This window comes from Molossus molossus, unplaced genomic scaffold (assembly GCF_014108415.1).
Source record: "Molossus molossus isolate mMolMol1 unplaced genomic scaffold, mMolMol1.p scaffold_m16_p_1, whole genome shotgun sequence".
NCBI lineage: Eukaryota > Metazoa > Chordata > Mammalia > Chiroptera > Molossidae > Molossus > Molossus molossus.
In genome coordinates this window covers 120924112-121068290 of record NW_023425344.1, presented here as the reverse complement: position 1 = coordinate 121068290, position 144179 = coordinate 120924112, and the positions used below count along the sequence as shown (strand labels likewise).

General features: G+C 44.5%; 3 protein-coding genes and 1 pseudogene across 8 annotated transcripts; 2 read left to right on the top strand and 2 right to left on the bottom strand.

The window, feature by feature from the left end:
* Positions 1-36768: 36768 nt before the first annotated feature.
* Positions 36769-72505, bottom strand: PPCDC (phosphopantothenoylcysteine decarboxylase). Of its 4 annotated transcripts, none has more exons than XM_036279633.1 (6): positions 72445-72505; positions 68117-68325; positions 42567-42662; positions 41544-41672; positions 37785-37953; positions 36769-37360 (listed from the first exon to the last, which is right to left on the bottom strand). In XM_036279633.1, the coding sequence occupies exons 2-6, from the start codon at positions 68249-68251 to the stop codon at positions 37275-37277; spliced, it is 615 nt and encodes a 204-aa protein (XP_036135526.1). In that variant the 5' UTR covers positions 68252-68325; positions 72445-72505; the 3' UTR covers positions 36769-37274. The 4 variants fall into 4 exon arrangements, with proteins under 4 accessions (XP_036135526.1, XP_036135509.1, XP_036135535.1 ...); XM_036279616.1 differs by having other exon boundaries at positions 36769-37238; XM_036279642.1 differs by lacking the exon at positions 42567-42662.
* Positions 72506-72841: 336 nt separating this feature from the next.
* On the bottom strand, positions 72842-122911 carry SCAMP5 (secretory carrier membrane protein 5). Of its 3 annotated transcripts, XM_036278593.1 has the most exons (10): positions 122873-122911; positions 119034-119312; positions 117427-117531; positions 94871-94956; positions 82463-82504; positions 81536-81664; positions 78382-78538; positions 77151-77252; positions 76590-76707; positions 76004-76326 (listed from the first exon to the last, which is right to left on the bottom strand). In XM_036278593.1, exons 5-10 carry the CDS (start codon positions 82467-82469, stop codon positions 76132-76134), a joined length of 708 nt encoding a protein of 235 aa, XP_036134486.1. In that variant the 5' UTR covers positions 82470-82504; positions 94871-94956; positions 117427-117531; positions 119034-119312; positions 122873-122911; the 3' UTR covers positions 76004-76131. The 3 variants fall into 3 exon arrangements, with proteins under 3 accessions (XP_036134471.1, XP_036134477.1, XP_036134486.1); XM_036278578.1 differs by lacking the exons at positions 117427-117531; positions 119034-119312; positions 122873-122911 and adding exons at positions 72842-75220; positions 100333-100456 and having other exon boundaries at positions 76136-76326; XM_036278584.1 differs by lacking the exons at positions 94871-94956; positions 117427-117531; positions 119034-119312; positions 122873-122911 and adding exons at positions 72842-75220; positions 100333-100456 and having other exon boundaries at positions 76136-76326.
* On the top strand, positions 112239-116342 carry LOC118637512 (annotated as a pseudogene).
* A 7138-nt stretch (positions 122912-130049) lies between the features above and the next one.
* On the top strand, positions 130050-131477 carry RPP25 (ribonuclease P and MRP subunit p25). Its single transcript, XM_036277125.1, is given in 2 exon segments — positions 130050-130516; positions 130519-131477. Coding segments are annotated over 2 exon segments (663 nt in total). The 5' UTR covers positions 130050-130167; the 3' UTR covers positions 130833-131477.
* Positions 131478-144179: the final 12702 nt, after the last annotated feature.

Sequence of the window (144179 nt, the reverse complement as noted above, 5' to 3'; positions counted from 1 at the left end):
ATGCTGAGTGGTGGCGAAGGCGAGGGGTCCAGCGACAGCAGCGAGAGTGGGAGAGAAGACCTATGTCTGTACTTCTTAATTGCCAATTTGTATTTCTTAATCACTTCACCTCTTTCACCCAGTCCTACACCCTTCCCTTCTGGCGACTACCAATCTACTCTGTGTTATGAGTCTGTTTCCATTTTGTTTGTTTGTTTGTTTTGTTCTTTGGATTAGAAGAACAAATTTCATTCACATATAAATGAAATCATACAGTACTTGTTTTCCTCTTCCTGACTTATTTTACTGAGCATAATACCTTCTAGGTCCAAACCATGCTGTCACAAATGGTAAAAATTTCTTTTTTCATAGCTGAGTAATGCTCCATTGTATATTTGTACCACCACTTTTTATTTTGTCTATTCATGGGCACTTAGATTGCTTCCATATCTTGGTTATTGTAAATAATGCTGCAATGAACATAGGGGAGCACATATTCCTTTGAATTAGTGTTTTTGGTTTCTTCAAATAAATCCTCAGAGTGGAATTGCTGAGTCATAATGTAGTTGTATTTTTAATTTTTTGAGAACCCTTCATACTGTTTTCCACTGTGGCTGCACCAATCTGCATTCCAACCAACAGTGCATGATGATTCCCTTTTCTCCACATCCTCACCAATACATGTCATTTGTGGATTTATTGATGATAGCCATTCAAATAGGTGTAAGGTGATATTTCACTGTGGTTTTCATTTGCATTTCTCTGATGATTAGTGACATTGAGCATCTTTTCATATGTGTATTGGTCATCTGTATGTCTTCTTTGGAGAAGTGTCTATTCAAGACATCTACCCATTTTGAAATTAAATTGTTTGCTTTTTTTTTTTTTTGGTGTTGAGTAGTATGACTTCTTTATAAATTTTGGATATTAACCCCTTATCAGATGTATCATTTTGTTGATAGTATCCTTTGCTGTGCAAAATTATTTTACTTTGATGTAGTCCCCTTTGTTTATTTTTTCTTTTGTTTCCCTTGCCTGAGGAGATATATCAGAAAAATTTTTTCTAAGACAAATGTCAGATATTTTACTGCCTGTTTTCTTCTAGGATCTTTATGGTTTTGAGTCTCACATTTAAATCTTTAATACATTTTGAGTTTATTTTTGTATATGGTATAAGAAGATGGTCTAGTTTCTTTCTTTCTTTCTTTCTTTCTTTCTTTCTTTCTTTCTTTCTTTCTTTCGCATGTATCTGTCCTGTTTTCCCAGCATCATTTACTAAATAGACTATCTTTACCTCATTGTACATTCTTGTCTCCTTTGTCAAATATTAGTTGACCACATAGACATGGATTTATTTCTAGGCTTTCTTTTCTGTTCCATTGATATGCATGTCTGTTTTTATGCCAGCATCATACTGTTTTGATTACTATGGCTTTGTAGTATAGTTTGATATCAGTTAGCTTGATTCCTTCAACTTTGTTCTTCTTTCTCAACATTGCTGAGACTAGTCAGAGTTTTTGTGGTTCCATATAAATTTTTGGATTATTTGTTCTAGTTCTGCAAAATATTCCATTGGTATTTTGACAGGGATCGTGTTGAATTTATAGATTGCTTTGGGTAGTATGGACATTTTAATTGTTAATTCTTTCCATCTATGAACACAGTATATGCTTCCATTTATTTGTATCCTTTGGTTTCTTTCTTCAGTGCCTTATAGTTTTCCAAGTACAAGTCTTTTACCTCATTGGTTAAATTTATTCTTAGGTGTTTTGTTTTTTTTTATGCATTTGTAAATGGAATTGTTTTCTTAGTTTCCTTTTTTTATAGTTATTATTGGTATATAAAAATGCAACTGATGTCTGAATATTAATATTGTATCCTGCTAACTTACTGAATTTATCAGTTCTAATTGTTTCTTGGTGGAGTCTTTGGAGTTCTCTAAATACAGTATCATGTCATCTACAAATAATGACAGTTTTACTTCTTTCCAATTTGAATGCCTTTTATTTCTTCTTGTCTGATTGCTGTAACTAGGATTTCAAATATTATGTTAAATAAAAGTGGGTATCCCTGTCTTATTCCTAATCTTAAGGCAAACACTTTTAATTTTTCCCCATTCTGTAGAATGTTAGCTGTGAGTTTCTCATATAAGGCCTTTATGATGTTGAGGTATGTTACCTCTATTCCCACTTTGCTGAGAATTTTTATCATAAATGGGTGCTGGATTTTGTCAAATGTTTTCTCTGCATCTATTGATATAGTCATGTGGTTTTTATCTTTCATTCTGTTTATGTGGTGTATCACATTAATTGATTTGTGGGTGTTGTACCAATCTTGCATCTTGGGAATAAATCATACTTGATCATGGTATATGATCTTTTTAATGTATTGCTGGATTCAGTTTGCTAATATTTTGTTGAAGATTTTTGCATCTGTTCATCAGTGATATTGGCCTATAATTTTCTTTCTTTGTCATGTCTTTGTCTGGTTTTAGAATTAGAGTAATGCTGGCCTCATAAAATGAGTTTGAGAGTTTTCCATCCTCTTGAATTTTTTGGAATAATTTGAGAAGAATGAGTGCTAGTTTTTCTTTGAAAGTTTGGTAAAATTTACCTGTGAAGCCATTCAGTCCAGGACTTGTTTTCGAGAGGTTTTTTTTTTTGCTTTTGTTTTTATTGCTTCAATTTCATTAGTTGTAATTGATCTATTTAAATTTTCTGATTCTTCTTGATTCAATTTTGGAGGAATGTATGTTTCTAGAAATGTATTCATTTTTTCCAGATTGTCCAATGTTGACATATAGTTATTGGTAATAGTTTCTTATAATCCTTTGTATTTCTTTGGTGTCAGTTGTTACTTCTCTTTTTTGTTGTTGTTATTAATGCTCACCTGAGGATATTTTTTCATTGATTTTTAGACAGAGTGGAAGAGAGGGGGCAGAGAGAGAGAGAGAAAGAAACATCAATGTGAGAGAGATACATTGATTGGTTGCCTCCCACACAACCCCAAATGGGGCTGGGGATCAAACCTGCAACCCAGGTACATCCCCTTGATCAGGAATTGAACCTGTGACCCTTCGGTCCATGGGCCAATGCTCTAATCGCTAAGCCAAGCCAGCCAGGGCTTTTCTTTTCTTTTATTTATTTTGGTTCTCTCTCTCTCTCTCTCTCTCTCTCTCTCTCTCTCTCTTTAAATCCTCACTGAATGATATTTTCATTGATTTTCAGATAGAGTGGGAGGAAGAAAGGGAGGGAGGGAGAGAGAGAGAGAGAGAGAGAGAGAGAGAGAGAGAGAGAGAGAGACTGATGAGAGAGAGACTGATGAGAGAGAGACTGATGAGAGAGAGAAACATCAACTGGTTGCCTACTGCATGACCCTAACCAGGTTTGGGCTGATGCTGTAACCACTGACCAAATTGACCAGAGTAGGTCCTCTCTTTTTTCTTCTTGTTGAGTCTGGTTAAATGTTTGTCAATCTTATTTCAATGAAAAAAAAAATGGTTTCAACAAACCAGCTTTTAATCTCATTGATCTTTTTTATATTTTAGTCTCCATCTCATTTATTTCCATTCTAAATATTTATTTATTTATTTATTTATTTATTTATTTATTTATTTATTTATTTATTTTAGAGAGAGAGGAAGGGGAGGGAAACATCATTGTGATAAATAACATTAATTGGCTACCTCCTGCACACCCCCACTGGGTATTGAGCCTGAAACCCAGGCCTGTGCCCTCACTAGGAATCAAACCAGCAACCTCTTGGTGCATGGGACAGTGCTCAACAAACTGAGCCACACTGGCCAGGCTCCATTCTAATCTTTTTTATTTCCTTTTTTCTATTAAATTTGTGCTTTTTTTGTTGATCTTTTTCTAGTTCTTTTAAGTGTAAGGTTAATTGCTTATTTGAGATTTTTCTTGCTTTTTAAGGTAAGCCTGTATTGCTATGAATTTCCCTCTTAGGACTGCTTTTGTTTTATAGATTGTGGATTGTTTTGTGTTCATTTTCATTTGTCTCAAAGTAACTTTTTATTTCCTCCTTGATTTCATTCTTAACTCATTCATTGTTTAGTAACATTTTATTTAGCCTCCATGTGATTGTATGTTTTTCAGGGTTTTGTGTTTTTTTTTTTTTTTCTGGTAATTGATTTCCAGTTTCTAGTTACCATTGTAGTTGAAGAATAAAATTGAAGTAATTCCTCTTAAATTTATTGAAACTTGTTTTGTGTCCTAACATGTAGTCTGTCCTAGAAAATGTTTCATGTGCACTTGAGAAAGATGTATAGTTTGCTGTTTAGGGTGAAATTCTCTGAAGTATCAATTAAACCCATCTTGTGTAGTGTGTCACTTAAGGCTGCTTTTTCCTTGTTGATGGTTTTTCTGAAAGATCTCTCCATTGATGTCAATGTGGTGTTAAATTCCCCTACTACCGCCCTGGCCGGTTTGGCTCAGCGGTTAGAGCATCGATCTGCGGTACAGAGAGACCCGGGTTCGGTTCCCGCTAAGGGCATGTACCTTGGTTGCCGTTTGTCCCCGGCCCTGGTTGGTCGTGAGGGTGGCAGCCACTCGATGTGTCCCTTCACATCGATGTTTCTCTCTCTCTCTCTTCCTCTCTCTCCCTCCCGCTCTATCTGAACAAAAAATGGAAAAATGTCCTCGGGTGAGGATAAAAAAAAAAATCCCCTACTATGGACTTCTGGGCAAGATGGAGGCATAGGTAAACGCGGTATTGTGTCCTCCCACAACCACATCAAAGTTACAACTAACTACAGAACAACCATCATTCAGAACCACCTGAAATCGAGCTGAATGGAAGTACTACCACTATGGAATTAAAGAAGCAGCCACATCAAGACTGATAGGAGGGGCAGAGGCGGACAGGCTGTCCCACACCCACATGTGACAGATAAAAATCAGGAGGATAGCCCTGGCCAGTTTGGCTCAGTGGTTGGAGTGTGGGTCTCCGGTCCAGAGAGACCTGGGTTCAGTTCACGCTGGGGGCGCGTACCTTGGTTACGGTTTGTCCCCAGCCCTGTTTGGTCATGCGAGTGGCAGCCATTCGGTGTGTCCCTTTTGCGTCGATGTTTCTCTCTATCTCTCTCTTCCTCTTTCTCCCTTCCACTCTATCTGAACAAAAAAATAGAAAAGAATGTCCTCGGGTGAGGATAAAAAAAAAAATCAGGAGGATACCTTGGCTGGGAAGGTCCTCCCTGAGGACTGATGGGTCCCCATCCCACACCAGGTGCCCCGCTCAGGGTTCCAGTGCCAGGAAGAGAAGTCCCCATAACTTGGCTGGAAAAACCAGCAGGAACTGAGGCTCAGGGAGGCTGAGGTGACTGGAGCCCCTGGCAGCTCCTCTTAAAGGGCCCGCACATGGACTTATCAGACTCACTCCCTCTAAGCTTGGAGGGGAGGCAGCTCAAGGGGCTTGAGGGGCACCAGAGACATACAGGGAAGAACTGCACTGTTTGGCATTGGAGTGAGGGCTGGAGAGGGGCTTTCTCCAGGACAAATGTGCTGTCAGAGGCCTTTTGGTGAGCCCTTCCCTGGGGTGGCAGACACCCACCATATCTTGGACTCCAGCAACCTGGCTCACACTGTTTGCCCCACCCTGGTGATTCCCTGAGGCCCCACCCCACCCACTTTCAGGCCCACCCAAGCTGTTGCCAGTTGCTTTACCATAGAATTGGCCTGTCTTGGATCCTGCTTCAGGTTTTCCTAAATTCTTTCAAACAAGCAGCATCTGGTCTCAGCTAGCCCCATACCTCTTGTTAAGTAATACATAAAAACAAACAGAGGGAGGCAGCCAAAATGAGGAAACAAACAAACAGGTCCCAAATGAAAGAACAGAACTGAACCCCAGGAAAAGAACTAAGCAAAATGGAAATAAGCAACTTAACAGATGCTGAGTTCAAGATACTGCTTATAAGGATGCTCAATGAACTTAGTGAGAACCTCAGCGAACTTAGTGAGGGCCTCAAGAGCATAAAAAAGGACCAGTCAGAAATGAAGGATGCACAGTCAGAAATTAAGGAGGCACTAACTGAAATAACAAATAATTTACACAGATTCAAAGTAGAGTAGGTAAAGCCAAGAAGCAAACCATCGATTTGGAATATAAGGAAGTAAAAAACACCCAATCAGAACAGCAAAAAGAAAAAAGAATCCAAAAAAATGAGGCTAGTGTAAGGAGCCTCTGGGACAACTTCAAGGCTGCCAATATTCACATTTTGGGGGTGCCAGAAGTAGAAGAGAGAGAACAAGAAATCAAAAACCTATTTGAAACAGTAATGGCAGAAAACGTCCCTAACTTGGTGAAGGAAACAGACATACAGTCCAGGAAGCACAGAGAGTCCCAAACAAGATGAACCCCAAGAGGCCCACACCAAGACACATCATCATCAAAATGCAAAAGGTTCAAGACAAAGAGAGAATCTTAAAAGCAGCAAGAGAAAAGCAGTTAGTTACCTACAAGGGAGTTCTAAGACTGTCAGCTGATTTCTCAAAATAAACTTTACAGGCCAGAAGGGAGTGGCAAAAATATTCAGAGTGATGAATAGCAAGAACCTACAACCAAGATTACTCTATCCTGCAAAGCTGTTATTTAGAATCAATGGCCATATAACGACTTTCCCAGACAAGAAAAAGTAAAAGGAATTCATCACCACCAAACCGTTATTATATGAAATGTTGAAGGGTCTTTTTGAAGAAAAAGATAAAAAATATGAACAAACAAAATGGCAATAAATACATATCTATCAACAATGGAATCTATAAACAAAATGAACAGGCGAAACAGAAACATTTTCATAGATACAGAGAACATTTTTTGGTTGCCAGATGGGAGGGGGGTTGGGGAATGGGTGAAAAAGGTGAAGGGATTAAGAAGTACAAATTGGTTGCTAGACTGACAAATCTCAAAGAGAAGGGGGTTGGGGGTGGGAAGAAATAAACCAAAGAACTTATATGCATAACCAATGGACACAGACAACAGTGTGTTAAAAGGTGGTAGGGGTTGGGAGTGTGGAGGAGGCGGTCAATGGGGAATAAATGAGGAACTCTGTAATACATTCAACAATAAAGATAAAAAAGAAGCCCTGCCCTGGCCAGTTTGGCTCAGCAGTTAGAGCGTGGGCCTACAGTCCAGAGAGACCCAGGTTTGGTTCCCACTAAGGGCACATACCTCGGTTGCCATTTGTCCCCGGCCCTGGTTAGGTCATGTGGGTGGCAGCCACTCAATGTGTCCCTTTCACATCAATGTTTCTCTCTCTCTTCCTCTCTCTCCCTCCCACTCTACCTGAACAAAAGATGGAAAAATGTCCTCGGGTGAGGATCAAAAAAAAAAAACAGAAGCCCTGGCCAGTTTGGCTCAGCAGTTGGAGCGTTGGCCTGTGGACCAGAGAGTCCTCAGTTCGGTTCCCACTAGGGGCACATACAAAAAAAAAAAAAAAATAGAAAATTAAATAAATAAATAAATAAATAAAAGACAAAAGAGTCAGAGGCTAAAAAAAAATGTTTATTGAGCTCCTGTGTGCTAACCACTTTGGAGCATGTAAATAAAACACAAAAGGAGTTTATAATTAAATTAGGGAAGACAAAACAAGTATATCACAGTCTAGTTGTTAATAGATAAAATACTGTATATGGTGCCATAAATTATAAGATAAATTTTATGTACCACTAAGAAAGATTAAAGTATGAGCCCTGGCCGGTTTGGCTCAGCGGTTAGAGCGTTGGCCTGCTGTCCAGAGAGACTCGGGTTCCCACTAAGGGCACATACCTTCGTTGCAGTTTGTCCCTAGCCCTGATTGGGTCATGCGGGTGACAACCACTCGATGTGTCCCTTTCACGTCGATGGTTCTTTCTCTCCCTCCCACTCTATCTGAACAAAAAATGGGAAAATGTCCTTGGGTGAGGATTAAAAAAAAAAAAAGAAATAAAGTATGACATAACACTTAAAAAAATCCCCTACTATGATTGAATTACTATTAATCTCTTCTTTATATGCATCAAGATTTTCTTTATATATTTAGGTGCTCCTATATTAGGTACATAAATGTTTACAAGGGTTATATTTCCTGGTTGGATAAATCCTTTTATCATTATGTAATATCCTTCTTTATCTCTTATTATAGACTTTGTCTTAAAGTTCTTTTTGTCTGATATAAATATTGCTACCCCAGATTTCATTTGAATGAAATATATTTTCCATCCCTTTACTTTCAGTTTGTGTGTATCTTTTGTTCTGAGGTGGGTCTCTTGTAGACAGCATATATATAGGTCTTGTTTTCTTATCCATTCAGCTACCCTATGTATTTTTATTGGAGCATTTAATCCATTTACATTTTAAATGATTGATAGTTATATATTTATTACCATTTTATTCTTTATGTCTTTTCTTTTATTCTTCCTTCTTCTTAAAAAAGATTCTTTAGTATACTGGTTTGGTGGTAATGAACTCCTTAAGCCTTTTCTTGTCTTGGAAGCTCTTTATTTTTCCTTCAATTTTAAATGATAACCTTGCTGAGTAGAGTAGTCTTGGTTGTAGTGTGGCAGAATAGTAAGAAGCTACAAAAATGTCTGGGCAAGTGGAATGGGAAAACTGAAACAAGAAAATTAAACAAGGCTAAACGATTTGAACAATTTACAGCCAACTTGTGAATTGCAAGACCTAATCTTCCTCAACCAAGGACACGTGAGAGAAAATGGTTTATACCTCCCCTCCCTAACCAGAGAATACATAGCTTAAATCACCCTGGTCTGGGAAAATAGAGAACAAAGACCCAATTAATGCCATTTGTGCCAGCCAAACCCAAGAACAGATGAAGTCAGGGGAACAAATAACAAAAATCTCATTAAAGCCAGACAGACACAAGATAAAAGTAAAAGAGTAAATCAGACCTAAGAATAATCCCAAAACTCCCCTGTATGCTCATTATAAAACATCAGCATATTAAAAATGCACTTGGAAAGCTGATGAATATTCTACTGAAACCCTCTCCTAAGAGTCTTGCTTGCAGAAAAAATAATAATTAAAAAACCAGCAGGACAAAGACTCAGGGTGGGCTCACTCTAAAGCACGCCCATGCCCCTTCTTGGGCATAAACTTTTTACTTCCTCCTAAGCTCTAAGGTCCCCACAAAACTTGCAATCAGGGTAGCAGCAGGCAGCAGCAGACTATCTGAGACTTACCCCCAGATCCTGTCTCCAAGACCCTGTGAGCTAAAAGAAGCCTGCCTTAGCTCACTTCTTTCCTATAACATTTCTAAAGCAGATCACTACCTAGGCTCTCTCCTGTTGTCTCTTCTACCCTATGTCCTTCCTTGGTTACACTGTCCCCAGCTTTTATAAACATTCTCAAAATCACTTGGGCTTGTGTTATAAAATCTTTCCTACACAAAGTCAAAACCCTCATACTATAAGCTGGCCTGAGGCAGACTGCTCCGGGCTGGTTGCTGTTTGATAACAATATGTCCCTGCTTTTCATCGCTTTGAATATTTCATGCCAATCCTTCTGGCCTGTAAAGCTTCTGTTGAGAAATCATCTGACAGTCTTATGTGAACTCCCTTGTAGGTAAGTAACTGCCTTTTTCTTGCGGCTTAAAAACATTTTTTTCCTTTATTGATTTTAGAGGAAGAAGAGAGAGAGAGAGAGAAAGAAACATCAATGAGAGAGAACACTGATTGGCTGCCTCCTACATGCCCCACACTGGGGATTTGGCCCACAACCTGGGCATGTGCCCTGACTGGGACTCAAACCAGCGACCTCTTGGTGCATGGGTCAGTGCTCAATCACTGAGCCACACTGGCTGAGCCCTTGCTGCTTTTAAGATTCTCTCTTTGGCCCAGCCAGTGTGGCTCAGTGGTTGAGCATCAACCCATGCACCAAGATGTCACCGGATTAATTCCCAGTCAGGGCATATGCCCAAGTTGTGGACCCAATCCTGAGTGGGGGGCATGCAGGAGGCAGCCAATCAATGTTTTCTCTCATCGATGTTTCTCTCCTTCCTTCCTCTCTCTCTAAAATCAATAAAGAACAAAATGTTTTTTAAAAGATTCTCTTTGTCTTTAACCCTTGGCATTTTAATTATGATGTGTCTTGGTGTGGGCCTCTTTGGGTTCATCTTGTTTGGGACTCTGTGCTTCTTGGGCCTGTGCATCTTTCTTTTACCAGATTAGGAAGGTTTTCTGCCATTATTTCTTCAAATGGATTCTTGATTTCTTGTTCGCTCTCTTCTCCTTCTTGTACCTCCATGAGGTGGATGTTGTTACATTTCATATTGTCCCTAATGTCCCTTAGACTATTCTCATTATTTAAAAACTTTTTTTCTTTTTGCTGCTCTGATTGTTGTTGTTTGTTTTCTACTTTGTCTTCCAAATCACTGATTTTATCTTCTGCTTCATCTAGCCTGCTTTTTATTCCTTCTAGTGTATTCTTCATTTCAGATATTACATTCTTCATTTCTGACTGGTTCTTTTTATGGTTTCTATGTCCTATTTTATGCTTGCTCTTTGTTGAGGTTTTCATTAAGTTCCTTGCACATCCTTATAACCATTGTTTTGAACTCTTATCTGGTTGCTTGCTTGCTTGCCTTCATTTCATTTCGTTCTTTTTCTGGGGATTTCTCCTATTTCATTTGGGGCATTTCATTGTCCCCCTATTTTGGCTGCCTCTCTGTATTTGTTTCTGTGTATTAGATAAATCTGCTATGCCATGGTATAGTAGCTTTATATAGTAGGTATCTTGTGGGGGTCAGTGGTGCAGTCTCCCTGATCAGCTGTTCCAAGAATGTCCCTTCAGTGGGTTATTTGAGCCCTCCTGTTGTAGTTGAGTCTTGACTGCTGGTGGCCCATCAGTGGGAGGGGTTGCACCTCCACTGGCTATGAGGATGAACCCATGCAATGTATGAGCTGCTGTACAGGGGCTGACTCCACAAAGGGGTCTGGTGTCTACTGAGGTTTTGTGTGTGTGTGTGTGCCACTTGTGGAACTAATTAGTTTATGCTCTGATTTGTCTAAACCACTGGGTATGTTGGTTCTGGGACCACTTGGGAAGAAATCAAGTCCTGATTGATGTCTGGTGCTGGCTGTGACCAGCCCTAGGCTACCTGTTTGAAGCTACAAAGCAATCCAGTTTGTAGCTGCCTCTGCTGGGCCTGGGTGTGCGTGCAAGCAGCCTAGCTCTGCACCAAGGTTGGTTTCCACCAGCACGAAGGACAAGGACAGGTCAGCATAAGCCCAAGATTTCCTGAGATCCACCCTTACCTGATAGCTGCCTCTTAGACTTAGTCACTGAGCCTCTGGCAGTACATGAGTTGTGTTGAGGGAGGCTTTCAGTGAGTTACCAGTAGGGGCAAGTGGTGTTCACCAGATTGATAAAGATTCAAACACAGCCCTAGTGCTGGCTTTGAGACCACTCAGCAATAGTCTTGGGGTATACCAAGGTCAGCTATTATTCCCAGTGCCCACAGACCTTTGTGTTGGGGCAGGGTCTCAGGGATTCATGAGGGTGAGGCCAGAAGTATTCATTAGGCCCAAACAGACCAAGATTTGGGTTGTGTGAATGGAGGGCTCTGCATGGGAACAGTTGTGCCAGTCTGGCATGTGAGGGGGAAATGACCCACCCAAGAGCTACACAACTCAGTTTTACCCAGAGCCTGTCCAGACCTTCTGGAGAGTCTTCTGCCCTGGGGAGCCAAGCTGGCCACAGTCCACTAATAATATTGCAAATACAAGTTCAGCATGACAGGACCACTGGCAGTTGGAAGAGTGGAGCTAGTGGTTCTCCCCTGATAGGGCTAATGGATTTCCTGGGGTGGGGGTGGGGGCGTGCCACCACTCTGGCCCACAAGGAAAGAAGTGAAGCTTCTCTGTTGCTCCAGGCACATGAATGCTCACAGATGCTCTGGCCTATGGGGAACAGGGCACAGCTTCTCTGGCACTCCAGACATGCAGCACAGCTACTCTAGTCTAGGGGCAAGGTGTTTCAAGTGGTATTGCTGTTCTGGCATGCTGTAGGGGAAATGGCCTTCACCCCAGAGCCACACAACTCTGTCCCTGATTCTCTCTGAGATCACTCTCAAGATCCCTTCTAGAAAGTCTATACCAGAGGCTCGAGCAGCAGACTCCTCCACAGGGTGTGAGCTAGGCCAATTGGGCAACAGGGGGCCAGGAGTGTAGGGCTTATACAGTCTTTTAGGCTGATGAAGTTTGGAGAGGAGTGCTCAACACAGGAAAGATGGCGTCTCTATATAATTGAGTTTAAATCAGTTTTTAAAAGCCCTGGCTGGGTAGCTCAGTTGGTTAAAGCATCATCTCGATATGCCAAGGTAGCAGGTTTGATCCCCAGTGGGCACATACAAGAATAACCCAATGCATGCATAAATAAGTGGAACAACAAATCGATGTCTCTCTGCCTCTCTGCCTCTCTGTCTCTGTTTCTCTGTCTGTCTCTCTGTCTCTCTCTTTCCCTTTCCCTTTCTCTCTCTCTCTCTCTCTCTCTCTCTCTCTCAAATCATTCAATTAATAAAAATAAATAAATCAGTTAAGAGAAGAAGAAATACACACTTACATTGTCTTTTGTAATTACCTTTACCTCTCTGTTTTTTCATATGATTTTGAATTACTGTCTGAGGTCATTTAGTATATCTTGTAAGGTAGGCTAGCTAGCAATATATTCTCTGAATTCTTTTAAATTTAGGAATGTATTTCACTTTCACTTTCGAAAGCTAGTTCTATTGAACATACCATTCTTGGATGAGAGTTTTTTCCTTTCAGCATTTTGAATATATCATTTCTCTGCCTTCTGGCCTACATTGTTTCTGATAAGAAGACAACTGTTATTTTTATTTGGATTTCCTTGGACAAAACAAGTCATTTTTCCTTATTGTTTTCAAGATTGTTCTCTTTGTCTTTGACTTTCAAGAAGTTACTACAATGTGCCCTGACCAATTTGGCTCAGCAGTTAGAGTGTCAGACTATGGACCAAAGGATCTCAGGTTTGATCCCCAGCCCAGGTCAGGGTTGTGCAGGAGGCAACCACTCAATGTGTCTTTCTCACATTGGTGTTTTTCTCCCTCTCTTTTCTCTCCCTTCCTCCCTCCCTTCCATTCTATCTAAAAATCAATGGAAAAATATCCTTGGGTGAGGGTTAACAACAAAAAGTTTACTACAATGTGTCTGCATGTGATTTTCTTCACATTTCTCTTACTTGGAGTGCCTTAAGCTTTTAAGATGTGTAAATTAATGTTTATTGTCAAATTTAGGGTGTTTTCAGCTATGAGTTCTTCAAATATTTTAATGCTTTCCCCCTTTTTCCTCTCTTTCAGTTACTTCTATTATGCATGTTAGTGTACTTAACAGTATCCCACATTTCTCTAAAGCTCCATTTATTTTTCATCATTCTTTTTTCTCTTTGTTCTTCAGATTGCATTTTTTTCTATCAACCTATCTACAAGTTTGTTGATTCTTTCTTCTGCTAGTTCTAATATACTGTTGTGCCCTTCTAGTAGATTTCTTTATTTCAGTTCTTGTGCTTTTCAACTTCAGAATTTCCAATTGGTTCTTTCTTATAATCTCTATCTCTTTATTGATGTTATCTATTTAATGAGGTATTATCATCATACTTTCTTTAATTCTTTATGCATGGTTTCCTTTAGTTATCTGAACATATTTATAATGACTGCTGTGAAATCTTTGCCTGCTAAGTCTGACATCTAGACCCTTTTAAAGGCAGCTCTGTTGCCTGCATTTTTTGTGTGTATTAGTCATACTTTCCTGTTTCTTAGCATGTCTCATAATACAGTTGGAAACTGTATATATATGTTACAAAGCATGGGTCTTTATTATTTTCTTTTCATTTTTAACTTTATTGTCAAGAGTATTACAGATGTCCCCTTTTTTTCTCTCCAATTGCCCCTCTCCAACCAGTTCCCACCCCATCCCAGGCCTTCACCACCCTATTGTCTGTGTCCATGGGCAATGCATACATGTGTATAAGTTCTTTGGTTTATCGCTTCCTTCCTCCCCACTCCCCTCCTCTGAGGTTTGTCAGTCTGAACCCTACTTCTTTCTATGTCTCTGGGTCTATTTTGTTCATCAGTTTATTTTGTTCATTATATTCCACAAATAAGTGAGATCATATGGTATTTGCCTTTCTCTGATTGGCTTATTTCACTTAGTATAAAACTCTCTAGGTCCCTCCATGGCATCTCAAAGGATAAGAGATCTTTCTTTCTTATGGCTGCATAGTATTTCATTGTGGAATACTACAATGGAAAAAAGGCTGTATACCACAGCCTTTTTATCCATTCATCTACTGATGGGCACTTCGGCTGTTTCCAGCTCTTAGTTATTGTAAATAACACTGCTATGAACATAGGGGTGCATATATTTTTTCTAGATAGTGCTTTTGGGATTCTTAGGATATATTCCTAGAAATGGGATCACTGAATCAAATGGCAGTTCCATTTTAATCTTTTGGGGAAACCATACTGTTTTCCATAGTGGCTGCACCAGTCTGCATTCCCACCAGCAACAGTAGAGAAATCAGTCAGCAATTAGTGGAGGCTAACTGCTGGGTGTGATACCATTAAAGACAGCATAACAGAAAGAGACAAAGAGAGCCCTGTTAAAACCACTGTTATCCCAGAGTGAAAGTGCACATGTCCAAGGATTTCCCTTCCTAAGAGTGACAGCAAAGACTATACTGCAGGGGAAATAAACTTCACTAAAAAAGTCTGGGAATCGAACCTGCAACCCTTCGATGTGCAGGCTAACGCTCTAACCACTGAGCAACACCAGCCAGGGCAATGTTTCTTTATTTTCTATGTACCCTTAGAAAATTTTTCAGAGAACTTAAAGGTTTTTTTTTTATTATTATTATTAACTTTTATCAGTTATGGTTGTTTTACTGGGGAGAGGATCTGGAGAGCTTCTGTCACCATTCCAGTAATAATCTCCCTTAGAGCTTCTTTAATCCTGGTGTTCTAAGATTTCACAATGATGAATCTCGGTGAGAGGTTTTGCTTTGTTTTGTATTCATTCACTGTGCTGGGTACTCAGTGGACTCTTAATTAGACATCTTTGTCTTTTCTAAAAATATTCATTGTGGGTTATATATGTTCACCTAAAAATATAAGGCCAAAGTGAGAGGCAACAAGTATTTATTAGAGATTGAAAAAAAAAAAATAGCTATTCTGGAAGCACTAATTTAGACAGAAACCCAAACACTGTTTTGATAAGGAGGTAATGAGTATTTATGAGAAAGAGAAGGGGAACAATTGCATCAATAGAAAGAAGGAATTTCTATAGGTGCAGATAAGCTAACACAGTGACACTAATTTTAAAGCATCTTTGTTTCTGGGGTCTTTGTTTCTGAGTTCCTTTTTTTGTTGTTTTGATCTCTCTTACATGTTGATGGCTTCCCTCAAATGTCTGGGGATTGGCTCTTTGTTTTGAGGCTGGACATCCTGTCCTGTAGGCATTCCCATGGCACCTGGAGAACACTTTTCATGGAGGAAAAAGTGAGCCAGTCTTGGAGTTGAACACACCTGGCTCAGAACCCAGCTCCACACCTTACTTCTTTTGACTCTAATAGGGTAAGTCTTGTGAGCATGTTTTCTCTTATTAAAATAAGGATAACAATACACCCTTGCAGATCAGCCATCGGCAAGTGGTTGGCACAGAATAGACACTTGGGAAATATTGACATCCCAGCCTTCCTTATGCAGAAGTTGATCTAAGGTACTCAGTCAATCCTTATCATCTGCATTGGGCACTGATGGGTACTTCTCTTCCTCCTCTTTCCTTTCTTATTTGACCTCATGTGCTCATGGTTAAACCTCTACCAATCATGGAGAGAGAGCCATCCTGACAATAAGACTTTGCTGCCACGCTATCTTAAGCAGAGTAGTTAACAAGGTATATTTTGGTGTCAAGTGGTCTTGGGATCCAAGCCCTGTACTGAGCCCTGATATAACAATATGATGTAAAAGCAAAGAGTCACCCAGTGGCCCCAAGCCTTACTACAGTCAAAGAAATGAGAAGAGACAGGAACAATATGGTTTGAGGGATTCAGAGTCCATCCAACATAAAGACCCTCAGTGACAACTGGCATCTGAACCCTCAAAAGAGGTCACTGCCTGCTCCTTAAAGAACTGGAGGGTTGTGTCTTGGATCAAAAAGCACATCTTCAAGTCTTCCAACAGTCTGGAGACACAGTTCTTCAAGACAGCTGCTGGACTTCATGTACCACACACCTATGCTGCCCTGCCTCCCCACCTCCCTCCTATTCCTTTCTGCTGCTGCCATCTTGCTGCTCAAGACCAAGCTGAGACTCTGTTCCTTTAGGGGTACCATCTTCCAGGCAGGGCCATGAACCAAGGGGATGGGAGGGATAGGCTCTCCCAGGCAGGAGCAGCCGGTAGGGCAAGTCTTGGCCTTCAAGTAAGAATCTGCATTCTGGCCTCCTTCAGATCATTCTGCACCTGGCATCTGACTTCAAAGGCTTCCCTGAGCTGGGCCTGGTCCAGTTCCTTCAAGTCTCTGAACTTGCCATGGTGGATGCTCAACCAAGGGGTGTCCAGGTCCACCATGAAAATGTGGCCAGTACCACTCTGTAGCTAGTACGTTATGGCATTCCATAAAAGTAATCCACACACTTGAGCCCTCTATTGAGAATGTGTGCACCCAGGCCCCATGTATCACCTCTCCCACATTTCTGAGGGGCCCTGGGCACACATCCTGAGACTCCCTTGGCAAACTCTATACCCCTAATGAGCCTCAAGGGGCCTCCTATAGACATTGCACTGTATTAGGTGAGGTAGAATGAGGCAAAAACAGCAAAAAGGCTGTGTCTCTGTCCTCCAGCTAGTTGGAATGAAAAGCAACACCTGCCAAGAATCCAATAATAAAGCTGTGGGAGCCTATAGAATGGAGCTATCTTAAAAGGATGGACCTAGAAATGTCTTTTAGCTTGATCTGGGTGGTGATCACACAGGTGTGAGCATGCACATGCAAAATCAAGCTGTCCACTTAAGGTTTGTGGGCTTTAATATATATGTTATACTTCAATTTAAATTTAATTTTTAAATTTAAAAAATTGAAGTATAACAGATATATTACAATAGCCTTGGCTTGGAATGTTTTGACTCATCTTCCCCTGGCCTCCTGGTCATTCATCCTTCTTCTACTCACTTCCTCCAGGAAGTCTTCCCTGGTAGTCCCCTTTCCCTACCACTAAATTAGTCCCCGTGGCTACCCCTCTCATAGCACCCTGTATTTCTCCTTCATGGCACTTATCAGTGTCTCTTCTTCCTTATCTGATAAGGGTCTGTCTCTCTCACTAGATGGTGGGCCCCTGAGGGCAGGGAATACATCTTCTGCTCCCCACTGTATCCCCAAAACTGAGCATAGTGCCTGGCACAGGCATATGTACAATGAAGATGGACCAATGGATGAATAAATAAATGAGGTATTAAGTTATTTTACCTGATTAGACAAAGCCCCTAAGTTGTCACACACTCCATCCTGTCCGGATGGAGCAAGAAGATGTGGTGCGAAGAGTGGGCTATAGAGATGGGCAGACCAGGGCCTGCGCTCCAGCATTGCTGCTTACCAACTTGTGCCACTGTGAGTCACTTCACCTCTCCAAGCCTCAGTTTACTCAGCAGTAAAATGGGATGGGAACATTACCACCTCACAGGATGATGGGTGAATTGCAGTCATATATGCAAAGGGCCTGGTACACAATGCCCAGTCTCCTTTCCAGGACCCTGGTGAGAGGCGTGTTCACATCCCAAGGCCTCTCATCACCTGGTCAGGGCTTCTCTGCTGCAACCCCAGAGCAACGGTGGAGTAGGGGTTTGGCTCTCACTAGTAGGACTGCTCTGGAATCCTCAAATCTAGCGCAGGACCATCTTTGCTCTCAATGGCCTCAGAGCCACAGGGAAAGGGTACACTTGACTGTCCCTATTTTCTGATTGAGCAAGCAAACTCTCTGAGCCCCAGCTGCATGGGGCACTCTCACCTACTCCAAGCCTGTCTGCTGACCTCACAGGGAGGTCAGAGAACCAGGTGACTCAGGCTTTGCCTCAGGCTCGCTAGAGAGAGGGGTCTAAGTACTTATCTTTCCTGTGCCTTTGTCAGCTCGCTCAGTTAAAAAGGAGGTTCCTTGCCCAGCCAGTGTGGCTCAGTGGATTGAGAATCATCCCATGGACTGAGAGGTCCTGGTTCGATTCCCGGTGAGGGCACATGCCCGGGTTTCGGGCTCGATTCCCAGTGGGAGGCATGCAGGAGACAGCCAATCGATGTTTCTCTCTCACATCGATGTTTCTCTCTCTCTCTAAAAAAATCAATAAAAATATTTTTTTAAAAGGGGGGGGTTTCTTTTACTCATGCCCCTCTCTACTGGAACCACCACCAGGGATAATAGACAAAGAACTGATATGATTGAGAAGCCCTTTCAGGTACAGGCTTGTGCCACGTGGGCCTTATCTGTTTCTTTGTGACATGTGAAACTATAGGTCCAGATTATAGTATCTGAGCAGAAGGGATGAGGTGCCAGCCCTTGGGCCATCAAAAAATGACTGTACTCAAGGGGCTAGCACTTGAGGCATCAGTGAAAACCTTGAAACACTTTCAGGATACATTTAAAGCTACAAAGTGCACAATCCAGTACCTGAGCTTTCCCAGACTCTTTCAAGGGCCAATGCTGACACTGCCCACTCTGGTAAGCCCTTCCTATCTGCTTTGGCCCACCTGGATCCTTTCTCCTCAAACTAACCCTGTTACTTTGGGTTCTTATGGATGGGGTTCCTCCTGCCTTCATCTACCATGTCCAAGTTCAAAGCCAGACCCAGAACCTGGGTCAGAAGTGCTATCTTCTAACAATGCACCCCAATCCTTCCCTCCCCACCCTCTTTACTAATACCCACAACTCCTGTAAAATTCGGCCCAGATTGCAGACTGACAAACCTCAAAAGAGGTGGATGTGGGGGGAGGGAGGAAATAAATCACAGAACTGATACATGTATGCATAGACAAGGACATAGATAATAAGGCTGGTGGGGGGGTGGGATTGGGAGGAGGGTGTCAATGGGGGAAAAAAGGAGAAACATCTGTAACAAAAATAAATAAACATTATTAAAAATAAATAAATAATTAAAATTCAGCCCAGGTCGAACCTCTCCAGTGACCCCTCCTTGTTCCTCCAACCTCCTTTGCAGGCCAGTGGGTTGTCCTGCAGGGCTCCCTTGGCACCTTCAGCTACTTACCCCTCCCTGGGCTGGCCTGTCTGCTCTTCTATCTACCTCACTGAACTGGAAGTGCCCTGAGGACAGGGCTGAGCCTTGGTCCAGGACAATGTCTGGAACACAAAGTTTGAAAAGTAAATGAATACCCAGAGGTTGGACATATGTGGCAATGGGAATAGATGAGAACTCTTTTTACTTTCTGCTCAATTTTGCTGTGAACCCAAAACTGCTCTAAAAAATAAAATCCATTAATTTTTTTCCAATTACAGTTTACATTTAATATTATTTTGTATTAGTTTCAGGTGTATGGCATAGTGGTTAAACAATCATGTACTTTACAGTGTTCCCCCCAATATTTCAAGTGCCCAACCGGCACCATACATAGTTATTACAAAATTATTTACTATAGTCCCTATGCTGTATTTTATATCGCCGTAACTATTTTGTAACTGCCACTTTGTACTTCTTAATCCCTTCACCTTTTTCACCAAGCCTCCCAACCCCCTTCCCATCTGGCAACCATCAGTCTGTTCTCTATATCTATGAGTGTTTCTATTTTGTTTGTTCATTTTATTTTGCTCTTTAGACTCTACATATAGGTGAAATCATATGGTATTTGTCTTTGTCTGTAAAGTCTATTAATTTAAAAAACTTTAAATGAATGAAGGAATAAAGAAACATAATCAGCCCTTGATGATGCAACATTGGCTTGCAGAGGCCTCAGGCTAGTATGAGGTACGCAGGCAGCCTGGTATCCCTGGGGGCAGGAACTTTCTTTTTCTTGTCAGCCTGCAACCTGCCCAGGCCTGAGAGCATGCAGGTGGTGTGGTCTGCCTGGCTGCATGATTGGCAACCAATTCCCTGCCCATCCACCTGTGATGCAATAAGTCAAGGGGCCTGCAAAGGCCACCTGAGCTTTGGACCAGGCCCTCCATTGTCTGTGCTATGGTCTCTGACCTACTCATGAATGTCAAGCTGGCTGGTGAACATAGCAGGAACTAACTCCAAAGCTTACAAACCCTTCATACATGTATGATCTTGCAGACCTTCTGCCCTTAACAGAGTATTCCTAAATCCAGACCACCACAGTTTCTCCAGGAGCTCCAGAGGAACTGAGCTAGAGTCATGGCAGAATCTGTAGATAAGGGGGAACACTCCTGGCTCCAGGATACCTGCCATTCAATTTCTCAGTGTTCCTGTTCATAAATCACAGAAATGGGACAACTCAATGACTGACCTCTTTTTCCTAGAAATCCCCTACTTTGGCTGCTACTCCCCAAAAATCCCCTACTTTGGCCACTACTCCCCCCTGCAGGTCCAGGAAGATCAGGGAAGACTGCAGAAGAAGACTTTGGGGCCTCCAACCTGTCCCAGGCATCCACCACACTCTCACTCACCTTCCCTACCCACTGCTCACTTGCCAATCCTGGGAGAGGCCACACAGAGACTGCAGGGATGGCCTGGTAAATGGCCTGTCACATTCCAAGACCAAAGTCTTCTATCTCTGTTTCTCCCATTGGTCTCCTTTTCTGGTCTTCCTTCAAAGGCCTTTAGCCTGGGAGGAAGCATGACTCACAGAAAGAGCAAGGGCTTGGAGACAGCAAAGCTTCCCCCACTTAAAAGCTGTGAGATCTTTAGAAAGTGAAGTAATCCCTTTGAGCCTCAGTTTTCTCGTCTGTCATATGGAGACAGTAATATCCACCTTAGGAACTGCTATGAGGATTACATAATAAATGATGACTGTTACTTCACAGGGCATGGTTGCTGAGTCACACTTCCCTCTGGTGCTCTGTATGTAGGGTGACCACACATCCCAATTTGCCCAGGACAGACCCAATTGATGCTTATGGTCCTGGCCTATTTATTATCCCTTTTACTCTCAGAAGTGCCCACTGTGGACAACAAAATATGTGGTCAGCCCACCTGTACCTCTTTCTATTTCCAATTCAATTCCAACCTATGTGTGCAGCACCACCCATTTCTACTCTCCCCTCTAAGAGGCCATGTCTTGGTTCATAATTAAGAGAATTTTTATACTCTTCTCTCTGAGCCTCAGGTTGTTCTTTTTTTTAATGGTGATAGCAATGCCTATCTTGACGGATTGTTAAGAGGATTAAGTGAGATAAGGTATGCAAAGTTCATGTCTGCACAGGTCAGGTGCCAGATGAACATGAGTTCCCTTATTATGGCCTCTCTCCCAGGCTCCCATTATGCCCATTTCTCCCCAAGATTGGGGCTCCAGAGCTCAACTTCCACCCTAACAAGAGTACAGTTTTTAGAAGTTCCAGGTGACAGATGAGCTCCTAAGCCATGATCTCTCCTGAGAACAAGTAATGATTTTCACCTACCCCCATGTTCCACTACAGGCTCTGAGGGGTGTCCCAGCCTCACTTTCCTGCATGCATCAATGTGTGTCTGCCCATGCTGGCTGTTTCCAAGCCCATCTCTGTACTGTGAACCCTTTAGCCTTCACCTATTTGCCCAGGCAAACAAAGGTACCTTTGAACTCTTCCCCCTCTTTCAGGAATCTAGAGGCCCAAAAGGGAGTCTGCAGGGCCTCCATTCCCCGGAGACTTGCTATGTGGGCCAGCAGGCAAAGAGTAATCATGTACTCTCAGCAGATAAAGCCACCACCACACCAGGCCATTGCAGCAAGGGCATGACATGCTCCAGATTACACCTGGATTATTAATGAGTCCTCCAAAGGCCCTGAAACTCAAAGCTCCCATCTGCCTCTTGCCCTCACACCTACCTACTCCCAACATTCCTTTGCTATTAGACAACTGGCAGTTCTGGCTAGATCCTGCCCATTGCCTTGCCCCAGGTGGTACCAAACCTGCCTTGAATATTTGGTTCCACCAGGAAGGTCTCAGTGTCAACAACCTGTCAGTCACTAGGATTTGACTCCAGGGTTCTTTGTTCACAGGCAGTTGCATGACATTTCAGATTTTCATACTGTCATAGAAAATATGTATGAAAGAAACTACAGGGGGAAAAAAGTAATGAAGCAGCTAATAAATCGGGACTGAAAAAACAGGTATCTGGTGGTGGTGGTGGTGTGTGTAGTGGTAATGTGCGGCATGTTCTGTGTGGTGGTGCTGGTGGTGGTGGTGTGTGGTGGTGGTGGTAGTGGTATATGTGTTGGCAGTGGTGGTGTGTGTGGTGGTAATGGCTGTGGTGGTGGTACTGTGTGTGGTGTGTGTGGTATGTATGGTGATGCATGTCATACTGGTGGTAGTGGTGTTGGCAGTGGTGGTGTGTGTGGTGTTGGTAGTGGTGGAGGTATGTAGTGGAGAGGCATTTCAAGGGATCCAAGTAGGAGTAAATGCTAATGAGGTGGGAGCTCTGGTTCTGGTAGCTGTAGGGCAGAAAGGCCCTGCCAGTGTGGCTCAGTGGTTGAGTGTCAACCCATGCACCAAGAGGTCACCAGTTTGATTCCCGGGTAGGGCACATGCCCAGGTAGTAGGCCCAATCCCCAATGTGGGGCATGAAGGAGGCAGCCAATCGATGTACTCTCTCATCAATATTTCTATCTCTCTCTCCCTCTCCCTTCCTCTCTCTCTAAAAGTCAAGAAAGAAAAAAATTTTTTTTAAAAAGAAAGAGTGACCCTGACATTCCCATCTATAAAATGGAATTAAATATCCTAGTTGAGCCCTGGCCAGTTTGGCTCAGCAGTTAGAGCATCGGCCTGCGGTTCAGAGAGACCCAGGTTTGGTTCCCGCTAAGAGCACGTACCTCGGTTGCAGTTTGTCCCCGGCCCTGGTTGGTCATGCGGGTGGCAGCCACTCAATGTGCCCCTTTCACATCGATGTTTCTCTCTCTCTCTCTCTCTTCCTCTCTCTCCCTCTCATTCTGTCTGAATGAAAATATAAAAAAATGTCCTCAGGTGAGGATAAAAAATATATATATATCCTACTTAAGTCTATCATGATACTGCTGTGTTCAGAGAATGAAACAAGATCAAGAAAACTCTTCACAGTACAAGGAACACACAACACATATATATAACCCAACTATAATCTGGGGCTCCCTATGGCTCAGCACTGTATAGATCATACTCGAAGTACACACTGGCAAAGGAACCCCAATCATTACTTGTGTCTCTTGAAGAACATCAAAGTGTGTTCAACTCACAATCCTTAGCAACTTTATTATTTTATGTTTTAATTAATTAATTTATTTCTGTTACAAATGTTTCTCCTTTCTTCCCCACTGATACCCCCCTTCCCCTCCGTCCCCGCCCTGTCCCCAGCTTTGCTGTCCATGTCCATTGTTCATGCATACATGCATATAAGTTCTGTGGTTTATCTCTCCCCCACCACCCCCTCTTCTGGGGATTGTCATTGTACCCCACTTCCACATCTCTGGGACTACCCCATTCCTCAGACTCTTTTGTTCATTATATTCCACAGATAAGTGAGATCATGTGATATTTGTTTTTATCTGCTTGGCTTGTTTCATTTAGGATAATACTCTCCAGGTCCCTCCATGTCGTCTCAAAGGATAAGAGATCTTTCTTTCTTACAGCAGCATAGTACTCCATCGTGTATATGTACCACGGTTTTTGATCCATTTGTCTACTGATAGACATTTGGGCTGTTTCCAGATCTTAGCTATTGTAAGTGCTGCTATGAACACAGGGGTGCGTATATTCTTTCTGATTGGTGTTTGAGGCTTCTTAGGGTATATTCCTAGAAGTGGGATCACTGGGTCAAATAGCAGTTCAATTTTTAATTTTTTGAGGTAACACCATATTGTTTCCCATAGTGGCTGCACCAGTCTGCATTCCCACCAGCAGTGTACTAGACTCCCCTTTTCTCCACACCCTTGCCAACACTTGTTTGATGATTTGTTGATGGTGGCCATTCTCACAGGTGTGAGGTGATACCTCATTGTTGTTTTAATTTGCATCTTTCTGATAATTAGTGATGTTGAGCATTTTTCATATGTCTCTTAGCCATTTGTATATCCTGTTTGGAGAGGTGTCTATTTAGTTCCTCTGCCCATTTTTCAATTGGATTCTTTGTCTTCCTTTTGTTGAGCTGTATGAGCACTCTATATATTGGAAATTAACCCCTTATCTGATGTGTCATTGGCAATGATGTGCTCCCATACAGTAGGTAGCCTTTTCGTTTTGCTGTTTGTCTCTTCTGTTGTACAGAAGCTTTTGAGTTTGATGTAGTCCCATGTGTTCATTTTTTCATTTGTTTCTGTTGCCTTCCGTGATGTATCAGTGAAAATTATGCTGCGTATGATGTCTGAAATTTTGTTGCCTACATTTTCTTCTAGAATTTTTATGGATTCATGAGTCACATTTGAGTCTTTTATCCATTTTGAGTTTATTCTTGTGTATGGTGTAAGTTGATGGTCTACTTTCATTTTTTTGCATGTAGCTGTCCAATTTCCCCAACACTATTTATTAAAGAGGCTGTCTTTACTCCACTGTATGCTCTTGCCACCTTTGTCAAATATTAATGGAGCATATTGCTGTGGGTCCATTTCTGGGATCTCTATTCTGTTCCATTGATCTATCTGTCTGTTCTTGTGCCAATACCAGGCTGTTTTGATTACAGTGGCTTTGTAGTATAACCTGAAATCTGGTATTGTGATCCCTCCAACTTTGTTCTTCTTTTTCAAGATTGCTGTGGCTATTCGAGGTCTTTTTTGGTTCCATATAAACTTTTGAAGTATTTGTTCTAGTTCTGTGAAGTATGTCATGGGTATTTTGATGGGGATTGCATTGAATCTATAGATTGCTTTGGGTAGTGTGGACATTTTAATAATGTTGATTCTTCCAATCCATAAACACGGTATGTGCTTCCACTTTTTTATATCTTGCTCTATTTCTTTTTTCAATGACCTGTAGTTTTCTGTGAATAGGTCCTTTATTTCTTTGGTTAAGTTTATTCTTGGTATCTTAATATTTTTGCTGCGATGGTAAATGGGATTGTTGTTTTAGTTTCTCTTTCTGTGAGTTCATCACTGGTGTATACGAATGCCATCAATTTCTTGACATTAATTTTGTATCCGGCTACGTTCCCAAATTCATTTATTAAGTCTAGTAGATTTTTGATGTAGTCTTTGGGGTTTTCTACATATAGTATCATGTCATCTGAGAATAATGACAGTTTCACTTCCTCCTTTCCAATTTGCATCCCTTTTATTTTTTCTTCCTGTCTGATTGCTGTGGCTAAGACTTCCAGTACTATGTTAAATAAGAGTGGCGAAAGTGGGCATCCTTGTCTTGTTCCTGTTCTTAAGGGAAATGCTTTTACTTTTTGCCCATTGAGCATGATGTTGGCTGTAGGTCTTTCATATATGGCCTTTATTATGTCGAGATATGATCCCTCTATTCCCACATTATTGAGCATTTATATCAGAAATGGGTGTTGGATTTTGTCAAATGCCTTTTCAGCGTCTATTGATATGATCAAGTGATTTTTATCTTTCATTGTGTTTATGTGGTGTATCACATTTATTGATTTGCGAATATTGTACCAGCCTTGCATCCCTGGAATGAATTCCACTTGGTCATGGTGAATAATTTTTTTATGTAATCCTGGACTCCATTTTCTTGTATTTTGTTCAGGATTTTGGCATCTATGTTCATCAGGGATATTGACCCATAGTTTTCTTTCTTTCTTGTGTCTTTTTCTGGCTTTGGAATTAGAATTATGCTGGCCTCATAAAACGAGTTTGGAAGTCTTCCTTCTTCTTGAATTTTTTGAAATAGTTTGGGGAGAATGGGTAGTACTTCTTCTTTGAATGTTCGGTAAAATTCCCCCGTGAAGCCGTCCGGGCCTGGGCTTTTGTTTGCTGGGAGAGTCTTGATTACCGCTTCAATTTCTTTTGTTGTTGTTGGTCTGTTCGTGTTTTCTATTTCTTCCCAGTCCTGTTTTGGGAGACTTGTTTTTCTAGAAATTTGTCCATTTTGCTTAGGTAGTCGAATTTGTTGCCGTATAATTGTTCATAATATTTGTTAAGAAGCCTTTGTATTTCTGTGGTGTCAGTTTTTATTTCTCCTCTTTCACCTCTGATTTTGTGCATTTGGGTTCTCTCTCTTTGTTTCTTGGTGAGTCTAGCTAAGGGTCCATCAATCGTGTTAATCTTTTCAAAAAACCAGCTCTTTGTTTTATTGATCATTTGAATTGGTTTTTATGGTGTCCATGTCATTTATTTCTGCTCTGGTCTTTACTATTTCCTTCCTTCTACTTGCTCTGGGGTTTTCTTTTTGTTTGCTTTCTAGTTCTTTAAATTGTGAGGTTAGATAGACTATTAGAAATTTTTTTGTTTCTTGAGGTAAACATGTAGTGCTATGAACTTCCCTCTCAGAACTGCTTTCGCTGCATCCCATAGATTTTGTCTTGTTGTGTGTTCATTTTTATTGGTGTCCAGGTATTTTTTAATTTCCTTTTTTTTATCTTTATTGTGGAATGGAGAATGTATTACAGATGTTCCTCATTTTTCCCCCATTGACACCCTCTTCACCCCTCCTGCCCCGCACCTGCCTTTTTCCACACTATTGTCTGTGTCCATTGGTTATGCATATAAGTTCTTTGGTTTATTTCTTCCCATCCACCCCCAACCCCTTTCCCTTTGAGGTTTGTCAGTCTAGCAATGAATTTGTACTTCTTAATCCCTTCACCCTTTTTACCCATTCCCCCAACTCCCCTCCCATCTGGCAACCAACAAAAGTTCTCTGTATCTATGAGAATGTTCCTGTTCTGCCTGTTCATTTTGTTGTAGATTCCATTGTTGATAGATATGTATTCATTGCCATTTTGTTTGTTCATATTTTTTATCCTTTTCTTCAAAAAGACCCTTCATCATTTCATATAATAACGGTTTGGTGGTGATGAACTCCTTTAACTTTTTCTTGTCTGGGAAAGTCTTTATATGGCCATTGATTCTAAATAACAGCTTTGCAGGATAGGGTAATCTTGGTTGTAGGTTCTTGCTTTTCATCACTCTGAATATTTCTTGCCACTCCCTTCTGGCCTGCAAAGTTTCTTTTGAGAAATCAGCTGACAGCCTAATGGGAACTCCCTTGTAGGTAACTAGCTGCCTTTCTCTTGCTGCTTTTAAGATTCTCTCTTTGTCTTGAACCTTTTGCATTTTGATGATGATGATGTGTCTTGGTGTGGGCCTCTTGGGGTTCATCTTGTTTGGGACTCTCTGTGCTTCCTGGACTTGTATGTCTGTTTCCTTCAACAAGTTAGGAAAGTTTTCTGCCATTATTGTTTCAAACAGGTTTTCAATTTCTTGTCCTTGCTCTTCTCCTTCTGGCACTCCCATGATGTGAATGTTGGCATGCTTAAAGTTGTCCAAGAGGCTCCTTACACTATCCTCATTTTTTTGGATTCTTTTTTCTTTTTGCTATTCTGATCGGGCGTTTTTTGCTTCCTTATATTCCAAATCGATGGTTTGCTTCTTAGATTTACGTACTCTACTATTGAATCTGTGTACATTATTCTTTATTTCAGTTAATGCCTCCTTCATTTCTGACTGTGCATTCATCATTTCTGACTGGTCCTTTTTTATGCTCTTGAGGCCCTCACTAAGTTCACTGAGGTTCTCACTAAGTTCGTTGAGTATCCTCATAAGCAGTATTTTAACTCAGCATCTGTTAGGTTGCTTATCTCCACTTCTCTTAGTTCTTTTCTTGGGGTTTTGTTCTGTTCTTTCATTTGGGACCTGTTTCTTTGTCTCCTCATTTTGGTTGCCTCCCTGTGTTTGTTTCTGTGTATTACTTAACGAGAGGTATGGGGCTAGCTGAGACCAGATGCTGCTTGTTTGAAAGAATTTAAGAAAAAGCTGAAGCAGGATCCAAGACAGGTCAATCCTGTGGTTAAGCAACTGGCAACAGCTTGGGTGGGCCTGACAGTTGGGTGGCCTCAGGGAATCACCAGGGTGGGGCAACCAGTGTGAGCCAGGTTGCTGGAGTCCCAGATATGGCGACTGTCTGCCGCCCCAGGTAAGGGCTCATCAAAGGAACAAAGGCCTCAGACAGCACATCTGTCCAGGAGAAAGCTGCCTTTCCAGCTCTCGCTTCAATGCCAAACAGCTCAGTTCTTCCCTGTATGTCTCTGGTGCCCCTCGAGCTACCTCCCCTGCAAACTTAGAAGGAGTGAGTCCAATAAGTCCACGCGCGGGCCATTTAAGAGGAGCTGCCTGGGGCTCCAGCCGTGTCAGCTTCCCTGAGCCTCAGTTCCCTCTAGTTTTTTCAGCCAGAATTTATGGGGACTTCTCTTCCTGGCACTGGAACCCTGAGAGGGGCACCTGGTGTGAGACGGGGACCCCTCAGTCCTCAGGGAGTACCTTCCCAGCCTAGGTGTCCTCCTGATTTTTATCCACTACATGTGGGTGTGGGACCAGCCTCTTGTGCCTCTGCCCCTCCTACAAGTCTGGATGTGGCTGCTTCTTTAATTTCATAGTTGTAGGCCTTCCATTCAGCTTGATTTCAGGCAGTTTTGAATAATGGTTGTTCTGTAGTTTAGTTGTAACTTTGATGTGGTTGTGGGAGGACACGATACCACGTTTACCTACGCCACCGTCTTGACTGGACGTTCCGGAATTTTTAAATTTCTTTCTTGATCTCCATGGCAACCCATTCATTGTTCAATAACATGCTATATAGCCTCCATGTTTTCAAATGTCTTTGCATGTTCTTGTTGCAGTTGATTTCTAGTTTGTAGTTTCATGCTATTGTGATCTGAGAAGATGATTGATATGATTTCAATCTTCTTGAATTTGTAGAGACTTAGTTTGTGCCCTAACATGTGGTCTATCTTTGAGAACGTCCCATGTGCACTTGAGAAGAATGTAAATTCTCGGTTTTGGGGTGTAGTTCTCTGTAGATATCTATTAAATCCATTTGATCTAGCACTTTATTTAGAGTCTATGTTTCCTTGTTAATTTTTTGTCTAGATGATCTATCCATTATTGTCAGCAGGGTGTTGAAGTTCCCTGCCATGATTGTATTGCTGTTGATTTGTCCATTGAAGACCTCCAGAATATTTTTAATATATGTTGGTGCTCCTATATTGGGTGCTTGTATGTTTACTAAGGTTATATCTTCCTGTTGGATATTTCCATATTATGTAGTGGCCTTCTTTGTCTCTAGTTATGGTCTTCATTTTGAAATCTACTTTATCAGATATGAGTATTGCTACCCCAGCTTTTGTCATTTCCATTTGCTTGAAAGATTTTTGTCCATCCCTTCACTTTCAACCTATGTGAGTCTTTTGTTGTGAGGTGGGTCTCTTATAAACAACATATATGTGAGTCATGCTTTCTTATCCAATCAGCTACTCTGTGTCTTTTATCAGAGCATTCAAACCATTCACATTTAAGGTGATAATTGATATGTACTTATTTATTACCATTTTTGTTTAGTGTGATTATGTTTTTCTTCCTATTTCTTCTACTAATTACAGCAGTCCTTTTAGCATATCTTGCAGTGCTGGTTTGGTTTAATATATTCCCTTAGCCTTTTTTTTGTCTGGGAAGCTCTTTATTTGACCTTCTATTTTAAATGATAGCCTTGGGTAAAGTAATCTTGGATTCAGATCCTTGTTTTTCATGACCTTGATTACTTCATGCCACTCCCTTCTGGCCTGTAGTGTTTCTGTTGGGAAGTCAGCTGAGAGTCTTATGGGGTTTCCTTTGTTGCTTATCTCTTATCTGCTGCTTTTAGGATTCTCTCTTTGTCTTTTATTTTTGGCATTTTAATTACTATGTGTCTTGGTGTGGGCCTGTTTGGGTTCTTCTTACTTCAGGCTCTCTGTGCTTCTTGAACTTGAATGCCTTCTTCCGTCACCAAGTTAGGAAAGTTTTCTGTCACTGTTTCTTCAAATATATTCTCTAACCCTTGCCCATTTTCTTCCCTTCAGGGACTCCTATGATGTGAATGTTATTACGTTTCCAGTTGTCCCACAGTTCTCTAAAGCTATCTTCCTGTTTTTTAATTGTTTTTTCCTTTTGGTTTCCTGATTGGTTGATTTTTTTTCTACCCTGTCTTCTAATTCACTGATCTGGTCCTCAGCTACTCTGCTGGTTAGTCCTTCCAATGTGTTCTTTATTTCTGCTATGTCATTCTTCATTTCCACTTGGTTGGTTTTCTTTTCTTTCTTCTTTTTTTTTTTTTTTTTTTTTGTTACAGATGTTTCTCCTTTTATACCCCATTGACACCCTCTTCCCCAAACCCCCCAAACCCCCCCAACCCCGATCCTGGCTTTGTTGTCCATGTCCATTGGTTATGCGTACATGCAACTTGGTTGGTTTTCAATGTTTCTATATATTTACTCATGGTGCTGATGTCCTTACTCATGCTGTTGAGCTTCCTCAAGATCATGGCTCTGAACTCTACCTCTGAAAATTTACTTAACTGCATTTCATTGATCTCATCTTCGATAGAGTTCTCTTGTTGTTTCATTTGGGATTTGTTTCTTTGTTTCACTATTTTGGCTATCTCAGTGGGTTTTGGAGCCTGCCAAATTTTCCCTTTGGGTGTTGGTGTTCTGCTGTTTGTGGCTCCCTCTACTGGGTTTGGGTGCGCCTGGTGGGCCCACGTTAAACACCACTGTTAAGTCTTACTTTCCTGGGTAGATTTGAAATCCCAGGAAAGGTTCAGTTATCCTCTAGCTTTTTCCTGGTGGCTAGTAGTCTCAGTTACTTAGTGCCTTGGAATGTAGCCCTGGTGTTCTGCCTAAGAGGATTCCCAGAGGGTGGGATAGATGCTGGTTGTTAATGAGCCTCAATTTGCATTTCTTTGCCTCACCTGGGAAAGGCTGAATCTCAGGGGCAGGGGAGGGCACTACTGCTCCTCCCCACCCCCTGCAGCTCTGGGAAGGTGCACACTGGCCACCGTCCTTTGTGGCCGCAACTCAGCAAAAACTCTGAGTGCCCTCCAAATCCCGGTTGTCCCCACAGAGTTCTAGCCCAGTCTGCCCTCCCTTTGCCAAAGCCCCCAGGTCAGTGGCTGTGGCTATTTTAGCACTCTGTCCCAGCTCTCTGTGCTGTGGAGTGGGCTTGGTTTTTATTCCCCAAGGGCACTGCTCACAGCTAAATCTGCTGCTATCCGTGGGCTCCCAGCCCGCCACCCTCTCGCGCCTCTGCAGATCCTACCAGTGTCCCTGGTTATATGGTCCTGTCCTGCTGCTTTTCTGTTGCTTTTTTCCGAGGATTTGTCTTTATTTTCGTTGCAATTCCCGTTTGGTCCTGGGAGATCGTCTGTGTAGCTTCCATTCACTCCACCTCCATTTTCACATCCTCCTCAGCAACTTCAGTCAAAAATCCCTTTCCTTCCCAGCCCCATCTTCTTGTACCTCTTAGCAGTTCTGAAACTCTACAAGCCCACCCTAACTGTAGCCCAACTCCTGGTCACTACATGGTTCTGCTGCCACCCCTGCATGCAGGCCCCTCTCAGCACCTTGAGTTAATGGAATCTCTTCTCCTTGCTTTAATTTCTCTCCCCCTTTACCCATTACCTGAATTTGCCTCAACAGTGATGACTGTGGGACCAATCCCAAAGTAGAGCTCCTTTCCTTTATCTTCCTCCCTTCTTGGTTCTGTACCTCAATCGGCTTTTTCTAATTCTATACTACAAAAAGCACAATTCTTTTTAGTGGGTGGCATCAGGGACTCTTAATCATCTTGCCCAACACATACACAATTATCATGAAGTCCCTTCCTCCACTAGCCACAAGAACTGGTTTTTAGCCCTGGCTGGTTTGGCTCAGCGGTTAGAGCGTCGGCCTGTGGTCCAGAAAGACCCGGGTTCAGTTCCCGCTAAGGGCACGTACCTCGGTTGCAGTTTGTCCCTGGCCCTGGTTGGATTGTGTGGGTGGCAGCCATTCAATGTGTCCCTTTCATGTCGATGTTTCTTTCTCTCTCTCTCCCTTCCACTCTATCTGAACAAACAAACAAACAAACAAAAAACTGGTTTTTACATTTTCTAATCATGCTAATTTTCCTTCATATTGTCACTCACTTTTGCACCCCCTCCCTCTCCAAACCCATGGGTGTGGCCAAGGTCTTAGCACAGCCTGGCATCCTGGCTTAGTGTCTGGCTTCCTCACTGATTCCAGCTTTTCAAATTTCCAACCTGTCCCACAAACCTCAAAGCTGATCTTTACCACACTCAGCTAGCATTGTGCTTCCCTTGTACATGGAGTTCAGGTTTGCACTTGGGCACCCACATCGTGGCAACACATCTGCACCCTTCCTATCTGCTTTAGCAGCACTGGTCCACCAGGAAGCACCCACCTGAGTTCTGACACCTCCAAAAGGCCACACTGACTACCTCTCAATTCTGAACCACAATACTTAAATTTTGTACCATACAATCTCTTTTGATTTTCACTCATGTGATTATTTCCAAACCTTGAATCTTTTTCCCATAAGCTCTTTGAAATCTTTTCTTTTTTCTTTTTTTTAAATGTTTGTTGTTGTTGTTGTCATTTTTTGAGAGAAAAGGAACGAGAGATGGAAACAAAGATGTGAGGGAGAAACATCTATCGGCTGCCTCCTGCACACCCACTACTGGGAATCAAGCCCAAAACCTGAGCAAGTGCCCTGACCGCTGCAAATTGAACCAGGGACCTCTCAGTCCATGGGACAAAATTCAATCCACTGAGCCACACAGGTTAGGCAAGGGACCTCAAAGGCTTTATGAGAAGTATGCAGGGGTCCTCAAAAGCCATCTTCCTCTGTTAACTCATGACAAGAAAAACAGACCTGTGTCTAATCAAAAGGCCTTGATGGAAATCTCCAGATGTCTTTTGTATTAACTCCCTGCTAAGTCATTTTTTAAAATGTCTGAATAAAGGGCAAAAGAAACCCTTTTACAAATACATGTATTTAATTGCTTTTGTGGTAAATAATTTATTAGCTAGCTCAAAACTTAAAATGAAGTCAGCCTCTGACTTTTGTCAACTACCCAGCTCCCCTGCTAAGCGGCAAACAATGGCTGGTTTCTTGTTTATTTTTCAATAGGTATTTGACGTGCACATAAGCCAAGATGAACATATTCTCCTTTTCTCCCTCACTTTTTCATACACAGCTAGCATGCAATACACATTGTTTTGTATCTTGCAATGTATCTCAAACATCATCCAATACTAGCACCTGGGGAGCTTCCCCACACTTTGCATTGTGGCCATGTAGGAATGACCCTAATATATTTAAGCTATCTCCAGCTGTTATATAGTGAGGGTGTTTCTAGTCTTTTACTACCATCAACAATGCTGCAGTGAATAACCTGGTTGAGATGTGTCATATATGTGAGTCTCGCTGGGAAGGTATATATGTGATTTTAAAAGATATTTTTACATTGCTCTTCAAAGAGCAACACTCTTGCTAATAGGTGAAAACTTTTATTTCAATATAGTTTAACTTGCACCACCTTCTTCACCAATGTAGTTGAGTAGCTTTTTTATGTTTAAAGGTACATGTGTGTGTTAGTATATACTCAGTTTTTATCCTCTGGCCACTTTTCTTTTGTGTTCCTGGTCCTTTTCTAATCAATGTATAGAAGCTCTTTACATATTAAGGGAGTTAGATCTTTGTTCTATGAGCTACAGATAATGTCCCCAGTTTGTTGTTTGCCTTTGGGCTTTTGCTAGGCGGAATTATTTTTCTGTGGTCCAATTTATCAGTCTTTGTTTTTATGGCTCCTAGGTTATGTGTGTCTTGCTCAGAAAGGAGCAGGACCATCACCCCACCCCCCTCCACCCTTCTACCCCACACACCTTTTTTTTATTTTGTTAGTACAAGAAGCTTGGAATGACTTACCAGATTTTGAGGACTAGGACAACTCTCACCTCCAGTAAATCCCAATCTTAGGTGGACAGAAAGTAAACTCACTATTGCAATTCTGTTATAAATGAGAGGGAGCACAATGGGCACAAGCCTGAGTCGGCCAGGGAAAGCTTTCCCAAGTAGGTAGCACCCAGGCACATCAGAGGCAAGAGTGGCAGTCAGCCAGAAGAATGGCCTGCCACTAAAAGCAGGAGCATGTGCAAAGACAAGCAGCAGGACACTGTCAAGGTTGTCCAATCTGGCAAAAGGACAGAGAGCTCTGTAGGGTTGGTGTGTTGTAAAGGGTATAACTAGAAAGGCAGGTATGGGCCAGAGAAGTAAGTATGTCCTGCCCAGGAGTCAGAGCCTTACTCGCAGGCAGTGGGGAAGCAGCAGAGGAACACATCATCTGTATGGAGGAAGAACTGATAGCCCAGTGTGGAGACTGGGCCCTGGCTCAGAGGCTTCAGCAGCAGCCCTGACAGCCTACAGAGGCTTCAGGCTGCCAAACAAAGAGTACAAACTTCAGACCCAAATGTTCCATCCTGTCAAACTTCCAGAGTTCTATAAAAATCATCAGGGAAGCTAGTACCTTCTCTAAGAAACATTTTTGCCCACTGATGACAACTTCAAGAGCTTTCAACTCTTAGTGGGGAAGCCACGCTAATCACTCCCACCTCAGCACCCCTCTGGCAGATGGGGTCAGGTTAATGCAGCTCAGGCACTAGGAATAGCTCAGGGAACAACTGGGCTCTTCAGCTCTAGCCAATTCCTTTCAGACACCCATGCTAAATAAGCAGGACCGACACAATGCAGTGAAAGACCTCAAGGTATGGGGGCTCCAGCTGGCCCACATCCAAGGAACATTTCTTTCCATCCAGCTAACAAGGCTCAATCTGCTCTAAGTAGCCACAGCTGTTTTCAGAGCTATGAGGCAAAGGCCTACAAACTTCTCTGCTCCTGTGACTTTTCATTAAAACAGGTATTTTGTAGCAGGACTCCTGGGCAAGTCTTCCCAAAAATGTCTAGCACGGAGCCTGGCCCACAATAAGCACCCAGTAAATGGCAGCAGTTCCTTTTTAAAAATGGACATTAGCAGAGTGCTAAGGGAAAGAAAGGGCCTTGTGCATAGAAGGAGGGATGAAGGAAACCATTTAAGTGGAACTTTTGTCTCTGAATTTCAGTTATCCAGGCCCTACCCATGGCCCCAACCTCCAAACCAGCCAAAGAGGCTGGTTCTTGATGCTGCCATTTTAGTTATATTTTCTTTAGTGCCATAAGGCAGTTTTATCCCAAAGGGTCACTTGGTTAAGTCAAGAGCTATAGAAATAAAGGCTCTGGGAGGCTGCTGGAGACCTTGGTTCCAGCCAGCAGGCTTCCTGGCGCCCCTTGAAGGCACCTCTACTTTCTGTGGTCTAAGAGTATACATGGTCCCACTCACCCCTGGCCTAGAAAGTAGGAAGGCAGGAAGGCAGGAAGCCAGCCCTAATCTCACCTCCAAATAGGCAAACAAGCACCTCTCCAGTGTAGCCACCAAACAGCAATTAGGTCAAAGGCAAGAGAGAGTTTCTAAGTCTGAGCATGTGTCTGAAGCCTGCCCCATCCATGTGGCGGTGGTGGGTGGGCAGAGAAGGCACAGACCCTCAGATCCCCACGTCATGTGCAGCAAAACTGAGGACACCAGGCCCTGGCTGGTGTGGCTGTTGGTTGGAGCAGCGTCCTGTGCACTGAAAGATCGTATGTTCAACTCTCAGGGCACATGCCTGAGTTGGGGGTTCAGTCCCTGGTCGGGGTGCATATGAGAGGCAACCAACTAATGTTTATCTTTCATACAGATGTTTCTCTCTCTCTCTCCCTCTATGCGTCCCTTCCTCTTTCTAAAATCAATAAATGTGTCCTCAGGTGTGGATTAAGAAAAATAAAACTGAGGACACCAGGAAGCAAGGGGCCTGAGTGCCAGAGCAGGTTACAACCCTGCTGGCTATGTGCCTATCACTTGCATAAAGGGTCATGTCATCTTAGGGTCAGGATTTTATTTTTCCCAAATTGACAGTCTATTTCAGTAAGTGTTAGGAATGCTCATTGATATGTATACATATGTAGCTTTAACTTCCATTTATGTGATATTTACTATTTTGGAGGCACTCCATGGAGTGCTTATTCTGCACAAATTATCTCATTTGATCCTCTCAATAACTCTATGAGGGTAAGGTAATACAGACGAGGAAAGTGAGGGTCAGAAAGGCTGAGCCCTAAACCAGCCCACTGCTAGCATGTGGCAGAGCTGGGATTTACATTAGGGGACGTCTTGCTTCAGAGCCCTTTTGCCCTTAACTGCCATGTGACATGGGGCCTAAGAAGCACCAGTCAGGCCCTGGCCAGTTTGGCTCAGTGGTAGAGCATCGGCCCACAGACCAATGAGTCCCCAGTTCGATTCTGGCCAAGGGTACGTTCCTCGATTGCGGTTCATCCCTGGCCCTGGTCAGGGTCGTGCAGGAGGCAACCAGTTGGTGTGTCTCTCTCACTTCGATGTTTCTCTCTTTCTCCCCGTCTCTACCTGAAGATAGGTAGAAAAATATCCTTGGGTGAGGATAAAAAACAAAAAACAAACACTACAAAATAAGAAGCACCAGTCAGTAGTCAGCCCAAACCCTTCCCTACCCACACCTAGCAACCCCCTGATCTCTGAGACCACAGACAGGCTGTGAAAGAAAGACAAAGTCTCTCAAAAGGCCACTTTACTTTATTCCCCAGTATACCCAATCTTACAGCATGGTCTGTGGGAAATTTCAGGGTCTTGCCAACTTGCAGGCTTTCTTTACTCTGCACAGCAGCTGAAGCTCCAAAGGCCTGGCCAGGCGTCCACCACACTGGGATCTCAAGCTGAGGCAGTTTCTAAAAGCGGATCCTGGGCACCATGCAGAATCAAGGCTGGTCAGCCACTCTTCAGTCCCCTCCCAGAGGCACAGGAGCAATATAGCAGCTTGTTCCTCTGGCTTGCTGGGCCTATTCCAGGAAAAGGTGGGGAGAAGCTCCAGATAGCGGGTGTTTCCTGGCTGAAAGAAGTTGAGACCTGGGCCTTTGGTCCATTTAACCTGGGGAAAGTCAAGCCTTTGAAGATTGTGGAGCAGGCCCAGGCTAGACCCCTACTCAGCAAAGGCCATACTTTGCCAATGTCCACCTTCAGTGACTCGGCCTGAAAACACACTGGGTGCAGAGAAACACACATGAGAGATCCTAGGTTCAACTCTGCTGAAAGCCAGCATGCTGGGAGAGAACTTCCTTCACTTTGTCCACAATGGTGCTCACCTCAGCCATGGCCCCCAGACCTAGGAAGCAAAATTCAGCTGTGGCCCTGCAGACTGAGGCAGGGTACCACCCCCCACTCCCACCCCACCCTGTACTCCCCAAGGGCTCCAGCCAGACCCCAGTACCTGAGAAGACCAGGACCTTCTGCCTGAGCCAGACCCATCATATCCTTCTGAAACCCCCCGGGACTGGCCTCAGAAACAGTTACCATAGCTGTCATGAACTATGCATGGACTGCCTACCAGGGATACCAGGCACCTTACATAAACTATCTCATTTAATCCTAACAACTCTGAGGGAAAGGAATTATGATTTCCATCTTCCAGATGAGAAAGCTCAGCTTGGAAGAGAATGGTTTTGCCTGAGGTCACAACAGGCTGGGATCTAAACCCAGATCTCACCCTCGGCGACGAGGATGGGCTGTGAGCCTGGCCAGATGCCCACCTTTGTCTCCACACACCAGCTTCTTGGCCACACAGGGGATCTCGATATAGCCAAAGGCCTGGAGCTGGCCCACCTGCTGTGAGGTAATGGGGTGCTCCCACATGGCGGTGTTCATTGCTGGGCAGAAGAGCAAGGGCTTTCTGAGGTCCCAGGCCCGGATGACACAGGTCTGTAAAAAAAAAAAAAAAAAGGCAGGGGGGAGGGGGAATGCCTGCTGCTCTGCCTTCCATGGCTCCCCAGCCCTTCCAAATCCTACACACCATGATCTGGGCCATAACCAGCCACAAGATTGGGATGAATGGAGGCTGCTATCTGCAGTGAGTTGTCTCATGTCCCTCAGTGGGTCAGGTCATATCACCTTGACCCTCTCCACCTCCCCATAGGCTCTCGCACAGGGCTCAGGAAGTGCTCTACCAGCCACTTCCAAGCAGACTTCCCCTCCAATACAGATAGGTCTCCCTGTGCCCAAGCACAAGGCTTCTCTCTTCACAGCTAGCCATACCTCACAGACAGAAGCAATGCTGGAGCAGAAGCCTAGCTCTGCAGTTACCCACAAAGCCGAGGACCAGAGAGCTCAGTAGGTGGGGCCCATATACCCGGACATTGGCTCTACTTCAAGGCAAACTAAAGCTGACAACAAAAACATTTACACATGGCAAAGACCCTCTCACATATATGATCCATGAACCCCCACTGCAACCCTGTAAGGTACTGTCTGTTTCACTGATAAGGAAGCTGCACTCCCCAGAGGTGAGCAATTGATCCAGGGCATGAGGCTTTGCACAAACTTCACCGCACCTCACAGCCTCACCACCTCCTGATTTCCAGGCCATCCCATCCAGTCACAGATAGAACAGCTGTGAAAGGAAGTCCTTAGGGCTATGGGCTTTGAAATAACATAGACCTGGGTTCAAGTCCTGGCTGAGCTATCTACTATTACTAGTTGTGAGAACATGGACAAGTTATTTAATGCCAAGAATCTCAGTTTCCTCCCTGCAAAAGCACCCCCCACCACCACCGCCACCGGGTAGTTGTCAGAATTGAGGGTGAAAATACTTAAAGCTCTCTGAATAGGGTCTGGCACAAAGTACAGCCTTCAGAAACAGTAGCTCCTGTTATTACAGGCATAGGCTCCCTAGGCCAAGGGCTGCCTGTGGAAGAGATAAGCTATGGGGCCCACAGGGGTACGCTCCTTTGTGCTGACTACTCCAGGCACCTTCTCCCCTCAGAGGGACAAGGCAACACACCCCTTTCCTGAAGTGGAGACTGTCTGGGAAAAGAAAGAGGAGTCAGAGAACAATAAAATGAAGAGTCCAGGGCCAATGCCACCCTTCTCGGTGCCCCTGTCCTCTCCTGGGGACAGGAAGGAAGTAGGACAGCACACAGCCTCAAGATCTGGTTGTTTGTATGGTCCCAGACACCAGCCTTTGTTTCCCACCAAGATCTCTCAGTTCAGCAACCAGGCTATGAGTGGACAGTTTCAGTCACACTTCCTCTTGGCCCTGTGCCACCTGCTGCTTCTGCAGAAGTCATGAGCATACCTAGAAAAGCCCCCTGACTGCATGTGGTATTGGATGGGGTGGGGGCTGGGCTGGGGTTTCTATGTGTTCTCAAAACAAAGCATGCTGACCAAAGCGGAAACCCAACCCCTCCATATCCCATACCTCTCTAGCACTGCCCACCTCATCTCAAAGCTCAGGGCTTCCTGGATAAACCATAGTTCCTCCAAACCTTATAGCAGCAAGAGGCATGAAAGGAGAAATTAATTCCCACCATCACTTCTGTTTGGCCAATGCTGTATTCAGCACCTCAGGATCTGCCCCTGGGAATTTACATGGGCAAAAAAAGGCCTGGATCCTGGTCAGGAGACCAGCTGCCAGCTAGACTGGTGACCCAAGGAAGTCACCTTCTCTTTCTGGATCTGCTTTCCTGTTTAGTACAAAGAAGGGGCTAAGGACTGAGTAAGCCAGAGTGCAAGTCAGATGTCAAAGGCCCAGAGGCCAGTACACAAATTCACATCCAGCACACTGCTCTAATAGCACCACAAGTTCTGGGCACTGGAAAAGAATGAAGAAGGGAAGTAGCAGGGTGAGCTTTTTTTCAGGGACATAAGGAGGAAACATCTTTTGAGAGAGGACAGAGCCACAGAGCAAGGATGGTGACAGTTTAAACATTATAAGATTTGTAATTCTTTAAAACATTTGCCTTCAAGTGAAACCCTTTGAGGAAAACAATCTGGGGGCTGGTCTTGGGAACATACTTCTATTGTTCAGCGAACTCAGGAGGAGAGAACCCCAAAGATTTCAAGGAATAGTGGCAGCTTCAAAGAAAAAAGAAAAGCAGAATTTTTGGGAGGAAGGAGGGAGCCCCCAGACAGCAGCCCAGGCTGGGGCTTAACTCCTAGAGGTTAGTGTACTTCACCACATCAGCTGGCTGCTGACAAGAAGTGGGAAGCCTGGAGATTTGGTGACACAGTGCTAGTCACATACAACTCCGACCCTATTAAATGAAAATGGCAGGAGGCCCACGGGCTCCAGCTGCCCTGTCAGCCCTGGCACTAGCCCCACTGGGAAGCCTATGGATCACACTGCCCCGAGGCTCACCCATCTCCACACTCCCCTACCTTGCTCCTAGCCACATAATCTATGTTGCTCTTGCCCTGGCCACCCTGTGTTCTTATTCAAATAACTTAAATCACTAGTAAATTCTTCCAAAAGTATCGTAAGTACCATCAACAAGGATAGAAGGATTCTAACCTATCTGACCCCCCAAAATATTGACCCAGCTTCATTATTCACTTCTTCACCATATTAAACTCTGAAAAACTCCTGGCTGCTTGCCAAAATAAAATTACTAATTACCTCATACATACTGTAAGTATTTATTGAACATTTACTATATGCCTAGCACTGTGCAAGATGGTGACGCTATTATCAAAGGACCAATGGGGGCATTTAAGACTGGACTACACACCAGAGTATACTCCACTCTCACCTCCATGGGTGATCAAAAGCCCTCTCCTTCCAGACTGTGAGCTCCCTGTGTCCGGTGTGTCCCTCAGCATAGGGTCTAGCTCACGGTAGGTATAATGAATGAGTAAAGGAAGGGTAATAGGCAGAGGGAGGAGAGAGACCATATCTAACTCTTCCCAGGATGATCAAGTACACAAAGGCTCTTTAAGGACAATAGCTCCCTGCTGGTCCATTAATCCCCACTTAGGACAACTGAACTTGTATTCCTTTCCTCCACCATCCACAAGCTCACACTCTCGCCCTGTCATTCTCACTTCCCCTCTAAGCTTCCCATGATACATAAGAAAACTGCACTTCCACCTGTGGCTAAAATACAAAAGAGACAAGTGTGCATGGGAGATCCATGAGGAAGTAAACACTCTTATCACTTGGCCATGTGGATATCCAGATCCCAGTGGGAAGGCAGGCAATGGGAATGGGCAGGGAAACTGTTGGAACAGCAGCCCATGAACAAAAGAAAAAGGGAGAGGAGCTGAGCATAAAAGGGTAGGTGAGAAGCGGACAGCCTCAGAGAGCACCCACAAGTTGAGTCCACCCATCAGGAGCACACCTTCTGCCCACTTTCCAGAGCATAGGTAAGATGGGTAAGGGGCAAAGGGACAGTGTCTGAGCAAACTGGACCATAATAAAAGGACTCCAAGGTGAGAACCTTGTACAAAGAAAGGCAGCCTATAGCTCAGCAAACTGGGAGGCTCCAGGAAGGAGGAAGGCAAAGAGAGTCACTCACAAGCAAGTTGTCACAGATGCCACTGGCCACCTTCCCCAGAGTGTTGGCATCAAGAGGAGCCACCAGCATAAGGTCTGCCCACCTCCGCAGGTCAATGTGAAGAACTGGGTCAGACCGGCACTTCCACATCTGGCAGAGAGAAAGAAATGGGGTTACTAGGCCAACCGCTCTGCGGGGGGGGGGGGGGGGAAGGGCAGAGGAAGCAACACAGGCTAAGAACACTAAGTCAGGAACCCCACCAAGACCAACTGAGTGACCCCAAATCCACTGCTAGCCCCTCTCACAGCTGAGCTGGTGAGAGCATTAGCTGCAGAGTCAACAAACAGCCTAAGAGAAACCAGCCCTGAGGAAACAAATGCCCTTTGTCTTTCCAAGCTATTCTGTTTATGGTTTGGTTTTCAAGAGAACTGACACCTGTCAGGGAACTCCTGCCCTGTCTACTTGAGGTGGATGCTTGGACTGTCCAAGCCAGTGGACAATGAGAAATGTCTGGGGCAGTGAGAAATGCCGGGGGGGACAGGGATGTTGGGGAAGATGGACCAATCAGAAATGTTCTAAGCTGAGAATATTTAAAAGTACCTGGCAGGGCACCTCTGTGAGGCCCACACTCAATGTCTGGTCAATCAGTCAGTGCCCACCCTTCCGAGGGAAAGTAGATACAGAGTCCACTGGCTGTGGGAAGTGAGCTACTCTGAACAACCCTGACACTGGGAGCCATGTGGACAAAAAGGTGAGGTGAGCAGAGCTCCTCTGTGGCTTCATCAGCTCAGCTAAGTACAAGGACATTCACCCTCAGGCGCAGGGCCAAAGCTGAGCTCTGCCTGGGGTGGGAAGACTGCAGGCCTCCCACAGACCAGAAGCTAGACAGCAGTTTTCCTCGTCACCTCTGTCCTGAGGGCCTTAACCACTGACTTGAGTCTGGCCTATCTGTTCCAGCCACCAGGACTATGGGCTGCAGGAGGACAGTCCTGTCCTGTTGGTAGAAACATGATAGAACACAGCCCTGGGGACCCCAACACTGACCTCCCATTCATCAGCATCACTGTAGAGGGTGACAGGAATGTCCTGGGGGCTGTAGAAATGTTTGGCTCTTTCAGTTGTGACCACTGCTACTTCCAGCTGTCACGAAGAAAAAGCGGGAAGTTGGGGTGAGACACATTGCCAGAGCCACCCCGGGAGGTCATGTGGGGCCAGGCCAGGCAAGTGCTTTTCTGTAGAGAGGACTTCTCCCTCCCTGGCCATTTGCATAGCTACTTCCCGTTACCCAGAGGTCAGTTAAGCCCCACCAGGTGTAGCTGTTCCACTTCCCTATCTAAGGGGCTACTGAGGAATGAGTCACCAACTGTGCAGCGTATATAAAGCTGCAGGCTCCTGCTGCTCCAGTAGAATGAGGCAAGAGGCAGAGCCAGGTGGGAAGGAAATTCAGGGCAAGAAGACCCCAGAGGGCATGGTAGGCAGGTGGGGCCATCCCAAAAAGGCTCATAGGTCCTGAGCTCTGGACCACATAGAAGCCCTGTCCTCTGCAGACCATGGCACTGGGAGGTGGGGCCTGGTACATGGTGTCTATGTCTATGCCCCAGCAAGAGGGCAGACAGAATCCCTGCTCATATTTTTTTGTTTTTATTGACTTTTTTAGAGAGAGAGAGAGATAGAAACATCCATCAGCTGCCTCCTGCACGCCCCCTACTGGGGATCAAGCCCACAACCCAGGCATGTGCCCAGACCAAGAATCCAACCAGGACCTATCAGTCCATGTGGCTCAGTCCACTAAGCCACACCAACCAGACCAGAGTCCCTTCTCATACTTCTAGGAACAAGGACTCATGCATGGGCTCCGGCTGCTGACAAGCTCCAGGAAAACCACTATACTCATGAGTGCACTATACTCATGGGTCAGGAACAAGTTTACCTTCACACTACTCATTTACTAGATAAAGCTACTAATGCAAACAACGGTGATGGTTAAGGTGCTTAACAAAATGATGGCTGTGAGAAAGAGCACACTGTAATGTGAATGGCACTGGCCCAGTTAAGCTGGCGGGAGGGTAAAGGGCGCCAGAAGAGGTGGCTGAGAGGGGAAGAATATAGGAAATCACACCTTTAGAGGATAATAATCCAGAAGGGAGAAATGTTAAGAGTGACAAGGACAGAATCATTGACTAGCCAGAGGAGGGGTCATAGGTGGCAGTGTCTGGGCCAGACCCAGTCTGCATACACGCTGTTTGGCCTACATAGGATTATAAACATTTTTGAGCCAATATATACAAATTGAAAGATTTCACATAGAAAATAGAATTTTCTGGCTTCTCTTGAAAACACTGGAAGCTCTGGCACTGCTGGAATCACATTCCTACTGATAATGACTTAGTGGGATTGAGTTAATGACTGCCTCTTTGGATGGGGTGTGCCTATGCCTATTCAACCTAGTCCCCAGCCCTCTCCATCATCTCCCCAAGACCCCCTCTTCTCATTTCTTTTCTGCTTGTCATGGGACAGTATTCTACACAGCACTTAAGAGAAAAGCAGAGAATAGAAGCTTCAGAAAGGCAGCCTACAACAGAACTTCAGGTCTGGGGTTCCCAGCTCTACTGGAGAGCTCCTGGACTTGTCCATACTTCCTCTCACATGCCCCTGGGAATCTACCACACTCAGAACTTGCTCAAAAATTCAGGGACCTTTTAAAAGGTCATTTAAATCAAACTATCACTGAGCACTGGAAGCCCGTCTAAGACAGCCTGAACAAGCCTTGTCCAGTTGTTAACAAGATGGTAATTGGACGCGGCTGCATCCCTCCACTAAGTTGCCAAGGAACAAGCAGAGGTGGGAAGAGCAGAAGGAGGCAGGATGGTGCTGAGACTCTTAAGACACAGACAGTGATGGGGGAAGGTATGGGGCATAGTAAGTTAGAGGTAACCACAAGGAGAATATATAACTTTCAAATGAGTAGAGAAATTCAATCTACACAATAAAGGATCGGAAGGGCAAAAAAGAAGCAGAGAGAAAACATGAGAAGTATAAAGCATTAAATAAGATGGCAAAAATCCTAATATAATAGTTCTAGTAAATATATAATGGGTTAAACTCCCTGATCAAAATTCAGACTCTCACATTGGATGTTTTTAATCTATCAATCCAATCAAAATGTACCTAAAAGACACATTTAAAACAAAAGCATAGGACTTTCAGTCAAGATGGCGGCGTAGGTAAACGTGGTATCACATCCTCCCACAACCACATCAAAATTACAACTAAACTACAGAACAACCATCATTCAGAACCACCTGAAATTGAGCTGAATGGAAGTCCTACAACTACAAAATTAAAGAAGCCACATAGAAACTGGTAGGAGGGGCAGAGGTACAGATGGGCTGGTCCCACACCCACATGTGGAGGATAAAAATCAGGAGGGACACCTCGGCTGGAAAGGTCCTCCCTGAGGAGTGAGGGGGTCCCTGTCCCACACCAGGCGCCAAGCTCAGGCCAGAAAGAGAAGTCCCCATAACTTCTGGCTGTAAAAACAGCGGGAATTGAGGCTGAGGGAGGCTGAGGCTACTGGAGCCCCAGGCAGCTCCTCTTAAAGGGCCTGCACACAGATTTACTCAGTCTTGCTCCCTCTGAGCCCCAGCACAGAGGGGAGGCAGTTTCAAATGCACCAGAGACATACAGGGAAGAACTGAGTTGTTTAGCGTCAGGGCAAGGACTGGAGAGGCAGTTTTCTCCTGGACAGATGTGCTGGTGGAAGCCGCTGTTCCTTTGGTGAGCACTTGCCCCACAGGGAAGGCAGACAGCTGCCATATCTGGGACTCCAGCAACCTGGCTTACACTGTTTGCCCCGCCCTGGTGATTCCCTGAGGCCCTGCCCGATTCAACTCTCAGGCCCACCCAAGCTGTTTCCAAAGGCTTTACCATAGGATTGGCCTGTCTAGGATCCTGCTTCAGTTTCCTAAATTCTCTCAAACAAGGAGCATCTGGTCGCAGCAAGCCCCATACCACTCCTTAAGTGGCCCCAGGCCTGGCACTAGAAGCAGCTAGCCTTGGTTCACAATTTGGCTTTGCCTGGGCACCTCCACGCCCAGCACAAGAAGCAGCCATCAGCAGATCATTTTGTAGCTTATGCCAGGTGGCCCCGGATAGAACACAGGTTGTGGCTGACTTTGCTCCAGAGCCAGCACACACAGTGGACAGCTTCAGACCACAACGAAGCACCACCACCCAACCACCTCCACAAGTGACACATTCAATGAGTGGACTCATTGGGTACCAGAACCCTGGCAAGTAAGTCTTGCTCTGTGTTTTGGGCCCCTACATAGCTCATCCTCCAAGGTAGTCAGAGGCCAGTGGTCAGTGGGCACAGCCAGTACTTGAAGCTGATCAGCCTTAGTCAATCCCTCCCATTGACATGCCAACAGCAGTCAAGACTCAATTACAACAGAAGGGTGTACAGTCCACACGAGGGGAACACCTTAAGGGGCCAGCTGGGTGATCAGGGAGGTTGTGCCACAGGATCCTACAGGACACCTACAACAATAGGCCACCCTACAAAGCCCAGGAGACATAGTAACTCTACCTAATACATAGAAACAATCATAGGAAAGCAGCCAAAATGAGGAGACAAAGAAACATGTCCCAAATGAAAGAAAAGAACAAAACTCAAGGAAAAGAACTAAACAAAATGAAGATAAGCAATCAATCAGATGCAGAGTTCAAAACAATGGTTATAAGGTTGCTCAAGGAACATAGTGACACATTCAAGGAACTTAGTGAGATCTTCAAGGAACTTAAGGAGACCTCCAAGGAACTTAATGAGAACATCAACAACATAAAAGACCAGTCAGAAATGAAGGATGCAACATAAAAGACCAGTCAGAAATGAAGGATGCAATAATTGAAATAAAGAATAATTTACAGGGAATCAATAGTAGAGTAGGTAAAGCCAAGAAGCATACCATAGATTTGGAATACAGTCATCCCTTGCCACTTCACGCTTCGACTGTCGCAGTTTCACTGTTGCAGTTTTTTGAAATATATTCATTAAAAAGTTGATCGAGACAGTGAAAATGATACAGCGCACGCTCGGTTGTCTGAGTCAATTATACACCCCTGTATTACAATTAAAATTAAAATTACTGTACAGAGAACAGAAATGGCAGCGGAGTGAATGGAGCTACACAGACCATCTCCCAGGACCAAACTGGATTTACAACAAAAATAAAGGCAAATCTTCAGGAAGGGGCAACCGAAAGACACCTTGGAGGACCACATAACCAGGGACACCAACTCAATCCTGGTAGGCTTGCGAGGACGGGAGAGGTGGCCGGGAGCCCACAGTCCGGTCCACAGCGGCCTGGGCTGGGACCAGAGGGCTCAGCGGGAAGCTGCGACCCCGCCTGAGTCCTGCGAACTCTGCTGCCTGCTAAGCCTTGGGCGGGTGCCGCACGGACTCGCGGGGACCAGGGGATACTGCTGGAAGCTGCTGCCACCTCGGCAGTGTCCCGCTACCGTGGCTCAGTCCTGGGGTTTCTGCTGAGTGCAAAGCCCTCGGCTGGTGCCACAGCTGTGGCCGCCCTTGGCTGGAAGCAGCGCCCTCGGGTTAAAATTCCCAGGCGGCTCCAAGACCCAGAGTCTAGACAGAGGCTAAATTGGCAGCAGCCACTCACCTTGGGCTGGGGCAGAGGGACAGCAGACTGGAACTATGTGGGGACACTCGGGTTTTGGAGGGTGCTAAGAGCTTTAGCTGAGCGCAGCCACGCAGGCCTGTGGTCATTTTACTCCTTCCCAGGGCCCTGGGGAGAGGTGGAGGCCCCTCCCTCAGAGATTCAACCCCACCTGGTGGACATTGAAATGTTAATTGAGGCCCATTACCAACCACCAGATGCCCCACCCTCGGGAAATCCTCTTACACTGAGCACCTGAGGGAGTTTTTCAGGCAACTCACAAACCAAGGGGCTTCAGGTGACCTCTACTAATAGCCTCCAGGCAAAAAAAGCTAGAAGATAACTACCATTCCCTGGGCTAGCAACACTAACCAGAAAAGCTAAGACTTGATGGTGGTGTTTAAAGTGGGTCCTCCCTCGCTCATCCAAACCCAGGAGAGGGAGCCACAAACAGCAGAACAGCAACACCCACAGGGAAAATTTGGCAGACTCCAAAGCCCACTGTGATAGCCAAAATGGTGAAAAACAGAAACAAAAGCCAAATGAAAGAACAAGAGACCTCTACGGAAGATGAGATAAATGAGGTGCAGTTAAGCAAGTTAATAGAACTAGAATTTAGAGCCATGATGTTAAGGAAGCTCAACAGCATGTGTAAGGATATGAGCACCATGAGTAAAGACATAGAAATGTTGAAAATCAACCAGTTGGAAATTAAAAACCAACACGAAGAAATGAAGAATGACATGTCAGAAATGAAAAACACATTGGAAGGTCTAAAAAGCAGAGTAGGGGAAGCTGAGGACCGAATCAGTGAGTTAGAAGACAGGCTAGAAAAAAATCAACCAATCAGAAAACCAAAAGGAAAAAATTATTAAAAAACAGGAAGACAGCTTAAGAGAACTGTGGGACAACTGGAAATGGAATAATATTCGCATCATAGGAGTTCCTGAAGAAGAAGAAAATAAGCAAGGGTTAGAGAATATATTCAAAGAAATAGTGACAGAAAACTTCCCTAATTTGGTGAAGGAAGAAGGCATTCAAGTTCAAGAAGCACAGAGACCCCAAGTAAGAAGAACCCAAACAGGCCCACACCAAGACACATAGTAATCAAACTGCCAAAAATTAAAGACAAAGAGAGAATCCTAAAAGCAGCAAGAGATAAGCAACAGGTTACCTACAAAGGAAACTCCATAAGGCTATCAGCTGACTTCTCATAAGAATCACTACAGGCCGAAGGGAATGGCATGAAGTAATCAAGGTTATGAAAAACAAGGATCTGAATCCAAGACTACTCTACCCAGCAAGGCCATCATTCAAAATAGAAGTCAAATAAAGAGCTTCCCAGACAAAAAAAGACTAAGGGAATACATTAGCACCAAACCAGTACGGCAAGAAATGTTAAAAGGACTGCTGTAATAAGCAGGAGAAATGGGAAGAAAAATAGAACCACACTAAACAAAAAAGGCAATAAATAAGTACATATCAATAATCACCTTAAATGTAAATGGACTGAATGCTCCCATGAAAAGACACAGAGTAGCTGATTGGATAAGAACGCATGACTCATCTATATGTTGTTTACAAGAGACCCACCTCACAACAAAAGACTCACATAGATTGAAAGTGAAGGGATGGAAAAAAATCTTCCAAGCAAACGGAAAAGAAAAAAAAGCTGGGGTAGCAATACTCATATCTGATAAAATAGATATCAGAATGAAGGCCATAATTAGAGACAAAGGAGGCCACTACATAATATTGAAAGGATCTATCCAAGAAGAAGATATAACCTTGATAAACATATATGCACCCAATATAGGAGCACCAAAATATATTTAAAAAATCTTCTGGAGGACTTCAAAGGAGAAATCGATAGCAATACAATCATAGCAGGGGACTTCAACACCCCGCTGACATCACTGGATAGATCCTCTAGACAAAAAACTAGGAAGGAAACAGAGACCCTAAATGAAGCACTAGACCAAATGGATTTAATAGATATCTACAGAGAACTACACCCCAAAACTACAGAATTCACATTCTTCTCAAGTGCACATGGGACATTCTCAAAGATAGACGACATGTTAGGGCACAAACTAAGTCTCTACAAGTTCAAGAAGATTGAAATCATATCAAGCATCTTCTCAGATCACAATGGCATGAAACTAGAAATCAATTGCAAGAAGAACATACAAAGACATTTGAACACATGGAAGCTAAATAGCATGTTATTAAACAATGAATGGGTCACCGAGGAGATCAAGGAAGAAATCAAAAACTTCCTGGAAACCAATGAAAATGAAGACACAACAACACAAAATCTATGGGATGCAGCGAAAGCAGTTCTGAGAGGGAAGTTCATAGCACTACAGGCCTACCTCAAAAAACAAGAACAATCTCTGATAGACTATCTAACCTCACAACTTAAAGTACTAGAGAGCAAACAAAAAGAAAACCCCAGAGCAAGTAGAAGGAAGGAAATAGTAAAGATCAGAGCAGAAATAAATGACATAGACACCAAAAAAAAAAAAAACAATTCAAAGAATCAATAAAACAAAGAGCTGGTTTTTCGAAAAGATAAACAAGATTGATCGACCCTTAGCTAGACTCACCACGAAACAAAGAGAGAGAACCCAAATACACAAAATCAGAAATGAAAGAGGAGAGATAACAATTGACACCACAGAAATACAAAAGATCGATAACAACTACTATGAACAATTATATGGCAAGAAATTCGATAATCTAAGCGAAATGGACACATTTCTAGAAACACATAGTGTCCCAAAACTGGATCAGGAAGAGATAGAAAACTTGAACAGACCAATGACAACAGAAGAAATTGAAGAGGTAATCAAGACTCTCCCAGCAAACAAAAGCCCAGGCCCGGATGGCTTCATGGGGGAGTTGTACCGAACATTCAAAGAAGAACTAATACCCATTCTCCTCAAACTATTTTAAAAAAATTCAAGAAGAAGGAAGACTTCCAAACTCGTTTTATGAAGCCAGCATAATTCTAATTCCAAAACCAGAAAAAGACACAACAAAGAAAGAAAACTACAGGCCAATATCCCTGATGAACATAGATGCCAAAATCCTGAACAAAATACTAGCAAATCGGATCCAGCAATACACCAAAAAAATTATCCACCATGACCAAGTGGGATTCATCCCAGGGATGCAAGGCTGGTAGAATATTCGCAAATCCATAAATGTGATACACCACATAAATAAAATGAAGAACAAAAACCATATGATAATATCAATAGATGCTGAAAAAGCCTTCGACAAAATCCAGCATCCATTTCTGATAAAAACGCTCAGCAGTGTGGGAATAGAGGGATCAGATCTCGACATAATAAAGGCCATACATGAAAGACCTACAGCCAACATCATACTCAATGGGCACAAACTAAAAGCATTTCCCGTAAGAACAGGAACAAGGCAAGGATGCCCACTTTCACCACTCCTATTTAACATAGTACTGGAAGTCTTAGCCACAGCAATCAGACAGGAAGAAAAAATAAAAGGGATCTAAATTGGAAAGGAGGAAGTGAAATTGTCATTATTTGCAGATGACATGATACTATACATAGAAAACCCCAAAGACTCCATCAAAAGTTTACTAGACTTAATAAATGAATTTGGCAAAGTAGCAGGATACAAAATTAACATCAAGAAATCGATGGCATTCTTATACACCAATGATGAACTCACAGAAAGAGAAACTAAGAAAGCAATCCCATTTGCCATCATGGCAAAAAAATTAAGATACCTAGGAATAAACTTAACCAAAGAAATAAAGGATCTATTCGCAGAAAACTACAGGTCATTGAAAAAAGAAACAGAGGAAGATATAAAAAGTGGAAGCACATACCCTGTTCATGGATTGGAAGAATTAACATCATTAAAATGTCCATATTACCCAAAGCAATCTATAGATTCAACGCAATCCCCATCAAAATACCAACGGCATACTTCACAGAATTAGAACAATTATCTCAAAAGTTCATATGGAACCAAAAAAGTCCTCGAATAGCCACAGCAATCTTGAAAAGGAAGAACAAAGTTGGAGGGATCACAATACCAGGTTTCAGGTTATACTACAAAGCCACTGTAATCAAAACAGCCTGGTACTGGCACAAGAACAGGCATATAGACCAGTGAAACAGAACAGAGAACCCAGAAATGGACCCAAGGCAATATGCTCAATTAATATTTGACAAAGGTGGCAAGAGCATACAGTGGAGTATGGACAGCCTCTTTAACAAATGTTGCTGGAAAAACTGGACAACTACTTGCAGAAAAATGAAACTAGACCATCAACTTACATCCTACACGAGAATAAACTCAAAATGGATAAAAGATTTAAATGTAACTCATTAATCCATAAAAATCCTAGAAGAGACTGTAGGCAACAAAATTTCAGACATCATACGCAGCAGAATTTTTACTGACACATCACCTAAGGCAATAGAAACAAAGGAGAAAACGAACACATGGGACTACATCACACTCAAAAGCTTCTGCACAGCGAAAGATACAATCATTAAAACGGAAAGGCTATCCACTGTATGGGAGAGCATAATTTCCAATGATATATCAGATAAGGGGTTAATTTCCAATACATATAGAGTGCTTATACAACTCCACAAATGGAAGACAAAGAACCCAATTAAAAAATGGGCAGAGGAGCCCTGGCCGGTTTGGCTCAGCGGTTAGAGCATCGGCCTGCGGCCCTGAGAGACCCAGGTTCGGTTCCCGCTAAGGGCGCGTACCTCGGTTGCAGTTTGTCCCCGGCCCTGGTCGGTTGTGTGGGTGGCAGCCACTCGATGTGTTTCTTTCACATCGATGTTTCTCTCTCTCTCTCTGTTCCTCTCTCTCCCTCTCACTCTACCTGAACAAAAAATGAAAAAATGTCCTCAGGTGAGGATAAAAAAAAAAAAAAAAAAAAAAAAATGGGCAGAGGAACTAAATAGACACCTCTCCAAACAGGACATACAAATGGCTAAGAAACATATGAAGAAATGCTCATCATCACTAATCATCAGAGAGATGCAAATTAAAACAACAATGAGGTATCACCTCACACCTGTCAGAATGGCCACCATCAACAAATCATCAAACAACAAGAGTTGGCGAGGGTGTGGAGAAAAGGGGACTCTGGTGCACTGCTGGTGGGAATGCAGACTGGTGCAGCCACTATGGAAAACAATATGGTGTTACCTCAAAAAATTAAAAATTGAACTTCCATTTGACCCAGGGATCCCACCTCTAGGAATATACCCTAAGAAGCCTAAAACACCAATCAGAAAGAATATATGTACCCCCATGTTTGTAGCAGCACTATTTACACTGGGTAAGATCTGGAAACAGCCCAAGTGCCCATCAGTAGACGAATGGATAAAGAAGCTGTGGTACATATACACAATGGAGTACTACGCAGCTGTAAGAAAGAAAGATCTCTTATCCTTTGAGACTACATGGAGGGACCTGGAAAGTATCATCCTAAGTGAAACAAGCCAAACAGAAAAAGACAAGGTTCATATGATCTCACTTATTTGTGGAATATAATGAACATAACAGTCTGAGGAATGGGGTCATCCCAGAGACGTGGAAGTGGGGTACAGACTGACAATCCCCTAAAAAGGCAGGTGGTGGGGGAGAGATAAACCACAGAACTTATATGCATGTATGCATGAACAGTGGACATGTACAACAAACTGGGGAAAGGGCAGGGAGGAAGGGGGCGGGGGGAATCAGTGGGAGAAAAAGGAGAAACATCTATAACAAAAATTTATTAATAAAAAAAAGTTTAAAAAATAAAAATAAAATTACTGTACGATGGACTATAGGCCTATGTATTTGAGCACCCCAGGAATCCTTCAATGCCAGGTGCAACTGCTAGAGTCTGGAACTGATTAACCGCAATAAATGAGGGGTGACTGTATAAGGAAGCAAAAAACACCAAATAAGAACAGCAAAAGAAAAAAGAAAAAAAGACCCCCAAAATGAGGATAGTGTGAGGAGCCTCTGGGACAACTTCAAACGTACCAACATTCACATCATAGGGGTGCCAAAAAAAGAAGAGAGCAAGAAATTGAAAACCTATTTGGAAAAATAATGACAGAAAACATCCCTAACTTGGTGAAGGGAACAGACATACAAGTCCAGGAAGCACAGACAATCCCAAACAAGATGAACCTGAAGAGGTCCACACCAAGACACATCATCATCAAAATGTAAAACGTTAAAGATATAGAGAGAATCTTAAAAGCAGCAAGAGAAAAGCAGTTCGTTACCACAAAGGAGCTCCCATAAGACTGTCAGCTGATTTCTCAAAAGAAACTTTGCAGACCAGAAGAGAGTGGCAAGAGATATTTAAGGTGATGAAAAGCAATGACCTACAACCAAGATTACTCTATCCTGCAAAGCTATCATTTAGAATCTATGGACATATCAAGAGTTTCTCAGACAATAAAGAGCTAAAGGAGTTCATCACCGCCAAACCAGTATTATAGGAAATGTTTAAGGGTCTTCTTGAAGGAAAAGAAGAAAAATATGAACAATAAAATGGCAATTAATACAACAACTGAACCTACAAACAAAATGAGCAAGCAGAACAGAAACAGACTCATAGATAGAGAGAACGTTTTGTTGCTTGCCAGATGGGTGGGGCTGCGGGGATGGGTGAAAAAGATGAAGGAATTAAGAAGTACAAATTGGTTGTTAGACTGATGAACCTGAAAGGGAAGTGGGGAGGGAGGGTGGGATGAGATAAACCAAAAAAAATTCTATGCATATATCCATAACCAATAAACACTGACAATAGTTTGGGGAAGGCAGGAGGGGGGTGAGATTAGGGAGGAGGGTGTCAATGGTGAAAAAAGGGAGGGGACATCTGTAATACATTCAACAATAAAGATGAGTTAAAAAATAAAATAAAATAAAGTTCTAGAAAAGCAAAAACAAAAGGATATGTAGCCTGGCTGGTATGGCTCAGTGGACTGAGCATCATTCCATGAACAGAGAGGTCCTGGTTCAATTCCCCATCAGGGCACATGCCTGGGTTGCAGGCTTGATTCCCAGGAGGGGACATACAGGAAGCAGCTGATCAATGTTTCTCTTTCACATCAATGTTTCTCTCTCTCCCCATTCCTCTGTCTCTAAAAAATCAATAAAAATATTTTTTAAAGGATATGTAAGGGTTAAATGAAAGAATAAACTTTCAGTTAAATAAGGTGGATTAAACTCTGTTCCCTCCTAAAAGCCCACTGAAATAAGAGTAGAGGGATTTTGTAAACAGTACGAACCACCAAGAACAAAGAAGACAAAAAAAAAAAAAAAAAAAACCTAAACTAAAAGTAGATAAGATATATAAACAGCCCAGCCGGTGTAGCTCAGTGGATTGAGCATCATCCCATGGACTGAGTCGTCCTGGTTCAATTCCCAGTCAGGGCACATGCCCAGGTTGCAGGCTCGATCCCAGTGTAGGGCATGCAGGAGGCAGCACATGGATGTTTCTCTCCCACATTGATGTTTCTCTCTCTCCCTCCCTAAAAAAAAAAAAAAAAAATCAATAAAAATTTATTTTTTAAAAAAAGATATGTAAACATATTTTTGGAAGATAGAAGTAGAAAGTGGTATTAGCAGATAAAATAAGATGAGATCAGATGCTATTTTTTTTAATGAACATTCAGGGAACAAATAAAGAACTCTTGGAAATTAAAAGTATAAGTAATAAAATAAAAAACTTAATATAAGCTTAAAAGAAATCATCCAGAAAGTAGAAGAGGAAGATAGAGCAATGAATAATAGCAGGGGGAAAAAAGATGAAAAAAATCAGATCAACTCCAGAGTTTCAAAATCTGACTTATAATGAGTTCCAAAACAAGAGAAGAGAAAAGGGGAGAAAATTACAAGAGATATAAAATTAAATTTCCCAGAACTGAAGAACCCAGAGATGGGAGCCATCTCTTCTTCCTGTAGGAGTCTGAGGTATTCCAGCGTTAGGCTAAGGGAACCTGGATATCCCATCCCTGGAACCCACTAAGTGTCTGTCAATGCCTGTACCCACACTAACTCTTCTGGAAGCTACATCCTCCTGCTGATGTAGAGTTTTCAATCCACAACAATTCAAAAGAGTTCTTCTCACTCATGTTGCTGCTGAGCCACAAACCCTAGACTATACCTGCTCAGTTAACTTTTCTTTTCAACTTACCTTTGTTGTTGAATGTATTACAGATGTCCCTCCTTATTACCCCCTTGACCCTCTCCTCTCCCATCCTGCCCCCTTCCTGCTTTCCCCACACTACTGTGTGTGTGTATTGGTTATGCATATATGCATATAAGTTCTTTGGTTTCTCTATTTCCACCCCACCTCCCCCTTCCCTTTGAGGTTCATCAGTCTAACAACCAATTCATACTTCCTAATCCCTTCATCTTTTTTACCCAACTCCCCTCCCATCTGGCAAGGAACAAAAAGTCCTCTGTATTTATGACTCTGTTTCCGTTCTGCTTGCTCATTTTGTTTGTAGATTCAACTGTTGATAGATATGTATTTATTGCTATTTTATTGTTCGTATTTTTCTTCTTCTCCTCCTTTAAGAAGACTCTTCAACATTTTATATAATACAGGTTTGTTGGTGATGAACTCCTTTCACATTTTCTTGTCTGAGAAACTCTTGATATGTTCATCGATTCTAAATGATAGCTTTGCAAGCTAGAGTAATCTTGGTTGTACGTCCTTGCTTTTCATCACTTTAAATATTTCTTGCCACTCCCTCCTGGCCTGCAAAGTTTCTTTTGAGAAATCAACTGACAGTCTTATGGAAGCTCTGTTGTAGGTAACTAACTGCTTTTCTCTTGTTGCTTTTAAGATTCTCTCTTTATCTTTAATGTTTTGCATTTTGATGGTGTGGACCTCTTTGGGTTCATCTTTATTGGGACTCTCTGTGCTTCCTGGACTTGTATGTCTGTTTTCTTCACCAAGTTAGGGACATTTTCTGTCATTATTTTTTTCAAATAGGTTTCAATTTCTTGCCCTCTCTTCTTCTGGCACTCCCATGATGTGAATGTTGGCATGCTTGAAGTCCCAAAGGCTTCTTATACTATCCTCATTTTGGAAGGTTCTTTTTTCTGTTCTTATTGGGTGTTTTTTGCTTCCTTACTTTCCAAATTGATGGTTTGCTTCTTGGCTTCATCTACTCTACTATTGAGTCCCTATAAATTTTTCTTTATTTCAGTTAGTGCATCCTTCATTTCTGGCTGGTCTTTTATGCTGTTGAGAGTCCTCACTAAGTTCATTGTGCATCCTTGTAAGCAGTGTTTTGAACTCTGCATCTGATTCATTGCTTACCGCCATTTCATTTTTTCTTTTCCTGGAGTTTTGTTCTTTTCTTTCATTTGGAACATGTTTCTTTGTCTCCTCATTTTGGCTGCCTCTCTGTGTTTGCTTCTAGGTACTGGGTAGAGTTGCTATGTCTCCTAAGCTTCCTCGGGTAGCCTGTTCTAGTAGGTCTCCTGTAGGGCCCAGTGGCACAGCATCCCTTTTCAACCAGCGGGGCCCTCCAGGTGCATTCCTCGTGTGCACTTTACTCCCTTTTGTTGTAATTGAGTCTTGATTGCTGTTGGCACATCAATGGGAAGGTTTTACTCAGGCTGATTAGCTTCATGGACTGGCTGTGCCCACTGACCACTGACCTCTGACTACCTTGGATGATCAGTTATGCAGGGGCCCACCACACAGAGCAAGACTTACTTCAGCAGTGCTTTGGTACCCCCTGAGCCCATTCCTTGAGTGTGTCACTTGTGGAGGTGACTGGGTAGTGGTGCTTTGATGTCTAAAGCTGTCTACTGGGTGTGTCGGCTCTGGGGCAAGGTCAGCCTCTACCTGTGTTCTGCCCAGGGCCACCAGGCATAAGCTACAAAGCAATCTGCCAATGGTTGCTTCTTGTGCTGGGCTTGGAGGTGCTCAGGTGAAGCCAAGCTGTGAAACAAGGCTGGCTGCTTTTAGTGCCAGGCCTGGGACCACTTATTGAGCAGAATGGGGCTCGCTGTGACCAGATGCTGCATGTTTGAGATAAAATTTAGGAAAATCTGAAGCAGGAGCCAAAACAGGCCAATCCTGTTGTAAAGCCTTTGGAAACAGCTTGGGTGGGCCTGAAAGTTGGGTTGGGGAGGGCCTCAGGGAATCACCAGGGTAGGGCAAACAGTATGAACCAGGTTGCTAGAGTCCCAGATATAGTGCCCATTTGCCTTCCCTGTAGGGCAAGGGCTCACCAAAGGAACAACGGCCTCCAGCAGCACATCTGTCCAGAAGAAAACTGCCTCTCCAGCCCTCACCCTGATGCCAAACAACTCAGTTCTTCCCTGTATGACTCTGGTGCCTTTCAAACTGCCTCCCCTCCACACTGGAACTCAGAGGGAGGAAGTCCGAGTAAGTCTGTGTACGGGCCCTTTAAGAGAAGCTGCCTGGGGCTCCAGTAGCCTCAGCCTCCCTCAGCCTCAATTCCCGCTGGGTTTTACAGCCAGAAATTATGGGGACTTCTCTTCCTGGCACTGGAACCCTGAGCTGGGTGCCTGGTGTGAGATGGGGACCCCTCACCCCTCAGAGAGGACCTTCACAGCCGAGGTATCCCTCCTGATTTTTATCCTCCACATATGGGTGTGGGACCAACCTGTCAGTGCCTCCACCCCTTCTACTGGTCTCAATGTGGCTTCTTCTTTAATTTTGCAGTTGCAGGACTTCCATCCAGCTTTATTTCAGGCTGTTTTGAAGGATGTTTGTTCTGTTGTTTAGTTGTAATTTTGATGTTCAGTTTACTTTTTCTAGTCCCAAATACTGTTTCTCACTTTTCCTTGGTAAAATCCACCTTTCCAGAGTTGGCTCACTATTTCAGTCTGTGAAGAGTTCTTGAGATCTCAATCCTATTCCTCCTGGCCTGTCCTCAGCCAGCACCACCATCAATAGAGCCCTAAGACACGAATTCAAATCATGAACAGAACAAAGTCAAGAGCAGAGCCCTTCCATAAGGTCCACCGGCTAGGGGTATGGATGAGGAAGAATCCCTCCCAAGTAGAATCTTTCACTGGTTATAAACATGCTGACAACATCACCAGGTGGTCAGGGGATGTCCTAAGATTACATCAAAACCTTACCCAAATCCAAAAATACTCTAACATTTTTTTAAAATAAACTAAAATTGATATGCCTTATTCCCAGTAAGCCCAATCAAACCCAGTGGCAACCATTTTCTAAGTGCTTACAAGCCTCATCTATAGTAATCTGTGGAGCCCACCTCCTTTGTCATTTTGATAAATGGACATTAGTCATCTCCAGCACCTAGCCTCCCTGCTGTCTCCCACACATCCTGTAGGTCACCAACTATAACCTCAGCACCCCAGGAAAGAACTTGCCAAGGTCAGGAGATGAATCACCCAACTTGGAGTTCATGATCCTCCCACCACCATTTCTCCTACTTTCTCAAGCTCAGAAGAAAAGATGAAAATAAAACAGGACTCAAGTCCTTCCCACTTCTTTCTGTCCATCCTAATGTTATGCCATTGGCCTCCAACACCAGGCATTGTTTTATTGTTCTTTTTCCAAATACAGTGATACCTCGGTTCTCGAACATAATTCGTTCCAGGAGGACGGTCGAGAACCAAATTGTTCGAGAACCGAAGCAATGAAACCAATAGGAAAGCGTGACTCCACAAAGCGTGACTCTCTCTCTGCACTCACACTGATGACGCAAGCAAGGCGCGCTGGGCCGAATGAACACCATTCGGCTCATCTCGGAAGTTCGAGTTCCAAATATTTGTTCGGATTCCGAGACAAAAGTTTCTCGAATCTCCATTTGGTCGAAAACCGAGGCGTTCGAGAACCGAGGTATCACTGTACATGAAACAATGTGCAGTGTTGGTGGTATAATGGTGAGCAGAGCTGCCTTCCAAATACATGGAACAGCCCTCTTGGTTGCCCTGAGTTTCACTGCAAGCCTCAGCTCACTCTAAACCATATCCTACCTTCATTTTTATGTACATGTCCTCCTTTCCATCTGTTTTCCAATCTCCGTCAACAGGGGGCTTTCCAGGTACTCGTATCAGTTTCTAGTCACTGACTTCTTTTCCTCATGGGTACCACTTTTTCATTTCTAAGAGATTTCCAACCATCTTGAACAATTTGCCATTAAAGAATGTCCCAGTTCATCTTTTTCTTTTTTTTTTTTTATGGGCCACAAAGCCTAAAATATTTTTTTTATTAATTAATTTATTTATTTTTGTTACAGATGTTTCTCCTCTTTCTATTCTGAAATTTTGGAAGCTGCTTCCTGAACATTTAGTTTCCCTACTCTCCCCAACTCCCAAACTGCCTGCCAGGTCTCAAAGTGAAGACTGTGCCTGGGGCCAGCCTTCAAAAGCATTCTGTTTGGCAATGGCCCTATTTAGGGGCTCCCTCCTCTCTCTCAGTTCTACCCCTTCTTTTTTTTTTCTTTTTTTTTTTTCATCCTCACCCGAGGACATTTTTCCATCCTTTGTTCAGGCAGAGTAGGAGGGGGAGAGAGGAACAGAGAGAGAGAGAAACATCGACGTGAAGGGACACATCAAGTGGCTGCCACCCGCACGACTGACCAGAGCCGGGGACAAACTGCAACCGAGGTACATGCCCTTAGCGGGAACCGAACCCAGGTCTCTCGGGACCGCAGGCCGACGCTCTAACCGCTGAGCCAAACCGGCCAGGGCTCTACCCCTTTTTTCCCTCCACATCACACTCAGGGTCTTGGGACCTTCATTCAGCCTCTCTCTGGCCCCTGGAGGGTTCCAACCAGGGATCCAGGTAGGGCTCCCACCCTGGGCATTCACCCCAACTTGAAATCTTCCCTAAGCTCCTTCCCCAGTCTTTCAGTTGATCCCTCTCTGGCCACCTTTCCAGGACACACTGTTAGGGAGCTTCCTGGGATCACTGTCTTTACCTAAAGAGTAATGTGAAAAATATGTGATGGGCCTATCCTTCCCAGTGCCCCAACCCTGACCCCACTGAAGTAGCCACCTCTCCTTGGAAGTGACCCTGACCCCAGTGCTACAAGCAGGCCCAGGCTAGTTTTTCTTGTTTTAGAGGGACGTCACTTGATCTGATTCATCAGAACTTTCTGAACTTTCTTTCATTTTCATTCATTCTGTCAAAAAGTACTGGGAGCCAAAGGCTGGGCCCCAGGTTTACATACATTAAAAAATAAAAGCAAGTTGTATTACCTTCTGAGATACTAAATTACTCAGACTATCCACTTATTCAACCTGACCTTTCTCCCAGCAAATGCCAAGGAGCCTTGGCAGAGCAAAAAACTCCTGAGGGTAGGAACCCTCCACGGCTCTTTTACTCCTAGGTCCTGGTAGAAGCAGGGCTGAACATTAAAACAATCTCCCACATAATACATAGTTCCTGAAAGGCAGCTCTGTGCATAGTCTCCTGGCAAGACCACTGCAAACAGTTTTTATATATAAAATTTTTAACCTGAACCTCTTTGTGTGACGTGACCCTTTTAGTTGAGCTGCCTACATTTTGCCTAGTATTCATAGCGATTTCTTTCTGAAACCGGTTGGCAAGTCCGGTTTCCTTTTCTCTGCTGAAGAGACATCAGCAATGCTAGCTGGGGTTCCTGGAATAAGGGAAGGTAAATAAAAATAGAATTGAGAGTGATACCTCCGCTTCTACTTTAGGCCCATTTTTTGGCCAATGCTGCTTCTGGGGAAGATTATGAGAGAGCTGTGGGGAAGTATTTCCACAGCCAGAGGATGAGACAAACCCCATGGCTTGAATTCTACCTCCAACCTCATCTCTGGCCTCTACCATGAGCTAGAAGCACTACCCCCACCCAAGTTATGACAACCAGAAATGTCTCCAGACATTGTCCAGTGTCCCATGGGAGGCAAAATCACCCACTCTACAGAATTACATAATAGAACTTTCTGCAGTGAGGGAAATGGGTCACATCTGTGCTGCCTAGTATGGCAGCCATAAGTCACATTTGCCTATTGGGCACCTGAGGAATGGCTGCTCTGGCTACAGAACTGAATTTTGGTTTCATTTCATTTTAATAATTTAAATTTAAATTTAAATTTGAATATGGCTGGTGGCTGCCATATTATATAGCACTGTTCTGGTATATACAAGTGAAGAAGAGTCATCCAGCTGAGTGGCTGGAAAAGAGCAAGTGTTTCTTGTAGAGTGTGTGATCATGGCTCCACAAACTGATGAAGATTCTAAAGAGGAAGCACCAGCCATATTTAACCTGCCACAAGTCAAGGAACCCCGAGCTTTGGTGGCTCAGGTCTCTGGGCTGGCACACAAAACAAAGGCTGACCAGTGTTGACGCTGGCAGTGCCCAGGGCCTGAGGGCCAGCCAAGAAGCTGACATAAACCTGAGTATGGGGGTGGCAGGAATACTCTAGGAAAAGGGAGTCTTGGTGCCCAGGGCAGTCAGCACATGGCATGGGAAGTTATAAAGGAGGTAGCATCGTTAACAAATCCCCAAAGGGTTTCTGGTTGACTGGCTGGGTATACCAATAGCTCATAATGATGTCTCAACTGGCAAATATTTACTAAGCCTATTATGCACATAGGGGCCAGAGCTGGTAAGGCACAAGCTCTGCCCTCAGTAAGGGCTCAGTTTAACAGGTATAACCCCTGACCATAAAGCAAGGCAGACCAGGTAAGAGTCCACAGTTCCTAGGGATTCTCATCCTCACAACTGTGGTTAGCTTGAGCAGAGAATGTCCCAGCTGCAGATCTCAGCTGCTCAAGTTCACTCACCAATAAGGTCAGGAAAACTGGCCTTAAGCCCCAGTTCTGCCAACGTACCAGCTAGAGGATCTCAAGCAAATCCCCCTTCCTCCCTAGCCCCCATTTCCCCTTCTAAGCCATGAGCCATTTGGACCACATGGCTTCCAAGGACCCATCCAGCCCACTGTGCCATCCCAGCCCTCTTGTAACCATTGCAATTTCCCACCAGGTTCTGCCTCCAAGGGGGCCTCCAGCCATTCAAGCAGGACTGAGCTGCTAATCCCTCCGTGCCCTTCCCCAGCAAGAGAAAACTCTCAAGAATGAAACCAGAAAGATGACTGCACAGGCTCTCCAAGGGGACACTGTTCTGGGGTATCAAGGAAGGCCCCTGGGGTCAGGACCCCTCAGCCATGGGCTGGCTGCCTTTGACCAGAAGCCTGCAGAATTCACTCCCTAGAGGAGCAGGCCAGGGAGGAAGGAGTCAGCCAAACCAGCAGAGGCCCAAATAACTTGGAGCACTAAAGAAGAATGCACTAGTTTCCACACCAGGACCACAGAACAGGCAGGTGGTCTCCACCTGGAAAGAAAGAAAAAGCTCAAACCAGGCCTTGTTTCTCCTGTTTACCTTTTCTCAATGATCATTAAAAAAAAAAAAAAAAAAAAAAAACATAACCCCGGCCAATGTGGCTTAGTTGGTTGACCGTGGTCCCATGCACCAGTAGGTTGCTAGTTCGATTCCTGGGTTGCGGGCTCATCCCCAGTAGGGAGTATGTGGGAGGCAGCCAATGGATGTTTCTCTCTCATCAACGTTTCTAACTCTCTCTCCCTCTCCCTTCCTCCTTATCTAAAAATCAATTTAAAAAAATTTAAAGCATAAAGTTACAAAGATTGTTCCATAATATCCTCACCCAAAGCCCCAATTGATTTGAAAAATAAAATAAATATACATAGAGAGTAGAAAATTAAAATTGAACAGAATGATACAAAATGAAAAATGCAAGGCTCCATTCCACCTCTCTGCCAAAGTAACCACCTCCAGGGGAAAAACTGCAGGCAGTAACTCAAATCTGTAAACATACAAAAGAAATCACACTATGTGCATGGGGTGGTAAACTTGTTCCATAAAGGGCCAGATACTATTTTAGACTTTGTCACAACTACTCAACTCTGCAGCAGCAATACTGCACTCATCAACAACACATAAATGAGTGAATGTGGCTATTTCAATAAAACATTAAGGACCCTAAAATCTGAACTTCACATACTTTTATGTGGCACAAAATAAACTTTTGATTTTTCTAACCATATGAAAATGCAAAAACTGCCCAGCCAGTGTGGCTCAGTGGTTGAGCGTTGACCCATGCACTAAGAGGTCACCGGTTCGATTCCCAGTCAAAGCACATGTCCCATTTTGGGGCCAAATTCCCAGTGGGGGGCATGCAAGAGGTGGCCAATCAATATTCTCTCTCATCGATGTTTCTATCTCTCTCTTCCTCTCCCTTCCTCTCTCTCTAAAATCAATAAAGAGCCCTGGCCAGTTGACTCAGCAGTTAGAGCGTCGGCCCGCAGACCAAAAAGTCCCAGGTTCTATTTCGGTCAAGGGCATGTACCTCAGTTGCAGTTCGGTCCTCGGCCCTGGTCAGAATTGTGCGAGAGGCAACGAATCAATGTATCTCTTTCACATCGATGTTTATCTATCTCTCTCTCACTCCCTTCCACTCTGTCTGAAAATAAATGGAAAAATGTCCTTGGGTGAGAATTTTTTTTTTAAAGTAAAATAAAATAAATAGAGAAAAAAATTTTTAATAAAAATGAAAAAACCATTCTTGGCTCACAGGCCATACAAAAACGGGCCACAAAACCAGATTCAGCCTGTTGAGCACAGTTTGCTAAGTCCTGTACCTTGTTCATCCACGTATATCTTAAGGATTGTCCCACATCAGCACACAGAGATCCATCTACTCATTCTTCTGAACCATCACCAAGAAGTCCATTGAGAGGCTGGGCAATAATTGCACCACACCTCTCTACTGCTGGACATTTTTTTGTTTCCTCTTTTGTTTTTGTTTTGAAATTATAAATAATGCTATAGCCCTAAGCCAGTTTGGCTCAGTAGTTAGAGTGTTGGCCCATGGACCAAAAAGTTGTGGGTTTGATTCTGGTCAAGGGCACATACCTCTGTTGCAGTTCCTCCCCGGCCCTGGTCCAGGTCATGCGCGAGGCAACTAATCAATGTGTCTCTCTTACATCAGTGTTTTCCTCTCTTCCTCTTTCTCTCTCTCTCTCTCTCTCCCTCCCTCCCTCTCAGTATCCTTATACATATGGATGTTAATAAATACCCCCCACATGAGTCAGTCCTAAGTGTGAATCAAGGGCTGTCAACATTTGTGATTTCTCTAGATATTGCCAAAGAGTCCTCCAGAAAAACAGAATGTACTTCATACTACATGAGCGAAGCCCTCTTTCCCTCACCCTTGACGGTTCTTTTTTTTTTTTTCATCCACACCCGAGGACATTTTTCCATTTTTTGTTCAGATAGAGTGGGAGGGAGAGGAAGAGAGAGAGAGAGTGAGAGAAACATCGACATGAAAGGGACACATCGAGTGGTTGCCACCTGTACGACCCATCCAGGGCCGGGGACAAACTGCAACCAAGGTACGTGCCCTTAGCGGGAACCGAACCCGGGTCTCTCCGGACCGCAGGCCGACGCTCCAACCGCTGAGCCAAACTGGCCAGGGCCCCTTGACGGTTCTTAATGTCCTAATGGGCATTCTTGAAAGTTATCCTTCTCTAAGCCCAGAGCCAGCCAGCTCCCTGAGTGGGAGATTTTCTCTACCTTCAGAAATCCCCTTCTGGTTCTCACCCTGCTGATACCTGCCCTGGCAAAGCTAGAGGTGTCTGTCTTCTCCTCCCAAGCGAGAAGGATGACAACCAAAGGGAAAAAACTGAGCTGTCAGCTCAAACTAACTGCCACTCAATTAAATGACAATTATGGACCAGCAAAACACCCTGAAGTTCCTTCCCTCCAGCACCTTCTCTCAAGATGCCTCTGGGTCCTAGTCCTTTGTGCTCTCACATCTAGAATCCTCTCTCACTAGCACGAGAGAGGTCCTGGAGATGGGTCATTTGAGTACCTTCTCTCGAGTGCATGAACAGGAAAACTGAGGCTACAAATAAGAAATGACTTGCCCAGGGTCCCAGAGTGAGAAATCTTCTAGGTTCAGTTGCCTCTCTTGAGGTTGGGCTGGCCTCTACTGTCCAATTCCCCCCACCTCACATAAAGGCTTCCAGGCTTCTTTGCTGGTGGCCACTCTTCCCTGACAGCTGGTATGTGAATCTTGAGGCCAAATCCACCCCTCCTCGACACCCCCCCACAATCTCCCTAGCTCCTGGGATGCCTGGACACACGTGTATCAGGAGTAGTTATGAGCCATGTCTGCAGAATCCCTCAATTCCCTGCAGCCCACACCACAGCTTCTTGGGTGCTAGTCAAAATCTAAGTATACCTAAGGGAGCCTTGGCATGTGAACCCATGACTTAGGCAAAGAGCTGAGAATGACTACTTGAAGGAACAAAGACTGCTCCTGGGGGATGATGCAGAAATAGAAAGATCAGTGCCATCAGAGAATGTGGAGAAGTGCTACCTCAGGGCCAAGACAAGGCAAGCCAGGGATCCCCCTTGGTTACCAACACTTCACAAGGGCCACACAAAGCCAACCCAGGCTCCCTGGGGAGCAGTATACCTGCAGAATGAGAGGGCCAAAGGTAACACAGGTCCTCCACTTGAGCAGGTGGACTGGGGCTCCCATGACTCTTCCCACATGGGCTGTCTTGCCAACCCCAACACCCCATACCACATGGCTGGCCCAAAAGACATAACAGCTAGGGGAAAGATAGTAAAGGACAGGAAACAAACACTGCTAAGTGCTTCTGTATGCTAGGAGCTGTGCCTAGTTGTTGGCATTGGATGGCAAACTGTTTCATCTGTGTCCCCCTTCCTCAGCCTTGACAAGAACCCAAGTGGATGGGTGAGAGTAGTCATCCTAATATTAAACCAAAATAAAGCAGGCTCCAAGAGGGTAAGTCAGGACATCCTACCTCCCAGGTCAGTGCCTTTCTGGCTACCTAACTTTTGGCTTCAACTTCAGCCAGAGAGGGAGAACCAAGCCCTGTTCCAAACATGGCCTATCCCTTAGCAGACCAGGCTAAAAACCTGGAGTGGGCTGGAGAGCCTCCCTGCTCCAAGCAACCCTTTCCTCACATGCTGGCTGCATGGGATGGCAGGAAGCATGGAGCTGCCATTTCCCTTAGCTCTGAAGCTGCCCATCTGTTTCCTGGGATAGGACTCCCTGCCCCAACCCAGTCCGGAAATTGACTTGCACTGGAGCTATGGGAAAAGAGAACTGCATGGCTCCCTCCCTCCCCAGGGGGTAGTGGCAGAGGCTGTTGCTGCTGCAACCCCTTCACGTTTCCCACCCTCAGGGCTCTAGCTGGCCAGTTCCTACCAACAATTCTTGGGCACATGAAGGTGACAGGCCCCAGGTGGCCTTGCCCCAACAGCACCAGTATCCAACCACAGAGCAGCCACAAGATTCTCCTCTGGCCTAAATGGCATCCCTGACTGCCTGCTTTACTGCTTGTCCCTGTATGGGGAGTGAGGTGAGGGGCTGGCTTTCTAGGTAGAAGTTTGTATAAAATTTTTTAAAAAAAGGGAAAGATTTCCCTGCCCCTGCCTGGAATCTCAACATGGTCATCTGTAGGTGAGCAATACCCCCTGCTGGACACACCAGGTACATCCACCTGCGCCACCCTGTGTCAGGAACTGTGCAGATAACAAAGAAAAGCACCAACACAGCCGCAGCAGCTTAACACCATCCCACAAAACTAGTGTCCAACAACATGAGCAGTGTCAAAGGCAGCTGATGGTTCTGCATCTCGATCAAGATTCTCCCCTTTGGCTGGTGTGGCTCAGTGGATTGAGCATCGTCCCATGCACCAAGAGGTCACTGGTTCGATTCCTGGTCAGGACACATGCCTTGGTTGTGGGTTCAATTCCCAGTAGGGGGCGTGCAGGAGGCAGCCAATTGATGTTTCTCTCTCACATCGATGTTTCTCTCACTCTCACCCTCTCCCTTCCTCTCTCTATAAAAAAAAAATCAATAAAAAAAAAACATTTAAAAAAAAGATTTTCTCCTTGACCAAACTCTAGTGAGGCTTGGGGAGGTGAGGGGGCGATGAGAAGCCTATCTTTGAGCTTTGTCTTCAAGAGCAACAACCCTACTAAGCTGGTTTATCCAGAAGCCCCCTCTCTCGATATCTGACCAGACTAAATATCTCATCAGGCTTTTCATTCCCCAACATCTCTCAGATGACATGTGATCATCCTACCTGCCTTCAGCAAGAATCCTGTGGAGCCCAGCCAGTGTGGCTCACTGAGCATCAACCCATGCACCAAGAGGTCGCCAGTTCAATTCCCAGTATGGGCACAAGTCCGGGTCAAGGGCCAAATCCCCAGTGGGGGACATGCAAGGAGGCAGCAATCAATGTTCTCTCTCATTGATGTTTCTCTCTCTCTCCCTCTCCCTCTCCCTTCCTTTCTCTAAAATAAAATTTAACAAAGAATCCTGTTGTGACAGTTTAGTCAGAATCCCCATTTACTGCTGATGTTTCCTCTTAGCAATTTTTCCATTCACTGACCCCTACTCTGCTCCTTGGATATAAATCCTCACTTTTCCTTGTGGTATTCAAAATTAAGCCCAGTTCTATACTGAAGCCTCTCTTCCCTTATTGCAATAGCTTTTCTGACTAAAATGTTTTTACTACTTGAATATATCAAATTAGTTTTAAAAGGAAGGGAGCAAAACCACATGGGTTGAGGCAGGCTAGGAACGCTTCTACATGAATTTTTTGTGCAGTTTGGAAAGGCAGCAAAGACAGTGCAGCCTGGCAGGGACTGGCCAAAACAAAGCCACACTGGTCTCTGTCTCCTGCATTCCCCTCATACCAATGCACATAGACTCCTACAAACACCACAATTAAGAAAAAGAAAACCCTGTGCACTACACAAAAATGGGCTGGCCACAGGAATAGCAATTCTCTAATGCCAAAGGTTGCCATGCTTAACTAGTAAGGATACTCACACCAGGAATGTCTAAAAGCCTTGACACCAGAAGAGGTAACTTCAGGGCTGCAACACTCCCAGTGACACCCACAAGAACATGGAACTGTCTCTCTACCAAGGGTGCAGCAGCTGGACATGAGGCCCTTGGTTCCATGTAGGTTCTGGTGGCTTCGAGTCCTGGGAACCTGCCAGAACTGGGCTCCACAAAGCTCTGTCAGGATTTAGGATCTAAAAACAGAACAAGGGGTGCCCATTTCATTCATACATTCAATCAAAAAGTATTGAGCACCCTGTTAGACCCTGGGCCAGCTGCTGGTGTTCAGCAGTCCCAGCTTCTGGGAGCACACAGTTTGATAAAAAGACCAGACACCTTCAACACACATAGGTCAGTTACAATGTAATGTGGCCAGCACTGTGAGGAAGGTCAATACCAGGGGCTGTGGCTGCCTAGGAGTAACTGTCTGAAGAAGTCAGAGACCAAAAACTTAAGATTCAATTTGAGTCCTAATTTGAGTAAGTTTTCCAGAAAGAGAAGGAAATCACTTTGCAAGTGGACGAATCTTACAAAAGCTGAAGAGGCCTAAAGGAGGTTGGCAGGCTTGGTGAACAGGGAGTAGCTTAGTACTGAAGCTAAAGTGTAATATAGGGGCAGGGAGGTTAGGCTGCAAAGTCGGATCAAGGGCAGTGTCAAGGGTGGTGAGGGAAAGGGTGAGTTTCCATTTTAGACAGATGGTGTTGGTGCTGGTGACAGTGGGCCTTGGTGGTGGTGAGATTGGAGGGGCAGGATAAGGAACTACTATAGGAGACCAGGCTGACTGACTGAAGGGAGTGACAGGATGCCTGTGAGATGGAACCTTGGCAACAAGGGGGTTTGGGTGCTTCAGAGAGTTAAAAGATGTGTCTCCCTGTCCCTGTCCCTGTAGATCAGACTGGGCACCACTCTATAAATCCAAGCCCAAAAAGAGAGAAGCATAAAGGGGATGTTGGGCCTGGCCGGTGTGGCTCAGTGGTTGAGCATCAACCCATGCACCAAGAGGTCACCGGTTCGATTCCCAGTCAGGACACATGCCCGGGTTGTGGGCCCGGACCCAGTGTGGGGCATGCAGGAGGCGGCCGGTCGATGTGCTCCCTCATCAGTGTTTCTGTCTCTCTCTCCCTCTCTAAAATCAATTAAGAAAAATTAATTAATTAATTCATTCATTAAGGAGATGTAGGTCACCCTATGAGACCAGCTGATTGGTTTATTCCTCTGGCCCTCAGATGTTGCTAGAAGTGAGTGCCCATGATAACATGGCTGATGGACACACCAAAACCTACAATCAGTAAGACATACTCCATCAGCAACAATCACTAAGGACCAATTACATTGAGCACTGTGCAAAGGAACAGGGGAAGACAGATTCTGTCTTCAGGGAATCTGTAGATTAATTGAGAAGAGAGGAGTCACATCTGACATCATTTAAGATGGGTCCTTCTTCCCTGGGATGCACCTTTTTGATAATCATTGATTCAATTTGTTCATCAGCTTCCTTGCCTCTCCCTCTCCACGTCCCTACCACCACCACCACCACTGCCACCAGCAAGTTCCCTGAATGTGTGCCCAGGTCTAATCACCAAGCACCTGGTGGGTCCTAAACATCTGCTGAATAAATAATAAACTGTATCCTCGGAAGCAGGGTGAGGCAAAGGACAGAAACTTGGCCTGTGAATCAGGAGCCCTGGACCCAGTACATCCCTCCCTGGACCTGTCTCTTTATCTGAAGCGTCTTCCAACAGAAACCTTCTGAGTCAATGCAGGCAAGACAGTGGTAATGGCTCTCTATACTATAGGGTCCCTAAAATGGGCAAAATCAGCATGGGAGGGGATACTAAGATAGACTCTAGGAGGAAGTGCCTGTGAGTTGCCCAATGGCCATCACACGACTGCAGACCCATAGGGGCCTCCACTCCACATGCCCCTTGGCTCACTAGGGCCTCTTGCCCAGTATTTGTTTTCAAGAATCTGGCACATACCCACATGAGCTGAGGATCATGTTTGGATCCATTATCCCACTCCTAACTGAAAGGGTCTCCCAAAGGCCCAAACCCTTCTCTTGAAAGCAGGGGTTAAACACAAGCCAGCTCCCTTCAGCAAGACTCCCCTGAAGTGTCATTTGCCTATGATCTCAATCCTGCATGCCCAGTCAAGGCCCTGCTTGCCCAGAGCAAAACTGCATCTACTCCAGGGCCTGGGGAGCCCTGTTAGCAACTGGCAAGGTCTAGAGGGCCTATCATCCAGCTTTTTCCCAGAACTAATCTGCAGGCTGATCAGCACCCATAGTAGATGATGGAGGTACATTCCTGACTCTCCAGGGAAACCTACCAGATTTCAAACCTTGATCCTGTCTCACCCCAGTCAACTGGTGCTAGGACAGAGAGAATCCTGCAAAGCCAGAAGGTGAATCTAACCTGTGGTCCCTGAACCTCCACCACATCAAGCTGTGATATCAGTTAAACTTGGGGCAGGAATTCACATTGGTGACTTCAACTATGCCCCACAGTAGGTGGCATAGCCCAAGATTTACTACTTAGCCTCCAAAACCTACCTACCTTTCTAGAAAAAGAGGGGGGGGGGTGTATTTGAGGAATACAAAGTGGATAATTTAACCAATATTTATTTGAAAGCAAGGTCAAATCAATCTGACAATCCCATGAAGGGTGACAACTGGCAGGAGTTCTTTATGCTCACAAAAGACCAAAGCACAAACTAGTAAGCCTATTACTCTATCCAGTTCCTGTTAGAACCATCTATTTGCACAGCCAAGGTAGCTGTAGACAGCACCTCATTTCCCTGGGCTCTGCTGTACTCAAGAAACTCTTGAGCAGCAGATTGAGTTGGCAGGTAGAGAGGTTATAGGGCTAAAGGCTGTGATTACTGAGCCTCAAGCTCCCAGGGCACAAGCCATGAGAGTAAGCCAGAGCCAGAAAACTGACAGCTTCTCTGTCCTTCAGAAAGGCAGGGCCAGACAGAGTACAGAGTCTCGGTGTATGGCAGGCTCATGGTGTGTAAATCTCCTCTGATGAGTTTAATTTGGCAAAGTTAAGTAAAGGTTTCAGGGATACCTGCCAGTCACAATAAGGACAGGTGTGGAGCCAGAGCAGAACCAGGTCTAAGAAAAGGCAGACAGGGTATGAGCCCAGCCCAATGCAGGAATGATGAGGGGCTGGGGCCTAGGACAAAAGCAGAATGAAACTCAGGGGTGGATGGGCAGTGATATAGCATACATTAAGAGCTTGGAGCCTTTAGCCTAATGCCCAAGCCCCTCACTACTGGCTTCTGGTTTCTGTTCTGGCCTCATCTCCCACCACCAGTCAACAGACTCTACTAAACCACTTGTCCCTCCCCAAAGTGTCACCCTGCCCCCAAACCCAAAGTCATTAAAAGGAGTCCCATAGCCACAGGGGTACTTTAAACCCCTTTCCTCAAGGAAAGGGAAGGAACTCTTCAAAGAGTGCTCAAGACCTTGGCATTCTAAGACTGCTCTTCTCACAAACAAGAGGCCAGTATACGTGACTCTGCTGTGTCTATAATCCCATTAGCCCACCCTCTAATAGACAGATAATTAGATAGATAGATAGATAACTGATAGATAATTAGATAGATAATTGATAGATAGATAGATAATATTCACTCACATATTGGGCTACTAGCAAGAGACTTGAGTACGGCCACCTCTTAGCCTCGGGAAGAAATGTGGAAAACCCTTGCTTCCAAGACACTACCACTTCTCCAACTTGGGCATCTCTCCTGCATATTATCTGGCTCAGGCCTCCAATACTTCAAAACATAGCACAAAGTTTTTCTCTGACAGAATTTGGCCTTGCCCTGGCCAGTTTGGCTCACCAGTTAGTGTCGGCCTATGGTCCAGACAGAGAATCTGGCCTCACTCTAATGTTGAAATGCCAGTCAGTACTTTTAGGGGGATTATGGGATAACTGAAACATCCCAGGACTCTGCTTTTTCTATTTCACCAAAAGATAGTAGTTTGTACTTTCAGCAGTCTCTATTCCTTTTTGGTGCTGGGGAGGGATGTTCCGGCCCTATAGGCAGTTAGGAAAGTGAGGTCCCCACGGGTTCCACAGCCCCTACATACAGTTGCCGACCCACAGAGTGAGCTGTGCATCAAAGAGGAAAATGAGGAGTCTGTCTGTCTGTCTGTCTCTCTCTCTCTCACACACACACACACACACACATACACGCTCACGCGCGCGAGAAAGTAAGATCACATGTACAGCCGCAGACCCACAGTCGCAAGGGAAGCTTTTCCAACCCCCACCACAGGCTCTGAACCCCCTCGGACTCCTCACCCTTGCCTGGGGCGTCTCAGGGCAGCCTGCAAATATCGCAATAGCTCGGCCACGTTTTGCGCTGATTCTGATTGGCAGGCAATCTCACGAGAGCGTCTGGCAGCCTATGTGATTGCACAGACTTCTGGGAGTTGTAGTCCATTTCTCCGGTTTGTGGTACTTGTAGTCCATTTCTCCACCTTGCGGTAGTTGTAGTATACGCAAGGGAATTCTGCCAGGAGCCCTGGTTCAGGTTCTTGTTTTTTTCTGGTGTTCTCACCGGCTTTCACCTAATTGTCTAGCCTCCTCACTCCACACCCCATCCCACACATAAACACTGCTCATAGTTGGGGTATTTATTTATTTATTTATTTATTTTTGGTTAATCCTTACCCAAGGATAATTTTCCATTGATTTTTAGATAGAGTGGAAGAGAGGAAAGGAGAGAGACACATTGACTGGTTGCTGCACAAGACCCTGTCCTGAGCCAGGATCAAACCTGAACCCAGGTATGTGCCCTTGACTGGGAATCGAACCTTCAACCCTTCGGTCCACAGGCGGATGCTCTAACCACTGAGCAAACTGGCCAGGGCATATTTGGGGTATTTAATACTCAACACTTAGCAAGCCGCTTCTATTTTAAGTCACAAGGGTCACAGAGATAAATCTGAGGCATCCCTGCTCTTGAGACAAGCAGGGACACGGAAAATTACAGAATAAAGTCCTCCGTGAAGAAGCAAAGGGGCATAAACACCTAGAGGCAGGGAAGCCCTCTCAGAGGAGTCACTCAGGGTGAATCAGGAAGGATCAGCAGGAGCTAAGAGTGCCAAAACAGCAGTCCAAATGGAGAGCACAGCAAAGGGCAACAAGAAGGTATCTGGAGAAAGCAGGTGGGTGCACTGTGTCCTGGAACCCCTTGTATTTCTTGAGGCTGCTCAATCAGCTGCCAGTCTCCATCATGAGAGCTGAGTGAGGCCCTCTGTGCTCTTCCTTTGCCTACAGGGACCATCTGGACCAAACCACCCTTCACCCACTAATCCAGCCTTCTACTTCCTCCTGTGGAACTCAGAGGCCTCTGTGGCTATTTCAAGGCCTACTCAAGGCTGCCTCAGGAAAAAAAAAAAACACAGAGGTGACTTCTGGACCCTGGGAATGACAAGCTACTGACCCACCCTACCTCCACACCTCACAGCCCACAGTGAGGTTCCACACAGGCCCAGGTGAAGACAAGTGACACAGCAGAATGCACAGGGCCAAATGTTCCCCTTTATTATGGTTCACTAAGTTACCACACACATTGACCCAAGCAGGTCAACTGCCAGATGGAGAATGGTCTGTGTCTCCCAGAAATAAGGAAGAGCAGTGGGCACCAGCAGAATACAAAAGCAGGTCACTGGCTGACTGCAGACCTGAGGATTCCCAGAACTGACCTGGACTTTCCTCCATTCTACCCCCCAGACCATCCCACAGAGATGAATCTGTGCCCAGCCCCAACTTCTCACTCTAGTTTCTTCATCATAAAAGTGCATAGTGGCCTGGAGATGCAGCATCCCAGGGCCTGTACAAGCTCTGCCACACACAAGTAGCAGGCCTAGCCAAGAGCAGAGTCAGGGCACAGCCATATAGGTCTAAGCCAGGACAAAGGAAAGGCAGGGAGGGAAGGAAATCGACTGGAGGTAGTAACCAGCAGGTCATGGATCCTGGGCTGGAAGCTGGACCACAGGCCTCCTGGAGCTACCAAAGAGACTAAGAGAAAGGGAACCAGAGGCCGGGCTGGGGGAGAGTACAGGGAAGGAAGAACCTAGACCTAGTGTACTAGGGGCTGTGAAAAATGCTTTCCAGAGAGAAAGTAGTAGAGATGAGAGCCAATCATACTTTAGCCCAAGCCTAAGGGACCAGTAGGAAGATAACTTTCTAGTGGCCCTGGCTACCTTATAGGAAAATGAAGTACTTAGAGCTCAAAGCTCAGGATCATAACTGGAAGCACAGGTGACAGGTTCCAAGCTGGAACCAGCCCACAGTGGCCAAGCAGGGTTTGGTTTTTCAGGCCAAATAATCAGGTAGAAGAAGGGAGAGTGGGAAATGAGCAGCTACTCTTTGAGTGAGAGTCCACTCCCCTCCAGGGCTCAGAGAGTCAGGGTCTTTGACAGCAACATTCTCATAATGCTTGGAACAGAATAGCCCTATAGCCCTGAAATCACTATCCTGGAAGAGAAAGGGGTTCTGGCAAAGTGTGAAGAAGGGCCAGGAACCAAGGCCAGTAGGCATAAGGGAGCTGGTTAATTTGACTTAAAAAAACAAAAAACATGCCAGAGAGCCTCCCTTCCCACCATTACTAACCTGAAATCCCATTCCAACCGTTGCACATGCAGATAAGATTGGCCCTGTGCTTCATTTCTGAGCCCTAAATTCAAGTGCCCAGAACTGCCCTGTGACCAAGAGCAAGCTGGAAAAGGGGAGTCATGCACCCCTCTCAATGGGCCATGCCTGCCCTCTCCTCTGATCTTCCCTCCAGGCCAGCCCTCTGAGCCTACCCCTTCTACCAGACCACACAGAACAGCTACCGCTGCCAGAAATCCAATGGTCAATCACTCAGAGATACCTAGTACCTCCCAGCAGGCCTGAACTAGCCAGACCTCACCCAGGAACCAATAATGATTTACATACCCTCCGCTTTAGCTACACCTTTGTCTGGACACCACGCAGCTCTTCAGGGAGAGCAGGACAGGGTGGTAGCATCAGGCCACAGCAGCTAGGGATTTGGGGAGGGACATAGGCAGAGTGGCTCGAGGGGTTTCTGGGAAGAGAAGAAAGGGAAGCAGGACAGTAAAAAGAGCCTGCCTCTAGAGGCCAAGATCTGGGAGTCAGGGAGATGATCCAGCATTGCCATTCCCTGGGAGTCAGGTGCCCAGAGGGGCTCTGCACCTGTGTGCCCTCCCACATCATGGCTAAGTCTCCACTCTCCTGTCTGCTTCCTTGATCTGGAAATGGGCTCACTCTCAGGAGCAGAGACAACTGGGACATTCAGCCTTGGGGAAGACAAAGAAAACTCACATGGGAAAGAGAGAAACCCTGGGCCAGAGAAGAGACCACAGGGAATGTGACAGCAAAAAGATAGGAGGGGAGGAGATTGAGGGGGAAGAGACCCAAATCAGAAGGAGCAAATGATGATCCCTGGCCTGTCCCACCCTACCACCCACCACCACCACCACGAGTGCTAAATAGCGTTGCCTCCCAGTAAGACCAAAAACGTTAACAGTTTTAACTCATAACCCTGGAGAGGGGGCCAGGCTTTCTCTGCTATGCCTCCTGCCCCATAAGGAGTCCTTGGACCAAAGTCAGAGGGATTGTGAGGGCTAGTTTAGTTCTAAACATATATCTAACACCACGACAACAGACATCTCCACTGCATACTACTTCACAGGGGCATGGACACAACTACCACCACATGGGACAGCTCCATGTGCATCCCATAGCTCTCAGAATGCTCAGGGCAAAATCCTAAGGGGTAGGGTAGATTTTATTTATATATATATATATATATATATATATATATATATATATATGATTATTTGTACAAAGATGAAAGAAGGAAAGGGAGGGGAGAAAAGGGAAGGGAGAACCCTGCTTGGTCACCACAGCAGATGATGTGGCTTGAGCCCCCATCCCATCAGCCCCCAGCCCTGACTTCCAGTAGGCTCAGCTGGCTCACATCTCATTGGAGTATGCGTAGTTGGGGGTGGCAGAATATTGAGTCTGTGGCTGATTCATGGCACCCTGGGCTGCCCCCATGGCTGCATTCTGGGCTGCTTGCTGCACATGTGGGTTCTTCCATGCACCCGTGGTCCACTCCTCCTGAGCTTTGCTGAAACTCCCCCCACTGCCCCGGTAGAATTTATGAACCTGTGGGAGGAAGAGCACAAGGAAGGATTAATTGAAGGGAAGAGGCAGGCCATCCAGGAAAGATATGGGAGCCAGAAACAACTCACTATGAAAGCCAGCCCCGACTCCTACCCATGCTCTGTGCATCAGGAGCAAAGTCCACCAAGCCATTCCACAATGAGTCCCTGGGAAGACCTCTGAGTCCTCCATCATTGTAAAAGGGGTTGTTACAGATCACAGCCCCTTTCCAAAGCCACCCTCTTACCCTTGAGGTAACCACATACCATGCTGAGGGCGATGACGGAAAAGACAGCAACAACTGTGAACATGATGGTGGGAATGAGCATCACCACCGCCGAGCCAACATTTGTTCCAAAGAAGGAGATGGTGGCAATCCAGCCGCTGCAGGAAGAGACCAGCTATAGGGCTGCCCAGGAGCCACCCCACTAGTCACTAGAGCAAGGAACCATCTCATTGTCTCATGGAGGGACCATATCGTTGGATGCAACGGGACCATCTTACTGATACCCCAAGGGCCTAGGTCAGTGGTTCAAAAAGAACCCTTCCCGTGGTTCAAAAGATAAGCTCCTCAGACATAATGCTTCCTTTCCTTGGGTTCTCCCATGATTTTTTGACACTCCTCAGCCCCCAGAAACTACTGCAAGGTTCTCCTCCTCTGATGCTATGGCTGTATCTACTACACTAGTCTGAATCCTTTCATACTTTCTATAATTCATAGTGTCCTCACAGGTAAAGTAGCTAAGCACATGGAGGTAAGCAAAAGACATAACCAAGGTGCCACCTTTGCCAGCCCTGGGTCAGTCCCAGATACCTCAGTTTCTTACCAGACGCCCCAGCCTGGAATGCCCACAGCCTGGATGATGCTGATGATCAGCTGGGCCATGAAAGTGAAGAAGAATGCCATGAAGCTGAAGGAGCTGTCAGTCCTGCAACAGAGGAGATAGCTCCCATCACCTGAGCAAGAGGGCTAGGGATTCCCTGCCTTCAAAGCCAATAAGCCCTTACAAGTTTAAGTGAGTACGCAATGGACAGAAAACAGTCAAAGGCCTTAACGAGAGGCCAAAATGGGACAGTGTTTAACCATGGATCTTTGCAGGACTCCATGTGTTAGGTCTGTGTGCAGCATTACATGGGGAGACATCTCTTCATGAATGGACCACCCACTGGTACATGGGTGGTTGGCCTGACTGGCACAAAATAGACGGGCCCATTGTGGCAGAAATAAACAACCCCACTGTCAAGGGAATGAACAATTCCATTGGCATCAAGACAGCTAGCTCCGCTGGTACATGAATGGATGATCCCATAAGCTTAGAGACAGAAAGTCCCATTGGTACTAGAATGGACACCCTATTGGCACCAAGAAAGTAATTTAATTGGCACGTAGTTGGATGGTTCTCTTGGCAAAGACATTTGAGGCACCATGGATACTCCATTGGCACCAAGACAGATAGCTTTGTTTGTACATGGATGAACAGTCCAATTGGCACAAAGATTGAAAATCCCATTTGACACAAAATAGACACCCATTGGCACCAAGACAGCTAGCCCCACTGATAAATGGATGGGTGGTCCCTTTGGTATAGTTGAATGACCTCATTAGCATATAAATATGTCGATGGTATATGGACAGCTGGTTTCACTGGTATATAGATAGATGTTCCACTTGGCACCAAATCAGTTAGCCCTATGGGTACAGGATGGCCCATCAAGACAGGTGGCCCCTTTGGCAAAATTTAACATGCAGGTCCCTGGGGAAGACAAAAATAAAATCGGCCTGGTCTCTACTCTATGTTGCCCACACCTAAGGGCAGAGTGATGAAGGAAGGAACTAAAAGGAAGGCTCTGACTCCCCTTTTAGGCCCTCTCACCCCAACCTAGAGCTCCCAGGAACCCCAAATCCTACCTGACAGCCTGAGCTGAGGGTGAACAAGGGAAAGTAAGTTTGGGAGATGGCCAAAAATAAGGGGGTGGGTGAGAAAATATGTAGAGAAGAGATGAGGGAGGTGAGCAAAGAGGCAGGGTTATGAGCTGGGGTCAGCACCAACCACTTACTTGAAGGCCTTGTAAATGGGCCGAAACCAGCAGACGTAGGAACAGGGTGTGAAGAGGATGAGCCAGAGAAAGGCGAGGCCAAAGTTGGTAGCTCCCCCACCTCCGATCAGCCACGCGAGACAGCCCACCAGGTTCACGGCCAGCGTGACGCTGTTCACTGCAGACCCAGGAGCACATGCACACAGAGACATGAACACAAACACCAGGCCCATGCAGAGATATATGAGCACCCAGACATGAACACACACACCCATAACTCAACACATTGCAATCAAACACATGCAAACAGAGCAAGCAGAGAGATGTAGACACACACAAACATACATGCAAACCACATTTATACACATTCATATCCATAACCCACATCAGTGAACACACACAAACACACACACACACACACACACACACAGAGTAGAGACTGTAAGAAGAAAGCTTGGAGCTCAGACCAAACCCCTCCCCACACCTGCTCCTGGGGATCTTAGAAACCCAGAGAACTAAGAGCCTCCAGAGCAGGAATCCAGAGCTTCAGCCCAGAAAGTCCTGTTGAAGGGCTCCAAAGCCCCATAGTAATAGAAATGCTCTTCTCCTTATAAGAATAGCCTCAGCCCCTGGCCCTGGCAGACCTACAGCAATCAGCAAGGCCAAGGCACGGGAAACCCACCTTATGACTTCTCTTGCAAGGTAGGGGCACAAAAAGGGGAAAGTAAAAGGCCTATGAAAACATCTCTTCAAGTTACTGTACAATCTGCCCTGCACTTAAATGGGACAGGCAGTAGTAGCTGGATCTCAGTCTTTAAATCCATTTTTTAGACAACTATCATGCCACCTCCTCCAGGAAACCTTCCTGCAGCCTTACTCATCTCCCATCCTTCAGACCTTCTGCAGACCTGGGCTACTCTCTTGGTTCCTCAAGCACAAATGCCAGCCCATCAAACAGACTAGAAACCTCCCAAGAACAAGACCTAGGCTACCCCTTCTCCATACCCACATAATCTAGCTGAACCTCATAATCACAGTGTCAGTGAGTCACAGCCAATTGGAACTTCAAAGACTCCTTCCTTATCTGATGCTGACACTAATACACACCCAAGTCTTCTGACACAAGGTGATCCCTTCCTAGAATATTAGGATGAGTCCCTGTAAGGCTCCACAAAGACCTGCTGAATAAACGAAAGAAAGGGGGCTCAATCTTAGCCTCAAACATCCAGGCATCTATGGAACTGGCATCTGAATAGAGCCCTTAAGTATCTCAAGTATACATTTCTTTGGGAGCAAAGTTTCTGGCAAGCACCTAGAGAAGACTTAGGAAAATATTTAGAGCCTTTAAATCCAGCTCCTGAATGAGATCTTCTCAGGGGCAGAGTTCCCAGAGCCCAGGGTCAGGTGGTGGAATGCTCCCCAAGTCTGCCCTCACAATACTGTGACCTATCAGGTACACCTATCTCGGGCCCCTCATAATAAGAATGAACATTTCTTCCTGTGCATTTCAGCTGCATTTCCTCCATTCCTGTTTAGTGCCCTCAAATTTCTTGGAACTTGGTGTTCTTAGTGATTTTATTTGCTCTTTACATAAACCAGACATTATCCTGTTTTTATGTTGGTTTACACCTCTCTTCCCAGCCCCACCTCTCTCTAGTTCAGTTGATCTAGTTGCCTTTCCTGCAATTATTCTACTGCCTTTTTTGGAATTCACATCCATTGACTTGGCCACTTTCTCTCTAGTCATCAACTTTTTTCAGTCTCCACTTCTCTCTTTGTCTAGCTTAGATTCCATACTTCATTACACTCATTTTCTTATTCCCTCTCCTGCCCTGTCTTCTGATCACACTCACCCTGGATGAACACAACTCCCATCTGGACCTGAGCTGAATGTTACTAGGAAAAAAGGAGCCCCCAGCCCAGAGGCCTGGTAGGACTACAAATTCATGGCAGCCAGTCTCAAATGAACTCATGCATGGCCCAGAAATCTTAGGGGTCACATTTCTTTGGATAGTGTCACCACCATCTGTCAAATGTGCTCTCATTCTAATCCCAGTCTCCTCAAAGCTCCCATCCCTACTTCTATATCATATTTTGATGGGGAAAAAAATTAAATCCAAGAGAGAAAACCTACTCATTCTCTCCCCAACATCTACAGACCTACCCACACCTGCCCCATCCCTTCTTTCTCTCATGTTACATGAGGAAAAATGGCCCCATGGCCACCCAAAGGCCAAGCCAGGACTTGAAACTGAATTTGTCTGTCCCTATACTCTTTCTACCATTCCATGAAGAACCTGTTGCAAAGACAGCATTCTTTCCCACCTTCCTGGCACAATTAATCATCTCCCCAGGTAAGTGGCTAAATGCAGGCCTGACTCAAGACAACATGACATGTGGCAAACCCTAGCTAAGGTCACCTGTGGTGTCTGGTGTTCCCTGGGACTGGTACCCAGCACAGAACAGTCAGACTCCTCTCTGTGCACATTCCTAAGAGGAACCAATGACCAGCCTGGGCACAGCCAAGTCCCATCCCCCTAAGATGATACTTTTCCCACCAACTTGCCATAGACCATCAGAAACTTGAACTCAAAATCTTAGAACATTAGAACTCTAAACTCTTATAAGTACTGACCACACAATACCAAGCTCTTTGTGGAACCACAGAGATCACTGAGACAATACCTTCTTTCTACAAATGAGGAACCTGCTGCTTGGGAAGTGGAGCAACCAGCCTGATTTGATCTCATATCTCCCAACTCCCAGTTGAATGCTCTTTTCTTTGAGCAATGTTCCAGAGAAAGCAAGAAAAAGTAGGCTTTAAGGGAAGGGTAGGCTTTAAGGGAAGGACCCTCTCCAAATTCAGAATCCTGAGGTTCACTGGAAAACTACTACAGTCGGAAAGGAAAGGGAGACCAAGATATAGAGACCCTTATCCAAATGGTCTGTGAATGGGAGATGGGAGTTGGTGGGAGGAGAGGTCTAGATGGGGGGGTTGAGGAAAACTGAGGCCCAGCTGGGGAGTGGGCCCATGAGAGGAGCCTTTTGGGAATCAGATGGAGAAAGACTTTCTGGCCCATGCAGATGCTAAAAGTGGGGTTGAAGAATAGCAAACTGTGTGTACCCCAACCCAATGTCCCACACCCCCACCCAGCCCCCCATCCATAGCACTCACACATCCAGAGGTAGTAGAGGCGCTTGGTCATGCTGAGGTGCTGGGGAGGGATGTCTGCCTCAAAGTCTTGGTAGAAACATGGCTTCAGCGGGATGAATTTGGGCAGTGGTGGGAAGTTGTTCACTCTTTCTGTGGGTAAGGCATATCGCATGGCATCAACTTGAATGTTCCCCTCCCCAACAATCCAGTATCACCATTTTTTCCCTGGCCTAGGCTGTCCTGATGGTCGTTGTGGCACAGGCCACTTTGCTATCCCTACCCAACCATCCCTGCTTCATCCAGGCTGTGTGAGGTTCCCAAAGTAACCAAAGCCCCTAAGGCAGTATCACGGCCTGTCAGAAGAAAAACAGTAAATGCTGTCCATCGGGGTGTAGCATCCTCCTCAGCAGGGAGTCAGTTCTAGGCAGAGGAAGCAGGAAGGGTTAATCTGGAAATGAGGGTTCCAGCCTCAACTCCAATATTCTTCTCTTGAGCAATTCACCACCCCTCTCCAGACCTCAGTTTATCCAGTGGGATAAGGGTTGAGCTAGAGAATCCTTAAAAGTCCCTGCAGCTCTGGCATTCTGTACCCAAGTCTTCAGCAACCAGACAACTCAGAAACCAGAATGAAAGGTTTCAGAGTATTAGAGACCAATGGTGACAGAGGGGACAGGGACTGTGCCATCCACATCCAATGGCCACTAGGATCAAGGCATCAGGATGCTCAATCCCTGATCCCCAAGGTCAGAGGTCTGATAGAGGACTAAATAGTGTCATGTACAGGGTCTCAGATAGACAGGCCTAAGTAGGGGACCAGGGTAAACCTGGGACAAGAGTAGACAAAGAACCTGACCTCTAAATACTAGGGGGGACAAGGGAGCTAGGAAGATGTCCAGCCATCCTATACTTATTTGCATGTCTTACCCACATGGCCCGCCCTCTCCTTACCTGCCATGATGGCACCAGCCGGCCCAGCCTCTTTGTCCTGAACTGGAAGAAAAGCCAGAGAAAGATGAGGACCATGGCCCATCCAAACCAGGTCCCTCTCTCAGCCCCAGCCAGGTTGTATGCTCCCTGGGGTAGGACTCTGTTCACATTCCCACAGTGGGATGAACCCAGTGGAGGCATCTCCTACCTCACAGAGCCACCACTCTACCAGCTACCTCCTTCCAGGCATTTGCCCTTTGCCTCAAGGCACAAAGTCTAACCACAGAAAACTCCACCCAAGAATAGGAAAGAAACCTAGAACAGGACCCCATGCAGGGGAACACAACTGATAGGGAGGGCCTGAGAGTACCAGAGACCTCTAAAAGAGGAAATTCTATTCTTTGACCCTGAACACTGCAGAGCCCTAGCCTCAGTCATAGGCTGGGCTCCCCTTCCTCCTGCCTTTGCCAAATGATGGAAGGCAAAGGCAGGAGGAAGGGGAGCAAAGGCAGGAGGAAGGGGAGCCCAGCCTATGACTGAGGCCAAGGCTCTGCAGTGTTCAGGGTCATATAATCTTCCATGCACTGGGGAGACAGCATGAATAAGAAAGATGTGGTCGCCCTGGCCGGTTTGGCGGTTGGAGCGTCAGCCTGTGGACCAGAGAGTTCCGGGTTCGGTTCCCACTACAAAAAAAAAAATGTCCTCGGGTGAGGATAAAAAAAATAAAAAATAAAAAATAAAATAAATAAATAAATAAAGGAAAGAAATCCACTGTGGCCAAAACAGTGCAAACGAGGTAACAGCCGAATGTGAAGCTAGAGAGGGGAGGTAGGCAGGGAGTGATACTTGAGGCCCCTGGGAGCAAGTCTGAAGAGGCCCTGAAGTGGATTTAGGGAGCTGGGGGAGGGAGGCCATCAAAAAGACTTCCTGCCAGCTTAAACACTGGGGGAAGGGACCTGCTAAGAGAGAGCCCCATTACAGGAGGCACTCCGTGAGAAAAGACACAGGGCCCTGGAGAAGACAAGTAGCTGCTACTGACTTGCCAACTCCCAAGTGTTGTGAGACCCCTAGATAGGCTACATTGTAGGCACTGGGGATATTCCCATTGGGAGTTTCAGCAGAGGGGCCTGCACTGAGACAACATTGAGTCAAGGCCAAGGAAGTGAATGAGCAATCAGTTCACTAGAACAGTAACTGGTGGAGGTATTACACAATCAAAATCAGAAAATGGTCTATGGCCAAGCACTAAAGCAATGCAACATTTAAAAGTTGGGTAGAGCCCTGGCCGGTTTGACTCAGCAGTTAGAGCATTGGCCTGTGGTCCAGAGAGACCCAGGTTCAGTTCCCGCTAAGGGCACGTACCTCGGTTGCAGTTTGTCCCAGGCCCTGGTTGGGTTGTGTGGGAGGCAGCCACTCAATGTGTTTCTTTCACGTCGATGTTTCTCTCTCTCTCTCTCTCTTTCTCCTTCCCACTCTATCTGAACAAAAAATGAAAAAATGTCCTCAGGTGAGGATTAAAAAAAAAAAACAATTAAAAGTTGGGTAGAGCCTGGCTGGTATGGCTCAGTGGCTGAGCATCAACCCATGCACCAAGAGGTTGCCAGTTCAATTCCTGGTCAGGGCACATGCCCGGGTTGTGGGCCAAATCCCTAGTGTGGGGCATGCAGGAAGTGGCCAATCAACATTCTCTCTACTGATGTTTCTATCTCTCCCTCCCTCTCCTCTTCTCTCTCTCTAAAATCAGAAAGAAAGAAAGAAAGAAAGAAAGAAAGAAAGAAAGAAAGAAAGAAAGAAAGAAAGAAAGAAAGAAAGAAAGAAAGAAAGAAAGAAGAAAGGAGGGAGGGTGGGTAGAGATTTCTATCAAGTAAAAAAAAGACATAATAAATTTTTGTTGTTAGTGCTGGTTACACAGAGGTGGCAGCTTTGTGAAAATTCATCAAGCACACAATTACAATTTGTGCACTTTCCTATTTGTTATGCTTCAATTAAAAGTTTGCTTTTAGCCCTGGCCGGTTTGGCTCAGCGGTTGGAGCGTCGGCCTGCGGTACAGAGAGACCCGGGTTTGGTTCCCGCTATGGGCACGTACCTCGGTTGCAGTTTGTCCCCGGCCCTGGTTGGTCGTGCGGGTGGCAGCCACTCGATGTGTCCCTTCACGTCGATGTTTCTCTCTCTCTCTCTCTTCCTCTCTCTCCCTCCCGCTCTATCTGAACAAAAAATGGAAAAATGTCCTCGGGTGAGGATTAAAAAAAAAAAAAAAAAAAAAAAGTTTGCTTTTAGCCCTGGCTGGTGTGGTTCAGTGGTTAGAGCATCCACCGCACACCAAAGGGTCTCAGGTTTGATTCCTCATCAAGGTCATGTACCTGAATTACAGTACCTGGGTTCTAGGTTCAATCCCCAGCCAGTTGGGGTGTGTGCAGGAGGCAATGGATTGATATCTCTCTCACATCTCTCTCTGCCTCTCCCTCTCTCTCTCTCTGCCTCTCTCTCCCTCCATTCCTCCCTTCCACTCTCTAAAAATCAATGGAAAAAATGTTCTCAGATGAGGATTAACAAACAAAAAAGTTTGCTTTTAAAAAAGAAAAACAAACCCTCCTAGAGTTCCAGTCATATTTCTCTGGATCCAATTAAAATTGTGTGGCCTCTTTGTGATAAAATCAAATATAGATATAAAATCCCAAAACATCTACCACAAAAGGAAAAAAAGACAAGCATGATAGGGACCCACATAAAATGATATCCTTACATAGGTGCATTAATTGTAGCATTATTTATAATACCAAAAGATTAGAAACAATCTACATGTCATTAGAGGACTGATTAATGATGGTACAGTCATACAATATACTGCTCTGCAGCTATTTTTTAAAATGCTCTGCAGTTATTTTTATTTATTTTTTTAAAGAATCTTTAATTCTTTACAATTTTTTATTTGTTGCACAGGAGCAATTCTTAACTTTATTCATTTATAAACATTTTATAATTCTGCAACTATTTTTATTTTATTTATTTATTTATTTGTTTATTTATTTATTTATTTTTGAATAACCAGATCAAGCTTTATTGGGTACACTCTGGGCGGGTTCACAGACTCTGGAGTTCAAGTCCTAGAAGCTGCTCTGCAACTATTTTTTAAAAATACTGATATGTAAAGATCTGCACATACTTTTGTGTATATAATGTCTTATATATTCAAAAACTTACACCAGAAATAAAAGTAAACTATAAAGTTGAAATAAACAAAAACAAATGAAGCTGACACAACCACGGAAAAAAGATTTAGCCAAGGGCAATTCCCCTCCCCACTGCAGGGAATCTGTCTATTTTTCAAATAAACTTTGCTCTCACTTGAAATAAATAAATAAATAAGATTTAGTCAAGTAACTTGTCACAGTACTCTGTGTTCTCTCGGAAGGATATATCTCAAGGACAAAGCTAACTGAAAAAAATATCTTTTTATTTTTAATATGTTTTTATTGATTTTTTAGAGAGACAGGAAGGGAGAGAAATAGAAACATCTATGTGAGAGAGAAACATCAATTGGCTGCCTCCTGCACACCCCACATTGGGGATCTAGACTGCAACCCAGGCATGAGCCGTGACCAGGAATTGAACCGGGACTTCTCAGTCCATGGAATGATGCTCAATCCACTGAGCCACACCAACCGGGCATGAAAAAATATCTAATATATTAGTAGGTTTTCTGTTACCATTGGTATAATGTGGTGATTCTGAAACTTTGTCATGTGTAGTACAGGAGAAAGCATATGAGTAAATGTGTGTTATTGGGAACCTGGGTTCTCACTGTTAGAGTATAAAGATAGAATATGGAATGTAGGAAGGTAAAAAAAAAAGCCCTATGATGTTGGATTTGAATTGGAGGTATCAGTATGAATGCATGACTTAAAAAATATATATGGCTGGTCCCAAGCCAAGACAAATACAAGGGTAGTCTAGAATATCTTGTAGTGCCAGAAACAAGCAGATATTCAACAAATGAGGACATGTCCAAAGGGCACCAGTCAGAAGTGGCTATCACCAGCCAAATTTCAGACCATTAAGAGTATCAAAGGATCATTAAAAAATACTATGAACAATGATACGCCAACAAATTGGACAATCTAGGCAAAATGGACAAATTTCTAGAAACACAGTCTCCCAAAACTGAACTGGGAAAAGATAGAAAACTTCAACAGACCAATAACAACTAAGGAAATTGAAGATGTAATCAAGAAACACCCAGCACACAAAAGTCCAGGCCCAGACAGCTTCACAGGGGAGTTTTACCAAACATTCAAAGAAGATCTAACACCCATTCTCCTCAAACTATTCCAAAAAATCCAAGAAGAAGGAAGACTTCCAAACTCACTTTATGTGGCCAACATAATACTAACTCCAAAACCAGATCAAGACACTACAAAGAAAGAAAACTATTTGCCTGGCCGGTGTGGCTCAATGTTTGAGCGTCGAACCATGCACCAAGAGATCACCAGTTTGATTCTAGGTCAGGGAACATGCCCAGGTTGTCAGCCAAATCCCCAGTAGGAGGCATGCAGGAGACAGCCAGTCGATGTTCTCTCTCATCGATGTTTCTATCTCGCTCTCGCTATCCCTTCTTCTCTAAAAAAAAAAAAAAAAAAAAACAATCAATAAAAAGAAAAAAATAGAAAGAAAACTATAGGCAACATCCCTGAAGAACATAGATGCCAAAATCCTTAAAATAATATTAGCAAATTGGATCCAGCAATACATCAAAAAAATTATTCACCATGACCAAGTAGAATTCATTCCAGGGATGCAAGGCTGGTACAATATTCACAAATCAATAAATGTGATACACCACATAAACAAAATGAAAGATAAAAGCCATATGATCATATCAATAAACACTGAAAAAGCATTCAACTAAATCCAGCACCCATTTCTGATAAAAACACTCAGCAATGTGAAAATAGAGGGATCATATCTTGACATAATAAAGGCCATATATGAAAAACCTACAGCCGACATCATACTCAATGGGCAAAAACTACAAGCATTTCCCTTAAGAACAGGAACAAGACAGGGAGGTTCACTTTTGCCAATAACATCGTGCTGGAAGCCTTAGCCACAGCAATTAGACAAGAAAGAAAAATAAAAGGAATCTAAATTGGAAAGGAAGTAAAACTGTCATTTTGGCAGATGACAAGACATTGTACATAGAAACCCTAAAGACTCCATCAAAAATCTACTAGATTTAATAAATGAATTTGGCAAAGTAGCAGGATACAAAGTTAACATCAAGAAATCAATGGCAGCCATAGCCAAGTTGGCTCAGTGGTTAGAGGATCAGATTGCAGACCAATAGGTTTGATTCTCAGGACCGCAGGCCGACGCTCTAACCGCTGAGCCAAACCGGCCAGGGCAATAGGTTTGATTCTGATCAAGGGCACGTACCTCCATTGCGGTTGTCCCCGGCCCAGGTCGGGGTCATGCAGGAGGCAACCAGTCAATGTGTCTCTCTCACATTAATGTATCTCTCTCTCCCCCTCCCTCCCACTCTGTCTGAAAATAAATGGAAAAATATCTTCCGGTGTGAGGATCAAAAAAAAAAAAAATTGACAGCATTCTTTTTTTTTTTTTTTTTTTATCCTCATTCGAGGACATTTTTCCACTTTTTGTACAGACTGAGTGGGAGGGAGAGAGAGGAAGAGAGAGAGGGGGAAACATCGATGTGAAAGGGACACATCGAGTGGCTGCCACCCGCACGACCAACCAGGGCCGGGGACAAACTGCAACCGAGGTACATGCCCTTAGCGGGAACCGAACCCGGGTCTCTCCGGACCGCAGGCGGACGCTCTAACCGTTGAGCCAAACCGGCCAGGGCTGACAGCATTCTTATATGCCAATAATGAACTCTCAGAAAGAGAAACTAAAAAAACAATCCCATTTACCATTGCAGCAAAAAAAACTAAGATATCTAGGAATAAATTTTTTTTTCTTTTTTCTTTTATTTTTTATTTATTTATTTTTTAAATCTTTATTGTTGGATCTAAAATGTATTACAGATGTTCCACATTTTTCCCCCATTGACCCCCTCCTCCCCACTCCCACCCCCCTCCCACCTTTTCCCACACTATTGTGTATGTCCACTGGTTATGCATATAAGTTCTTTGGTTTATTTCTTCCCACCCCCCAAGCCCTTTCCCTTTGAGGTTTATCAGTCTAGCAATGAATTTGTACTTCTTAATCCCTTCACCTTTTTCACCCATTCCCCCAATCCCCCTCCCAACTGGCAACCAACAAAATGTTCTCTGCATCTATGAGAATGTTTCCATTCTACCTGTTCATTTTGTTTGTAGATTCAATTGTCGATAGATATATATTCATTGCCATTTTGTTTGTTCATATATTTTATCTTTTTCTTCAAAAAGACCCTTCATCATTTCATATAATAACAGTTTGGTGGTGATGAACTCCTTTAACTTTTTCTTGTCTGGGAAAGTTTTTATATGGCCATTGATTCTAAATGACAGCTTTGCAGGATAGAGTAATCTTGGTTGTAGGTTCTTGCTTTTCATCACTCTAAATATTTCTTGCCACTCCCTTCTGGCCTGCAAAGTTTCTTTTGAGAAATCAGCTGACAGCCTAATGGGAACTCCCTTGTAGGTAACTAGCTGCCTTTCTCTTGCTGCTTTTAAGATTCTCTCTTTGCCCTGGCCGGTTTGGCTCAGCGGTTAGAGCATCAGCCTGCGGTCCGGAGAGACCCGGGTTCGGTTCCCGCTAAGGGCATGTACCTCGGTTGCAGTTTGTCCCCGGCCCTGGTTGGTCGTGCGGGTGGCAGCCACTCGATGTGTCCCTTTCATGTCGATGTTTCTCTCTCTCTGTCTCTCCCTCCCACTCTATCTGTGCAAAAAACGGAAAAGAATGTCCTCGGGTGAGGATAAAAAAAAAAGATTCTCTCTTTGTCTTGAACCTTTTGCATTTTGATGATGATGTGTCTTGGTGTGGGCCTCTTGGGGTTCATCTTGCTTGGGACTCTCTGTGCTTCCTGGACTTGTATGTCTGTTTCCTTCACCAAGTTAGGAAAGTTTTCTGCCATTATTGTTTCAAACAGGTTTTCAATTTCTTGTTCTCGCTCTTCTCCTTCTGGCACCCCCAAGATGCGACTGTTGGCACGCTTGAAGTTGTCCCAGAGGCTCCTTACACTATCCTCATTTTTTTGGATTCTTTTTTCTTTTTGCTGTTCTGATTGGGCATTTTTTGCTTCCTTATATTCCAAATCGATGGTTTGCTCCTTGGATTTACGTACTCTATTATTGAAGCTGTGTAAATTATTCTTTATTTCAGTTAATGCCTCCTTCAATTCTAACTGTGTATCCATGATTTCTGACTGGTCCTTTTTTATGCTCTTGAGGCCCTCCCTAAGTTCACTGAGGTTCTCACTAAGTTCATTGAGCATCCTTATAAGCAGTATTTTGAACTCAGTATCTGTTAGGTTGCTTAATTCCATTTCGCTTAGTTCTTTTATTGGGGTTTTGTTCTGTTCTTTCATTTGGGACCTGTTTCTTTGTCTCCTCATTTTGGCTGCCTCCCTGTGTTTGTTTCAGTGTATTACTTAATGAGAGGTATGGGGCTCGCTGAGACCAGATGCTGCTCGTTTGAAAGAATTTAGGAAAAACCTGAAGCAGGATCCAAGACATACCAATCCTATGGTTAAGCAAGTGGCAACAGCTTGGGTGGGCTTGAAAGTTGGGCGGGGTGGGGCGGGGCCTCAGGGAGTCACCAGGGCGGGGCCTCCAGTGTGAGCCAGGTTGCTGGAGTCCTAGATATGGTAACTGTCTGCCCCCCGGGAAGGGCTCACCAAAGGACCAAAGGCCTCTTACAGCATGTTTGTCCTGGAGAAAGCCCCCTCTCCAGTGCCAAACGGCTCAGTTCTTTCCTGTGTGTCTCTGGTACCCCTCGAGCTGCCTCCCCTCCAAGCTTAGAGGGAGAGAGTCCGATAAGTCCGTGCGCGGGCCCTTTAAGGAGCTGCCTGGGGCTCCAGCCGCTTCAGCCTCCCTGAGCCTCAGTTCCCACTGGTTTTTCCAGCCAGAAGTTATGGAGACTTCTCTTCCTGGCACTGGAACCCTGAGTGGGGCACCTGGTGTGGGACGGGGACCCCTCCGTCCTCAGGAAGGACCTTCCCAACCGAGGTGTCCTCCTGATTTTTATCCGCCACACTTGGGTGTGGGACCAGCCCGTCGCGCCGCCGCCGCCGCTGCCGCTGCCGCTGCCACTGCCACTGCCACCGCTGCCCCTCGCGCCTCCGCCCCTCCTACCAGTCTCCATGTGGCTGCTGCTTTAATTTCGTAGTTATAGGACTTCCATTCAGCTTGATTTCAGGTGTTTTTGAATGATGGTTGTTCTGTAGTTTAGTTGTAACTTGGATGTGGTTGTGGGAGGACGCGATACGATGTTTACCTACCCGCCATCTTGACCAGAAGTCTCTAGGAATAAACTTAACCAAAGAAGTAAAGAACCTATTCTCAGAAAACTACAGGACATTGAAAAAAGAAATAGAGGAAGATATAAAAAAGTAGAAGCAGCCCTGGCCAGTTTGGCTCAGCGGTTGGAGCGTTGGCCTGCGGTACAGAGAAACCCAGGTTCGGTTCCCGCTAAGGGCACATACCTCAGTTGCAGTTTGTCCCCGGCCCTGGTTGGGTCGTGCGGGTGGCAGCCACTCGATGTGTCCCTTTCACGTCAATGTTTCTCTCTCTCTCTCTCTTCCTCTCTCTCCCTCCCACTTTGTCTGAACAAAATATGGAAAAATGTTTTCAGGTGAGGATAAAAAAAAAAGTGAAAACACATAGTTCATGGATTGGAAGAATTAACATCATTAAAATGTCCATATTACCCAAAGCAATCTATAGATTCAATGCAATTCCCATTAAAATACCAACGACATATTTCATGGAATTAGAATAAATACTCCAAAAGTTTATATGAACTAAAAAAGACCCTGAATAGCCACAGCAATCTTGAAATATAAGAACAAAGTAGGAGGGATCACAATGCCAGATATCAGATTATACTACAAAGCCATAGTAATCAAATATGGCTTTGGCCCACAACCTGGTACTGGCACAAGAACAGGCATATAGATGAATAAAACAGAATAGAGAACCCAGAAATTGACCCAAGACATTATGCTCAATTAATATTTGACAAAGGTGGCAAAAGCATACAATGGAGTAAAGACAGCCTCTTTAACAAATGGTGTTGGGGAAATTGGACAGCTACATGCAAAAAAATTAAACTAGACCACCAACTTACACCATACACAAGAATAAACTCAAAATGGATAAAAGACTTAAATGTGACTCGTGAATCCATAAAAATTCTACAAGAAAATGCAGACAACAAAATTTCAGACATCATACACAGAATTTTCATTGATACAACACCTAAGGCAAGAGAAACAAAGGAAAAAATTAATAAATGGGACTAGATCAAACTCAAAAGCTTCTACACAGCAAAAGAAACAAGCATCAAAATGGAAAAGGGAACCCACTGTATGGGAGAGCATAACTGCCAATGATACATCAGATAAGGGGCTAATTTCCAAAGTACATAGAGTACTCATACAACTCAACAAAAGGAAGACAAAGAATCCAATTTAAAAATGGGCATAGACAACAATGCTGGGGGGGGCAGGATCAGGAGGGGGGTGTCAATGGGGGGAAAAGGAGAAACATCTATAACAAAAATAAATTAATAAAAATTGCAAAAAAATTGAGTATCAAAAGTAATGATAGCCCTGGCCGGTTTGGCTCAGCGGTTAGAGCATCGGCCTGCAGTCCAGAGAAACCCGGGTTCGGTTCCCGCTAAGGGCATGTACCTCGGTTGAAGTTTGTCCCCGGCCCTGGTTGGTCCTGCGGGAGGCAGCCACTCGATGTGTCCCTTTCACATCGATGTTTCTCTCTCTCTCTCTCTCCCTCCTGCTCTATCTGAACAAAGAATGAAAAAGTGTCCTTGGGTGAGGATAAAAAAAAAAAAAAGTAATGATAACAAGAACATACTGAATTTTTTAAAATAATTCATGAGTCTAAAGTCACACTTTTTTTTCTCTCTCTTTTTCTTTATTGATTTTAGTGAGAGAGGAAGGAAGAGGAAGAGAGAGATAGAAACATCGATGAGAGAGAACATCAGTTGGCCATATCCTGCATGACCCCAACTGGGGATGTGGCCCACAACCTGGGCATGCACCTTGATCGGGAATCAAACCAGCGACCTCTTGGTGCATGGGTTGATGCTCGACCACTGAGCCACACCAGCCGGGCAACACTCTTATATTTGAAAAGAGAGAGGAAGGAAAAAAGAAAGCTCTTCTTTGTAGAAGGTGCTAGTTGTAAATGTAAACAGAGTAAAAGAATTAAAAGACTCTCCCAATTTTACAATCATTAAGGAAATAGCTGATTCAGGCATGGATCGTCAATAGATGCTAAACCTTTCACTGGGAGAAAGATTGCTGGGTGAAAGAGTCACAGAGTCTCAAAGTACTAGTCCAGAGATGACTTAATTACAGAAGGAAACAGGCTCTTACACTGTGTAGAAAGCTAGCAGATGCCACCTTAACCAGATGGTCAAACTAAACCTCATCAATAATGGGATAAATGGATATTATAGCGTCCCAATGTGATTCAGAGAGATTGGCACAGCATCACCTGTGTAGTATTCCTGTCCCAAAATGTTTAACCTGAATCTAATCATAAGGAACAATCAGAGAAATCCAAATTGTGAAGCATTCTAAAACATACACTGACCTGGACTGTTAACAAAAAAATAAATAAATAAATAAATAAAGCCTACATCCCTAAGGGCAAAAATAATTATAAAGAAATAAGGGATTGTCTAAACTAATGGAAACTAAGGTTACATGGCAATGAAAACTAACAGGTAAACCTTGATTAAGGAAAACACTATAAAGAACATCATTAGAATAACAAAGGAAACTTGAATATAGACTCTAAACTAGATAATATTATTGTGTCTATGTTATATTTCTAGGGTGTAATAATGGTACCGAGGTTATAGGACAATGTCCTTGTTGTTAGGAAATATGTGCTCAAGTGTTTAGGGATAAAGCATCATGATGTCACTTCAAATAGTCCATAAAATAAAAAATAATGAATGGATAGATATAGACAGAATCAAAGCAAATGTGACAAATGTTAACAACTGGTGAATCTGGGTGAAGCCATACAGCAACAAGTGTCCCTTTTAATATTTCTTCAACTTTGCCATGAAAGTTGAAACATATGAATAATGTCAGTCATAGGTGGGTTATAACACATTGAAAGAAAAGAATGCACAGGTCTAGGATGACATACAAAAGAAAGAAAGAGGAGGGAGGGAAAGTTGTAATAGTAGAAAGAATCACTGAATTTTTTTTAATTTATTTATTTTTTAATATATTTTTATTGATTTTCTAGAGGGAGAAGAAGAGAGAGAAACATGGATTGGTTGCCTTCTGCATGCCCCCTACTGGGGATCGAGCCTGCAACCTAGGCATGTGCCCTGACCAGGAACAGAACCAGGACCTCGAGTCCATCGGGATATCGCTCAGTCCACTGAACCATACCAACTGGGTTCACCAAATTTTTTTCAAATCACCATTTGCAACCCTTGTGTGAGAATTAATACAAGCAAGGACAATCAATGGCTGTTAATAGGAGAGTAACACAGTTTGAGTGCCGCCCCCCAAGATTATTTATTAATCACAACAGAGAAAAAGTAGTTCAATAATGAGAATTTCTGGCAGACCAAGAGACCAAACTTAGCATTTCTGATAATGGAACTAAAGGACATCATGCACCTACTGATGTGATATACACAGAAAGACACAAGATTATCTATGTAGTGCTGTTGTCAAAATGTTTACTTTGAAAATATTATGAAAAAAAACAACCTGACAAATCCAGATTGTGGGAAAATCTCTAAGACAAATGATAATGTCATGGAAGACAAAAATTGGTAGGGGACTCATCTAAATTAAAAGAGGCTTGGCCCAGGCTGGTATTGCTCAGCAGTTAGAGCGTCAGCCTGCAGTCCAGAGAGACCCCGGTTCAGTTCCCCCTAGGGGCACATACCTCGGTTGCAGTTTGTCCCTGGCCCTGGATGGGTCGTGTGGGTGGCAGCCACTCGATGTGTCCCTTTCACGTCGATGTTTTTCTCTCTCTCCCTCCCACTCTATCTGAACAAAAAATGGAAAAATGTCCCGAGTGAGGATAAAAATAAATAAAAGAGGCTTAAGTGACACACAATCAAATGCAATGAGTGATCCTTTAGTGAATCCTGGAATTTTAAATCACAGTTCTAAAGGACATTTTTAGGACAAGTAGAGAAATGTGAACACAGATTGCATAATAGATATCATTATCCAATATTAAATTTGTTAGGTGTTGTGGTTACCTAGTAGAATATCTTTGTTCTTAGGAGATACATGCTGAAGTATTTACAGGTACAGTGTCTTGTCTGCAACTTATTTTCAAATGGTTCTGAAAAAAAAGTAGATAGATAAAGCAAGTGTCACAATATATTAACAATTGATGAATCTAGGTAACATACCTTAGTATAGGTGTTCACTGCACTGTTTTTTTGTTTTTGTTTGTGTTTTTTTAGCATGTTTTATTGTTTTTTTAAGAAAGAGAAGAAAGAAGAGAGAAGCATCAATGTGAGAGAGATACAGTGATTGGCTGCCTCCTGCACATCCCTGCCCTGGGGATCAAGTCTGAATCCCAGCATGTGCCCTGACCAGAAATTGAACCAGGATTCGATTAATCCATGAGACAATGCTCAGTCCACTGAGCCACACCAGCCGGGCATTGCACAGTTCTTTAAACCTTTCTGTAGCTTTGAAATTTTTCAGATTAAATATTGAGGGGGGAAAATTACACACACACACACACACACACAGAGGGTAGGGTAAAAAAGTAGGTTTACAGTTGTGTGTATGTGAAACACCGAGCTTATTCTTGTATTATTATTTATTAATCATTGTATTATGTTCCATACAAATAACTGTAAACCTACTTTTGCCCCACCCTGTATATATTTGTATTTGGTAATATATACACAAAGAATCTCTAGCACAATATCAATAAAAAAATAACTGTGACTCCCTGGGGGACAGAGAAACCAAACAGATGTGCAGCAGGGGAGGAGGGATTGTTACTATGTATCTTTATACCATCTACCCAAGACACCATGAATTTTAAGATAGAGCATTAATTTTATTTATCAAAAGGAAACAAAAATACTGCCATCATGTCATTTTAAGATGCCAAAAATTTTAAGACACAGATATTAAAATGTTTTCAGAAATATCAAAATGTTCATCTTAGTACTGATGAATTTTGGGACATCTTCTCAAATTATGAATCATGTGAATGTACTTATTACCTGTTCAAAAAATAAATGGGGGGTTAGAGGGTGAGGCAGAAGAGGATGAGCTGGCAAAGAATGAGAAGCAGCAGCTAATGAGGCAGGAGGAAAACCAGAAGAGAGTAGAGTCTCTAAAGTCAGGAGCAAACAGTGAACAAATATGACAGCATGTTAAGAGCTGGGTTGAAAGTGTTTATTATACTCAGTAACATCAAGTCATCTGTGATCCCAGTGTGAATAATTTTGGTAGAGTGGCAGTGGGTGGCAGTCAAATTAGATCTATATTTGAACAAGCAAGCAGGTGTAGACAGCTCTTTGAAGGCTGCCTATGCCTAAGAAGAGAATAGAAAGATAAGGTACTAACTAGGTGGGATATGGGCTCCAGGAAGGACTAAGGCTGAGGGTTGTTTAAGATGGAAATGAGCTAGAGATGTGAATGATCCAGAGAAAAAGTTGCAATTACAATAGACAAAAGTTAACCCTGAAAAGAGAAGCAGCATGGGGTCCAGTGCAAGGAGGTAAGACAAGCCTCAATCCTAACAGGCAGGAAGGAGAACATGATGCAAGCAAATGCAGGCAGGCTTAAGGCCTTAAAAAGAAGAGTAAGAGTCCCATGTATCTGCTTCAATTTTCTCTGTAATACTGGAGATAGGCTGAAGTAGAGAGAGAGGAAGTCAGAGTACAGGACCCACCTAAGTCAATGAGCAATTACAACACTGCCTGAGAAGTGCTCTGGGAGAGCAAGTACAAAAAGCTGTGGGAACACAGAGGAGCACCTCTCTGATCTTTCCTGGAGGAACCAGGGAAATCTTCATACAACTGAATCCTGAAGGATGAGTAAAAGTTGGCTAGGGAAAAAGAGAATCAGGAAAGCAGGTGTGAAGATCAGGAGAGCAATAGCATGGTATATTCAAGGAACAGAAAGAAGTAGAACAAGGATGAAGCTCAAAGTGGAAGGAGGGACAGAAAAGCAAAAATAGGGCTAAGTGGGAGGAGCTAGGTCATCCTGGCCTTGAAGGCCATGGCCAGGATTTAAGCTTTATTCTCAGAGCCCTGCCAGCCACTGAAGGACTCTATTCTTCTTCATTTAAAAAACTACAGCCTTGCCCGGCTCAGTGGATTGGGCATTGTCCCGTGGATTGAGAGGTCACAGTTTGGTTCCCAGTCGGGGTACCTGTCCAGGTTGCGGGCTTGGTCCCCAGTGGGGAGGGGGAAGGGTACAGGAGACAGCCAATTGAAGTTTCTCTCTTACATCAATGTTTCTGTCTCTCTCTCCCTTCCTCTCTCTCTAAAAGATCAATGAAAAAAAAAAAAAAAAATATATATATATATACACACACACAGCCTTGAAATGTGTTTAATAAAATGAAAATACATTGCTTTTCAGCTATGTATAAAAATCTCAAGTTAAAAAAAAAATCAAAGTGCATAAAGTAGAAAATAAAAATTCTTTCAGAATCCACCTTTTCAGAGGCCAATCCTTTAACAGTTTGACCTTCAGGTTTTTGGTTGTTGTTTTTAATGTATATATGACAAAAATGAGATCATTTTATACATGCTGTTTTATAACCTGTTTTTTCCACTCAACAATATCTCATAAAAAGTTTTCATGTCAATTAATACAGTTAGTTATTTCCATTGTTTAATGACTGGTCAACCGAGTCAACAATGCCCATGGTTATGGAGCAGTCAGGTGTGACATGGCTGACTTGGCAATTAGGAGGTCTCAGCTTCAGGGCAGAAACCAGGCTGCCAAGAAATAAGAAAAACATGACCGAGAGAATGAAGGAACAAGTCTAGCAAACTAGTCTTTAAAAAAACTTGGCTGAAATTTTAATACACACACATAGAATATCAGTGACAACACTGAAACAAGTAGACATCTCTTGATAGTAAGATTAGAAGTTGTTTTCTTTCTTTTTATCTTTATATTCTAAGATTTCTACAATGACCATATATTATTTTTGTAATAAGACAAAGCCACTGATTTAAAGTCGCAGCAACACCCTGGCCGGTTTGGCTCAGCGGCAGAGTGTAGGCCTGCAGACCAGAGTTGCAGGTTCGATTCCGGCCAAGGGCACGTACCTCAGTTGTGGTTCGATTGCGGTTCATCTCCAGCTCTGGTCCGGGTCGTGCAGGAGGCAACCAGTCGATGTGTCCCTCTCACATTGATGTTTCTCTCTCTCTCTTTCTTTCTCTCCCTCCCACTCTATCTGAAGATAAATAGGAAAATATCATCCTCAGGTGAGGATTAAAAATAAAACTGCAGCAATTAGTTTTTCCAGATAAGAGTTGAGCTTATTCATAAGCTGATACAGTTAGAAGGGGAAACAGCTGATGAACATTGGCACCTTAGCAGACAGAGTAGGCATACTGGGATTCAAGAAGCGGGGAAACATGGGTGTGGTTCCACTTCTCCCACAAGCCCTCAACCACCCTTTCCAGGAAAAAGGGGTTTAGGGAAAGTAATCCAGGAGAAAAGTTTACATTTAAGCAGTAGGATGCTATACATCCCATTGCTTAAATTCTGAACCAGTTATTGAGCTAGTCACTCATTCTCATCAAATCTCTTCCTCAGTCTTTCATAAATGGAGGCTACTAGGAGGGACCCAACAAGCGCAGGACACAGGGCGGTATCAATCTACGTTCCTGCTTAAGACTTGGATACCCTTCCAAAGGGTGGGGGAGGAGCAACTGATGCCCTTCCCTAACAGGCTAAGCACACTGCTTCTATCAACTCTGCTGTCCCACAGCTCTAGGAAACCTTCAGAGACTCTAGGCTGTCAGCAGGGAAGGAATGCAGCCCCTAGAGGAAATGCTGTGGGGAAAGGGAGGTAGAGAGAGTGAGGAGAAAAAGAAAAAGGAGAACTAGGAGGGATGCTCTAAACTAGAACAAGCAGCTTCCTCAAGGGAGGTCAGTACTTAATCCTATTATTTCATCCCTAGAGAAAGGTGCTGGCAAAGAGATGCCCAGAGAGAGGAATTAACTTGTTCAGAGGTGGCTAGCCAGCTGAGGAAAGGACTCCATGGGTTTGCTAGACCTAAGAAGACCCTCTTTCTGTGGCCCATTCACTAGAGACACTCACTCACTCCTCTCTCAGCTCTGAGGACTTTGCCTTCAGGCTCACCAAACCCATATCAAATCTCAACTAGCAAGACTTGTGTAGCCCCATGCCCTGCCTAGTGTGACTGGTTTGGCTGAGCGTCATCCCATGCACCAAAAGGTCTCCAGTTGGATTCAGTGGATTCTTGTCAGGGCACATGCCTGGGTTGCTGGCTCAATCCCTAGTGGGGACATGCAGGGAGCAGCCCATTGATATTTCTCTCTCACACTGATGTTTCTCTATCTCCCTTTTCCTCTCTCTATAAAAACTAAATAAATAAAATATATTTTTTTAAAAGAAAAGACTTGTGTAGCCCCAAACAAAAGCATTTCCACCAGTAATGCCCCTGCAAGAACCATCTCCTTTCAGAGCCCTGCCTCTTGGGGGCAGAACCGGTAGGGCATAGGCTGCAAAATCTCCAGACTCTCCCACCCTAAGGGCTCATGTGGCTGGCCTCACAAGCAGGTTCCTCAACAGTTGTGCTTAATTCCCATCTCTATGCCTTGCCCATACCATTCCCCAGGAATGCCTTCCCTTGCCTTTAACCCATTCAAATCTCATCTCCTCCAGGAAGTCTCTTATTCACTTTCTCCTTGTACTCCTTGTGTCCAGGGAAAAGTCTGTCTGGCCCTCCCTAAACTCCCCATTCTAGAGCTGGGGCAATTCTCAATCTCTATTTGGTTCCCCCCAACCCCCAGACCAAGAGCTCCTGAAAGCAGGGGCAGGGACAGGTTCCCAAACACCTCACCCTCATCCTCATGACCGGCTCCTACCAGCGTTGAAATTAGCTACATGCGGCACACCTAACACACCACCTCAGCCCTGGTGGACCCCAGGTTCAAGCCAGTGTACCCATCCCCTCCGAAACCCTGAGGTGGCCCAGACCAGCCATCCAACGTTGGGTCGCCCCCCAGGAGGCAGAAGGGCAGGGGTAACAACTTGGGTCCACCTGCAGGGGCGCCTCTAGTGAGTAATGACCCAAAGGAGACCACAGTTACCCCGCCTCCAGTCGCCTCATCCTCTAATGAGTGAGTGCACCATCCCCAGGAAGAGGATGCCGGTTTCCAGGGAACTCCAGGTCGGGGGCTGGGGGAGGATGGAGGGCCCAAGGCCCAGGCTCCAGAATCCAGAGGTCTGACGTCACCCATGACACGGGTTCCCTCTGAGGGAGCTGAGAATGGTTTGAGGGCCAGAGGGCACCCGGAGCACTCTTCCCCCGCTCCAAATAGGGAAGGTGACCTGGACCCTCCACCTCTCCAACATCTCGGCCTGCCCCCTGCATCTAAAGGGGAAGCGTAGGGGGTACAAAGCTGGAGAAGGGGTGACTCTCACGCTGCGCTCAATTTCCCTGCAAAGCCTCCGCGGAGCCCTTAGGCCCGGACTCACCTGCTGCTGTCGCTCCGCTGCCCTAAGCTGCGCTGCACCTGGCGAAGCCGCGCAAAACCAGCTGCGAGCCGCTCTAAGGCTGTGAGCCGGGAGCGCGCGTGCTTGGAGCCAGTTCCTCGCTCGCCCGCACCGCCCCGGCCCTTAGCAGCTCTCGCGAGACTCACGCGCCACCTGTAAGGCTGTTCTCCCTGCTCTCGCGAGAAAGAAGACTAAGCAGTCCCCCGCACCTCACAGGAGCTATCCGAGGTCCTAAGTCCTGTCCCTGGCCCCATCAGGTGGCCGACAGCACCGCAGGGACAAAAGCAAGACGAAGATGTGAAGGAAGAGACCCAGAGATGGGAGCCTGGTACCAACAGCCAGAGCCTCAGCTTCCAAGTCTGTAAACTGGGGAAAATAACCTCCCATGCCAGTCCCAACGGCTTCTGGGATTTACCAGAAAGGAGGAGTGAGGAGTTTTGTGAGTAGGAGAGCAGGGTTACTGAGGAAGGTCCTTCAGATCCACAGGCCCAAAGTGACAGCAAGGGGAGGGAGGATGGGAGATCAGAGATGAGACATGAAGAGACCCAGAAGAGACAGAGAAAGACATGAGCACACAGATCTACGGAAAATTTAACATAGAAAGGCAAGAGAGCCGTGAACATCGAGGCATAGAAACACGGAGCAAGACGGGGATACAGAAACATGGAGAGATCAAGATTTGGAGGGGGGGAGGAGACATGGAAAGAGAGAAAGGAAAGGGAACACAATGAAAATTTTAAAAGATAAGAAATGGGGACAAGCAAGCTACACAAAGGAATAGAGAGAAGCTTAGAAAGAGAAAGAGCCAGAAAAAAAACGATGAAAGAGACTGTGATATGCATAGATGAACACCTAAAAAGAATAAAAACCAGCCTTGGCGGGTGTGGCTCAGTTGGTTGGAGCATTGTCCAGTACATTGGAAGATCAAGGGTTCCATTTCGATCAGGGCACATACCTGGGTTGTGGGTTTGATACCTGGTCCGTGTGTCCGTGTGTGTGCAAGAAGCTACCAATGTTTCTTTCGTTTCTCTCTCTCTCTCTCTCTCTCTCTCTCTCTCTCTCTCTCTCCTCTCTGTCTCTCCCCTTCCCCACACCCCTCTCTAAAATCTACTTTTGAAAAAGAATAAAGACCAAGGTAAATGTTTAAAAACCCAGAACTAATAATGGTTGAGAGATACCCCACTTGGAGTAATGGGGCTGGGAATGAAAGACAGTCCTTTATTGTGAGTGGTGCTTACAATGTAAACCTCCTGTGAGATCTCTCCAGCCAGGGCCACCCTCTGTCCTTCTAGCCAATATCTCTTGCCCTCCACAGTGCCCTCTACCCACACTATCCCAGGCCTGCAAGGGAACTTCAATGGGTGGGAGACACTGCAGGGATTCTTTGACCAGAATAAGGGCCCATTGTCTGGCTCCAGCCTGGTGGGAGTGGGGTCTCACTCCCACAGCTGGGGCAGAAAGGGGGCAGAAGGATAAAAGGCAGACAAGAACTACTGAGGGAGAGAGAGAAGGAAGGGAATCTCAGGGCCTGTGGAAAGTTGAGCAGCAAGCATAATCTAGCCACCAGACCACTTGTGGGGGAAGAGTCATGGGCTATGGGCAGGACAACAGAGTTCTGCTGTTGATCCTGTCCCTGGTTCACCTGCATGGTCACTGCTCTCAATCCCTACTATAATACAAGCTTTAGCCTGTTTACAGAGCTGTGGGGAGGACTCAATGAAATGATGACTAGGAACCTGAAGAGGTTATCAAGCATGGTTTTTAAAGGAGAGATGTTGAAAGAGAATAATACTTCAGTAGTGACAATTATTTAAATAAACTTTTATTCAACAAGCATGTGCTGATCACCTACTGTGAGAAAGAGCATAGTGCAGTGGTTAAGAACATGGACCTAGAAGGCAGACTGCTTGACCCTTCCCAGCTGTGTGAGGTACTCATCCTTACTGAACTTTAGTTTTCCACATATGTAAAATAAGGATGAAGATAATAGGACCTGTGTCTTAGAATTCCTGTGAGGATGAAATGAATTAACACATGTAGACATGTGTAACCCATGGGACAGTGCATGGTACTGTTTAATAAGTACTAGTTCACACTGTATGCCAGGCTCTGGGGACATATTTTTCTCATAGTGGAGTATGGGAGTAAAAGAGCCAGAGCCAAATTATGCAATAACACATTTAAAGCTTATTTTTCTCAAATGTGAATGTCATGTAGGCTCACATACCATTCACTAAAGCATGTCTTATGACTAATGCATGGATGACAGGAAGACATACTTCCTCTAGACACAGAGGATGCAAGTCATGACACTACGAGTGTTTAATGCTTTGCAGCAAGGAGGCAAGTAAATGGGAGCAGTAAACAAATCACCCATGGGGCCAGCTCCAGGCTCTTTGACTTTTCCTGCCTAGCAATGTCTGAATGAGGCATGTCCACCCAAGGGTCTCTGGGAGAATATCTATGTTACAGACCAGTAAACTATGAAAAATAAAAGAAGGTTAGCATTTACTGAACCCTTACTACATCTGAGTGGGATGCTAAGCTTCATGACTATCCTATTAATAACTGCTTTTCCCCCATTTTGTAGATGAGAAAAGTGAGGTTCAGGGAGATAAAATGATCTGCCCAAGGAAATAGAAGGGGTGTATCTTAAAAATGGAAAAACCAATATCTTTAAATTGGGTTTCCCCAGAAGCAGACATTGAAATAATGATGTGAGTACAAATGGTCTATTTGAGAAATGAACACAGGAAGAACTAGTAGAGGAATGGAGGAAGTTGAAACAAAGAAATAAAAGGAAACCACCCTGGCTGGTATGACTCAGTGGTTAGAGCATTGGCCCATGGACCGAAGGGTCCCAGGTTTAATTCCTGGTCAAGGGCACTATCCCTGACCCTATTCTGGGCATGTACAGGAGGCAACCAATCAGTGTATCTCTCTCACAATGATGTTTCTCTCTCTCTCTCTCTCTCTCTCTCTCTCTCTCTCTCTCTCCTTCTCTTTTTCTCTCTCTTTCCCTCCCTCCCTCCCTTCCTTCCTTCCTCCCTCCCTCCCTTCCAGTCCCTCTAAAAATCAATGGGGAGAAAAAAAGAAATAAAATAAAACCAATTCAGTGTGCAATAATGAACAGGCTACTACTGTGAAAAATGGGGACTTGATCCTACTGGGGACCTCCAGGACACAGAATACAATACAGTTGTCCCATCAAAGGAATGAGGAAACCAAGGGTTGAGGGCTGCTTCTGTCACTTCCAGACTTTCCTGTGTGCCATCTGAGCAGAGAAAGCCCTCAGGCAGAAGATTCCAGGAGCTTGCAATAAGAAGCCATCAGGAATAGCTAAGGGGGCATGGGAAGTATACTATGGAATAGCATCTACTACAACCAAGATCCGAACCCAAGTTTTGTCTGGCTCTCAAGTCACATCATGCTGCCTCTAAGGTAACCTATTAGTCCTGTGGAAATTGCAATATGAAGACTCCTTTTTTTTTTTTTTTTTCATCCTCACTCGAAGACACTTCTGCACCCATCTTCAGATAGAGCGGGAGAGACAGAGAGAAACATCAATGCAAGATCAACTGGTTGCCACCCACAGGATCCCAACCTGGGCCGGAGACAAACTGCAACCAAGGTACATGCCGCTAGCGGGAAACAAACCTAGGACTCTCCAGTCCGCAGGCTGGCACTCTAACCACTGAGCAAAACCAGCCAGGGCTGGAGACTCCTTTCTTAACAAAGAGCCTCTTACTCCAATTCACCCCACTCCATGCTCCAGATCTTATGAGATACCAAGTCCCTGTATATTTGATGCACAGCACTGAGTATACAGTGACACACATTCTTGCCGGCAGAGCCATGGCAATGTCAGAGCACCTTGTCCAGTCCACTCAATACCCAGGTGTGCAGCCCTGGCCAGTTTGGCTCAGCGGTTAGAGCGTGGGCCTGTGGTCCAGAGAGACCCAGGTTTGGTTCCCGCTAAGGGCACGTAACTCGGTTGCAGTTTGTCCCTGGCCCTGGTTGGGTTGTGCGGGTGGCAACCACTTGATGTGTCCCTTTCACATCGATGTTTCTCTCTCTCTCTCTCTTCCTCCCACTCTATCTGAACAAAAAATGGAAAAATGTCCTCGGGTGAGGATGAAAAAATAAATTAAAAAATACCAAGGTGTGCAATCTTGAAACTCTCAGAGTTCACTCTAGACCTTCCTATAGAGAGCCTCTACCCTACATACCTCTTTCCCACCACCACACTACCTGTGTTTGTCTTCTCTCCCCAACCAGAAAGGAAGTTCCCCAAGGCAAGCCACAAAATGGGAGAAAATATTTGCAAATCATATATCTGATCAGAGACTTGCATCTAGAATATATAAAGAATTCTTACAACAAAATAATAAGACAAATAACCCACTTTAAAAATGGGCAAACTGCCCCGGCTGGTTTGGTTCACTGGATCAACCCGCAGACCAAAGAGTCTCGGGTTTAATTCTGGTCAGGGGCATTTACTTCAATTGCGGTTCGATCCCTGGCCCTGGTTAGGGTTGTGCAGTAGATAGCCAATCGATGTATCTCTCTCGCATTGATCTCTCTCTCTTTCTCTTTCTTTCTCTCTCTCTCTCTCTCTCTACTTCCCTCCCTCCCACTCTGTCTGAAAAATCAATGGTAAAATATCCTCAGGTGAGGATTAAGATGGTCAAGATGGTGGCATAGGTAAACGTGGTATCGCGTCCTCCCACAACCACATCAAAGTTACAACTAAACTACAGAGCAACCATCATTCAAAACCACCTGAAATCAAGCTGAATGGAAGTCCTACAACTACAGACTTAAAGAAGCAGCCACATCAAGACTGGTAGAAGCGGGGGAGGCGGACAGGCTGGTCCCACACCCACGTGGGGCAGATAAAAATCAGGAGGATACGTCGGCCAGGAAGGTCCTCCCTGAGAACTGAGGGGTCCCTGTCCCACACCAGGTACTCCGCTCAGGGTTCTGGTGCCAGGAAGAGAAGTCCTCATAACTTCTGGCTGGAAAAACCAGAGAGAACTGAGGCTCAGAGAGGCTGAGGCAACTGGAGCCCAGGCAGCTCCTCTTAAAGGGCCCACACACGAACTTTTCTGACTCACTCCCTCTAAGCTTGGAGGGGAGGCAGCTGGGGGGGGGGGCGGTGCCAGAGACATACAGGAAAGAACTGAGCTGTTTGGCATTGGAGCGAGGGCTGGAGAAGGAGCTTTCTCTGGGACAAGTGTGCTGTCAGAGGCCTTTGTTCCTTTGGTGAGCCCTTCCCTGGGGCAGCAGACAGCCACCATATCTGGGACTCCAGCAACCTGGCTCACAATGGTTGCCCCGCCCTCGTGACTCCCTGAGGCCCCACCCCACCCAACTTCAGGCCCACCCAAGCTTTTGCCAGTTTCTTTACCATAGGATTGGCCTGTCTTGGATCCCGCTTCAGGTTTTACTAAATTCTTTCAAACAAGTAGCATCTGCTCTCAGATAGCCCCATACCTCTCGTTAAGTAATACACAGAAACAAACACAGGGAGGCAGCCAAACTGAGGAGACAAAGAAGCAGGTCCCAAATGAAAGAACAGAACAAAATACCAGGAAAAGAACTAAGTGAAATGGGGATAAGCAACCTAACAGATGCTGAGTTCAAAATACTGCTTATAAGATGCTCAATGAACTTAGTGAGAACCTCAACAAACTTAGTGAGGGTCTGAAGAGCATAAAAAAGGACCAATCAGAAATGAAGGATGCACTAACTGAAATAAAGAATCATTTACACAGATTCAATAGTAGAGTAGGTAAAGCCAAGAAGCAAACCATCAAATTGGAATATAAGGAAGCAAAAAACATCCAATCAGAACAGCAAAAAGAAAGAAGAATCAAAAAAAAAAAAAAAATGAGAATGGTATAAGGAACCTCTGGGACAACTTCAAGCATGCCAACATTTGCATCTTGGGGGTGCCAGAAGGAGAAGAGACAGAACAAGAAATCGAAAACCTATTTGAAACAGTAATGACAGAAACCTTCCCTAACTTGGTGAAGGAAACAGACATACAAGTCCAGGAAGCACAGAGAGTCCCAAACAAGATGAACCCCAAGAGGCCCACACCAAGACCCATCATCATCAAAATGCAAAAGGTTCAAGACAAAGAGAGAATCTTAAAAGCAGCAAGAGAAAGGCAGCTAGTTACCTACAAGGGAGTTCCCATTAGGCTGTCAGCTGATTTCTCAAAAGAAACTTTGCAGGCCAGAAGGGAGTGGCAAGAAATATTCAGAGTGACAAAAAAAGCAAGAACCTACAACCAAGAATACTCTATCCTGCAAAGTTGTCATTTAGAAAAGATGGCCATATAAAGACTTTCCCAGACAAGAAAAAGTTAAAGGAGTTCATCACCACCAAACCATTATTATATGAAATGTTGAAGGGTCTTTTTGAAGAAAAAGATAAAATATATGAACAAACAAAATGGCAATGAATACATATCTATCGCAACTGAATCTACAAACAAAATGAACAAGCAGAACAGAAACATTCTCATAGATACAGAGAACATTTTGTTGGTTGCCAGATGGGAGGGGGGTTGGGGAATGGGTGAAAAAGGTGAAGGGATTAAGAAGTACAAATTAGTTGCTAGACTGACAAACCTCAAAAGGAAGGGGGTTGGGGAGTGGGAAGAAATAAACCAAATAACTTATATGCATAACCAGTGGACACAAACAACAGTGTGGGAAAAGGCGGGAGGGGGGCAGGAGTGGGGAGGAGGGGGTCAATTGGGGAAAAATGAGGAACACCTGTAATACATTCAACAATAAAGATTAAAAAAATAAATAAGTAATAATAAATATAAAAATGGGCAAGGATCTGAGAATTTCTCCAGTGAAGATATACAGATGGTTTGATAAGCACATGAAAACATGCTCGATATCATTAGTCATCAGAGAAATGCAAGTCAAAACCACAGTGAGATATCACTTAACATCCACTAGAATGGCTATAGTCAAAAAGACTTAATAAGTATTGACAGGGATGTGGAGAAATTGGAACACTCATACACCACTAGTAGAAATGTAAATGGTGCAGCCACTTTGGAAAACAGTTTGACAGGTCCTCAAAAAGTTAAACATAGAGTTACATTTTGATCTAACAATTCTACTTCTAGGTATATACCCAAACAAAATAAAAATATATGTTCAGGCCCTGACCGGTTTGGCTCAGCGGATGGAGCATTGGCCAGCAGACCAGAGAGGCCCAAGTTTGGTTCCCACTAAGGGCACGTACCTTGGTTGCATTTTGTCCCCGGCCCTGGTTGGGGTCATGTGGGTGGCAACCACTCGATGTGTCTCTCTCACGTCGGTGTTTCTCTTTCTCTTCTTCCCTCTCTTCCTCCCGCTCTATCTGAAGATAAATGCAAAAATGTCCTCGGGTGAGGATAAAAGAAAAATTAAAAATACTGTATATGTTCACAAAACACTTACAAATTCATTGTAGCATTATTCATAGTAATGAAAAACTGGACATAGCCATCAACAAGAGAATGGTTAAACAAATTATTGTATATTCATACAATGTAATATGTTTCAACAATGAAAATGAATGTGTAGCCCTGGCTGGTTTGGCTTAGCAATTAGAGTGTCAGCCGGTGGATCAATGAGTCTCAGGTTCGATTTCGGCCAGTGTAGCTCAGTGGATTGAGCATTGTCCCGTGGACTGTGAGGTTCTGATTCAATTCCTGGTCAGGACATATGCCAGTAGGGGGTCGCAGGAGGCAGTCAATTGATGTTTCTCTCTCACATAGATGTTTCTCTCTCTCTCTCCCTTCCTCTTCCTCTAAAAAAAAATCAATAAAAATTATTTAAAAAGAAAGAAATACATACTTTATGATTCCACTTATATAAAGTTCAAGAATAGGAAAATTAATGTGATAGAAATCAGAACAATGGTTGCTGGTTGAGGGGTGCATAGATTGACCGGAAAGAGACAGAAAATATATTGCTGGGGTGATAGAAATATTCTAGATCTTGTTTTAGGTGGTAGTTACAGGGTATATAAAATTGTTAAAAGTTATCAAACTGGCCCTGGCTGGTGTGGCTTAGTTGCTTGGGAATAGTCCTGTGTACCAGTTTGATTCCTGGTCAGGGCACATGCCCAAGTTTCAGGCTCCACCCCCAGTAGGGAGTGTGCAGGAAGCAACCAATCAATGTTCCACTCTCACACTGATGATTCTCTCTCCCTTTTTATGTTTATCTCTTAAATAATCGATCTTTTAAATATTTTTTTAAAATTATTGCCTGGCCGGCGTGGCTCAGTGGTTGAGCATCAACTCAAGCACCAAGAGGTCACCAGTTCAATTCCGGGTCATGGCACATGCCCAAATTGTGGGCCAAATCCCCAGTGGGGGGCATGCAGGAGGGAGCCAATCGATGTTCTCTCTCATTGATTTTTCTATCTCTCTCTCTCTCCCTCTCCCTTCCTCTCTCTCTAAAATCAATAAAGAAAATAATTTATTTTAAAAAATTATCAAACTGAAAACAAGATCTGTGCATTTTACTGTACATAAATTATAACTCAGTAAGGTACTGTTAGCTTTTCTAAAATAGGGTCACTTGAGTCTAAGGAACAAAGACAATTCCTGACCTCTAACTTCTTGCCTACATATGAAGCCCTATCAATCCCCATGCTTCTCTGCTTCCCTTCCACCAACAGTGCCTCCAATAGACCATTTGGGGACACCTACACCAGCAGTGACTAATACTTGTAGAGCTAATTGACCAGGTACATTACTCTGCTGGCAGGTTTACTTCCAGACCACCATAATAAAGCGAATATCACAATAGTAAGTCACATGAATTTTTGGGTTCCCAATTATATAAAAAGTATGTTTACACTATACTGTAGCCTATTAAGCCTATTAAGTGTATTAAGTGTTAAAAAGTATATTACTTAATTTTAAAATGTTTTATCATTAAAAATTTCTAACCATTATCTGAGCCTTGACAAAGGTCATCACTGATCACAGATCACCATAACAAATATAATAATAATAAAAAGTTTGAAATATTGTGAGAATTACCAAAATGTGACATAGAGACACAAAGTGAGCAAATGAAGTGGGAAAAAAGTTTCAATAGACTTGTTCAGCACAGGGTTGCCACAAATCTTCAATTTCTAAAACACCTAATATTTGCAAAGTACAATAAAATGAAGCACAATAAAACTAGGTATGCCTATATCTTTACTTCCTGAAAATGTAATCATCTTTTAATTTTTTTTCTTTATTGATTTTAGAGAGAGAGAAAGGGAGAGGGAAAGAGAGATAGAAACATCAATGAGAGAGAACATTGATTGGCTGCCTCCTGCATGCCCCCCCACTGGGGATTTGGCCCACTACCTGGGCATGTGCCCTGACCAGGTATCAAACCAGCGACCTCTTGGTGCATGGGTTGATGCTCAACCACTGCACCACACCAGCCAGGTTGTAATCATCTTTTTTTTTTTTTTTATCCTCACCCGAGGACATTTTTCCATTTTTTATTCAGATAGAGCAGGAAGGAGAGAGAGGAAGAGAGAGAAACATCGATGTGAAAGGGATACATCGAGTGGTCGCCACCCACACAACCCAACCAGGGCCAGGGACAAACTGCAGCCAAGGTACACGCCCTAAGTGGGAACTGAACCTGGGTCTCTGTGGACCGCAGGCTGACGCTCTACCGCTGAGCCAAACTGGCCAGGGCCATCTTTTAAAATAACTTAGGCAAACATCAATTTTACATAATCCTTTTTAAGAGTAGGAGGAAATTGTAACTCTTCACTTAATTGCAGAGTCTAAACCATAAATTCAAATTATAGTGTTATTCCTATTGTCTTATTAAGCCAAGAAAGCCTATTACAGACTAAAAGAAGTGAATATGAATCTGTACATTCAAAAGGATACTTTGAAAACTCATTATATCACATTAGTACTTAACAGCAGTACGTAAATTATTTTCAAATGTGCTCCAAGGGTCACCTCTTCACTGAAGAATTAACCTTCAGAAGTCAAGTGACAAATATTAATATCTACATTTTACATGCTAGGAAATAAAGGCAAAGAAAGATTTAGGATTGAATAATCTATTCAAAGTTAAAAACAGTCTTTGTTTGAAATAAGACTCATGTGCCCTAAATTTCTTTCTATTGGGTTAGATTCATTAGTGAACATTTCTACCTATAAGCCAATTCACTTCAAAAAGTTACCTGTATTTTGTGTTCAATATCTTAATGTATTAGGGTACAAGAGCCCTGACTGGTTTGGCTCAGCAGTTAGAGCGTCGGCCCGCAGACCAGAGAGTCCCAGGTTCAGTTTCCGCTGAGAGCACATACCTCGGTTGCAGTTTGCCCCAGTCTTGGTTGGGGTCGTGTGGGTGGTGACCACTCGATGTGTCTCTCACACATCAATGTTTCTCTCTCTCTCTTCCTCCCTCTCTCCCTACCGCCAACCCCATCTTTGGAGATAGAGCCTGAAACCCAGGAACTGAACAGGCACCTCTCAGTCCATGGGACAACGCTCAATCCACTGAGCCACACTGGGCTGGGCTAAAGTTAATTTTTATAGAAATAACAATCTACTTTCCTTTTGCACTCATGTTTCTGTGGTTTAGTTATACTTGATTAAATTATACATATACTGTAACGAGTACAAAAGGCATTAACAGGTTTAAGAATGTGTTAGTCTGCCCATATGGTATGGCTCAGTGGTTGAGCATCATCCCATGTACCAAAAGGTCACCAGTTTGATTCCTAGTCAGGACACATGCCCAGATTGTGGGCCAAATCCCCAGTAAGGGGCATGCAGGAGGCATCCAGTCAATGTTCTCTCTCTTGTCGATGTTTTTTCTTTTTTTAATCCTCACCCCCCCAAAAAAAAAAAATCCTTACCCAAGGATATTTTTCCATTTATCTTCAGATAGAGTGTGAGGGAGGGAGGGAGATAGAGAGAAACATCAATGTGCAATATAAGAGAGACACATCAAATGGTTGCCTCCCACATGACCCCAATCAGGGGACTGAACCGCAACCGAGGTATGTGCCTGTGACCAGAATCAAACCCACAACTCTTTGGTCCACAGGCCAAAGCTCCAACCACTGAGCCAAACCAGCCAGGACTCTCATCAATGTTTCTATCTCTCTCTCTCCCTTTCTCTCTCTCTAAAATCAATAAAGAAAAAAAAAGATTGTATTAGTCCAAGTCTTCAGAGAAGTTGACACCAAGATGGGATTAAATATACAAGACATTTATTAGGGAATGACCAATTAAAGAAAATGATGAGGAAGCCAGGAGAGCCATCAGACTATGCTACAAGTCTGATCCCGAGTGAAGGAGGGAGGGAGAGAGGGAAGGAAAGGAGTGAGTGGAAGAGTCTTAGACTATTCTGCAGTTCTGAGGAAAGAGTAGCAAGACCGCTGGGAGTCCTCTCACCAAAGCCACCCATCTCCCATCAATCTCTCAGAAGTGGGCCAGCTTTAATATCCCATCTGTGCCAGGGCATCAGCAAGAAGTAGCCATGGAAGGAGATTTGACCTTAGCACAAATGCAGTGATGGATTTCAGAAGGCAGAAATTGGGTCCCTTGGTCAGTTATATTTCTTGTAATCAAAGATATGAGAAGCCATCTCACAGCCATCACAGTTAACAATACAGCAAGTTCTTGGTGTATTAGATATGGATTCAACTTGGCTACATGTAACAGAAAACTTAAGTAACAATGGCTTAAACAAAATAGGTCATTTTCTCACATAATGAGAAGTCCAAAAATAAGTGAGTTGGCTCAGTGACTAAGATTCAAGGCAGAGGTCTCTACAATTCTCTTGGCCTTTCCTGCAGAATTTTGAAATGGCTTCTCACCTGTAACCATCATGGCTGCATTGCAGGCAGCTAGAAGGAGGAAGGGCAAAAGGTAGAAGGGCATACCAGCAGAGTCTGCACCCCCATTTAATCAGCTTTCCAGAAAACCCACCCAACAATTTTTATTTATCTCTCATTCCTGAACCGTCACACCATCACTCCTATTTGGCAAGGAAGTGACAATGTGACACATTTTAGCTTTTTAACTGGACACGTTGCCTCTGCCAATAAAATCAGTGAGAAAGAAGGGGAGAACGAATACTGGAGAGGGTACTAGCAGCTCCTGCCATACGGTGAGCATGAACACACTAGAGTGGCCTATCAGCAACTGAGTGCATCCAGAGAGTCATGAGCTTCATTCTGTATGTTATCCCAGTGACTTGATGCAGTGGAAATGGTGATAAGTATGTCCACTGGATTATGTTTGTTTCCCTAAAATGTGAGCTCCACTGAGGGTTCTTGTGGTGTTTACCCCTGTATCCCCAGCACCTACAACAGTACCTGTCATGTAATTAAGACCAAATAAGTATTTTTTTCATCTTTTTCTTTATTGATTTTAGAAAGAGGAAAAGAGAGACAGAAACGTGGATGAGAGAGAACATCGACTGGCCACTTCCTCCCCCCACTGGGAACTTGGCCACAACCTGGGAATGTGCCCTGACTGGGAATCGAACCAGCAACCTCTTGGTACATAGGTTGACGCTCAACTGCTGAGCCATACCAGCCAGGCCAAAATAAGTATTTTTGATAAATGAATGATTAATAATAGTGTTACTTTCTTCCCTGGGTATCCTTTCAATAAACTTCTATTACCTGATGTCCTTGAGTATAGAAACTGCCAGAGCCTATTGGGGGATAATTCCTCCCCAGTCTTTCCCATTCCATTCATTCTCAGCAGGTAATTTCAACTCCTTCAGGAGGAAAAACTGACATGCCCCTACATCCTTCCCTCAGAAGCATAGATGTTACATAGACTGAATGTTTGGTCCCCTCAAAATCAATGTTGAAATCCTAACTCCTAATATGACAGTATTAGGATGTGGGGTCTTTGAGGAGTAACTAAGTCATGAGGGCGGAGCCTTTGTGATGGGATTAGTGTTCTTATAAAAGAGAACCCACAGAGCTCCCTAGGCCCTTCCACCATGTGAGGATATGAGAAGTCTGCAACCTGTAAGAGGGTCCTCAACCCACCATGTTGGCTTTCTGATCTCAGACTTCCAGCCTCAAAAACTGGGAGACATAAACTTCTGTTGTTTATAAACCACCCAGTCGAATATTTCTTTCCTTTATTGATATTAGAGAGGAAGGGAAAGGGAGAGAGAGATGAAGACATTGATGGAGAGAACATCAATTGGCCACCTCCTGCATGCCCCCACTGGGGATCAGGCCCACAACCTGGGCATGTGCCCTGACCGGAAATCGAACTGGCAACCTCTTGGTGCATAGGTCGATGCTCAACCAGTGAGCCACACCAGCTGGGTGTGGTATTATTTTATAGCAGCCTGAATGCACTGTCTCCTCACCCCCTCCCAGGCTAAAGCCAGTCCCCCAACGATGCTCTGAGCCCACCCCTTATAATCACTTCAGGGATTTTGATCTTTCAAAATCCTCAGTGCCTTTAACTTCTTCTTTCTTCTATTCATCCTTCAAACATCTCCCCCGAAAAAAGCAAAACTGTTATCTCTCTGTCCATAGCCAAGCTATTGTTTTAACTTCTATCCCTGGATGATCTCAGCCACTCCCAAGGCATTAAGTATCACCTGTGTACAGAAGATTCCTTGATCAGCAAAGGGTTCTTTTTTTTTTTTATCCTCACCCGAGGACATTTTTTGACATTTTGTTCAGATAGAGTAGGAGGGAGAGAGAGAGAGAGAGAAACATCGACGTGAAAGGAACACATCAAGTGGTTGCCACCCACACGACCCAACCAGGGCCGGGGACAAACTGCAAACGAGGTACGCGCCCCTAGCGGGAACCGAACCCAAGTCTCTCCAGACCGCAGGCCAATGCTCCAACCGCTGAGCCAAACCGGCCAGGGCCAGCAAAGGGTTCTTGATTGTAAGCATGAAGAAGCCAACTCTGGCTAATGTGAGCAGAAAAGGTATTTACTGGAAGGGTATCAGTTAGGTCCTATAACTAACTTCCTTTCTGACTCAAAACCCATCATTCATAACTCTGGTCAATACCTGGCCTCCCAGGGACCTTTCCTAGGAGTGTGATCACTCAGATAACTGCCAGGCCCTTTGACACTTTGTGTATGGTTTATTCATCAGTCTCTTGTGAGCTAGTTTGCTATAAATCAGCCTTGTGTTCATGAATTGGTAATTTTGTGACTACTCATTATTTAATTAGAAAAAAATTACTTTTCCTGCTTGACTTTTAATTTTAGAAACTGAAGCAAATTTGTCCAGTGTTTGTTATTCTTTTCACTTTTGATTTAAAGGATCTAGCTGCTTTATTCTTTTGTCATTGTATACAACTTACTCTGAAAATTAAAATAATTATGCATATTTCTCCAAACAAACTAAATATTTTTGAACCCATTAAAACAATAAACAATCAATATTATACATGGCTGTCCCTAGAACATTTTTGTTATCCCTGAACTCAGAGACTGTTGCTCTGGCCTTGTTCCTCTATGGGTATATGGGCCACTGAGATGCTGGTCTCCTTTGCACACTCCAGCTCTTCCCTGGCTCCAGGCCCCTTAGCCTCCTCGCAACTTTCATCTCTCTCTGGAACAGTTGGCAATCAGCTCCAAAATCCCCAATTTCATAACATGGAGAATAATTTAGCCTCTACTTTCTACCCTCTCAAACATTTTACTCTCAGAACCACTTTGCATTCTTAAAATTTATCAGTAACCCCATTTAACTTTTTAAATGTGAGCTATTTACCAATATTTACTCTATTATAATTTAAAACTGAGAAAATTTAAAAATATTTATCTATTGATTTATTCACGTTAAATTTATTGAAGTGACATTGATTAATAGGATCATATAGGTTTCAAGTGTACATTTCTATGATACAAGATCTTTATAATGCACTGTGTGCCCACCACCCAAATCTATTGATTCATTTAAAATAGCAATAATAGCCCTGGCCGATTTGGCTCAGTGGTTAGAGCATCGGCCTGCGGTCCAGAGAGACCTGGGTTCGGTTCCCACTAAGGGCACGTACCTCGGTTGCAGTTTGTCCCTGGCCCTGGCCGGTTGTGCAGGTGGCAGCCACTCGATGTGTTCCTTTTGCATCGATGTTTCTCTCTCTCTCTCTGTTCCTCTCTCTCCCTTCCCACTCTACCTGAACAAAAAATGGGAAAATGTCCTCAGGTGAGGATTGAAAAAAAAAAAAAAAAGCAATAGCAGCCTTGGCCAGTTTGGCTCAGCGGTTGGAGCATCAGCCTGCGGTCCAGAAAGACCTGGGTTTGGTTCCTGCTAAGGGCACGTACTTCGGTTGCAGTTTGTCCCCGACCCTGGTTGGTCGTGCGGGTGGCAGCCACTCGATGTGTCCCTTTCACGTCGATGTTTCTTTCTCTCTCTCTCTTCCTCTCTCTCCCTCCCACTCTACCTGAACAAAAAATGAAAAAATGCTCTCGAGTGAGGATAAAAAAATAATAACAAAATAAAATAGCAATAATTCATTACGCATTAGTGATGTTAACAAATATTTTTTTTTATTTTAAAATAATTATATTTTCCAAAACAAACTAGTAAGAGGGGAGTTTTTCTGTCCATCACATCCCGTGCAGAAAGCAAAGAGGCAATGCATGTGCCAAGGCCAAAATGCAGTCCTCGCAGCCTGGGCTGCAGTCCTCCATGAGCCGCACGCACCACCTGCTCCGCAAGGGCAACTATGCCACGGTGCCATGTACCTGCCAGCAGTGCTGGAGTACCTGACCACCGAGATCCTGCAGCTGGCAAGCAATGCACCCGCAACAACAAGAAAATGCACATCATCTCACGCCACCTGCAGCTGGCCATCCACAAGGATGAGGAGAGCTCAACAAGCTGCTGGGCAAAGTCGCCATCAGGCAGGGTGGAGGTCTGCCCAAAATCCAGGCAGTGCTGCTGCCCAAGAAGACTGGGAGCCACCACAAGGCCAAGGCCAAGTGAACTGGAATATTAGAATCTTCCTCAATCTCAACTTTTCAGAGTCACCACATTTTCACTAAAAGTTCTTGCCTTTTCTATATTGTAGCAGCTACTTGAAAATAACCTTTACTGTAGTTCACAGTAGATGTTAGTACATAAATACCCCAGAAATGAGACACAAAATTAAACAATCTGGTTGCCTGTTACTATTTGAGCCAACTAAACAGAGACAAGGTTGAATCATATATGAGTTGTTATTTAATCCTCACTTCAGAATATTTTTCTATTTATCTTCAGATAGAGTAGAAGGGAGACAGAGGGAGAGACAGGAGAGAGAAACATCAACGTAAGAGGAACACATCGACTGGTTGCCTCTTGCACAACCCCAACCAGGACCGGGGACAAACTGCAACTGAGGTACATGTCCTTGACCAGAATCAAACCTGTGACTCATTGGTCCAGGAACCAATGCTCTACCACTGAGCCGAACTGACCAGGGCCATATATGAGCTTTTATTCCAATATTGCTGGCAGTATGGGAGAGTAGTGGGTCATCCCTGAAAAATCTACTCTAAATTCGCGATAGCTGGTCGCTTATATTGGGTATCTACATGGGGAAGGGCAGGTAGGCCAAAAGGAGTAACAATGGATAAACTTGTTTGCAGATTATGGGCATGGGGAAGTAAAAGAAGTAACAATGATTACAGACATGGGAAAGTAATGCAGGCTGGGGAATGTTGGTTGCCTCCAGAGCTCCAAGATTGTTAGTCTTTCCAAGATGTTGAGCAGTTTTTCCTTGTTCTCAGATAAGAATAGACAGAATTTCTGAGGTAAACTCCCAAGGTGTACAACTCACAGCCAGGTCAGAATAGGCTTTCTTTAATCAGAACAAAGCAATCATGATTAACAGAGCAAGGATGATTAACATTTCTTATAATTATGGCTAGTATCCCACTATGGTTAGTTCTCTATTATTGTATTATTCTCTCCCACCCCTTTCATTCCCTCCTGTTGATTTTATCATCTCCTATCTATGAAGTTAGTTTTAAATGGAAAGTGTCTTGTTGATCTGTATTATCCCTGGTTTATTATGTTTTCCCCTTACGGATTTTGGCTTTGAATCCTTTCAAGGAAAGGGGGCATCAGGTCTCTTCTATAACCACTTTCTGCTGATGGATGGAGGAGGGTGGAGTCCCGAGATTCTCCCTGCCTAACAAAAAGAAAGGTGCAGTCAAAAGGGGGAAGTAGTTCTTTGGTGTTGTTGTTTTAAATAAGTTCTTATTGATTTTTTAGGGAAAGAGGACAGGACAGAGAGATAGAAAGATCAATGTGAGAGAGAAACATCTATTGCAATCGGGGCATGTGCCCTGACCAGGAATCGAACTGGGACCTCTCAGTCCAAGGAAGGACACTCAATCCACTGAGCCACACCAGCCAAGCAGGAAAGCAGTTTGTTTTTTTAATATATATTTATTGATTTTTTTAGGGAGAGAAAGAAACATCAATGTGAGAAAGACACACCAATGGGCTGCCTCCTGCAAGCCCCCCACTGGAGATCAAGCCCACAACCTGGGTATATGCCCTGACGAGGAATAGAACTGGGACCTCTCAGTCCATGGGATTGACGTTCAACCCACTGAGCATACAGGCTGGGCAGAGAAAGCAGTTTTTAAATGAAGCCAATAGACAGTTCGTGTTTTACTGACTCAATCATAAATCCAACCCATTGAGTCTCCTATTTCAGGAGGCAGTAATGCAGATGACTTCTATAATGAGGCCTATACTGTGTGAGTAAGCAATTAGGTAAACAGGGACATAGGTATACATTCTATGAAACAGAAGAACACAAAACATATAGATTAATGTATACAGTAAATCATAAACCAGTTAAGAAGATGCCTAGATGTAAGGATTCCACTGGAATGAAATCATACAATGACAATCTGACAGACTGTCTACAGTTAGAACATCTCTGGTGATGTCATCAGGTGCTACGGCATATATGACATACACAAACACAGCCTTAGAGCTAAACTTTGAAGACAGTTAACTGTGCTAGATTTCAATACCCATGATTGGGTATTATGGTTTTCATTGAGACATAATTTTTCTCTCCCTAAGAGTGCCCTCCTGTTAAAGAGATTCTATTAAGTCTAGTTCTAGTCTAGCTCGGTTATTTGCAGAAACACAAGATTATCAGTAGATCAAACTGATCACACAGGCTTTCTCCAATTTACTTTGCTAGAATATCACTTATTGATAAGGAATCTTTAGATTGAACTCTAGCGAACAGTCAACAGTCAGCACCTCGAGGCAGAGAAGCCAAAGCCACAGTTGCCATCAGGCAGTGCCCTGAGATACCTGTAGATTTGGGTCATATGCTCAAGTCCTTACAGTTCCTTTTTGCCATCTTTCAGCAAAGGAACCTTTGTTCCTTACCTGGAAAGACTGTCATGAACCATGTGGCCAAGCAATGCACCAGGCCATGTCTTTAAAGGGCTTTTTTGGCTTCAAAGTCAATCTTTATTCCTCAAAGCTTTCCGGTGATATCCAGAGTCCTAGCACGTCTCTCTCAAACATGACATTCCAGTCAAAGCCTTGGTTAATAAAACCACAATTTGAAACTGGCTTTATTTGCCCTATTATGAAGAAATCAGATTCCTATTGGATTCATGCAAATAAACATATTGCCCTGGAAGTAAGAATACTCACTCATTGAGAGCTTCCAAATCCTAGAGGCATCAGGTAGGGAGGAAAATATAAATGTCTCAATATTGAGTACAAAATTGCTTTAAAAAAATAAACAAGTTTCCTTATGTCTGGAAACAAAAAGATTAAAATTCAGCATACTTAAAAAATTACAAAAAGTATAATTATTTTCAGTTAATTCAGTCCCATAACCAAATAGTTTCTTCTGATTTTTCTTGCCATTACTTCTATAAAATCAGATGTTCCTCAGAGTTCTAGTAATTTCCAGTGTGAGGGAAGTATCTGAAAAAGTAAAATAAGTCAGAGTCCTCTCTACGGATCTTTCAGAAGATGTAACATCTTTGTAAATGCATCGAAGTAAAACAAAGACTGTCTGTAAATGACAAAAAGGAAACTTAAAATGACATAGTTATAGATTTAATTACAGTGCAATTGACACAGAAACTTGTCCTTTTTTGTAAAACACAACATTCCAGAATAACAATCAGAGTTATAAAGGAAAGTATATTAGAATTTGTAGACTTTGGGAGATTTTTTTAATAATCTCTATTATTTCTTTATTTGACAAAAACTTCCTGTGTACCTTAAGCTTAAAATTTTTCCTTCATAAGGAGAGAAAAACAAATCCTTCAGGCAGTCCAAGGCCTATTGGAATGACCTAAAGCTAATTCTAGGTCAAGAAAAAGTTTCTTAAAATTCAAAGCCTGGGCCCTGGCCGGTTTGGCTCAGCGGTTAGAGCATCAGCCTGCGGTCCGGAGAGACCCGGGTTCGGTTCCTGCTAAGGGCAAATACCTCGGTTGCAGTTTGTCCCTGGCCCTGGTTGGTTGTGCGGGTGGCGACCACTCGATGTGTCCCTTTCACATCAATGTTTCTCTCTCTCCCTCCCACTCTACCTGAATGAAAAATGGAGAAATGTCCTCGGGTGAGGATGATAAAAAAAAAAAAAAAATTCAAAGCCTGGGAAGATTGTCCAACATAATTGACCAAAAGATTATATATTGTAACTATGAAACAATATTAAATTATTTATTCATTCAAAATGACAACAAAAATATTAAACACAAACATAGGTTAGTGAAACTCCATTTCTTAAGATTAAGAAAATGGGTTAAGTAACCAAGTACCTGATTAACATAACATATAACCATTTCAATAATATATAGAACCTTTGCTACTTAGGCAAATACAGGAGAAAAGAAAAAAAGAAAAGAAAAGAAAGTTTTCCCTTTTAAACAGACTGAAAAAGGACCAAATTAATTCTATTTTAGTTCATTTTAGAGTTAGCTAATCAAATTCATTATTTAGCTTACTTATGATTTCAAGATTTCTCTTCCACAATCGTTTTATAACTTTCACAGACCTTTTTACCCATTCAGAAATAACCAGCTTTAGAACAACTTTCTTTCCTTTCTTTAAAAAAAAAAACAAAAAAACTCTATACCCTTTACCTTTTATCACCAAAATTATAAAATTGCTTTCCAATTTAATTTGAAGTTTTAACTCTTAGGAACCTTGATCTGTTATTCTTTAGTGACAAGTAAGTGATTAACATTCTTTGGATTGGAAAATATACTCACATTTCCAAAGGACTTTCTTCAAATAGAATATAAGTTATTTATTAACATATCTAAAATCATCCTCTAGCTTCTCTGTAATAAGAAGCCAAAAGTATTTAATTAACATTTTCATATCCTGTTATTTTAAAAATACCTAGATATTTAACATTTTAATCACTTAACCCAGCAAACCTCCAAAGCTTAAGTTACCAAAGACTTTAGAAGACTATGTTTAGATAGACATATAATTATTACTGAAAAGCTTTATCCTATAGCAGAAGCAACCTCATGACAATTTCCACTCTTGACCAAAATGGCGGAACCTAGCACCACTCTCTGGCTAGCCAGGCTACTGGTAACAGGGAAGATCACAATGGAGTTTCTAATTAGCCCTCCCCTGTCCTCCTTCCCAGCACAGACACATGGCCAGAGCAGAGCACCCCGAGCCAGCAGGTCTGGGGGACGAGGAAGGGGAAAACTTTTCAGGCTGAGTTTGGGGAACTTTTAGCTGTTGGTAAGCACACCATTCTAGGGAAGAAAAAGGGTTCCTGGCACCTAGGCTGGTGAACACTCCCAGAGAGCTAAGGCAGGGCTCTGAGCCATAGCAGCAGTGGGCCTAGCCTGCACCTGTCCACAAGCTTCCTCTTCAGCAGCGGTTCTCAACCTGTGGGTCGAAACCCCTTTGGGGGTCCAACGACCCTTTCACCGGGGTCGCCTAAGACCATGGGAAAACACATATTTCTGGTGGCAATTCATAACAGTAGCAAAATTACAGTTATGAAGTAGCAACAAAAATAATTTTATGGTTGGGGGTCACCACAACATGAGGAACTGTATTAAAGGGTTGCGGCATTAAGGAAGTTAAGAACCACTGCTCTACAGGATTCTTCATTAACTTGCACAGACCCTCTGCAACTTACAGGAACCCTCTGTGACTTTCCTAGTATTTTTCCATTCCCTTCTTAGCTCATTCAGAAACAACCAGCCCCAGAACCATCTATTTTCAACTCTATATCATCAAAACCATGTACAGTGATACCTCGGTTCTCGTTCCAGGAGGACGGTCGAGAACCAAATTGTTCGAGAACCGAAGCAATGAAACCCAATAGGAAATAATGGAAACTGGATTAATTCGTTCCAAGCCCCAGAAAATGCCTATTTACTGGCCTAATTTGTATATAATATGTAGAAAAACATAAGTCTCAACAAGAAATAAAAGTGTACAGTATGTCTAAGGGTTAAATTCAGTGTAAAGCGTGACTCTCCACAAAGCGTGACTCTCTCTCTGCACTCACACTGATGACGCGAGCAAGGCGCGCTGGGCCGAATGAACGCCATTCGGCTCAACTCGGCTCATCTCGGAAGTTCGAGTTCCAAATATTTGTTCGGATTCCAAGACAAAAGTTTCTCGAATCTCCTGGTCGAATACCGATTTGGTCGAAATCCGAGGCGTTCGAGAACCGAGGTATCACTGTAATTTCTTTCTAATTCAATTAAAATTACCAGTGCTTAGAAACCTTAATTTTAGTGACAACTAAAAGCAAGTAATTAGCATTCTTTAGATGGGTAAATTTATTAAGTCATTTTTCTTTTACTCTCTAGGAGGAAAGAGAGACTTTTCCCCTCTTTGAACCATCTATTTAGATCTTTCTGAGTAGAATTCTTATAATGTAACAACATGAAAGCTTGCAGGTAAGAAGAGGTTGTATCTTATCTCAAAACAGAAACATCTAAAGTAAATAAATGAGTACTCCCAAAAGGAAGGACTGGGACACTAGTTTCAGAATATTATCTCACACCATCTGGCACAGCAAAATGGCCCTCACAAGGTCTAAGTGGCACAAAGCCCAAACAGTAGAGACAAAGGATCCCCTGTGTTCATAAAATAGCAAGGGGCAAACCAAGTCCACAACAGAAAACAGGCAAAGAACATCCAAAACCAAAGTTATGTTGTAGACAGACAAGAATTCTTACTAGTTCTTTAACAGAACAGACCTGTTTTCTTTTACTGGCTAAGCATTTTGGGGGCTGATGCTGTGAGAGGAAGAGCAGGGATATTCCTCAAGATTAAAAAACTCTTGGCAGCTGCTGGGAAGTTCCTGCAATCCCTGTAACTGGGTCAGCTCACCACAAGCAGCTGGAGGCCCCAGCTAAGTGGGATATGCCCCCATTTTTAAACAAATTAAGCAAAATTACAGACAAAGTTACACAAGAAAAAAACAAACCACCCTAGTATATAGTATTTACAAGTATGCACAACAGACAAAAGAAAGCTTTATGGCTTACCGTGCCCTTCTGTTTGTATAGCCAGACAGAATACTAACCAGAATATCCTGTGCCACATAGAGCAGTGCCTCGACCCTAAGCTGATCAGGCTTGGATTCGGAGACCAGGCAAGAACTGGGAGAGGTCACCTGCAACCAGGAGCTGATCAGGCTCACACCAGATGAGAGGCAACAAACAACAGAGGCCTTTCATTACAGAATTACAGAGCTACATAGTTACAGAACGAACGCTCTATTCAACTTTAGGTGAGAAGAGGGGAATTGCTGAGGCTGCAGCAAGACTCAAAACAAGAAAAGGGTCGAGGCCTTAGCCCCAGGAACTCCCAATCTAGGCAGCAAGTGGGATCGCAGATACTCACCTCAGAGGAGTCCCACTTCAGAGTTGCCAGAAAATAAAACCAGACAACGATGCTGCCTGTCACTACTTGAGCCAATTAAGCAGAGACAAGGTTGAATCGTATACGAGGTATATGAGTGTTTATTCCAATATTGCCAGCAGGATGAGAGAACAGCCAAATCACCCTGAAAAATCTGCTTTCCACTCCTTCCCATAGCCAGTGGCTTACACTGGGTATTACATGGAGAAGTAGGCAAAAGTGAGTATCAGTGGGTAAAATGATTGGAGAAGTAGGCAAAGGGAATAACAATGGGTAAAACAGTTACAGACTACAGACATGGGGAAGTAATGGGAGCTGGGAAATGTGGGCTATCTCCAGTGTAAGACCTCCAAGACTCCAAGGTTGTTAGTCTTTCTATGGGGTGGGGGGTGGGGGTGGGGGGGCAGTTCTCAGGTAAGGAGAATGGACAGCATTCCTGAGGTAAACTCCCAGGGCTTAACTCTCAAGTTGTTCAGCTCCCAGCCAAGTCAGAAGGGGCTTTCTTTAATAAGAACAAAGCGATCACAATTAACAGAGTAAGGATGTTCAACATTTCTTATAACTAGGGCTAGCAGCCCACTATCATTAGTTCTCTAACATTCTGTCATTCTCTCTCACCCCTTTCACATCTATAAACAAGCACATGGAAACAGATCCCCACTCCACCCCTCTTAAAAAGAACTTTAGTCTCACCCTTTGTATAGCTGGCACCTACTCTTTTAACAAAAAGGCTTCACTGTCTTTCCACTTTCTAACCTTAGTGGTGCATGCGGCCACAGATGCTTAAATTTATTGACCCACCTTTCCAGAGACAGTTGAGCCCTCCAGTCCCCTCTCAACCGGGACTGCCCCCCTTTCCCAGGGTTCCTCTCCAAGTAGTCTCCCATCCCTTGCTCTCGACCTCGTTTGCTGCCTCACACCAACTTCCTTCAGTCCGCATCTTGGCTACCTCTATATCAGCCAGATTCCTGGCAGCCCACGAATTTCTCCTCTCCTAGTTCTGCTCCCCTACTTCACCACCCCACTCCATATGCACCCTCAACAAGGCCCCAATCCTGCTCCCGCTTCCTCCCAGCGGTCTTCATTACACTTACACACAGTTCCCCCTCTCTTCGGATCCTTCTGCGCCCTTCTCCCGCGTGTCTCGTGTCACCAGTCCCCAGTCCCCAGTCCCCAGTCTTGCGACTCCACGGCCCACAGAAGCGGCCCGGTGGGCTGCAGCGGGAGCTGTCAGGGTAATGAATAGATTCAGGTGTAATTAGCGACCTGTCCACTAACCACCATTTATATTTTAAGTGCTGCTGTGCAATCCAGCCAGCGAAGGGAGGAAGGGGAGGGGATGCTGGCTTTCAGCGATCTCCTGGCGGGGACTCCGCTGGCGAAATGAATCGAAGTCTTATTAATTTTATATTATTTTTTTTTAATCTTTATTGTTGAATGTAGAATGTATTACAGATGTTCCACATTTTTCCCCCATTGACCCCCTCCGCCCCACTCCCACCCCCCTCCCGCCTTTTCCCACACTATTGTCTGTCCCCATTGGTTATGCATATAAGTTCTTTGGTTTATTTCTTCCCACCCCCCCAAGCCCTTTCCCTTTGAGGTTTGTCAGTCTAGCAATGAATGCGTACTTCTTAATCCCTTCACCTTTTTCACCCATTCCCCCAACCCCCTCCCATCTGGAACAAAATGTTCTCTGTATCTATGAGAATGTTTCTGTTCTGCCTGTTCATTTTGTTTGTAGATTCCATTGTCGATAGATATGTATTCATTGCCATTTTGTTTGTTCATATATTTTATCTTTTTCTTCAGAAAGACCCTTCATCATTTCATATAATAACGGTTTGGTGGTGATGAACTCCTTTAACTTTTTCTTGTCTGGGAAAGTCTTCATATGGCCATCGGTTCTAAATGACAGCTTTGCAGGATAGAGTAATCTTGGTTGTAGGTTCTTGGTTTTCATCACTCTGAATATTTCTTGCCACTCCCTTCTGGCCTGCAAAGTTTCTTTTGAGAAATCAGCTGACAGCCTAATGGGAACTCCCTTGTAGGTAACTAGCTGCCTTTCTCTTGCTGCTTTTAAGATTCTCTCTTTGTCTTGAACCTTTTGCATTTTGATGATGATGGGTCTTGGTGTGGGCCTCTTGGGGTTCATCTTGTTTGGGACTCTCTGTGCTTCCTGGACTTGTATGTCTGTTTCCTTCACCAAGTTAGGAAAGTTTTCTGCCATTATTGTTTCAAACAGGTTTTCAATTTCTTGTTCTGTCTCTTCTCCTTCTGGCACCCCCAAGATGCGAATGTTGGCACGCTTAAAGTTGTCCCAGAGGCTCCTTACACTATCCTCATTTTTTTGGATTTCTTTCTCTTTTTGCTGTTCTGATTGGGCATTTTTTGCTTCCTTGGATTCCAAATCAATGGTTTGCTTCTTGGATTTATGTACTCTATTATTGAATCTGTGTAAATTATTCTTTATTTTAGTTAAAGCCTCCTTCGTTTCTAACTGTGCATCAATCATTTCTGACTGGTCCTTTTTAATGCTCTTGAGGCCCTCACTGAGTTCACTGAGCATCCTTACAAGCAGTATTTTGAACTCAGCATCTGTTAGGTTGCTTATCTTCATTTCACTTAGTTCTTTTCTTGGGGTTTTGTTCTGTTCTTTCATTTGGGACCTGTTTCTTTGTCTCCTCATTTTGGCTGCCTCCCTGTGTTTGTTTCAGTGTATTACTTGACGAGAGATATGGGGCTAGCTGAGACCAGATGCTGCTTGTTTGAAAGAATTTAGGAAAACCAGAAGCAGGATCCAAGACAGGCCACTCCTATGGTTAAGCAACTGGCAAAAGCTTGGTGGGCCTGAAAGTTGGGTGGGGTGGGGCGGAGCCTCAGGGAGTCACCAGGGCGGGGCTGCCAGTGTGAGCCAGGTTGCTGGAGTCCCAGAAATGGCTTCTGTCTGCCGCCCCAGGGAAGGGCTCACCAAAGGAACAAAGGCCTGTGACTGCACATTTGTCCCGGAGAAAGCCCCCTCTCCAGCCCTCGCTCCAGTGCCAAACAACTCAGTTCTTCCCTGTATGTCTCTGGTGCCCCTCGAGCTGCCTCCCCTCCAAGCTTACAGAGAATGAGTTCAATAAGTTTGTGCGCGGGCCCTTTAAGGAGCTGCCTGGGGCTCCAGCCGCATTAGCTTCTCTGAGCCTCAGTTCCTGCTGGTTTTTCCAGCCAGAAGTTATGGGGACTTCTCTTCCTGGCACTGGAACCCTGAGCAGGGCACCTGGTGTGGGACGGGGACCCCTCAGTCCTCAGGAAGGACCTTCCCAGCCAAGGTGGCCTCCTGATTTTTTTTTTTTTAAATGAATTTTTATTTATTTTTTTGTTACAGATATTTTACCTTTTTACCCCATTGGCACCCCCCACCCCACCCCCCCTCCACCCTGTCCCCGGCTTAGTTGTCCATGTCCATTGGTCATGCATACATGCATATAAGTTCTGTGGTTTATCTCTTCCCACCCCCCCACCCCCCATCCCCTCTTCTGAGGGATGTCAGTCTGTGCCCTACTTCCATGTGTCTGGGTCTACTGTATTCCTCAGACTGTTATGTTCATTATATTCCGTATATAAGTGAGATCATGTTGTATTTGTCTTTTTCTGCTTGGCTTCTTTCACTTAGGATAATACTTTCCAGGTCCCTCCATGTCGTCTCAAAGGATAAGAGATCTTTCTTTCTTACCGCTGCATAGTACTCCATGGTGTATATGTACCACAGCTTTTTTATCCATTCGTCTACTGGTGGACACTTGGGCTGTTTCCAGATCTTAGCTATTGTAAATAGTGCTGCTATGAACATGGGGGTACATATATTCTTCCTGATTGGTGTTTCAGGCTTCTTAGGGTATATTCCCAGGAGTGGGATCACTGGGTCAAATGGAAGTTCAATTTTTAATTTTTTGAGGTAGCACCATATTGTTTTCCATAGCGGCTGCACCAGTCTGCATTCCCACCAGCAGTGTACTAGAGTCCCCTTTTCTCCACACCCTCCCAACACTTGTTGTTTGATGATTTGTTGATGGCGGCCATTCTGACAGGTGTGAGGTGATACCTCATTGTTGTTTTAATTTGCATCTCTCTGATGATTAGTGATGTTGAGCATTTCTTCATATGTCTCTTTGGCCTCCTGATTTTTATCCGCCACACGTGAATGTGGGACCAGCCCGTCTCACCGCCGACTCGCTGCCGTGCCTCCGCCCCTCCTACCAGTCTGGATGCAGCTTCTTTAATTCCGTAGTTGTAGGACTTCCATCCAGCTTGATTTCAGGCGGTTTTGAATGATGGTTGTTCTGTAGTTTTGTTGTAACTTGGATGTGATTGTGGGAGGACGCGATACTGCGCTTACCTACACCGCCATCTTGACCAGAAGTCCCTGAATCGTTATGTTGGCGGTACACAAGACCAATACGGTACTTCCCACCCAGGCCCCTCCCTCCAAACTGCTGACCCCTGCCTGCATTCCCCACCCCTCACGTTCTGCCTAAAGTTCCACACCCCACAGATGGAGAGCTCTATTCTTCTCTAGCCAGTTTATTCCTGTTAGCTCTTAACGTCCATATCACTGCCCTAACCCTCTCAATCCAAGAAACCAAAACCCATCACTCTTATCATTTAACCTTTCCCTGAGCCTCTCATTCCAGAAAACTAAAACCCATCACTCCAGTCAGGAGGAACTGAATGATGGAACCACCCTAACCCACCCCAAACTGCAAATATATAGTCCCTCCTCAAGAAAAAGAAGTTTCAGGAGACCCCAGTCCCAGACCAATCAAGAACTTGGGAGTCCCCAGCCCCCAACCAATCAAGAACTGGGGAGATTCCGGGGACCAATCAAAGACGACCTCAAAGACGACCTCATCTCCTCCGCTAAAGGACCACCCTCCAGCCCTGAGTTTAAAAATCCCTAGTCTGTACAAACCGGTTGCTACTCTCTCCTTAAAGGTAGTCTAGCAGGCTAATCCCCAATAAACCTGCATTTCTGGAGACCCTGCACCGCCTCCTTCCACTCTTACAATTCCAACTAGCTTCCCGCCCTATGGCAGCTATTTTCTGTAGCCCAGCTGAAAATGCCGCCCTCTAAGTCCCACAACTACCCCAACCTTATAGAGCCTGGGGTTCCCCAAGCCAGGCTTTGCATCTTCTCAAGGCTGCTTGCTTCTGGCTCCTATAGCTGTTCCTGGTGGGGCCCATGGGAGCTGGCGCAGGCCGAAGTCCAGGTTCCCAGCGGAACGCCACCAAGGGACTCTGATCCCAGAGGGTAGGTAGAAGATCAGGAAGGAGGTCGGTAACACTCATACATTGGGGCGATAATAGGGTCCGCCTTGGGTTCTAAACAATAGACAGAGGCCGAGAGTTAGGAGTTACAGGGTGCCGAGGAGGCGAGAGCAGCCGTGAGGAGGGAGAGGAAGATTCCGGCAGACCCTCTCAAGACTGGGACCCAGCTCCCCTTGACACTGTCGTGTCCCCAGCACTCTCAGCGTTGCTCGCCCGCACCAGCTATCCGTGTGGCCGTTCCCACCGGGCCACGCTCAGTCGTAGTCACACACACACACACACACACACACACCCCAGATCAGGTCTGCCCCACCCTCTCAGTTCTGATTGTGCAGTGTGTGAAGTGGGGTGGAAGGCTGAAGGGTGAGGAGGTGGGGTAGTTTTAGAGAGGGTCCAACTCCTCCAAACCCCTCCCTCCCTTAGCTGTCCTTCAACCCTAACCTCTCCTGTCTTCACTGTTCATCTCTTTTAGCAGAAGATGCGGGGCCACTCTTGGTCCTAAGCAGTTCCCGTAGAGGGGCACCCAGTAGACTCCTAGTGCCACCAAAGCTTCAACTTCCCACCTTCCATCCTTTTCTCTCTTAAAACCTGCCTTCGCCCAGTCATTTTTTTCGGTAAAGGACCTCAGAAGTCTCAGGATGACAAGGCTGACAATTAATTAGACCTGGGAAGAAGGGGGATTCACGTCATCAGGGAAGCATGCCTGGCTTACCTTAAAGTATGCAGCTCTAATAGTAGACTTTTAGGCAGGGGTGGAGGGAATTTAAATACCCTTGAGAGGGGATCTCCTGGTTCTCTTCCTATTTATCCCAGAGGCCCAGAGTGTTACTCCCCACTCCCCAGGGGTGTCCGAGGGTCCAATGGCCTCCAGCTGGGTCAGGTGCGGCAAGGCTAAGAACCTCAGTCTCCAGCTGCTCTGCGAGGATCAACGCAGTCCTGCAGTCGTCCCAGGGCTGGCGCGGAGCGGTGCTAGAGCCAGCGCCTCCCGCACTTGCTGACCACCCACAGGCCGTCCTTGAGGCGAGAATACTGGCTCGGAGCTAAAGGAACGACGTTGGTGGGCAGGGGTTCCCCACAGCAGTAGGGGAATGAGGTCCCCAAAGTCGCTTGTAAATCTCTACTTGGTAGGGAAGGAGGAGGGGCCTTCATTGGAACGTGGAAGGCCCAGGGGCCCCGGCTAGAAGCAACATTTGCGCCGTAAACGCAGTTTTTATTTAGATTACCCCTTTGTAAGGGTTGGCTCAGGATGGTCTGATAGCGATTATAGGAGAACTTCGCCTACCAAGTCACCTCCTGGTGCTGCTACTACGCCGCAATTCGCGCGGAGCCCACGCCTTACTAGCCGCCTTACTAGCCGAAGATCTGAGAGGCGCGCGAGGCTGGGGCGGGACCTGGCGGTGGAGGGTGGGGCTCTCAGGCGGGGCCTAGGCTAACTGCGTGGAGCACAGGGTCCCAGAACGCCGAGGAGTGAAGCAGCACGAGAGACGGGATCACGCTCTCCCAGCCCTCCCACCAAGCTTCCGCGCCTTTCCCTCACCGCGCCTTTCCCTCACCGTTGCCCCTGCGGATCCTTGCCGGGAGCGATCCTTGCCGGGAGCGATCGGCAGCCATGCAGCCCCGGGGCAGAGGCGGCCTCTTGGCGAATACCACGTCTCCGCGATCCGGGCAACGACGGTGCATGGAGAACTTCCGTAAGGTGCGCTTGGAAGAGGCGCCGGGGACAGTCGGGACTGAGGGGGGCGGCCCAGGCTCTAGCCCCTTCGCCAATTTGGCGCCGTGCGCTGTGTACATGCGGGTCAAGGAGGGCAGTAAGATCCGAAACCTGCTGGCCTTCGCCACTGCCATCATGGCTCAGCCAGCCACGCGTGCCATCGTCTTCAGCGGCTGCGGTCGGGCCACCACCACGACCGTCCCGTGTGTGGAGATCCTCAAGCGCCGCCTGGCTGGCCTACACCAGGTCAGCTGCACTACCGGAGCGTGTGCGAGGTTTGGCAGAGCCTCCCACTAGTGCCCACGCCCGGGCAGAAGTCTAGCGAGCGGGGCTCCAGTCTCGGTGTACTTAAGAACGTGTCCAGCCTCGCCATCCTACTTTCCAAAGATGCACTGAATCCACGCCAACCCAGCTACCAGCCCCCGAGTCCCCATTCTGGCTCCTTGTCCCAACCAACCGCGGTGAAGACCAAAAGGAGCCTCGTGGAACCCCTGGCTGGAGAAGGCCCAGAGAAGCGGTCACAACCTCAGCCAGGTGTTGCGGAAGAGGACCAGATGGCCTGAGAACTCCAAACTCTGAGCCAACTAGACGGCCTGAATTTTACACCCAGCTCCTCAGCCTTGAGATACACCTCCAGCTGTTCACGCCTCCATCTTCTGGGGCTCACAGCCTGGTTTCAGCTCCTCAGACTGCGATCATGAACCCCACTGCCACAAGAGAAGGACCCTAGGGAAGCTTTGTGGGGCAGTTGACCCTCCACTTGTGTTAACCCGAAGATGCAGAATTCCACCTTCAGCACTGCTGAGCCCTACTGGGACCTTCTTCAGGGAGGGAATGGTGGGCAGTGGGACTCTTGAGCCTTGCCCAAGGACCCACAAGGTTAAGGCCACCTAGCATTCATGGATGTGGAAGGTGATGGAAGCTCTTGGAATCATCCTCATCCATTGGCAGCAGAGGGCAAGGAGTGAAAAAGACTGGGGGCCAGGGGAGCCCCATTCTTCCCCTTACCCCCCAGGACAGTTTACCTTTCCTTCCCCTGTTGTAAAGGAGCATTCTGAGATCGTGGTGGCAGAGGCAAAGCTACAGGCTCTAGCTCTTTTAACATCCCCTCTGCCCCAAGCTGGTCCATAAGGAAGAGACCCAGGACAAAACTCTCTGCCTCCTCCCTTGAGCCCTGTAGCTGGAGTAAAACAAATAAAAATGCTCTGTCCCATATTTTTCCCTAACTACTTGCCTGTGCAAAAGACAGCTCTGACCCCCTTGTGTCTCAGTCCCCTCCAGCCTGGGATCCTTAACCGTTGGCGTCTTCAGGGTCAGGCACAGAGACTGGACAGCTTCAAAATGGTGCAAGAGGCACATTGCCCAGTCCCTCTCTTCTTTGTCCCTTTCCAGCCCTCCCTGGCTGTCTCTGGCTTCTGGGGCTTGTGGCTAGAAGGCCTGTCTCCCCCTGTGCATTACCACTAAGGAAAAGAAAGTAAGTAGCACATTGCTTTTCTGGGAGGGGAAGGAAAGAGAATATCCATGAACTCCCCTGGGGTGTGGGGGTCACTGCCAAGAGTAACAGACCTTACTGGGGTCCTAAACCTACAGCCTCCTGCCAACAGACGAAGCCTTATCCAGAAAGCTGGCACAAAGCCCCCATCCCTGTGGGTAGGATTTCCCCTTCATTGCGCTCTCTCTCTCTCTCTGAAAAAGAACAGCACACCCTTGGGAGAGGGGGAGGAGAGAGACTGAGCATAAATCCACGACTGGAAATTACTATTCAGCAGAGAAGTTGGGACTTGGGCTGTGAATCAGGCTCCCTGATAAGCTGTTGCCTCCAGCCCTGCACAACTGCCTGTTGAGATAACAGCCTCTTAAGCCTCTCTGCCCAACTTCAAGTCAGCTAGGGGAGGGGTGAGTGCTGTGTGCTAGAACTGTGGCAAATGGGAGTTGGGGGGCACATAGCCCAGGATCTCAGAAGCACACCTTACCCCCATGCAGCTCCATAGCACTCTGGAAAGGAGGAGACTGGGAGGAATGTAAGTCAATTTGCTGGCAGGACCCTGAAATAAATCCTTCTGGTTATAAGAGGTAGGTTTCTGCAGCTGACAGGAGTCCCCATCCCCCTTATATCTCTGCTTGAGCTTTGGATCAGTGAGCTGTGCCATCTAGACTCTGGCACTGGCTGCCTTCCCCAATTTATTGTTCTTGAGTCCCTGGGGAGGGCCAAGGGGGTTCGGTGTAATTGTTAACCCTCTCAGGGGTGGCCCCAAAAGGGTGGAAAGAATGTAAATTGTCCTAACAACGAAGGAACTCTGGGCTTCTTCATCTAAATGATAAAACTTGAAAGAGGTAGAAGCTTAAGGGAACTTGGTCTTGGTTGTGAAAAGGGCCAACTCTCCAAGACCACCAGTGTCTGAAGTCCTGATTGCCAGTCACAAGGACTAATCAAACAGAGGCTTTCTCTTTTGATGGCAGGTCAAGTAAGGCCCCTTCTAGCTTGGAAACTCCTCCTGAGAGGGATATGCCATTGCCCCACTTTCAGAATGTTAACTGGCCCTCATGGAGGGTTGTATCTGCCTCATGCCGGAAAGCATGTTATAAAACTGGCTTTTTTCTTCACCCCCACTTCACCCCAGAAGGTTTGTTTCCCGGACTTTTGATAGGTGCCTTCACCCACAAGCACCCCATTCCTGCCTTACTGATCCACTGAACCAGGAGCAGGTTCCAAAGGAAGATGGCAGATATCCATGTACACCTCCCCCAAGGCGGAGGTGAGACCCTGAGAAGTGCTGGAATAAAGAGAGTTGCTAGGGGAGCACCTCAGAGACAGTCCAATTTGGGAGCCAACTAGTAACAGGATGAGGAAGTGGGAAGCCCCCTTCCAATAACCCCATCTTTCCAATAGTGGCCTCTATCCAGGAGCTTTCTGGGTCCTGCTTTTGGGTACTTGTAGGCTAGGGATGGCAATGAAGGCTCACACCCTCTAAACTGTCAGGTCACACAATCAGAATCCATTTGTGAACATAAATGTATATAATCCAAGGCTCTAGCCTGTGGTCAGAGGGGCAATGGACCACCAGGTGGGTATTCAGAGACTTCATTGTTGTGCCAGGTCTCAATTTGGGCATGGGGTGGGACTGGGGGTGAGAATCAGAAGAATCAGACACTGTTTCTGCCTTAAGGAGGCCCCAGTCTAGTGGAGAGAAAGAAAAGAAAGTTACAAAAAGAAAAAGAAAAAGTTCCAGCACAGTGCCATGGTAGTGGGAGAAGGTGGGAGCTCTGAGAAGGAATACTTAACTCACCCAGAGGGGCTGATGGCACTGGTTCCCCAAAGACCAGAAGGTCTGAACAGGGAATTTCAGGCAGAGCACAGAGAGGTGATGCTGTGTCTGGTGTTGAGGCAGCCTCAAGTCTCTGAAGGACATAAGCATCTGAAGGATACATGGTAAGAGGCAGGTGGAACTGGAATACCAGGTAGGAGCCAAGCCACAGAGAAGTCACAAGGAAGTGGGGAGCCAACAAAAGCTAGGAGTGCCCTGGTCTGTTTGGTGTTTGAGAAGGATCCTACCTGGATCCCAGAGACTACAGGGAGGTAAGAGATGGGACAGTGGTAGCAAGGACAGAGATGGGACAGATTTGGTAGTATTTCACTGTCATTACAGCCAGGATGAAGGGGGGCTTCTCCTTGTGGCATTATCCCTAGTTGGCCAGGACTTGGCCTGCCTTCCTGGCATGCCAGGAGACATGCTATGTAAGGGCTAAACAATAGAGGGATTTTGTGGGGGTGAGAGGTAGAGTCCACAGTTTCAAATTGGTAAAAGCTTTAGGAGCTGTTATCTTTTACAGTAGGGGGGAAACCAGAGTCAGACACACTCCCTCCCCCACACCCACACCTATTCCACCCCTTCCCTCCATCTCCCAGCCCCAACCCTATTAGTTGGGCAGTTTGGGTCATTGCTATGTCCACGTTGGCCACTAGGGATATTCTAGTTCTCTCAATTTCACTGAGATGTTGAAACACTCCAGGTCTCCCAGAGAGAGGGGTAAATGGAAGGAAAGAAGAAAGGAAGGAAAGAAGGAAGTATAGCCATAGAAGGGTCTCCTTGGTGATGCCAGGTTTCTTCTCAGAGCACAGATCTTAGTTTGTAATTGTGCCCTCATTAGTGTGATTATCTGGTTGTCATTTACCCCCACTGAACCAGAAACCTGTGATTGAATAAATCCTACCTGCCTTACTCCCTACCCAGCTCCTGGCACGTGGAAGCTTACAGAGAGCTGGTGACTGAATGAGTAGACTGGCTGAGCCAGATTTCTGAACTGTTTGGATGTCATATTAAAGTCCTTAACTGTCCAGCCCAATGGACAGTGGCCAAAGCTTTCCTATCCTCACCACAGCCTCCTTTCCCATCTAGGCCCTTGGGTCCTCCCTGCTCTTTGAAAAAGCTAGGTCACCATGGTGATTAGGTTTGGATACCCAACTTGAGGATTCTAGTGGGATTTCTGATACCCCCTGATTATCACAGATATTATGAATTGAATTGTATCTCCCAAAAGATATGTTAAAGCCCTAACCACTGGTCCTGTGAATGTTACCTTATTTGGAAATAGGACGTATATAGATGTAATTCATATGTAAAATGATGTCATACTGAAGTAGGATGGGTCCTTAATCCAAGATGACTGGTGTCCTTATAAGAAGAGAAGAGACAGAGACAGACACAAAGGGAAAACCAACACATCAAGACAGAGGTAGAGATTGAAGTTATGCAGTTACAAGCTAAAGAATGCCAAAGATTACCAGGAAACAACAGAAACTAAGAAAAGGGCATGGAACAGAGTCTTCCCTAGAGCATTCCTAGAGCGTATAGTACTGCCAACATCTAAATCTTGGACTTCTACCTTCCAGAACTATAAGAGAATAAATTTCTGTTGTTTTAAGTCACTTTGTTACAGCAGCCTTAAAAAAATAAATACAATAGGTATTCTCACCACCTTCAGTGGAAATAAGAAAAAGTAACAGGGGGTGTTTGCCAAGGTCCTTCTTATCAGAATTTCTAGTTCTGAATGGAGGGAGGTTCTCTACTCTGCAAGCAAATGTAATGCCTGGTGTCATATTGAACATATCACAGGCTTTGGAAGAAGAAAGGCTGATGGTGATTTGGGGCAAGTTATTCTCTGAGCCTCAGTTTTCTTATCTGCAAATTGTGCCAAATTGCTGTGGGATAAGGGATATAATACCAGGCTTCCGATCTTGGTTCATCATCAGAATTACCTAGGACACTTACTATTGTTATTTTTTTTATTTTGAGAGTGCATTGATTAAAGCTGAGGACAATAAAACAAGAGAGTTCAGGATAGAAGAAGCAACAGGAGAGAGCCTAGGTGGGGCTGTTTTGATTCTCTGAAAATGTTATAGGAAAGAAATGAGCCTGGGGCAAGGCTGCTTTGGCTCGCTGAAAAGTCAGAGAAAAGAGGACCTTGGAGACAGGTTCAGAGGGTTAGCCCAGGATGAGCTAATGCTGCCCATTGCTCCCTGGTTGTAAGTCTCCTTCTCCTGGGGACCCTTAGAGCTTGGGAGATTCTCGTGACTATGGAGGAAGGAATGGCAAAAAGGAAAGGTGCAGGCATGCTCCCAGGAGGGAGTGTAATCCTAGGACATTTATTAAAAATACAGATTGGCTCAGCCAGTGTGGCTAAATGGATTGAGTGTCGTCCCATAAACTGAGAGGTCCCAGTTTGATTACCAGTCAGAGGCTTGATATCTCCCGGGGGTGGGGGGGGAGCATGCAGATGGCAGCCAATTGATGCTTCTCTCCCACATCAATGTTTCTATCTCTCTCTCCCTCTCTTTCTAAAAAATAAAGACTTTTTTTTTATTACAAAATACAGATTGTTGTTCTTTTTTTTTTTTTTATCCTCACCCGAGGACATTTTTCCACTTTTTGATCAGATAGAGCAGGAGGGAGAGAGAGGAAGAGAGAGAGAAACATCGATGTGAAGGGACACACCAAGTGGCTGCCACCCGCACGACCAGCCAGGGCCGGGGACAAACTGCAACCGAGGTACGCGCCCTTAGCGGGAACCGAATCCGGGTCTCTCTGAACCGCAGGCCGACGCTCCAACCGCTGAGCCAAACCGGCCAGGGCCAGATTGTTGTTCTTGCCAGTTTGGCTCAGCAGTTAGAGCATCAGCCTGCAGACCAGAGGGTCTTGGGTTTGATTCCTGGTCAAGGGCACATACTTCAGTTTCGGGTTCAATCCCTGGCCCTTGTCGGCGTCCTGCAGGAGCAACCAATTGATGTGTCTCTCCCACATTGATGTTTCTCTCCCTCCTTTCCATTCTTTCTAAAAATCAATAGGATAAAAAGAGAAAGGATTAATAACAAACACACACAAAAAAAAGATTGCCTGGGCTGAACTCCAAACCAACAGGAACAGAATTTCCCAAAAAGAGCCTGGAAATAGGGCATTTTAATAAGGTCCTCGTGTGATTTTGATGATTAATCAAGATTGACTATTCCCTAAGATAATACATGTGAAGAGTAGTACACTAGTAAGAGAGACATAAAATTAAATACCCCTCTGTTTCCCTTCACAGTCAACCACAGTTTAAACACTATTCTGGAGAACAACTCAACTATTAAAGAACCATCCTGGCCCTGGCCGGTTTGGCTCAGCAGTTAGAGCATTGGCCTGCGGACCAATGTGTCAAGGGTTCCATTTCTCAGTCAAGGGCACATACCTTGGTTATGGTTTGTCCCTGGCTCTGGTCAGGGTTGTGTGGGAGACAGCCAGTCATTGTGTGTCTCTCTCACATCAGTGTTTCTCTCTCTCTCTCTCTCTCTCTCTCTCTCTCTCTCTCTCTCTCTCTCCCCTCCTCCCTCCCACTCTATCTGAAGATAAATGGAAAAATATCCTCTGGTGAGGATTAAAAAAAAAAAGAACCGTCCTGCCCTGGCCAGTTTGACCCAGCAGTTAGAGAGTCAACTTGTGGACCAGAGGGTCATGGGTTAGATTCCTAATCAAGGGTACCTGCCTGGGTCGCAGGTTCAATCCCTTGCCCTGGTCGGGGTCATGTGAGAGGTAACCAATCAATGTGTCTCTCTCACATCGATGTTTCTCTATCTCCCTCTCTCTCCCTCCCTCCCTTTCACTCTACCTAAAAATCAATGGAAAAATATCCTCGGGTAAAGATTAACAAAAAAAGAAAAGAAAGAGGCCCAGTGTGGCTCAGTGGTTGAGTATCGACCCATGCACCAAGAGGTTGCCAGTTCGATTCCCGGTCAGGGCACATGCCTAGGTCTTGGGCCCAATCCCCAGTGGGGGACATGCAGGAGGCGGCCAATCAATGTTCATCGATGTTTCTATCTCTCCCTTCCTTTCTCTCTAAAAATCAATAAAGGGGAAAAAAAAAAAAAAGCTGTCCTGAGCTGGCCCTTAGAAGTGGTGCTGGGAAAGAGAGGGTCTTAGCCAGGGATTTGGGAAGCAGAGAAAGAACCTTTAGGAGGGTAGCTAATAGACTCAGAGCACAACACTCCACTGACCTGGACTCTGTTTCCTAAAAGGAAACTGAGGGTGGAGGGCCCAACTCAGACAGCTACAAACACTCAGCTTTCTTTGTTAAAAAAACTATAAGGCGCCCTGGCCGGTTTGGCTCAGCGGTTAGAGCGTCGGCCTGCGGTCCAGAGAGACCTGGGTTCGGTTCCCGCTAAGGGCATGTACCTTGGTTGCAGTTTGTCCCCGGCCCTGGTTGGGTCGTGCGGTGGCAACAACTCGATGTGTCCCTTTCACATCGATGTTTCTTTCTCTCTCTCTCCCTCCCCATTCTATCTGAACAAAAAATGGAAAAGTGTCCTCGGGTGAGGATAAAAAAATCAAATAAAATAAAATAACAACAACAACAACAAACTATAAGTCCCCGGTCAGTGTGGTTCAGTAGGTTGAGTGTTGCCCCATGGACTGAGGTGTCCCGGTTCAATTCCCGGTCAGGGCACATGTCCGGTTTGTGGGCTTGATCCCCAGTAGAGGGCATGCAGGAGGCAGCTGATTGATGTTTCTATCTCACATCGATGGTTCTCTCTCTCTCTCTTTTTTCCTTTCTCTCTAAAAAATCATTTAAAACCTTTTTTAAATTACAAGGATGTGAAAAAATTAGAATCTGTATACATTGATAGTGGAATATAAAATGGTACAGGCAGCTCTGGCCTGTTTGGCTCAGAGGATGAAGCGTCGGCCTGTGGACCAAAGAGTCTTCAGTTTGATTCCCGTCAAGGGCATGTACCTTGGTTGCGGTTCGGTCCCCAGCCCTGGTCGGGGTCATGCAGGAGGCAACCAATTGATATGTCTCTATCACATTGATGTTTCTCTCTCTCTCTATCTCTCCCTCCCACTCTGTCTGAAAAGATAAAAGAAAAACGGCACAGGGTGTTTTGGAACAGTTGGGCAGTTCTTAAAAAGTAAAACATAGAGTTACATTTGACCTATATAATACTCCTAGATAAATATTCAAAAGAATAAAAAAAAGCCCTGGCCGGTTTGGCTCAGCGGTTAGAGTGTTGGCCTGCGGTCTAGAGAGACCCGGGTTCGGTTCCCGCTAAGGGCACGTACCTCAGTTGCAGTTTGTCCCTGGCCCTGGTTGGTCGTGCGAGTGGCAGCTACTCGATGTGTCCCTTTCACGTCAATGTTTCTCTCTCTCTCTCTCTCTTCCTCTCTCTCCCTCCCACTCTATCTGTACAAAAAATGGAAAAACGTCCTCTGGTGAGGATAAAAAAAAAATTAAAAAATTAAAAAATAAAACATATGTCCACACAAAAACATATACATGAATGTTCATAGCAACATTATTCATAATAGCCAAACAGTGGAAACAACCTAAATGTCCATCAACTGATGAATGAGTAAACAAAATGGGGTATATTTATATGATGCAATATAATTCTGCCATAAAAAGGATGAATTACTGCCCTGGCCGGTTTGGCTCAGTGGTAGAGTTTCGGCCCACGGACCAATGAGTCCTGGGTTTGTCCTGGGTTCAATTCTGGCCAAGGGCACATACCTCAGTTGCGGTTGGTTCCCTGCCTTGGGGTCGTGCAGGAGATAGCCAGTCCATGGGTCCCTCTCATATCAATGTTTCTCTCTCTCTCTCCTTTTCTCTTCCTCTCTCTCTCCCACTCTATCTGAGAATTAATTTTAAAAAGAAAAAGAAAAATTTTTAAATAAGTAAATAAATAAAAACAGTCATTGATTGGTTAGATACCCTACCAGTTGTATAGAAGAAGCTTTACTCTGAGGGAGAGGACAACTTAGTTGGGTGTGGTTAAGAACAGATAAAGTAGCTCCACTATCTACAAGGGCCTTAATAATTTTCCTTTTTATGGTAATTTCAATTTCTCCCAAAGTATTAGTAAGGAGAAGGGGAAAGCCCTCTCACAGTCCTTGAAGTAGCCATATGCTTGTTTCTGTTTGTTTTCTTTTTGTAAATCCATTTTAATTTTCTACAATTTTTCTTATGGTGACCTGGCTTTTTACAGTAAAAACAGACTCCTCTTTTCCTCGTCTAAGAGACTTTCAGGTAGTTCTGCCTTGATTGCTTAATTTTTGGAGCTATAAGTTCATAATTTTGGCAGCTTTATCTTTTTCTCTCCTTTAGATAGTTTTTAGATGGTTAATCAGCCAGAATAGCCAGTTCATCAGTATGTGTGGTCTGCTAATTTAATTTATGTTACTTGTGCCCTGGCCGGTTTGGCTCAGCAGTTAGAGCATCAGCCCACGAACCAGAGACCCGGGTCCCGTTTCCGCTAAGGGCATGTACCTCGGTTGCAGTTTGTCCCCGCTCCAGTTGGGATTGTGTGGGTGGCAACCAGTTGATGTGTCTCTCTCACATCGATGTTTCTCTCTCTCCCTTTCTCTCTCTCTCTCTCTCTCTCTCTCTCTCTCTCTATGCAAAAATATATATATATCCTCGGGTGAGGATTTAAAAAAAATTATGTTATTTGATCAAAGTTACAAGCTCTTCATCTAATTCTTCCAAAAATGCTAAATTTAGTAAGGGATCATTTTGATGATCCTTAAAACTGTCTGGAGCAGACCTGAGTATTATTTGAAAGTTCTTCCAAAACATTTTTTTAAATCAAGCGCAAGTTTATCAGGTTATCTTTTACATTGTTGTCCAGTCCATTTTCCAGGGGAAAATCTCAGGTATGATTTGGTAAAGCCAGTGAGCTAATTCCCTGCATTTTCCCTGGTCTGTCTCTCTCTGTTTTTTTTTAAAAAAAAAATCCTCTATAGGAATCTGCCAGTGAATCTTATTCGACCATTCTGTTGCCTTGCTCTCAGAAACCAGTAGGTGTATTAATTGAAATAGGTGAGAATAGCCAGGATCATATGTTCTAACAGTTAAATCAAATTCCTTTGCAAACCCATTAGGGTCCTGGAGAGGGTCAGGGAAATCTTTAGTTAGATTTTTAAGTTCCATTCTAGTCCAAGGAACATATACAATCACATGTTCCCCTCTACCTGAGACAGGCTTCTTCCTGAAGGGAGCTGCTAGAATTTCTGAATTATCCTTTTCTGAATTTCTGTTCTCATTTTCCCCTAGGTCAGTAGGGAGTGGTAGTGGAGGAGATATAGGAGGAAAAGGAAGAAACTCAAGGGAGTGCAAATCTGCACAAGGAAGCTCAAAGAGCAAAGGGTATAGTGGAGGAACTATAGAAGGGGGATGAAAGGGGTCTTGGCATTTATTGGCTGCAGAAGCCTTCTTTAGTTCAGAGACAGTCTCCAAAATTTTCTTGTTAACTTCCTATAGGAAAGATAATTTATCTGAGCCTCTCCTAAAACTTCTAATTTTGAATAGAGATAAGCTTTCCATTCATTCATTTTAATTTTAGAGCTGGCTTTTCTAATTGAGCACACAAAAAAATCAAGTTAGATGTGTCAAAAGTTCCCCATTTTGGCCATTTCAAGCTGATATTATTTTTAGTTAATTTTTCCCATTTCTTTTTTTAAAATATTTTTTATTGATTTTATTTATTTATTTTAATATATTTTTATTGATTTTTTTTAGATAGAGAGGAAGGGAGAGAGAAACAAAAACATCAATGTGAGAGAGAAACATCAATCGCTGCCTCCTGCATGCCCCCCAGTGGGGATCAAACCCACAACCTGGGCATGCACCTTGACTGGGAATCAAACTAAGACTTCTCAGTCCATGGGACGATGCTCAATCCACTGATTCACATTGGCCGGGCTGCTTTTATTGATTTCAGAGAGAGAGAGAGAGGAAAGGAGAGGGAGAGAGAGAAAAACAGAGAGAGAGAGATGAGAGAGAAACATCAGCCGGGAATTGAACCCACATCCTAGCTATGTACTCTGACCAGGTATCAAACCCCAACCTTTTGTTATACGGGACAGCACTCCAACTAATTGAGCCACCTAGCCAGGGCATAGGCGACCAACCTTATATGTGCCTCCACGGACAAGTCAATTATTTAATTACAGTTGAGTTGAAATTTCCCTATGGGGCTCCTGCATGTCAAGACAGATGCGCTCTGACACCTCCACAAAGATTCTTAGTTGCCTAATGATACCCAAGATTCAGGCTGGAGGAAATACCACTTATCTTCAGAGCCAAAAGAGTTCAGGCTCTCATTTCAGCAAAACGTTTTTATTCAGACTCACAGTTAAGTCATTCCAATTGAAATGCCAAAATTAAAATTAGTCACCCATCTCAATTCCTATTCCTTAGCTCCACCTTGAGGATTTTCCAAGAACAACACAAATAAAGTCATACCCTCTACCACAAGCAAAGGAAGATCATGGATCCCAAGAGACAACTTACCCAAGTTCACCCAAGCGGAGGGGAGCGGGTGGGGTTCCATGGGTCCCCACTGAATCCTAGCACCAGGTCTGGGTCTGGGGTGTCATCCTGGGTGAGCTTCTTTGGAATCCTGCCACACTACACCAAGTGAATGTCAATGTTAGAAACATTCAAACATATAGAGAAATTTTATAAATTTACTTGAGCCAAACTGATGACAATTTCTGGAAAACAAAACATCAATGGATTGAGGAAATGCTCTGGAAAATGGTAGTTTTACATCTTAATTTTTTATATTCCAGTCAAAAGAGAAAATGTAGCCCTGGCCGGTTTGGCTCAGCAGTTAGAGCATTGGTTCACGAACAAAAGAGTTGCGGGTTTGATTCCCAGTCAAGGGTATGTACCTGAGTTGCAGGCTCATTTCCCCCTCCCTCCATTGGGGTTGTGCCCTGCAGGAGGCAACCAATCAATGTATCTCTCTTACATCGATGTTTCCCTCTCTCTTTCCCCCTCCCTCCCTTCCACTCGATCTTAAATACATATATATGTGTGTGTGTAAGGTGAGGACTAGAAAAAGAAGAAGGAAAATGTAAGCGGGTTACATGAAATCCATTGATGATAGAAGAAGATTAGGGAAGCGGGAGAAAGCAAAGCTGATGGGAGAGGTACATCTGGGATTGGATAAAAGTAAAATGATAGACACTTCTTTATTTTTTCAGAGTTTTTCACTATTACTTTAATATTTTTTCTTTATTGATTTTAGAGAAAGAGGAAGGGAGAGGGAGAGAGAGATAGAAACATCGATGAGAGAAAACATTAATTTGACACCTCTTGCATGCCCCCCACTGGGAATTTGGCCCCCAAACTGGGCACGTGACCTCACCAGAAATCAAACCGGCAACCTCTTGGTGCATAGGTTGGTGCCCAACCACGGAGCCACACAGGCCAGGCTAAAAAATTTTTTTTAATTTAACTTGGGTACCTGCTAATCTTTCCCACCTACTTGACAATGATATTCTGATTATCGGTTATGATAATGAAGTTAAAGCTTTGTTGGCCATACATCTGTCTTTTTCTACTTTTTTTTTTTTTCTTTTTAAACTTATCTTTATTGTTGAATGCATTACAGATGTCCCTCCTTTTTTCCCCCCTTGACCCCTTCCACCCCACTCTCACCCCCTCCTGCCTTCCCCACACTATAGTCTGTGTCTATTGGTTATGTATACATGCATAGAAGTTCTTTGGTTTCTCTCTTCCCACCCCACCTCCCCCTTTCCCTTTGAGGTTCCTCAGTCTAACAAACAATTTGTACCTCCTAATCTCTTCATTTTTTTCACTCAACTCCCCGCTCATCTGGCAAGCAACAAAAAGTTCTCTGTATCTATGACTCTGTTTCTGTTCTGCTTGCTCATATTGTTTATAGATTCAATTGTTGATAGATATGTATTTATTGTCATTTTATTGTTCATATTTTTTTTATCTTCTTCTTCAAGAAGACCCATCAATATTTCATATAATACTGGTTTGGTGGTGATAAACTCCTTTAGCTTTTTCTTGTCTGAGACACTCTTTATATGACCATCGATTCTAAATGATAGCTTTGCAGGACAGAGTAATCTTGGTTTTTGGTCCTTGCTTTTCATTACTTTAAATATTTCTTGCCACTCCCTTCTGGCCTACAAAGTTTCTTTTGAGAAATTGGCAGACAGCCTATGGGACTCCCTCGTAGGTAACTAATTGTTTTTCTCTTGCTGCTTTTAAGATTCTCTCTTTGTCTTGAATCTTTTGCATTTTGATAATGATGTGTCTTGGTGTGGACTTCTTTGAGTTCATTTTGTTTGGCACTCTCTGTGCTTCCTGGACTTGTATGCCTGTTTCCTTCACCAAGTTAGGGAAGTTTTCTGTCATTACTTTTTCAAATACGTTTTCAATTTCTTCTTCTCTCTCTTCTCCTTCTGGCAATCCCATGATGCGAATATTGTTATTCTTTAAGTTGTCCCACCTTTACACTATCTTCATTTTTTTAGATCATTTTTTATTTTTGCTGTTCTAATTGAGCATCTTTTTTGCTTCCTTAAATTCCAAATCAATGGTTTGCTTCTTGGCTTCAC

What these genes read in the sequence shown, in the direction of transcription:
- SCAMP5 (XM_036278578.1), bottom strand. An exon ending in ATTCCAGGCTGGGGCGTCTG is followed by an intron (nt 76,708 to 77,150) that starts GTAAGAAACTGA and finishes CTCTTCCTGCAG; the next exon opens with CGGCTGGATTGCCACCATCT. An exon ending in TACGCATACTCCAATGAGAT is followed by an intron (nt 75,221 to 76,135) that starts GTGAGCCAGCTG and finishes TTCTCTTCCCAG; the next exon opens with AAACCCCTCGAGCCACTCTG.
- PPCDC (XM_036279616.1), bottom strand. Translation starts at nt 68,251, where the DNA reads ATGGAACCAAGGGCCTCATGTCCAGCTGCTGCACCCTTGGTAGAGAGA. An exon ending in GCATCTGTGACAACTTGCTT is followed by an intron (nt 37,954 to 41,543) that starts GTGAGTGACTCT and finishes TTTTTTTTACAG; the next exon opens with ACCTGTGTCATCCGGGCCTG. An exon ending in GCTGGTGTGTGGAGACAAAG is followed by an intron (nt 37,239 to 37,784) that starts GTGGGCATCTGG and finishes CTCTGCACCCAG; the next exon opens with TGTGTTTTCAGGCCGAGTCA.